General features: G+C 43.3%; 1 protein-coding gene and 1 long non-coding RNA gene across 8 annotated transcripts; both read right to left on the bottom strand.

The window, feature by feature from the left end:
- Positions 1-63,718: 63,718 nt before the first annotated feature.
- LOC106896408 lies at positions 63,719-82,358 on the bottom strand. Its single transcript, XR_001413629.1, has 4 exons — positions 82,107-82,358; positions 80,940-80,990; positions 66,020-69,262; positions 63,719-64,946 (listed from the first exon to the last, which is right to left on the bottom strand). It is a non-coding gene; the product is annotated as an uncharacterized LOC106896408 (long non-coding RNA).
- A 339-nt stretch (positions 82,359-82,697) lies between these two features.
- On the bottom strand, positions 82,698-126,991 carry SUSD1 (sushi domain containing 1). 7 transcript variants are annotated; one of them, XM_014956438.1, is made up of 16 exons: positions 126,728-126,991; positions 124,998-125,129; positions 123,651-123,806; positions 122,813-122,965; positions 121,309-121,485; positions 118,819-118,998; positions 116,687-116,866; positions 108,794-108,888; positions 107,019-107,208; positions 105,972-106,066; positions 104,685-104,871; positions 95,704-95,797; positions 94,372-94,627; positions 89,744-89,783; positions 86,655-86,748; positions 82,698-83,806 (listed from the first exon to the last, which is right to left on the bottom strand). In XM_014956438.1, exons 1-16 carry the CDS (start codon positions 126,798-126,800, stop codon positions 83,668-83,670), a joined length of 2,241 nt encoding a protein of 746 aa, XP_014811924.1. In that variant the 5' UTR covers positions 126,801-126,991; the 3' UTR covers positions 82,698-83,667. The 7 variants fall into 7 exon arrangements, 6 of the variants coding, with proteins under 6 accessions (XP_014811924.1, XP_014811923.1, XP_014811925.1 ...); XM_014956437.1 differs by lacking the exon at positions 126,728-126,991 and adding an exon at positions 126,007-126,130; XM_014956439.1 differs by lacking the exons at positions 121,309-121,485; positions 126,728-126,991 and adding an exon at positions 126,007-126,130.
- Positions 126,992-138,072: the final 11,081 nt, after the last annotated feature.

Genomic DNA, 138,072 nt, shown 5'->3' with positions numbered 1-138,072 from the left:
GAAAAAATTACTGTTCACCCCCTCATTTTTGCCCTAGATTTAAAAAAAAAACCGATAAAAAAAAAAAGAAAAGAAAGAAACAAAACAGAAGAAAGCCAAGTCTGGATTTCACACACTTAGTTTCTGGCTACTGTGTACTGTTTCAGAGTCTGACTGGGCTTGGGCTTTTGAGGACTTTCAACTTCTGTTGATGAGAACTGGAACTGAAAGTACTCTAAGCATCACCAGGCTGCCCAAATAAGGCTCTCCTGCCTACACCCGGACTTCAACTAAAGAATATGTTCGCTTCAGGAGTCTGGGCTGCCAGATCTCCATGTCTGCATGATGTGTTAATGAACAAATAGGTGTATTCACCCAGGGAGCAGCTTTTGAGCCTCTCTTCAAGCGTTCAGATTATGAATCTGAAATTATTTTACTTCAGTATAAATAGGGGGAAAAAAAAGCATTCTACTATACTGAACAAAAAGCAAATTATCTCCTTCGTGGTCTGAAATGGAAACGATACAAATGGATTGCTGATTGCAATAATTGGCTGTGACTGCTGGCTCCATCACTCATTCCTGAAATAACCGGGTGAAGGAAGAAAATTAATGGGTTTTGTATATCCCTGATGTATGCTTCTGGGCACAGATTCTGAGTGCATTCATTGCATTTTGGATAAGAGTCATCTTTTCTGGGTGAGGAATCAACAAACTGTCCTTCACATCAAGCATTCCTCTGCCCCCGTGCCCTCTGTCTCTGCCAGGCTTCCCCCTTGGCCTGCCCAGTCCTCCCACTGCCACCATCTTACCTCGAGGTCTGCTCTCTCCCCTGTTGCTTCCCATTTCTCCCCTTCCAGTCAAGAGCAGAGGCAGGCTGCTGCTCCCTGCCCAACAGCATGTCTATGGGAACGAGTTGTGTGTCCTCCTCTGTGTGCCTGGTGCATGGACCACGTTGGTCTCTCCACCTTTGTTCTTCTTCTCCGTTTCCAGGAGGTACCAGTTTGTGCAGAAGCCAACCATGTGTGTGCTGTTGGTGTGCACCCTCCTGGAGTACTTGCATGTGGGAAGAGCCTGCTGCTTGCTGGAGCACAAATGCAGAGGCAGCCATGGTGGCTTGACAGCCACCGTCATGGTGGCCACCAGCCAGGTCTGCTGCTCCCATGACTTGCTGGGGTGGTGGGCGTTGGGAATGGGCACCACGTGTCAGGGGTGTAGAGTGGCTTTACGCCAGGTTCAGGGTACATCCAGCCTCTGTGCCAGAGCCAACTGCATGAAACCTGGTGAGTGGAGCCAGGGCTGCTGGATCCTCTGGAGATGCTTTGGAATAATGAGTTGAGGCATGCTGGGGAATAAAACTGAGGGTTCAGCTGCTGCCTGGCTGTCTTCTGTTTGCTTTTTCTGTCATGCTTTTGACTGACTCTCCTGGCATTCAGAAAGCTGGTGCAAAGAGTTGCTGTGTGTCCAGCACCTATCACATGTCCCCGAGAAGGTCAACTCTCTTGGTTTAGATAAATGTGCCTGGTGGTCCTCCAGTGGGCTGAGGAGCACTCTGAGTGAGTTCCTGACCTTGACAAGACTGTGCAAGTTGTAGGCATGCCTTAAAACTGATCCTCAACAGCAGAAATTTGGGCTCTTGCCAAGCTTCAAGGCATGGACGCAGCTGGGCAGAGGCCGTGGAGGTCGGACAGTTTCTGAATGTCCCTCCTCTGTGCTGGCTGCAGGGATTGCTAAACTCTTGGCAAAGCTGTTCCCACAAACTACATCCAGTCACAAAGCAGGGGAAGTAGTGGGGGTTGGGTTCGGGGACATTTAGTGGGGGCATTTTTGTTTGTTTGTTTGTTGATTTAGGGGTGGAAGAGCTCAGTGAAGGGTCCGGTGAAGGGTCCAGTGTCCAGCAGGAGGAGGGGGACCACAGCAGCCAGCACCAACACTGGTACAAGCCACTGTGGGCTCACACGCTCAGACAGTGATGCCTTTAATGGCTTAGCCCAGGTTTCAGTGCACATGCTGTTTTTTGGGTGCTGGAGTGAGTGATTTGGGTTTTATGAATGGCCATTAAAGCATGCGGCTTAGTCATAAAATGTATTAAGCTGGGGGAATTCGACTTGCATATTGGATTAGGTTTAGCTTGAAACTAGCTAAGCAGCATTAAGCATGAGCATATTGTATTTATATGCAATATATTAACTTTCAAAGAAAATATATTGACTTTCATAATAACTCCTTTTTTTTCTTTAAAAAGGCATATTTTATGTAATTTTAAATAAACATAAGGCATGCTTGCTTGTGCATAGGTTTGTGCATGTAAATAGGAAAAAACAGAAAATGTACTGTTACTAAACCCCCTTCCCTTTATTCTCTATTAAATACATAACATTTATAGTAAATTTTAAAGTTTCTGGTTTGCACGCTTACCTTACCTCTGCTGTCTGCAGGTGTTTCCATGCCTATTTGCCATAAAGATAATTTGTTCAAACACAGTGTTCTTTCAGTAGGGTACCAAGATCTTAGCCTTTAATTTTTCCACAAGGCAGTACATCCAGCTCCTGAGAAATTTCATTATTTATCTAACAGCCACATGGCTGGATTGCTCACCATCTTCATTTGTTCCAGTGCAAAAGAGAGAAGAAAAGTACAAAATGCAGCCAGTTTGAAATCTAGTATCTTCCACCATCCTTATTTTGGTTGGACTGACATAACGGCAGACAAGGCAGAGGACACAGTCCTCCCCATGTCTCGTTTTAATGGTTATACTGGTATTTGCCAGCAGCGTTGTTTGGAACTAGTCTTTTTCAGCTATAATTGCTGTTTCCTAACCAACGCCTTTATGGAGAACAAGCGTTTCTCAGGTCTCTGTGCTTGCAAGTGTCTCTTCCAGATTTAAGTCATTGTGCATCCACCTTGGACTTGCTCTTTCAGCCCATGTTGCCCGCTCGTGAAAGAGCACAAAGTTTTGTGGCTGCTCTCCTGCCAAAAAGATGCACAGGCAGTGCCATGTGCTGATGGAGTTGGATGAAACCCCTGGGCACTGCCACAGGGGAAAGATGAACGATTTTTTTTTTTTTTTTTTGCCTTGGAAACATGTGGCAAATGCCTGTGTGCTTACCGTGGCCCAGCACTCATGCTTGGGACATGAGATATAGTGAGAAAAACCATGCTGTGGTATTTGATTTGTGCCCACGGTGGTGTCTGTGCTGTGCGAGAGCAGGGACCAGGCTCAGGACCTTCAGGCTTCATCAAGACCTGAGTAAATGCCATGAAGACCCAGAGCCACCACTGTGCATCATTGCAACCCATGTGGTGTAACTTCCTCCTGACAACCTCAGAGCCGTGACTTGAGCAGAGGCAGACTGAAAACGAGTGCTTTTAACCTGCACCACATACCATGCTGTGATTCTTCTAGGCTCTCTTTAGTGTTATCTTTATTCTGGGCATTTACAGGTAAAACCCTTAAAAGGATTTTGAATTAGCATTTGGACTTTGATGAGGTTTGCAGATAGCACTGCTTTCTTGCCCGTTTCTTGCATTGTGCCTTTGACAGCTGAATGGCTATTTAATATGGGAAAGTTCTCTGAAACCCCACTCTACTAAACACTGCATACTGCTGTTTTTCTCATTTTACCAGCCCTTTTCCCGTTCAGCTGAGGGCACAGCCCCATGGCTGGGTCTGTGTTTTCGGATGCCTCGAGGTGTGCTGCCTCAACGTTTGGTTGCAATGTAAGCCTTGTGTAACCTGGAGAGCGAGATACCACGGGGACAGGTTGTGCAAACCTGTCAACAACAGAGCCATTTGGGCTGAGCCAGGGGTAGGTCCGAGGATGCTTTCTGCTGATGTAAGTTATTCATCCTGCAGGCTTTTGGAGCAAAGGAGACTGCTGTCCATGAGTGCGGTTCCGCTGGGATTGAACCTGGTGGGGGGGAAATAACTCCTTGGTTTAGATGTGGTGCAACAATTTGGCCCAATTCTGAGCAAGCCAGGACCAATGGCACAACAGCGTACACACAGCAAGCTGTGAACATCCTACTGCCACAAGCAGGTAGTATCTGTGGGCAGAAGCTGGGTGGAAATGGGCTTTACAGCAAGTTCAGAGAAGGGCAGTGAGGGTGGATGGAGCCAGTAGGGTCATTTTCTCACCAGTAAAATCACATGTGCCTCTTCCTCTTCCTGGGGCTGGGAGGAAGCAATTTGGAAGGATATCCTGATGAGTCCTCACTCAAGCCTGCCTGAGTTATCACTGCACAGGCAAATGGAGGTGAATAGCTTCCCACATCATCCCTCTACATCAGCGACCCAACTGAAAACAAATAGTGAGCGTGGCCCATTTTTCCCCCTGGTGCTGCACAGGTGGAGCCTCTGCTGTGGCCCGTGGTGCGGACTTTGCTGCTGGGCTCTCATGCTGGAGGAGAGAGTACAAAGAGGCAGAAGTAAATGGCAAAGCTGGCACGGTTCCCCTGTGCAGCTGGTGCTGCCTGTGCAAGAGGTGCTACTGGACCCACTGTGATCATGGGAACCCCAGGGCATTATTGTTTAATTAGGTTTTCTACAAGAAGCTGCTGACATGGGAGTCTGCTTACCACCGGAGAGGTGCCCGTGCATCACCATCTCCCCACAGCCTGGGCAGGGCTGGCCCTTTGGGACACCATATGGGGTCCCACGTGTTCCTGTTGGGGCCAGGTATCACCCCCAGGAGGTGTGGAGCAGCCTGTGGGAGGTGTGGGTACCACTTCTCAGATGAGCTGCTGCATATATTTTGCTATATCTGAGCTGTGGACAGAGGCAACCACCTTGAACTCATGCAGGGGGTAGGATCCTGGGGCTAAATGTTGGGAGCGATCCCTGTAACCCTGTAGCAGAGGGCACCCTATTCCTTATTCTGCGCCCACAGCTACCCTATCTCCAGCTGTGGTCGTCTGGGGACATGAAACAGGGACCTCTGCAGCCTTTGCAGCTACCAGCGGTGCTACACTGCCTGGGGGAACATTTCTGGTGCAGCATGCTCCCCGGAACAACTGCCCACTCTCTGGGTGTCTTGGGGAACAGATCACCTCCTAGCGAGGGCATTAGTTCCATTTGTTAGTCACCCACATCAAAGTGCTCTTGGAGGTCTCTCCTGTGCAGCCAGGCAGGGGAAACAAGCAATCTCTTCTTGCAGCAAATGATGTCACGAACTTTCACAGCATTTGCCACAAACTGGTTCATTTTCAGCGAAATAACAGCAGTACTAGATGTTCCATTGGCACACGCCAAATACCGCAAAGGTCTGTTTGGGTTTTTCTTGTTTTTCAAACAGGAAGAAGGTGATGCCATTTCCAGAATATGGGGCTTTCCAAAGCATACCGAAGAGAGTGAGGTTTGTGGAAGCAATGCAAGAGCTGGCAGGGCTGCTGGGGAAGCACATGAACAACATTCTATGTCCTCTGACCAGCTGCTTTTGTGGTGTACACATCACTCACCTCCTCCTTGCAGCCTGGATAGAAAATAGCAATGCTTGGCAGAGTTCATCCAACCTGCTGGTAGATTGCCCAGATGTTTTGTTTGACCCTAATTCCTTTAAAGCTCTGTGTGTCTCCAGAGAAGCGCCAAGAACCTCTAATCCCCATGTCTGGGGAGAAGGTTCACACCTCTGTGGAGCTGCTGATCAGCTTGCAAGATTTCTTGGACATTATAGACTTGCATTTTGGAGCGTGAAAACTGTTTGCAAATGCCAGAGGAAATAGGATGTTATCAGCATGAAGGGTGACAGCATCTGACCATGGCCTGGAGGTCAGGTAGAGCTGTGGGAAGAAAACACCTTCCACGTGCGGTTTCCCAGGATGTCTACTGGGCTGGCACCTGGAGGGTAACACCTCACATCCCAGGAACTTGCCAATTACCATGAGTGAGTTTAAGCCCAGGAAACTCAGGGGCATGAGAGCAGCATCCCATGGCCAGCTGCACTGGCTGGCTGAGCACTGCCCTGGCAGCAGTGGTGTGGTACAGCCCTTCTCTTGGTGGGCAAGTGGGTTGCTGGCTCATCCCTGAACATCAGCAAAGGGGCCTAGGAACATGGTAATAAGTTTTCCAACTCCTACGACAGCCAGCCAGGACCAATATCTGCTCACTATCAGCGCTTTCTACAGGCTTTTTACTGTCCCGGAGCCACTCTCCTGTTTTAGCTGCACAGAGCTGCAAAATGGCTAAGATCAACAGCAAATGCCTGAGAAAGGAGGTGGAGCTCAGGTCCAAGGCTCTGGTGTACAGTAAAACACCTCTCTAAGTGGTGAGCCTGGCTGATGTGAACTGATGCAGGTCCATGGCTGGTCATCGCTGTTTCCTGCTGGATTTTTGTTTCTCTGGCAGCACTGACTGGTTTCACCTGGCTGAATAGAGAGGGAAGGAAAAGGCAAAGAGAGAAAAATCAACAACACAGTCTGCCTGAGGAAGGAAGCAGCCTGCATGTCTATGTCTTTAGAGCCATTGGTCTTGAAACAACCCTCATCCTGCTGCAGTTTTTCAGGGTGGTGGGAAATAAATGACAGCCTTGTGCAAGGGATGAGCGTAGGAAGCGTGTGGTAAACAGGCATAGATGCTACCTGCAGCATTATTCCTCTAGCTGAGATAATCTCATAAGGAAATTGTTTCAAAGAAATGTTTCTGCTAATGCACAAAAAGAAAAAAAAAAAGAAAGCACAAAAAGCTTCAGTATCAAGGAACTTCCTCATGAAATCAGATCAATCTAAAACCTTTGGATTGCAGCCCAAAAGGAAACTCTGGCATGGGTATGACCTAGGACAAGCCTATGGAACAATGCTTCACAATTCCATGCTTAACATTCCACAAAAAAAAACTTCCTGAGAAAAGCCAGGGGTCAGCCCAAAATATCTCTGGCTCTGGATTTTATTCAGCATTTACCACCAGGAAAACCTGGGCACGTGGGAGGCAGATCTTGGGGCGTCTTGCTCCCCATCTCTCCTGGACTGTAAATATTCACACTGTCAACAGTTCTAGCTGCCATCTCAGCAACGTGCCAACTGGCCTTTTATTTCATGCTGCAAATGGTGTTGGAGGGTCATTTTCTCTTGACATCCTGCCACGGGCAAGATCCCTTCAGGCAGGCAGAAGGCAGGCTGCATCAAACAGCCCAGTTTTGGCTCGCTGGACAGGCTGTGTGGGGACAGGTAGGTGGCCTGCCCTTTACTGCATTGGCACATCTTTACAAACCACCCTGATATATTCCTTCCATGCACTACAGTTTGCTTGTGTGTGATGGCTCCGGAAAAATTTGTAGGTGGTACAACCTTCTAATGGTGCAACCATCATAACGTGGCTTGAGGTGGCTTGCTATAAAAATGGAGTATTAGCAATTTTATCTGCCTGTTGAAGCACCGTTGGGGTTTTGCTGGTTTGTCAGAGAGGAAATACCTTAGCCTCCTTGTGGTTTTTCTTCCCTGGATTCCTTCCTGTCAAGTAATAAGTACACCTAAAATTCACTGCAGTGAGTAATTTCACACATGGTTTCATGTAAAAAGAGAAACAAAAGCATACTTATTTTGGAGAGGAGTTGGTAAAGTTGCTGTTTTCCAGAAGTCTTGAAATTCCCTCTTTCCCTCACCTCCCTCCAAAGGTCCAAGTAAAGGCAAAGCACTTAGGATAACTTTCTGGCCCTGAGGAGTCAAAAAAAGGCAAAGATCTAGTTAGATATAGTCAAAAAATTGCAGCTCCAGAAACAGGATGGAGACCTGTTGGCTGGAGGTGGTTTTTTTACTGCATGAGTCTTTCTAAGAGTGCTCAGAGGACTCTATGTCTTGGGGCTGTGAGGCCAGGATGGGTGCTTCTCCGTATTTGCCCAGGGAAGTTGTGGATGCCCCATCCCTGGAGGAGTTCAAGGCCAGGCTGGATGGGGCTTTGAGCAACCTGCTCTAGTGGGAGGTGTCCCTGCCCATGGCAGGGGGGTTGGAACTCGATGATCTTTGAGGTCCCTCCCAACTCTAACCATTCCATGATTCTATTTCGGATCCACTGGGAAGTTATGCTGTGGTTTCACAGTTTCAGTTGAATAAAAATACTGGGATTTGGGCAAATTATGAATCATGCGGTGTTTGGTAATTGCAAACAGCTTGACTGGTTGTCCCCTGGAGTGGCCTTCAGAGGTTGGTCCTTGCATGAGCCCAGCATGGTCTCAGAGTTACTGGTCCATCTGCAGAGAAGTGCTAGAAGTGCTCAGAAATGCAATGGGGCTTCAAAGCACTCACCACTGCTGCCTGTTACTGAGAGCTCAACCCCAGCTTGACAGGCTGAGATACGTTCTGATTTCTGCCAGGAGCTGCCTACTCTTGTGATGGGTTTACCACTTGTCTCTGACTTTCAAATTTTCGTTTTATTTCTTCTTCCAGTGTTACGATCTGTATTCTGAATTTTAAGATTATTTCAGATCATCTAACAGTTTAGCATCTTAAAATTCTGGAGAGAATATACTTTCTAATTTTACATAAAGCCAAATTTAGATGTATACCTATATATAGGCATTTATTTTGGGGTATTTTAAGCACAGATAAAGCACTATTCATGTAAAATATATCTCTAAAAAGAGCTGAATCTCTTCTTAGAGCTCCAAATTACCTGACAAGGCAGTCCCTGTGGTTACCGGCTGAGATGAAAAGATAATAAGATTTTTGCGAAGTTGTCTAAACTTGTTTCCTTCAAAAGGTTAGCACCAAGTTCAAGTGGAGGCTCGGTAGCTGTGTGTGGTATTTCCCACAGCAGGTATCATCAAGGTGTGTATTTGCTCACATCGATGTGCATGTGTGCGCAAACGATCATGCAGGGAAATACCTGGTGTAGATACGAACCAGGTGTGCTGAGGGTAACCTCTCTCCCTCATCTCCCCTGTGCAAAGGACTGGTGAGGAACAGGCTCAGCAGAGGAGAGGGTCAAAGTCTTGATGGGCCTTTATTTAACTCTTGCTGGCAGGGATTTGAGGAGCAGCAGTGGCTGGGGGGATGCTCCCCCACGGGTGGCCATGCAGTCCCCCTGCCACGCTGCTCCCTGTTCTCCCACCAGTGGGTAACCCACTCTGGGGAGGTGTCTCAAAGGCAGGGTGCAGGACAGTGCTCAACAGTTATTCTGTCACCTGATTAAAAGAAGTGTATTCTCCAGTTCTCTCCTGGGGCTTCCAGGAGAATCTCCCCTGTCCACCTGTGTCTCAGGCTGTAGTGCTGCCTGTAAAGAACACCAGGGAGAGAGGAGGGAATAAAATTTGAAAGCTGATTCTGGTTTCCTTCAAACAGATCACACAGCTCCTGAGCATTTATTTCAGTACATCACTGAGTACTGATTTCTCTTCCCTCTCGTCTTCTTCCTCCTATTCTTGATCTTTACAGGCGTACCTCCTCTTCCATGGGCTTGGGAGCAGTTCAGGTATGATTTATTCCTGGTAAAGCACTGCCCAGCACCAGAGGAGAGTGGGACCTTTGTTTACATTGCCCTCAGGCTGCCCGTGTTGTGGAAATCCTGCTGCACCACCATGCCAGTTCAGGCAGGTGGGAGCTGTGGTGGATGGCGAGCTCCCTTCACTGATATATCAGCTTCACATTCCCACTGCCTCTATGTGTATTGGCCCTAATCACCATCTCTTTCAAGGCTTCCCTTTGCCTTGTTTTGCAGCATTTCACCTGCCCAATTCTAACTTGGGCACTGAGATGCACCCTTGCACTGCTGGCTGCTTATTTCCAGAGGGTCTGGTATGTTCTCAGGGCATGGAGTTAATGGACCAGTTGATTCTTCCACAGTCTCTGGGTTTCAATAAGGTGTAAGAAAGAGTTTGGAAAGATGCAAACCAATTCCTTTCATAGCTCTCTTTGTAAAACCAGTGGTCTGTTCTCCCAGTGATGAAGTTTGCTGTGTATGGACAATGCTGCATGACTGTTTAGGGACCCAAGCTTTAGCATCTTTGTCCTTAATGGATATTCACACAAAATAGTTGAGGTTGGAAGGGACCTCTGGAGGTCACCTGGTCCAACCTCCCCTGCCCAAGCAGGGCCACCTACAGCCAGTTGCCGAGGACCATGTCCAGGTGGCTTTTGAGTATCTCCAAGGATGGAGACTCCATCATGTCTCTGGGAAACCTGGACCAATGCTGAGTCGCTTTCACACTGAAAAGGTGTTTCCTGATGTCCAGGCTGAGCCTCCTGTGTTTCAGCCTGTGATCATTACCTCTGGATTTATCACTGGGCACTGCTCCATCCTTTTTACTCCCCCCTGCAGGTATTTGTGGACATTGCCAAGAGCCCCCCTAAGCCTTCTCTTCTCCAGGATGAACAGTCCCAGCCCTTCAGCCCTTCTTTATAGGTGGAATGCTCCAGGCTCTTCATCATCTTGCTGAACTCTCTCCAGTATGTCCACATGTCTCTTACACTGGGACCCCAGAAAGGAAAGGTAAAGAAATCTGTGTGGGAAACTACCAAAAGCAAAAACCAACCGATACAGCAGGTGTGACCTTTCCTCTTTTCAGTCCAATGATGGGGGTTCAGCAGTGTGACTTTCTGGTTTTGAGTTCAACTTACCTCTCTGTTGAACCCTGAATGCTTGAAAAGTTTCACTCTAAGTACACTTTCACCATTCCATTTGCCAGTAAATTTCAGGTTGTGCTTTCTGTTCCACTCGACACCGAGCTGGTGGTTTTCAGCCTGCTAGGCGAGCAGAAAATAAATCACTGAAAAAAACATATTGCTACAGGCTTTCCCTTGCTGGACATAAGTCTCTGCCGCTGTCAGAAAACCTGGAAGCTCTGGAAATGAAAAACAAATTGAAAGCCACTAGCGCAATGTAGCTGCTCTAATTCCAAATCAATCAAGAGCTGCCAGACCCAAACATCAGCACTCAAGGATTGCCCTCAGAGGCTCAATGGTGCTCCTTGTTGAAGGTGCTTATCGAAATACACAAAAAAACCCACCTTTGCTTAGCGAGGCAGTCCTGGTGTGAGGAACTTTGTCCTGGGCAGAGGGGGGCACTAACGGTGTCCCACATCTGGGACAGGGGCTGTGTCTTGGTCTGTCTTCCACAGTGATGGGGGGGACATTTTTTAGGCTGGGTGAAGTCGTGGCATATTATACGAAAGTTTGACTTATGGTTTGTTGTATTATCACACACGCAGGGTGGGGAGCCCTGATAGTGGATCAGGCCTTTCGAGTGCCCGACACAGAGCAAACCCAGAACAAAAAGGCATCTGAGGTGAAACCCAGGCGTTTTATTTCACCTGCACACTCTGTAGGTGCTGCTCAAACACTGCCCCTCTGCTTTTGAGGAGCTCCTGTAAAACAACGCAGCTGAAAACGACGTTATTTGTACCATTAGCTGAACGCAGCAGCCCTGGCACAGCCGCCAGCCTGGCTGCAGGTACAGGCCACGTGTGAAGGCTGTCACAGCCAGCCTAACCCGGGACACACCTGCACAGGTGTAGCCAATTTTGTACTTAAAGGGATTGATTTCAACTCACTCTATCGCAACCAGTTGTTCCCTGTTGATGTGTCACCTCCCTGCAGAACAGGGCTGCCAGGAGGAGCAAGGCTGGCTGTTGCTTCAGCAGCTGACCTACCTTCCTGAGGTGCACGCTAAATACCCTCCTGCCAAACCCTAAATCCCACGCTCTCAGGCTGGGACCTGGCCTTCTCGAGCTACTTCTGTCATACTTGAGAGTGGTTAGGAAGCTGGATGCTCCAAATTCAGTGTAAACCAAGCTTTCAGCCCATTGTCGTTTTATAGGTTTAAGGAAGCGTTACGTCCATTTCACAATGTCAGCTTGGGAGTTTTTGCACTGAATTTCACTGAATTTCACTGAAGTTTTAGAGTTGGAAGGGACCATAAAGATCTTCTAGTCCAACTCCCCTGCTGAAGAGCTTATCAGAGCATGTTACTCAGGACTGCATCCAGACGGGTCTTGAAAATCTCCAAAGAAGGGGACTCCACAACCTCCCTGGGCAGCCTGTTCCAGGGCTCTGTCACCCTCACCAGAAAGAAGTTTTTCCTCATATTTGGGTGGAACCTCTTATGTTCCAGCTTGTGCCCATTGCCCCTTGTCCTCTCACTGGCAACCGCTGAAAAGAGTCTGGCTCCCTCCTCCTTCAACTCACCCTTTAGATACTTACTTTAGATATTGCAGATTTAATTCTGTGATTTTTTAAATCACAACTTTTTTTTTTTTAAATCTGCCATAACTTGGAATAAAAGAAGGGCCTAGACCTTCTGTGGTAAGAAGCCAAAAGGCAAACTGAAAATGCCATGTCTGATACCTGGAAATGTGGAATACACAGGGCTGTGTAGGCAGTACAATCTCCTTGGAGGGAAAAAAAAAAAAACACAAAAAGCCTCAGGAAAATCTGTCTTTTGCAACTGACATCTCAATTTGCAATTCTGTCTCTTGGCATAGTATCTAACACATGCCTCACAAAATTCATGGGGTGGTAGCTAATTTGCTAATTTTGTGACCGAAGATGTCATTTGTTTCATTTCAAGACAGTGTTTGCTCTCAGTGCCTCGCATTTTGCCTTTAAACGGTCAGGAATGTATTTGCAGGCTGCTGTAACAATGGTTCAAAGGACTGCCCTTTTCTGATTCGAGAACAACTGTTTTGTCTAAGCAGAATTTACACATTTTCATTATGTTCCTTTAGAATACATCACATTTGTGCCGGATTAGCTTTCACAAAAAAAAAAAAGAAAAAGAAAAAAGAAAAGAGGCTGTCAGTGAAGGCAGCTTGGGCCGCATGCTGAACTGCATTTTGGTTGTCTAAATGCACTTGCTGGAGGCCAATGGGCTGCCTTGTCTGCTCTGGAGTGGCAATGCTCCAGTGCCTTTTACACTGGGGTAATTAACCTATGATAGCCGTTTTAAACTTCGGATTGAGAACAATCTCATTTTGCACTTGGATGAGTCATGTTAAACTCATTGAAAAATAATCCTCAGGTCTTAGATCTGTACCTGCACCGAGAGGCACACACATATACTTACATGTATGTATATATACGTGTATTTTAGTTCAGAGAGCAAAGTAATTCCCTGGATTCCTCCTGTCAGCTAAAGAATCTGATCTGGAGGGTTTACTTGAGTCTTGGCCAAAGAAAGGCAGAAGCATTCAACCCTCTCTTTTCTTCAGTTTGCATGGTACGAGGTAGCTCAAAGGATGGGAAAACGAACACTTGCTCATAAAAGCGTAAAGGAGGGGTTGATTTTCCTTTTCTTTAGTCCAGTTCTCTGACAGTTTCATAGCACTGCATTTAGCCCTGCTGTACCCAACACTAGGATCCAATCCACGGATATTCTGGATGACTGTGTCGTGTTCCTTTTGAGTTTATGGCTCAGTAGTATTTTTTTTTCTTGTTTTATTTTTTTTTTTTTTATATGTTAGAGTTTCAAGATGTTGTATCCTGCAGTTGCAGGATATGTAAGGGGGGAAAAGGGGGAAAAAAGTTCTAAATAGATAGACTGTGGTGGAAGGTTTAGTGGTAAAGGTACCTCACAGCAACCAGAAGCTGTGACGTGATGGTCAGTGCTGCTGACCTTCATTGGCTGAGTAGCCCGGGAATTTGGGAAGACTGTGTTTTGGTACAAGAAGAACTTACCTGAGAGGTAACATTGCTCCAAATGTACTGGCTTGGTGTCCTTAAGTCTCAAACTGGGTGTTGTACTCATCATGTTCTTGGGACAGGAGAGATGATAGAAATGTCATATCGTGCTTGCACAGGCTGCAGCTTTCTTTATTACCACAGTTAGATTGCACAACCATTCAGAATCATGCACTTTGCAGTTTAATTAAACCTTATCTTCACCTTTATTATCATGCGCCCTGACGTGATTGAGCAATTGGCCTCAAGAAATATTTATTCCCAGAGCTGCCTCCTCCAACCTTTGACATGATCCAGGCAGTGACTGACACCAGAGCCTTTAGCAGCGAGGTGGATGCTCATACCACTGAAGGCTTTTCTTCTCTGGTGGCAGGGACTTGTGTCTCCCCTGTGCTGTGGTCTCCCTGGCATTTCCACGCTTCCTTGTTCTCTGCCATTTTTAGTATGGAGCCCTTCAAAATACCACCTGCAGGTGCTTATCTTTGCCTGCTGCTCCTCTGAGGACCAGCTCCAGGACAGAGAAGCATTGGATTGGAGACCTTGAGATTCAAACTGGATGTTGTACTCATTATGATTGAGTCTTGTATGTTCTGCTGAAAGCCATGTAAGTCAGTCAGTTCCTTTTTTTCCCCTAAGTGATGATAACACTGTCACATACCACTGTCGTGTGTGCAGCTCCTTTCCCTACAGCTGGCAAAGGTTAATATGGTTCATGTACAGCTGGCAAAGGTTAATTTTGCTCACATGGAAATGAAAGGTTTAGGCCTTATCTGCCCTGACTGCTGTTTTTGTATTGCTGCAGTTCAGAGGAGAATGACAGGTTTATTTTCAGCTGGCAATCAACGACAAGTTTGTGTCTAATTTCCACCAAGTAATCTTGGTCTTTCCGTAATGAGTCACTGCCTATGTCATGGACTTTTGAACCCTAACCACAGTCCTGTACTGATTTTTCTGCAATGACTGATGAGTTGCTGTCAGTTAATGGAAATCTGTGTGTGCTGGCCAGGCTTACTGGGGAAATTAAGCCTCTGGCTTTCTGGGCAGGGGATCCATCAGCACGTTGTGGTGGGTGCAGGAGGCAAGCACATGGCAAGGAAGAAGCAGGAGGAACCGAGACAGGCACAGAGTGAGCTTTGAGGTTACATCCATTGCTGGAGATCAGCCTCCCCAGAGGGACTGGGTGATGGTGGAGTTGCTTTACCAGTTTTAACAGCACGTGCAAAGGAGGTGGGGGTCCCAAGGGTGAAGCCATGGACTTTGGCTTTTCAAGTCACCTTACCCAACCTCTGTTTCTTCCAGTGGCATGTGCCCACAGCGTGGTGCCAGCTTTGAAAGACTAACCTTGCTGCATGTCACGGCGCTGACCGCATCCTCCTCCTCACGGGGATGGGTGGGAGCAGAGGGAGGGCTACCCACATACAGGCAGCAGGGAGCAGAGTCCTGCCTGGGGACTGCTGGTGGGCACACGGCTGTCGGTGCGTGCTTCAGGATCCCTCCTCACGTGGCTGTGGACTTTGCTGTCATTACTGAAGCAATTAACCAACCCTGCCATCATACCCTTATAAACACCCAGTTCAGCACCTGCCCTTCTGCACTTTGGGGCTCGTCAACTCCTCTGTTCACAACAGAAGACCAACATCTGATGTGTGGTGCTCTGCAGCCCCTTTTTTTTTCAGGCAAGGCAGCATTAGCTACAGCTACGTTTCCTCTCCTCCGTTTACAGTGAGCTGGGATAGCCTTTATCCTCCCCACACCTTGCCAGCTGCCAACATCTGCCTTCCGCAAGACCGCTTTCTGCTGCTCCCACCACCCACCTCCACAGGAATGCAGAAAAGCAAGGTGATGCTTCCATGAGGAATCCTTCCATGGAGGATCCCCAGCCCCTGCAGAAATGGGCATCTGCACTTATTCTTTACTTAACACTGGCCTTGGAAATTAAAAAGTCCCAGCAGCTCAGGTGGCACAGCATTTCTCTGGGCTCTCCTCTCTCCCAGCAGGCAGGGATTTCGGTCTGCACGCTGAGGGACAGAAGGGTCCAGTTACAGCTAGCAGGCATAACCATTAGAGCCCGCCAGAAGCAATGCAGGTGTGATAAATATTGCATGAATGTGCTTGCTCTTTGCCCATGACCCTCTGCAGTCTTTGGAAGGGAGGGCTTTTTAGTTGAGAGCAAAATGCAAAGCAAAAAAATCCTTATGCATCTGAAGGAAATAAGAGTTGTGAGTCCAAACTCTATAAAGTTGAAGATACGTCTTCTGTGGTGAAGTGAGACTAAAATAACTAATATTTATAAAGCTCTTAAGAATGAACTATTGATTGAAATTATAAGAGACAATTATCAGCCTGAATACTGCAGAATTTTAGCTCACCTGTTGTGGCATCAAACCAGCACACAGTGAAATTATTGCCATATCAGACCAACACCAGCCTCTGAGCATTTCCCACACCTGGGGAAACATCTCCCTTCCTTTGGGCTAATGTGAGTCTTGCTCCAACACCACATTTGCTCAGATAGCATTTTTGGATAACTTTTCTTCTGCTTCCCAACCTTCAAGCAGACCTGATCTGAAGCAGTCCCTGAGATGAACCTGACCCATCCACTGGCTGTTTTTACAAAATCTCAAATACTAGATGGGACCCATCACAAAAATGCAGCCAAGGCTGCAGCTGTAGTAGCTCTGGACAAGGGCACATGGAACAGACCTAGAAGGGAGATAGAAACTCAGACTACTGCAGTGGCTGTGTATGAGGTAAGACTGTCTTGTGAGGCTACTCTGGACCTCTGGGATCTCCCACAGGCTTTGTTTTAGACTCTTTTTCCCTGTGCAATAATCCTTGGGGTTTTTTTCTAGGATGCCCCGTGACTGCAGAGAAACTCCAGCTGGATAGACCTTATTGCATTAGTAGAGGGCATAACCTTGTGTTGCCATGGAGAAATCGTTCTCTCTTCTGCATCTCTAGCCCCCATTGCCTGTTGCTTTACTTCTCCCACTTTTGGACAAACCAAAGCATACTTCATTCTACTGATCTCTTCCACTATTGCATTTCCACACTATCTTTTCAGCCTGGTGGCAAGGGCACATCTATTACTTTGTGGCTGTATCACAGGCGGGACACTTTAGAGCATTCGGTTCTTAATTTAATGTTTTTTTCCTTACCAAAGTGATATTATTATTATTATTATTATTAAGAGTAGCCATGCCAGGAGCCTGGATAGCATGAACCTGGACGCTGAACAAGCTATCAACAACTGATCCAGCCCTCCTGCTGTTTCTGAGATTGAGCACTAGAATGAAAGATGTTAATTGCCAACATTTGTGTGAAATCTCCGAGCATAAGCCAAGCTGCTGTGAATGTCAGGGAGCACACTCTGCCTGTGATAAGAACAACACTGTGTAATGTCCTTTTATTACAGGCCAAGCTAATAGCAGATTATCTCACATTTCCATGAGCTAAATGCATGCACACAGGCTGCTCCTGCACTGCAGTGTGATCCCATCTGGCCTCCAGTCTAAACAACTGCTCTCTAGAGACAGAGAGCAGCTTTCACAGAGGCTCTACCTGATTTTGCTTGGACTTACAGTAGAAAGTATTAAACATATTGTGCTCTCCTGGCAATATTGGCATTACTTCCAAGCAGCTTAACGGGCCTTGAAATTAGGAGTATTCATAGCACAACATTAAAATTGGTTTCAGGTCAGCTTCTGCCTTGTTCTGCCTAGCAGGCAGGAGAACCTGTAAACAGAGTATTTTACAGTATTAATTACCTAGTCTTTAATTGATTAGATTTGCTTTAGTGGTCTGACATCTCACCATGCCAGGGTGCATGAGGGTCTGGGAGAAGATCTCAGCCTGCAGGAATCTGGAGAAACACCTCTTCTGTTTTTGTTTCCAAGACTGCCCTCCTGCGCAGACAGACATCTCCACGAATGGAAGAAGACCCCTCACCCCAAACCATCTCTGAGCTAACGATCAAGGATCAGCCTTCTCCTCAGGAAAAGGGGTCACCATGTTTAGGGTGAGAAGTTTATACCCACCGGTAGAACAAACATAAGCATTTGCTGAAGGAAGTAAGGTGCAGGCTATTGGTTTAATCTTTGGAGCAGCCTGACTCCCTTTTTTCTTTCCCCTCTGAGAAAACTCCAGAGATGAGTGAAGATAAAGAGGTTATTCTTTTTATTATTTTTTTTAATCAGGGGGATACTGCATTTGTCAGTCTGGATTGCTTCTGACACAGTGAAAGCTGTGAATTAATCCTGGAGCCTGTAAACCCAATTTATGTGCCTATATCCATCGCTTTGACAGCATAAGGAGATGGCAAACTGGGCATGAATGTGATGAATATCCACAGAAAAAAACGCATGTGCAGCCAAAATGGCTTCAGGTATCCTTAATGCAAATGAGAACTGGGCTCACAGCTCAGGACACCCGTGACCAGCAGTGATGATAAATTTCAGCAATTCAGCTCATCAGTTCTTCCCCTTCTCACACTGGGTACCTGCTTGCACAAAGAGCTCCTTGGAGCTGAAGAAAAGGGACCACTGAGTAAATAAATACCAGGTTTTCCTACTGTTTTCTTTTTCAGCATGCAGGAGCAACCTGAGGACTTCTGAAATGCAAGCTTTTCTTTCTTTCTTCTTCTTTTTTTTTTTTTTTTTTTAATTAACCAAAACCTTTCCTTCTAGATGGTAAGACAGTGGAAATAAACAGTAGAAATAGAACAGGAAGGAAAACAGACCTCTGGGTGTTTGTAGCCAAAGGACTCACTTCAGCTTAGCTGGTTAAGTACCAGTGGAAGAGGAGCAACCCCAGGCAGGTGGCACTCGGGGAAGGGGTGCAGTGCCCCATGTCCAAGCATCTGTGACAGAGAAGGAAGATGGGAGGCAGAAACAGGCTTGGGTGACCACATCCACAGAGGAGGAAAGGAGACACTTGTCCCCACCTCCACCCCAGCCTTGCTTCCTCTCTGCCACAGGACCCTCACCTTCCCTCTGCTGGTCTCTAAACACACCAGGACTTTGCTATGGACCACTGCTCCCCTTGCTCTTCTCTCACACCATACCTCTTTCCACCTTTCCCAGCTCACACAGGATCCCCTTGTCCACCTCCTCCCTTTAATGAGATGAACAGGGACTCTGAGAGTCATGTGGATTTGCTTTAAGGAGATGCTGTGGCACCCTAATGCCATCGTTACACTCACACGAGCATCTGCTCCTCCTTCTGCTACTTGTATGACCTGTGTTCAACCACACCTGAGGCTCGTAGTGGAAAGCCTCACACAGCACATGCACCTGCATGGTCCAGTGAGTCAAAAAGTCCCCCTCCATCCCTGCTCAAGCCTCCCTCCAGTCCAGCCCTCAGGGCCATCCATGGAGAGCAGGGCAGGGAGGGGAAAGGATGCGCAGGCAGTATGGGAAAACATGGTACCAAGACCTTGGCCCTCCATGGCCAGGCTCCTGTGGAAAAGCAAATCTGTCAGCTGGGAGGTTTTTCTCAGCACCCCATGTAAAATAACTCCTGCAGGAGCCTGAAAAGGATGACATCTGGAATGACCTTCCCTGTTCCCTGCCTTTCATGGGGTGAATGTGGGCTGTGTCCATCTCTGTGGCGCCTGGCACAGTGGGGGTCCCTCGTGACACTATAGGACACTATTGAATCCATCGAGCACCTCAGCACTCGCTGGCACAGGAGGCAACACCTGGGCTCATGTTCTGGCCACCTGCTCCTCCATGGCTTCTCCCAGGAGCTGCTGAGATCATCCCCCATGCTCGCTGTGATGTGAGTGCCTTTGTACAGCAGGGATGTGACACACAGACCTGGGTGTGAGCTCTCCTGGCCACTGGTGAGTCCCATGCCCAGCCTTTCATGGGTACGCTGTGCTGTGGCCTCCAGGACCAGCATCTGGGGAGCACCACGCTCCCAGCTCCTTGGAACTGTGTACTCTGTGTGTGATCACAGGTCAGATGCCACCCCAGGGTGCCTATGAAGTGTGTTGTAGAAGACGGGCAGCGAGGTGAAAAATAGGTGTTTGGGTGGTTGTTTTTTTGGCTGGGCTGCCCCTCTGTAACCATCGCTCTAGCATGCCATGAAACAGAAAATGTGGCAAAACACTGCTTTGCTCTTTATCTTTCCCACAACAATGGCCCTCAGCATCTAACTTTGGCTATAAGAAAAAAAAAATCTTTCTTTAATGAAGAAGCAAGTGATGACAAGTCCTCAACCTGTGACAGTCAGCACACAAACCAGAGTGCTGAAAACTGGAAATTCAGTACTGCTTTAAGCAGGCAAAACATTTTAAAGTAGTCTGAAAAGATGTACAAAGCCCTTATTTCTGCTCCCTGGACACCATCACTTAACTTTCCACCACAAACAATGAGTTTGCTTGCAAGTCTTGGCAATGATGCCTGTTTTTCCATTACTTTGGTAGCACCTTCTGTGGACACTTGTGGCCCCATTGCTTGAACTGATGCAACCCAGCAGACACGCAATTACTTCTTGGCATGCAGCAGGAAAGCCCCACCTGGAAAAAGGACTTACCTGACTCAGGCTGGTTGACTTAATGGAAACGGGTGTTGCAGCATTTTGACAATAGCCCTTCCTCCTCACTTCATTTTTTTTCAGCATCGGAGTGTCCTCGTGGACACCTCTCTCACAAGAACAGATTATGGGTGGCACAACCTCTGTACTGGCTTAGCACCTCCACGGCTTAACACCTCCATGGCATGGCTCAATGCCGTGGCTCAACACCACAGGGGCGGGATGATGCAGCCTTGGCAGAAGCAAGAAAGTTGTTGCCACCCATTTTGTGCCTGCAGCCCAAGAAATACCCACCCTACTTTGCTCCAAGCACCGGGTTACCAAAGAAAGACTGACAGCTTGAAGATAACTCCAGGAACCACAGAAAAAACCCTAATCCTTTGAGATCTCCTGTCACAGTGTTGTGTCACAGGTGGATGGGGGAACTGGAGGTCAGCAGCATCTCTTCTGTCACCAAGAAATCAGGACTGTTACTTGTGACACAAGGTCATACAGCATCACCAATCTGCAACAGCCAGCAGTAATGCTGAGGTGCCAGGTTTGCTTCATTTCAACTCTTGTGGAAGAACCACTAGTGCTCAGACGATTTCCTGTGGGAGGCTAAGCAGCAGGAAACATCCACGCCATGCTTTGAAGGCACTCGGTTGTAGGATGATGCATCAGTGGATGTGAGCACTGCTTACACTGGATGTGAGCAACCGTTTCTACCACGTCTGGGTTTTGGGACCTGTGCATGAACAGCTTTGCCCAACCGACCTCCTTTCCACGCGTGGGAAGCTCGTGTCACCGCAGCGATGTGGAGGTGGAGAAGCAGGATGGTAAGGGAGAAAAGCCAGAGGGTACAGGGGGTGTGTGGCTGCTTGTGGAGGGGAGGAAGCTGACCATGTCAGAGGTGGGTGGGTGCTGGTTCTCCATCCCCCCATGCCCATCCCTGCAGCCCCTCTGCAGCAGGGAGGGGATCCACGGTGTGCCCATCCTATGCTCCAGCATTGCTGCTGGGGGACAACACCCACACAGCCTTTCCCATCCCTACCAATGCACTGACTGCTGGAAAAGCAGCAACAAAAGAGAGCTTCCCCATGGAAACACACTGCCTCAGTGCCTGTCCTTTGGCCTCAAACTCCCTGGGAGTCTCACCCACCCCTTTCCTTCAGGGCTGCTCACCGGAGGGCTCCCTGCCCAGGGCAAACTGCAATCTCTGCTTCAGTGCCTGTGCCAGCACAGAAACCTCTTGCTTGCACAAGTGCAGCATCCCAGGGCTGTGGCTTGCAGCCAGATCTCACGGAAAACCGAGGCAGACCCAGGTCTGGAGGCCTGCGTGGGGATGCCAGTAAAACAGCGTCATTAAAAATGCTCCCCCAAAATCAACCCCGAAGGCCTCACCGTGCTTTCGTTTAGGCCTTTCATCAGGCAAATATTTCTTAATATCTGTTGAGAAACACTGAAGTTCACATGGTGGATTTTTTGCAGATTTGGGGGGGGGAAGGGCTTATTGGTTAGATGCTCCCTTTTGTGGGTTTATGCACTGGAAGCTTAAGGGAAATGTGTTGCAGGAGGAAAGTGTCTGGAAGTGGTTTTAAGTAGCAAGGCAGGAATTTGCTGGTGTGGTACTGCTCTCAGAGGCTCCTGAGATACCGCTGTGGGTTGTCTGCCATTTTTCCCTGACACTGTCCTGGGGCCAGATGTGGCTCTGTGCTCCAGCACTGCAGTGGCTTTTTGGTGGGATGCCTTCACCAACCACAAGTTAGAGCAACCACAGGGCTGGTCCAGCTTGTGCTTTGAGCTGATGAGGCCCTTGTGGTCTGCAAAAGGATGAAGGATGCAGAACGGTTATGGCAGGCTACCAGCTAAAGGCCTCATGATTCGAATCAGCTCAGAGGCAGCAGCTGAAATCACAGTAGCTCTGCTGAAGCAGGAGGATCATATATCAGAGGGAGGGAGAGAGAGAAAAAACGGCACATTGTAAGAAAAAGGGATAATTTTTAGACAGAATAAGAAAGGGTAATTGCAATGACAACTTTGTCCAAGCAAGGGGGTTTTCCTGGCTGTCTCTGTCACACTCTCTGCCCGTCTTCCCCGATGCACTGGCTGAACTAATGTTGCTCTTTTGTCTCTTTCCTGAAGTGGGTTTAAGGGATTTTCCAGCCAAGCCACAAGCAGCAGAACGGTGTGCTTACCTTGTGGGCCCTTCGTCCCACGTCATCTTCACTACTGGCAGGTGCTCCAAAGCAGTTTTCTGTAGCAACGACGTACCACAGCAGAGGTGTCTCTTTCCAAGTAATCCTGAAAAATCAGCACACCCTGGCAGGCAGATAGCATCATGTCAGAGTTGTGCAACAACCCCGGTGCTGGAACAGTGTCAGGTGAGCACTGCCATTTCGTCACCTGCATGGATATTTCTGTGTCAGTGAGAAAACCCCTGGCCTGTCTCTTTACTATGGTGAACCCCAGCCTTCAAACAGGTGCTCAGCTGGTGATCAGGTGGGGAAGAGTTGGGGCTCAAGGCTCCTTCAGTCTCTGCACATTACAGGAAAGTGGTAAAACGGACCAGGTTCTGGCAATCCAGGAGGAGGCGGTCCTGGCTCCCATTAGTCAGCTCCCAGATGCTGTTGTTTTTTTTCCCAAGAGAGATACCAGGAGTTTTGGATGGGTGGGTAGGGCTTACTCTGATACGGCAAATCCTAGAAAAGGAGGTGCACTGCTCCCTGAACCCCTGTGCCTCCTCTCACACCACTGCTTCCTTGCTAGCACCAGGACATCAAGGGTTTACCTGGTGGCCTCCACTTCTCTTCCTTCAAAAACTTTTTGGAAACTTTTTTTTTTTAACCTCCTATTGTGTCCTGCTGCCAGGCTCCTGCACAGCACTGTAATATTAGTGAACTACAACCACACTCAGAGACACAGACTTTGGCCAACAGGAACTTCAGTGTTGACTTTATGCATAAAGTAGTGCCAAGAACATAGTAATCTCAGCAGTTATCATTTCAAAAAATAAGTACTAGAATGTGCAATCTTGTTGTGGGAACACTTTGTGTTACTGTTGCTGCAAAAGTAGAAGCTTGAAATAAAACAGAAAAACAAATTTATCCAAAGAAGTCAAGCCTGTCTTTGATTCAGCGTGCTGGGGTAAAAAAAACAAAACAAAACAAATAAGAAAGAAACAAAACAAAAAAAAGAAAAAAGAAAAAAAAAACCAACAAAGGAAGAAAACAAACCCTATCTACTCTCTTGTTTTGGTGGAGATTTCCTGAGCTGGAAGGACCCATGCCAGCCTGGCTTCTGATGTTCCCATTTGTTATTGCTTCTTCTGTCAACCCCTTGATTAGTCACTTGAAGGTATTTTGCAGCTCTTTGGTGCCTGCAGCCGCAATGAGGGAGACTGGGAGAGGGTTCTCTGTCAGCAGCTGTTCAGATTTTGGTTGTTTTCACCCAGCAAGTTGAGAGAAATGGAAGGAAGGAGACGCCAAGGAAGGTAAAAAGCTCATAAATCTTTGTCATTCCTAAAACCCATGACTGTAGCATCGTACTCTCCTCCTTCTCTGATGTCAGTAGTAAGCCAGGTTTTGGATTCAGGGAGCAGGCGCTCACTGACCGCTCACTGCAAATATGGTTATTTAGAGAATCTTTATGGGGTGTGGTCAGAAAACAATTACTTGCAAATATTTTTTCCCCCTATTGTTCAATGATATTTTTTTTAAAAATACACAAACACTATATACATAGGAGATGTCAAAAGGCTAATTTAATCTTCACTGGCATTTCACAGAAACACCAGCTTTTAGCTCCTTTTATGAAGCACCAGGATTTTGCTGAGCTGCTTCCTGCATGAATGCAATAGACGTGAGGATGTTTAAAACTTACCTTAAAGATGCAGCTAAAACAAAAATGACTGCCCAGATGATCTGAAATAGCAAGGCTTGTGGACTTGCCATGGCAGCATGCAGCACTTGCACGCCTGGAAATTTCACAGTGTAAGCTACACTGAGCTTGAGATACACTACATTTGTCTTCACGTCTTCACTGGTGCTGGCAAAGGGGGACATGGGGGCTCAGTTGCCCCTCTTCCCCCTCTGCCCCCTGTAGTGTTTTTAGGAGTGGGCTGAAATACACCCAATTCATGTGTGTGAAAATTTGAGCCTTTCCCTGCCCATTCTTATCAGCAGCTTGATCAGAAAAGGTATCAAAATGGACATGAGCATCTTCCACTGGCAAACAGTGTTTTCAGCAAGGGTGTCAGTGAATGTGTATTCAGAAATGTGGAAAAGAAATGCAAACAGGAGCAGCTGATGTAGACTAAGCATCGACCGTCCCACCAGACCAGGGTCTGCTCTGCTGCTGACTGCTGGGCTCAGGGCAGATCTCTGGAGGGAGAGCTCCGTCACACACTAGGGCAGAATTCCCCCAGGGCAGTGCCCCAAGAGCATGAGAGCTTTCAAGGGGAGAGAGAAAGGATGAGCTTCCCCAGCTGGGGCAAAGCTGCCTGACACGGAGAGCGCGACTGGTCCGAGGGAGAGCGAAGGTGCTGCCGAGGAGCACTGTGAGACCATCAGCTGCAAGGGGCTGCGTGGGACTATTTACACAGATGGGTATTCATGGCTCTGCTACACAGCCTGCTGCACCCCAGAAACCCGGGGTCTTCATGCTCCACACCGAGCAGCACACCCCAGGGCCCCAGCACCCCGAATTTGGAGTAGTGTGCTGGGCACATCGGTGACAGCCACCACTTCCAGGCACCTTGAGTGCCTACAATGTGTGCATCAGCTCTCCAAACTGAGGCACAGCTCATACCTGCGAGAAAAACTGTTTCTAGCACTGTCCATCACCCAGCTAGGACATCTGGGGGGGGGTGTACCATGTTGTCCATGCCTTTGCTGAAAAGCAAACAAAGAGGGAGAGAAGAAAATAGGCACTAAGAGTTGGTAATCAATTCTATTTATATGAAATGACAAATGTTATGAAATGAAACTATTTGACTTTCAAACACACAAGGAGGCTTGCTTAAATCATTCTGACATGGTATGTAAACACTGCCCTGGGCAGTTTGAGGAAATTAGCTGTGTTCCCGCACGTGGAGACCCCAGGAGGCTGACACTCCGCAAGGACATTATCGGACAGCCTTTGCCAGCTCTGAGCAGCAAGGTAGCAGTTCCACACACACCAAGGGGCAATGCCGTGTCCCCATGAGGTTTCTAAAAAACCACAGTCTGCCTGTGGAGCTGCGGAGGGACCGCGGCTGGAGTTCTGAAAGCCTGAGGAAAAGAAGACCCTGGACAGACAACATTTTGGGGTTTGGAGCTGGTGAGCAGCAAGTGCCAGCTGAGCTGGATCCATCAGTTTGTGTGTCCACCAGTTACCCAACCCATCCCCACACCGCCTTTGAGCACAACCCTTGGCAGGCACGAGGGTTTTCTTGAGGTGGGGTCAAACAGCTCTGGTATCTCCACAGGGATTTTAAAGCTCCCTGCTAGCCTACCGCCAGGAAAACAGACCATTTTCTGTGCCGATGATGGTGGCCACGCTGCACTGGTAATTCTTCTTCTGGGTTATTTATTTTTATTGCTGTGATTCATGAGCAGGTAGATGCTTCACTGTGAGCTGTGGGCATGACTCAAAGGAAATACAAATGCTGACAAAAAGAGGGAGAGGTTTACAAGCTTAGCAGCAGTGCCATTTTCCATATTTATTCGGTCAAGGGTTAGCCTTGCAGCAGGCTTCTGATTGCACCAGAGAACAGTTGGGTTAAGCGAATGTGCTCTCTTTCTTTAAAGCACACAAGGTGTATTGCGACCTGTCTAGACAGTGATAAATATTTAGAAGTCCATCTGGAGTTACTCCCTGGATTGACAAGCAAACCTTTCTGCCTGTAACATTTCTGATTTTCCTACCTGTATGATTTTTTCTCAGTATTGCTGTGTGTCAAATTTTAGCTTCCTGTTCATAAGGCAGATTTTAAAGCCAAAAGGTTGTGAGCTTATTAGCCCAAGAAACGTGAAGTATTGTGTTAACAGGAAAAACTTGATCTTTCTAAAACTGCTTATTGTTTTTTCCAAGGCCCCCTTCCTTGACTAAGCCCTAATCCATTATTGTGATGAGCCTTTTCAAATTACAGGGGACAGAAAAATAAAAAAGAAAGGGGCTGTGAGGGGACTGAGAGGAAACAGTTCACAAAACAGTTCCCCACCTCCTCCTCTTTCTCCTTTTGTACTTATTTGCTTTGCCTGCTTCTCACATACACCTCCCTTCACAAACATGTGTCCTGGGATAAGCACAAAAGGTTTTTTTTTCATTATGTCGTGTTTGAAAACTGGGTTGGGAAGGAAAGACGGGGCTTGTTCTTCATAAATACAAACATAAAGGACCTGATTTACAGTAGTGAGAGGGAGGTTCAAAGCACAAAAAAGGCTTGGGGAGAAGCCTGGACATAAATCTTCAGGATCCACTTGGGCTATTTCATGTAAATATTTGCTTTTTAGAGCTCACTGGCTCCCTTCCCCACCTGCACTGGTGGAAGGGGTGGCAGGAGTGATGCCAGCTCCCCGGGGTCCCCTGGTGCCACCACCCTGGCACTCCCACCCTGACCCTCAGCGATGCTCCTGGGGCCAAGGAAATGGAGAGGATGGTTTTGCAGGTGAAGGAGGCAGAAGCAGGGGATGCAGCATCTCGGGGCACACACATCTCCCCGTCCTCAGTGAGGCAGGATCTTTTCCCTGCCACAGAGCATGGGCTAGCCTGCAAATTTTTATTTTCCTCGTGAGGATACCAGTCCAGGCTCTGCTCTGTGAAACAACAATAGTAAGGCTAACTTGGCAGAGCCCAACACTGTTTCTGCTGTTTGGTGGCTGCTAGTACAGGACAGCAGTACCTGGTCAGCAAGCTTGAAACAGGCAAAACTATGCTGGTCACAGCACAGCCACAAATCACTGTCCTTTGGAGTTTGAAGGTGGATTTGGGTTCCTCCATCTTTCCAGAACCTGTTAAGACTCTGGCATTTGTCCTGCACGGCTGCTTCCCCTCTCTCAGGCAGCAATGTGCTGTGAATCCCCATTGCTCTCTATTGGCTGTAAACAAAGTCCCATAGGGAGCCAAGGGCACAAATCCAGCTGGAAACCCCTTCCCGTGGCTGCTCCCTTGAGCAAGTGCCTGGTGAGCATGGATACACACAGTGGGGTGACATGCACCTACCCAAGGCAGCCCCTGGACACCCTTGTTCCCCAAAACAGCCCTGTCCCCTGCCTGGCACACACCCTTGATGCCTATGTCTTCTTGAAACAAAGCAGCAAAGCTCTCCTCTGCCTTCTCTGCACCCACGTTTCCCACTGAGGACACCCTTTCCCCATCCCCAGCAAGCCACTGGGACATGCTCCTGTGATGCAGGGGTCAGTCTGGGACCAAGCTCTGCCAAGGGCAATGACTTTACATTTGGTTAGACCCGCCGTTGATTTCAGGTGGATCCCACCTTTTGTGGGCCACCATGGGCTTCCACGTAGCCCACCTTTTGCCTGGGGTGGTAGGCCATTTTGTCTGCAAAGGGCATCACTTTCTGAACAGCTTTAGCAGCAGCTGGATAAACCCAGTCCCTGCAAACAGCAGAGATCACTTTCCATCATCAGTTCTGAACAACAAAAAAAAGGTTATTTCTATATCAACGTTTTTAATCAATGGGAATTCAGCACTTCTGCTTTTGTCTGCAGCGCGGAAATCCAGGGGAACTCCAGCCCTTCCTTAACTTGCCAGTCTAAGCAGGTTACCTTACATGGCTTTTGAAAAATTACTTTGAGCTGAGCAAAGCAGAGCAGGGACTGGGACCATTGTGGTCCTCACGGTCAGTCACGTTGTTTTATTTTGAGTGCCCTTTTCGTGCTTACAGCAGCGTGTCACATCTATGTACGACTGCTCCTTGCAGCTGCGGGCCCTGCAGAGGGAAGTCACAGAACCAATATATCACAGGAAGGGACCAGTGGTCTACAAACTGCTGTGGCTGAGAACTCATGAGGCGAAACAACCGCCCCTGTGCAGGGAGAGAGGTCAGCACCGCTCTCAGTTCAGCAGAACATCTGACCACACTCAGCTCAACGCTGAGTCCGCACCATGCCATTACCACGAGCTGCCTGTCATTTCAACATGCCAATAAACAAGGTTTTCATTGTCTTGGGGCTTCTTTGCTAGATCTGCCAATATAGGTGCTTTCTTTTTTTGGTGGTGGGGCGGGGAGGCTGAAAGCCAACATTTGCAATAGACGCACCCTGGCCCGGGACGCCGTGCGCACCAGGGTGTGCTTGCTGCAGCTTTCCCATCCCCGATTTGCTTCTCTGGTTTTCTCCCTAACGACTTTGCTCACTTGGCTGCTTCTTTTAATTGCTTTGTTACTATTTTCCTGCTTCTCTGAAGACTCTCTGAAGACGGGGGAGGCCTCCTGCCTGCTCCCTCCCCAGCCACCAACACCCAGGGCACATCTTGCCCAGAGGTTTGGAGTAGAGCCTGCTTGGAGGACCTGCCTCCAGCAGAGAAAAGTGGCTCAGCACCCTGGGGGTTGGCTTCAAGTGTTTTTCTTTCCAAACCCCCTGAAAAGCTGCTGCTTTTAGTATCATAAGGAAAGCTCATCATTTTGAAACTTTGGGAGGAAGGGATAATCGCGGTGACCTGCCAAATACAGCGAGTGCTGTGTGGAAGTATCAGGAATGCAACCAATGGGTTCAATTCTTCTTACTAACTGGCAAGCCCCAACAGTGTAAACAACCAGAGGGCACTCCCGCCCTCAGACATTATGGCTGCAGTTAAATTTTCTTTTTCTTGTAATACTTTAAGGTTTCGGGTGTTGAAGCCTACAAAAGATAAGTTTGTAAGAGCTGTGCTTAATCTCCTATTAACTTAGTGATCCTCTTGAATTTAAGCTGGTCTTAAAAAAAAATTAGAAAGAAACCCAAATGTCCTGGGGTGGGAAGTCTTATTTTTCCAGCGTGTCTGCAGCTGGCTGATTGCTGAAAAATAGCGATAGAGGAAGGCAAAAGTGAAGTGCTTCAAGAGCACACGCCTATTACTCCCACAGGGGTGTACTGCAAGGAGGAGGGTGATTACAGGAGTGGAGGGGAATGCACAGCTCAGAGAATTGGGAAAGGCCCTGTCAGCTCCAGAGCAGCGCTTCTCACCCAGCCTAGAGCAAGCCAGGGCTCCCCACTGATGTCCCCTCTCCTGGGCTGGGAAACCCATTCCTGGATGTGCCTACAAGCCACTGGTAGCTGTAATGGGGCAGTGGTTGCAGGTGACCCAAGGAAGCAGCAAGCCCAGTTATCCTGGGGAGAACAGACCCAGCATCCCCAGCATTGCGGTGACACCCAAACTGGTCAGCTCTGTGCAGCATCCTCCTGGTGAAATCCATAAAAGCAAACAAATGCAAAGAGCTGGGCCCCTGGGCGCGTGGGGCTCTGCAGGCTCATGTGAGCTGTCTTGGAGAGGCTCCTGCTCTTCTTTTGGCTTGAGATGCACATTGTGCTTCCCGTGCCTGAGGGTCAGAGCATGGACAGGTCTGGAAGCCCGCCCAGATCGTCCATCTGCTCCTAAAATTTTCCAGCACAGAGAAAACAAGCAAACAGCAACAATTAACTTCACCGTCCTGATGGCCAGTGACTGCAGCTCGGTGACTAAACTCACAGGCCAGGCATGGACCTGGTTCCTGCCACCCCTTTGCTGTGTCACTGTTCTAAGTGTGGCATGAAACTCATGTGGCAACGACTGAGGGTGGACAGGGCTGTGGAAAACACAGCTCCACTCTGACACCATGAACGAGAGCTGTTGTTAGCAGGTCTCTGGAGCACCAGTGTGTCCAGCAGAGCAGGGGATCCCCTGCGGTGAACAAAGGCTGTGTGCAATCCAGGTCTGTTTTAGCTCAAACAACACCAAAAATGTTTGTGTGGTGCTGGGTTTCAGCCCTTCTGGGAACGAGAGCCTGCCAGGACCACACTGAAATTTGTTTATCCTCAGCCAGCTAGGAGAGGAGGAACACTATAGCTGTGTTACGAGGATCTCCTAACCCGAATTGCCCTGTGGCCCTACGATCTGCCTCTTCCAAAGAAACCTGCATACTGGAACATGCCACATAACATGCCACACCACATTCACTTCATGCACTGGTGCGTGCAGTGTACCCACCCGAGAGGCAGCCGTGCAAGGGCTGAAACCTGTGCTCAGGTTTGCCTTTCTCAGAGTCACAGAATCTTCTAGGTTGGAAGGGACCTTAAAGATCATCTTGTCCAACCGTCAACCTAACTCTGACAAAAATAGACACCCGCACAACAAACAAAAAGCAACACCATCACTAAACCCTACCTCCCAGCACTACATCAACCTGTCTTTTGAACACCTCCAGGGATGGTGCCTCAACCACCTCCCTGGGCAGCCCATTCCAATGCCTGATAACCCTTTCAGTGAAAAAGTTTTTCTAATATCCAGCCTGAACCTCCCCTGGCGTAACTTGAGGCCATTTCCTCTCGTCCTGTCGCTTGTGACTTGAGAGAAGAGACCGACCCCCACCTCTCTACACCCTCCTTTCAGGTAGTTGTAGAGAGCAATAAGGTCTCCCCTCAGCCTCCTCTTCTCCAGGCTGAATAACCCCAGCTCCCCCAGCCTCTCCTCATAAGACTTCTCATCTGGTTTTTTTTGAGAATTGGTCGAACACCACAGAGAAAACCTTTGATTTACAGGGAAATCACAAGCTCTTTGCCTCTGACCCTGACCATCTGCTGATCGAGGCCATTTATCTCTGCTGAAGTGATGGGGCAACACCAACTTGCATCAGGTCATGGTTTGGCCAAACATGACAGCTGGTATCAGGCACCATGGGACAATGGCAATGGCCAGAGGACTCCAGCTGACTCTGTCACCCTCATCAGGGATGGTACTAGAAAACCCTGATACGGTATATTTTTTCTATGGTGGCATGAACGCCATTTCGTCTTTTCTGTATTTAACTCCAGAGAGGCTCTGCTGCTCTCAGGTGTGACTTCCAATTCTTTAACTGGAAACTCAACCAAAGCTGCTAGTTTTAAGCGGAATTTTAACTTCTTGTGATGGCTGCCATCAGCCCTCTCTGGCCTTCTTGTGCCAGTTTCTCAGTGCTTGGGATGTTCTAACTAGGGAACAGCCTAGAACTAGCTAGGGACTGGTTGTTCTAACTGGACATGAAAAGAGAAGGCTGTCTGTGAAAAGTGGATGGAAAGGACTTCACGGAGACCTTTTTTCCCCCGTGCTCAGAAGCCTGCAGACTCTGTAACATCCTGCCCTGAATACAGGCTGGCATCTCAAGTTTGCTGCTCTCACACCATCTGGGGTCTCCACCTCCACAGGTCACACAGCCCACAGGGCTTTAACTGGGATTTGTGGTGACATCAAGAGATTGAAAATGCTTCCTGCACCCCAAGGTTTGCCTGGATTACCTGCTCACCACGGCCCACACATCGTGTTGAAACCATGATCGCCCACACACCTGGACTAAGATAAGAGATTGTCTTGCCCTGCTTGTGGGAAGAGAAAGCCAAAGCGTGTGCTGAGGGCTCACCTGGCTTTCAGACAGGCTGGAAAAGTGCTTCTGCAGCTCCATCCACCAGCAGGGATTACCAGTTCACCTTTACACCACGTCTACAGCCACTCTGCAGACAGCAGCTAGAGGAGACCCCTGCTTTTGGGCTGTGCAGGGATTCCCTGCCTGGACGGGTGGCTTCCAGCTCCGACAACCCACCCATGAGGGAATTACTCATCCCCGAGGAAGAGCCACAGAGTTCAAGAAGTGAACAGGGGCTGTTTTTCCACGCCCTAGCTGACCTCAGTGAGGATTTATTTTGTGCTCTGTGACCTATCAGTACATAAGACATCAGATATAAAACAGATAAATAAACCAACAAATGTTCTATGAGGCACAAACTTGTTCAGGATAATGTCCAGGTCATGTACTTCAGAGCTATCACCACTCTGCATTTTTTCTGGTTGAAGGAAGGATTACGACAGCAGCTGTGCTGCAGTGTCCAGCAGATTCACATTACCATTTACCAGATTGGATCCAATCTGCCCAGATCTGCTGCTGTGCCAAGGTAACGCGAGCTCAGGTGTGTGGGGGCCAAAATCAGAGAAAATACAGAAATACATGGGAGCAGCACAAAACTGCAGAACAGTTCTGGTGCCCAGAACTCATAGCAAGGTGATTTGTAAGATATTCGATCTGAATGATTCTTGATTTGGGTTGAGAGGAAGGAAGCAAATGAAAAAAACAAAGAAGGTAGTGACTACGTCTCTGGAAAAAGCACAGAATCCACTTTATTTACCCAGTTTTGGTCAGTTAATCTTCCCTCAGAAATGTCTGCAGTCAGCAGCCCCTTGGAATGGCATTGGGCACGGACAGTAAACCCCAAGCAGTTCCCTAGTTACTACACTACAAAACACATTTCTTTGCAAAAGAAAAAGCATGATGAAACCTGAATGTGCATATGCATTTGTACATTTCTTGTGCATAAAACCAGTGATTTTATATGTGCACACTGTCTCAAAGTTAAGTATTTATGTGCTTGTACATTAAGTTTTCTTTTCTGAGTACCCTGTTGTTCTTGAGAACACTTGCAATTCAGGACCCATTGGTTGTGTTGTGGACCGGGCTTTTCCAAAGGAAACCATTTTCTAAATTGCATTAAAGAAACACTTTGACAATGTAAGGAATTACCTCCTTTCAGTTTCTGATGTAGGTGCTTTTCATTCCTAATGTATGTTAGAAAGACCTTCACAGCTGGAAAACAATGATTTCGCATAAAGGAATTTCCAAATAGCAATGCAGAGGTGCATGGAAGTGATTAACAATCAGAATGAAGCTGGACGGGTTTGGATCTCTAAGGCTGTATCAACAGTAAGTAAAGCCAAGATTGATTCGTGCACTAATTCTATCCTTTCCTCTCTGGAAGCCAGGACATCTTGAAGACCTTTGTCTCAATACAAAACCAGGTATCTTTTTCTGCTGAAGATCCAAAGTCTGGGTCCTCAGTATAGGTAGATCAGCAAGTGTTTACCAATTTCCTTATGTGGACTAGGAAAAAGTCTGGCCCAGTGGGAAGAATCATCATCATATATACTGTTTCGTTACAGTCAGAGATTAAGCAAAACATGATTTTGTTAAAATGTAAATGGATCTCGACGTGTACATATAATTTTTGAATGTGAAACACTGATCTGAATACATACAATTCTTTTTTAGTGCTCTAGCTCTGTGCCCTAAGGTAATTTTTAGTTTGGCTAGTGTTCACTTTATGCAGAGCCTGTTTTTCTCAGGAGCAGTGCAGATTTGGTGCTGCTGTTCCCAGTGCCTGCATTTTCAGCAACATGCAAACAAAACAAGGGGTTTCACCAGCAGCTGGCAACCTGAATATCAAGAAGTGCAATTAGGCATGAGATGCCCAATCTCCCAGGGATAGCCCCATCTTCCATCTCTGTTTTCCTGCCCTGGTTTGGTTGTTGCCCCCTCTGAGACCTTCTGTGAAATGCCTGCCAGAAATGGATTTACTTCCTCTCTTCAAAGAAGGAGTGCCCCAAGCAAGGGCACTGCATAATCTAGCACAGGGATGCACTAAAGCCAGCATAATATCTTGTTTTAAGAGCATGCAATGCATGGTGACAATGTGTCATCTACACTGGTCTGACCTCCAGAACAGTTCTGCTGGTTTTGATGGGATTGCTCGTGAAGTATGCTAACGTGCTGGCAACCAGGATTAAGCTGTGGCATGGCTTGATGTTAGCATGGATGAGGACTGCCTCTGAACTGATGAATTAAAAGGACTTGAGAAATTCTCACTCTTCTTGGCACTCTGTTCCAGAATGTGCTTTTTTCCCAAAGCTGGAGATGTTTCCTGCTGTGTGCTGCAAGATGCCTGCTATTTGATTGCACCATCCCTTCAAGTCCTCATCCAGGGTGACACTTTGAGGGATCACTCTCAGCCTCTTCTCAAAGAGAGACGTAGATTCCTGTGGTGTTGATTTAGAGCTTCCCAGCATATCTGGCCTTAGAAAGTTGGGATTTGTTCAAATTAATGTGAGTTTCTAGTTTTGGAGGGGTGAGGGGTGTGATCCCCAGTGGGATTAAAGACTTGGAAAAATGTATTTTTGCTGTCTTGCTTGATTACAGTAACACAGTAGGTCACAGCTGGGCTCCTGAGGCCAGGCTTACACCTACTTCAACACACATCTCCGTCTTATTGCTTTGATTTACTGCAAGGGGGAGTTCAGTAGCACCCTCTCATTTGCAGAGCGCAGATGTTGAGACCTCCCCTCAAAAGACAAATGCAGGTGTATCCTCTCAGGATGGGCAGCCAGGGTTTACAAGGGGTGAGGATGCCCTCCCGTTGCACGGGGAAAGCTCTGCCATGCAGGTGGCTGCTCAGCCATACAACCTGCAGGCAGAGATGGGGAAGGCAGACCCACAGGCAAGGAAAACACCAGCAGAAAACAGCTCCTCAAACACTCTCCCACACTGAGAAAGCCCCTTCTGCCATTTTTTTTTTTTTTTTTAATCCAAGCGAAATGTGTGTGAATAGAGACCAAGCTTAATAATGATACCCTCTTTTTTTATGTTCCCCCAGGAATATACAGCTGGGAAGGACTTAGAATTAATTGCAGAAATGCAACATCCCTAGACCAGAGTGGACAGAAGTTGGTCTAAACACAGCCAAAAGGTGTCAGGGAAGGAGACTTCTTGGCAGCTCCGTGCAATATTGTTCAGCCCTGGCCTTGCAGAAGGCATCTCTCCTCTTGGCATCACAAGGCACACGTGGAGCAAATGAGGCTGTTTACTTGTCTGACTTCTAATAGGCCCTAGGAAGAACAGATTTGTGTCTTCGTACATAACTGAAAACCAAGGGAAGGTGGTACTCATCTTCTCTCTCCTTGGTACATGAGTGTGCACTTGCAGCCCAGAAGGCCAATCACATCCTGGGCTGCATCAAAAGATGCGTTGCCAGCAGGTCCAGAGACGTGATTCTTCCACTTTGCTCTGGTGAGACCTCACCTGGAGTGTTGTGTGCAGGTCTGGAGCCCTCAATATAAGAAGGATATGGACCTGATGGAGAGGGTCCAGAGGAGGGCCACGAGGATGATCAGGGGGTTGGAGCACCTCTGCTACGAGGACAGGCTGAGGGAGCTGGGGTTGTTCAGCCTGAAGAAGAGGAGGCTCTGGGGAGACCTAATAGCAGCCTTCCAGTACCTGAAGGGACCTACAGGAAGGCTGGGGAGAACCTGTTTAGAAAGGCCTGCAGTAACAGGACGAGGGGCAATGGATTTAAGCCGGAGGGGAACAGATTTAGACTGGAGATTAGGAGAGGGTTCTTCCCTGTGAGGGTGGTGGAGCACTGGAACAGGTTGACCCGGGAGGTGGTTGAGGCCCCACCCCTGGAGATATTCAAGGTGAGGCTCAACGAGGCCCTGGGCAAACTGGTCTAGTTGGAGGTGTCCCTGCTGACTGCGAGGAGGTTGGACTAGATGACCTTTGGAGGTCCCTTCCGGCCTGGACAACTCTATGACTCTATGACTTCTTTCAGCCTTTCCGCAGTTACCTTTGTGTTTCTAAGCACTTCTGTATAGTGCTTTTTGCTTCCAGCTGGCTTATTCTCTAAGCACTCCTCTCTCATGTGTGTATGTCACTGCAGCTGAGACCTACCCAGTACTAGAGTGAAAATTACCTTCCTTGGCTGGTGCATGCCTTTTATCATCCATCCCACAACACTCTGCCTTTTTGCAGCAGCATCACCCTGCTAATACCTCTGGTGTCTGTTGTGTTCCTTCCTCCCGCTGCTCCTAGGCTGCTACTGGAGTATGCTCTGCTCCATTCCCATAGGTGTGTTTGATTTCTCTTCCAGATGCTGTGCGTTTTTGCTTCTCTTGCTTTTCATCCTGCTGACTGTGGCTGTGGCCCAAGCATAACTGTTGGTGCAGACGGTTTGTCTGCTCAGACGAAGACAAGTTGGTCAATAAGCCATTGACTGACTGATTGCATTGGCTTTTCACAGCCTATGCCCTTTTTATCCATTTCCAAGTCCCTGCAAGCCTCTCCAATTATTTTTCTTATCCTCCCCCTTATATTAATGGCTGGTGTCTTCAATGGGGTTCAAATACTTTGAGGGAAACAGCTTTTTCCTTGTTTGTCCTCATGAGTTTAGGGGTTAGGGAATAACTTATAGGGCTTAAGCAGCAACTGGATGCACTGGACCCACAATGCTACTGAACTATGCTGTGGTGATAGCTGGAGCCTCCAGACAAGGAATAAAGCTGTGTAGCACCAAGCAGCAGTCAGTCCCACCCAAGAGAGACCACCAGCTCCCATACAGGGTGGGAGACAAGGTGAAGTGGGGGAAGGCTGGGGAAAGAAGTAGCAACCATGTGTTCAACATTCCCTTACAGCATTGGGGAGCAGTGCTCTTGGGGCAAGAGAGGCTGGCTGTTGCTAGCCACAGGCCATTCCCATCACTCCAAAGGTAGATCCTAAAGGAGATGTTGAAGAAACGCAGCTGCAAACAGACTGAGCTTGGTGGCCTCCTAGAAAGCTCCAGGAGAGGGTCCTTAGTGCCCTGCCATGCCTGGGGTACGGTCCTCCCACAGAGAAGAAACAGCTTCCAGAAAATTGGTCCTCCATTCCCTGAACTCAGCTATTTATAGACCAGTGTTGTCACTCTGAATGAGTTTCTCTTTTTGCTTCTGTAGCTGCTGGGGAAAAAAAAATAAAATTGGCTCTGCAGCCAAAGACTGCTTACCATGGTGTGGAGCAAATGGCTTGTTTGGAGGTGCACTTTCCTTGCTAAGTAATCACCAGTGAAGCACAGAGGAAAGTGGAGGAGACTCCAAATGTGGGCAATTGACAGGCAAAGGAGGTCAGTGTCACCAAAGTAGCGGCTGGACCATCCGTCCCCCATGCTGTGCTCTGATGCCTGCCACAGCTTTGTGGTTTGTCAGGAGACGCCAGTGGGAGCTACAGAAGCTCTGTAGAGCCAGGGAGATGGCACAGAGCCCTGGGTGGGGATGGGGCTCAAGAAGGGGCCCTGGTACAGAGCGGGTTTTGGTACAAATTAATTTTCACCCCTCCCTGCGTGGGAAACACCACTGAAGGTGACAGGAGCAGCATGGTCTGCAGAACAACAGCTGTCAGATAATTTCCCCAAGGTCATAATTTCTCCTTGATTTAAACCTGTTTACTTTGTTCTGAAGGAGCTTCTTTGTCTGTTTTCCCAGCAGCTCTTGAACCCCAGAGCTTACTCCAGCCTGCCCTTTGGTTTGCTCATATTTCAAAACCCAGGAAAACCCCCAAGAGGGAGAAAGCGTGGCCTACATCACAGAGTCTCTGCCACTACATGCAGAGTTTTTCTAAGAAAGCCTGATAGCCAACAAAATGCTAGATGGCCCATACCTCCTCCTATGTGGAAACCTACAAAGAAGTGTTACCCAACCTGCTGGTCATTGCGGAACAGTCTTTTGCAAGCATATCGCCCCGCCACTCTTGTTTCAGCAGCTCCTTAGGGGAGATCCTGCCATCACTTTGCTCAGAAGAGCAAGAAGAGACAAGGTATTGCTCAGCCCCAACTCCCCACTCTCTCTGCAGAAGCGCACGGAGCATCTGCTGCTGAACCTGCTCCCCACAAATGGGACCTGCCCACAAACGGGAAGCAAACCCACCTCCAGACCAGCATTATTACCCTCCCTGTGGTGTGAGCTTGGGAAAGGACTCCCCACGAGTCAGATGTGGTGAGTGTTACCGCTGTGCTGTAGACAAAAACACAACGGAGAGACAGCCCCACTTCCCCTCTGCAAGCAGAGCAAGGCAGACCCATACGGATAATCCCACCCCAGTGCCCCTGTGGGGGTTGCTAATGGCTCCAGGAGCAGCAGGAAGCTCACACCAGGGAATAAACCTGCAAATAAAGAGCAGGAAAGAAAAATAATTCCATCAGCTGCCCATGTGCAGAAGGGGGAGGAGAAGGAGGGGAGTTGTCATTTTACTGTCTGCCATTGGATGAACTCAGTAGCAGAGATCCATTGGTGCTTCTCCCTTCTCAAACACGTTTTGGCAGTGTGGACTGCGTTTGACCAGGGGGCTGAGGTGCCAAGCAGTGTCAGGTCTTAGCCTTTTCACTTTAACAGGGTCCTTCTTCTCCACACATTCCCCACTCGACAATGCGTTCAGCCTGGATTAGCCGTCACGGCATTCACAGAGTAGTTCAGCCACTGGGCAGCTTAATGAGGAAAAACAGGCTTCATTGATCCAACCAGCTAATTACTGTGAAGCCAGGGAGACAGCTATCCTGCTGCCACCTGGCCTCCGTTACTTGGGCCTTTTACTTGGGCAAGTATGGGAAGCAGGGCAACATTGCAGTGTAATTATAAATTGTCCCGGGTTGCTAATTAAGTTGTAGCAGGGTTGTCCAACCCCCATGCATGCTGTTGCAGTGGGAAAGGTGATGGCTTCAAGGACGGATACAGCAGAAGTCAGTGACTGTTGCCCAGCATCCATCATTGGCACAAGCTGAGACTGAGATGCCCCAGCAAAGGGGAAGGATCCCAGAGGACACAGGCTGGGCACATTGTCACCCTAATGTGTTACCTTCACAGCGAGCGTATTCTCAGGGGCTCTCCTTCAATCTGCATTCCTTTTCCCTTGCTTGTCCCAGAAAGATGTGCATGGAGGGGACTCACTGCGCATCATTCTCGTGAGTGACCCACAAAAATTCTTTTCGCAAACCACATCCTCACTGTCGTGTTGCTATGGGTTTTCCACATGTCCAGTACAGGAGAAGGGGAACTCCAGACCATCCCACCTTCCCTGAAAGCACCAGATCTTAACTGCATGCCATCCGTGGGTTTGGGCAGCTCCCAAAATAATCAGAAACCTCAAAGACCATATCGTTCCCGTGACTCAAAAAAAGCAAGGGAGTAGTTAAGATGGTCAGAATAAAAATGAGAAGTTGTCTAAACAATCTAAACAAATTAAGCTTTTTTTTTCACTCAAAAAGGAAGCTTCTGCATGTTTCTAGAACGGCATCCCTCCCACAGACCTGGTCTTGTCATGGAGGCTGTTTGGTTTCCGATTGCTGGGTACTCCAGAAGGACACTGAGCCAGAATTGGGTAGTTTTCTGCAGTGTTAGCAAAGTAAATGAGCTCTGGGCACCAGCGCTGGTGCAGGGAGGTGGCAGGACTGGAAGTGTGGAGGGGAGGTATCTCCCCAGATTCCCTGCTTTCAGCTGCAGCCTGGGATCAGCTGAGGGGTGTCAGGCAACTGAAGCCAGGCGTCAGGGCTAGCCAAGCTCTCCTTGAGTAGAAATTGCTTGCCCCATGGTCTGATGGCCTTTGAGCCTTTACACTGTTCAGATGGACCTGGGCAGCTGGATTGCTGTCTGTTGGTGACAACGTTAAGTTGGATTTTAACACTCTCCTCCCCCCTGCCCCAAAATCCCTTTCCAGACTTGGGGTTTGTTGCTCTCCGCTGCAGTGTCTTCCTTGCTGCTGGTCCTCTCACCGGTGTGTTTCTCTCTCAGCCAGGTCCCAGTTTCTCATGCCCAGAGACAGCAACCCTTCAGGGAGGAAATTTCTTGGCCCTCTTTCATTCTTTCCATGTTGCAATATACCCCATCCGGTACCTCTGTACAAACACAGCCCAAATACCGGGACTCCTGCAGCTTAGCCCTGGGAGATGGCGAACGCCCAGGGTGAAAAAGGAGCAAGGAGCCTTCCAGCAGGTCCAGGGACTGCAAGGGAAAGGCAAGGTTGCCTGTAATGGCTTTCAAAATCTGGGCTGCTACAATTGCAGTTACCCAAATGCAGAGGTGTCTGCTGTGTGACCCGGGAGCTGGAGGAGCTGAGCAGCCTGAGACTGCCCTGCAGCGCTCACAGCCCTGGTGGGAAAGGGGAGGAAGGGCTGTGGAGCAGGTGAGAACAGCTAGCAACCCCCTGGGAGATCCTTCTCTTGGTCATGAAGCAACCTCCCCCCCTCAAAAAAGAAGAAATCCCGCTCAGCGGTGTAGGTTTTAGCACAATTTACGAGCACAAATCTCTGTGAAATGAGAGAAGAATTACTCCATGGGACAAAGTTAAATGCTTCTCCCTTCACCACGATTTTTAGTGTGGTGGCTTGGGACCACAGCTAGGGACAGAAAGCCGGATTGAGTTGCAATGCCATGAATGAAACACCACCATTTACTCTCAGAAGCACCAGTGAGACCTTCCCCATCCACGGCATCCTTCTGCTCAGAAATTTCTTTACCCTTCACACCAGGGCATCACTGCACTGCTGAAGCACAGTGTCATCTCCATAAGTACAGTAAGATCTGGTACTCTGAGCAGGAAAAAACAAATCTCTGAGGAGCTGAGACTGAAAAAGTGGGTGAAACCAAGTTACCTTGTAGTCTTTTGCTCTTTCAGAATAATTTTCTTGTGCAACAGAGGAGAGAAAACAAATAGGTGGTGGCAGTGAAAAAGGAGGGGGAAGAGGGGATAGCAACCAGCATTTGGGTAGTGGAATTGCATTAATACAGCAAAAGCAAGTCTGTTTATTCTCTTACTTGCTGTCAAAAAAAAAAGGAAAGAAAAAAGGAGAGAGAGGGAAGAAAAAGATTAAGAGAGGATGTGTATGTTTGTGACCCACTTAACAAGAACTATGTAGAAGTTAGTAAAAAGCTTTCATGTTTAAGAAGCAAGGCTTGGCTAGGTGGTAAGATTGGAAAATACCCAAAGCACAACCACTTCCTTTTTGCTACGGAGTTCAAAAAAGGATTTTGGACCTAACGTGTCAGTGAAAGCAGAATGAACAGCAGATGTGATTTTGGCCCTCATCTGCCTGCTTTTGAGATTCAGTGATCCTACTCACATCTGCACCAAAGGCAGAGTCTACCTTGGCTTCAAGAAGAGCTGATTTTCATGGCTTGTTCTGATTGCCCACTATCATATCCTTTATTATTGCTTTTGTTATCTATTTATTAATACCATGCCTGTCCACAGAAAACGTTGCCTGGGTGTTGTGCCCCACTCTTTCTCCAGGGGTATGTGCACTGTCCCCAGCTCAGTGTCACCTCATCGCCCGCTGACCCAGGGACAGGGAAAGCAGAGAAGTGCTGATAGACACAACCAAATCTGCAGCCTGCCTTGGACCTGCCTCAAAATTGGTTAGAAGGGAATATCTCTTAATGGGTGGTCTCCCTCACATTTGGGGCCAGCGTTTTTTGGTCTGCAATACATTTCCTGCTGCTGATGCAGCAGCTGCAAATGGCTAGGAAAATGAGCTGGCTGTGACATGTGGATTCAGGTGCCCCTGGGCATGCCACTTTGCTCCTTTTTCTCTGTCAGCTCCACTCTTTTGAGCAGGGATCATACGTACAGTGACTTACCCAGGATGGAGGCAGGGAATTGGGACGTCTCCAGTTTGGACTGGAGCTTGACCACTCCACCATAAAATACACCTGTAATGACTTTTGCAAACAAAACAGTTTACTGCAGCACTGCTGATCAACACAGCCAAGTTGCATTTTGAAGAGAACATGCCCCAGGCAGAATCTGGTCAGAGAGCAAAGCACTCAAACAGCAGGAGATAATTTTTTTGCAGTTTTCCACATCTAGACCTCCCACTGGGAGACAGGTCAATGTCTGAGGAGCTTTGAGTAACAAATGGAAAGCAATAATATGTATTATTTAACATGTTAAAAATAGAAACAAAGTGAGATTTGAATATTGCTTTGCATACAGATTTTTTTTAAGGCAGTTTAATTCTGCATTAAACAGCTTATATGGGCCTTAAAGAAATAAAGCTTATGCCGAGCACAGATAGCATAGTGGGGAAATTGATCAAACTTGGTAAATGTATACAAAGTTCACATCCAGTGATTGCCTGATTAGTACCAAGGGTAATTTTGCGCACCAAGCGTGAATTATGTCCATCTGCCAACAAGTAGTGTAATTTTCCTGGGGACTTAACATCCAACATAAAAGCCTTTTCTGTTACAGATAAGTGCTGTCACTGACCTGTAAGCAGCAGGCTTCTCTTTGTTAGCTACATCCAGGCACCAAGGATTGGTATGACCATGTGCAAAACACTGATTGATCTGTTTAAAAAAACTAGGTGAGGTTTAGAATTGGGGTTGTTTCATGAAAGCCCAGGCAGAAAGCCTTCAGAGTGTTTGCCCAAACATCCCTGCTGATTACAAAAGAAAGCACTGCAGTTCAACTGACAGATGTTTGGCAAGAAAGGGTGATGAAGGAAAAGGAAAACATGAAGAGACGAGTGAAAAAAAATATTCCTCCTTGTTTTCCAAATAACGTAGTGAAGAAAGCAGTCAAACATGGAGGGCAGCACAGACAGATGGAGCTGACAGCTAACATGAATGCTGAAGAAGATGTGCGGGACCTCCTGTGAATCCATGTTTGCAGGTGAAACATCAATATGTATGAAGAAAACCTGCAGCAGGCACTGCCATTTGAATAAAAAACCAGGGAGCAGAAACAGTCACATGCAACCATTTTCCAGGGAGGTGTTTTCTATGTTGCCTGTAGGAAGAATAGTCATCCACCTCGGGGGAACCAAAATGTGCTGGGAGCTGGTATTTGAGGTGTTTTTGCATATCTCTCATATGCCTCTATATGCACGCAGGTATCACCCATCTGTGTGGGTGCTCATCCTGCATCAGCATATTTTAATTCTGGCAGTTGCTGAATGAGCTCCCAGCCAAGCGATCAGCTCAGGGGACTGAAACATGCCGTTCCCTCTGGGCATGCACCCAAATGCCACGAGATTCCCTGCCCAGTAGAGCTACAGAGGAACCCTCCCCACCTCCAGCCGTCGCAGGGCTGGGAGTTTGCATTCATCTGGCTGTGCCTCTGCTAAGGTTTTCTTGGGGTGGGTGCCTGGTTTTCATTACGAAATCCTAAGGAAATAGTACCCGAGGCCAAGTTTGTCCCTGGTGATGTAAATTCCCATAACTTTGAGGCGTTGCCCTACTACTGAGATTGGCCCCAAAGTCCTCCAGAGCCACGTTTGCCTTGGTGTAAGTTAGTGGCCAAGTTCTATGGTGCAATAAGCAGAACCTCCCCCAGCCCTGACCCAAACTTTCACAGAACAGAGTTGTGTCTTTAAGAGAAGAAAAATCAGAAAATAGCCTGTGGGAAGGGCAGGTTTATTTACAAGCATTAGTGAAAACTTTCGGGAAATAAGGGATTTTTATAGCAAAGGCTTCTTATTGTAAAGGTAAAAATAGGGATTTTTAATATTTTTTTTTAAAGAGAATACCTTACAGACTGAGTGTGTATTTGGATCTCCCTGCAGAGATCCTCATAACTGGTCAACACAGATTGTCCCGTGCAGCTGAAACCCCCTCATCTCTCATGGGTAAAGACATGCCTGTTTACCGTCAGCTGGAAGCTCAGCTAGTTCCACCCCTGCACAGTGTGACTGCTAGCCAGTGGCTAGTATCCATGGGGCTTCAAATCCTTGGGTGTGAAGTGGGGCTAACACTGATTCCTCACCTGTATAGCAACCTTGCAATTCACTTGGACAGGTCAGGAGCAAGAGAGAAGTACCAGCTGAGCTAAGGACCACTGCTTTCCAGGGCACCATGTCCTACTGCCCTTGAAACAGGACAATTTCACACGTAACACTATGACAAGGGGGTAGATCCTTTGGTAATCCCCTGGGAAAACCTTGGGAAAACAGCAGTTCATCAGAAGCATGTACCTTTAGGAGATCTGCCTGTCTGTGCTGTTTGGTACCAAAGTAAATCCAATGGGATGGTGCAGTGGCTGGGGTCTGTAAACTGCCAACCTCAGCTCTCTTCCCTGATTATTCCAGTTGAGCTGTTGCCTCGCTCAGACCACCCAGTTTCCATATTTCCATTTTTCCTCCTTGCCCCAGGCTGCCCAAGGTCCAAAGCCAAATGGGAGGTGGCTCCTCGCAGGGTGGGTGGACGCTTCCCCACAGGCTGTCACAGACACAGCCAGTGCAAAGGGAAACCATGACCACTGTATGGCTTCTTCTCCTTGCTGAGGACTTTGGCTAGTCCTCAGCAAAGCACGTCAGCCTTATTTGTCATACATCTAACATGGAGCTGGTGGCAAAGGGCCATGAAGATAATCAGAGGGCTGGAGCACCTCTCCTATGAGGAAATGCTGAGAGAGTTGGGGTTGTTCAGCCTGGAGAAGAGAAGGCTCCAGGGAGACCTTATTGCAGCCTTCCAGTACCTAAAGGGGGCCTACTGGAGAGATGGAGAGGGACTCTTTATGAGGGGGTGTAGCAATAGGATGAGGGTAACGATTTTAAACTGAAAGAGGGGAGATTTAGATTAGATATCAGGAATAAATTCTTTCCTGTGAGAATGGTGAGGCACTGGAACAGGTTGCCCAGAGAAGCTGTAGATGCCCCATCCCTGGAAGTGTTCAAGGCCAGGCTGGATGGGGCTTTGAGCAACCTGGTCTAGTGGGAGGTGTCCCTGCCCTTGGCAGGGGGGTTGGAACTCAATGATCTTTAAGGTCCCTTCCAACCTGAACCATTCTATGATTCTGTCATGATTCTATAATTCTGTCTGAGCTGCTGTAGTGTTTCCTCAAAAGACCCAACAAAAATCGTAGTACAATACTGGGAGACTGGTTAAGACCAGGAAATAAATTCTTTAGTCATTGCAAAAGAGACAGAAACCACATCAGTTTCAGGAAATGCCTCAAGTTAAAAAGTTTGGGGCTGGGAGAAAACTCAGGGGAGATGCAGCATAACCTATTGCAGTAAAGTTGCTGCTGGTTCCTGGACATTCATTTATGGCCCCAGCTGGAGACAGGATACTACGCTAGTGGACTCGTGGTCCACATTAATGCTTTTGGACAGCTTCAAGACTTAAATTGCCAAGTACCATCATAAGAATGACTTTATTGCCATTCCATTGCTGACCCATTGCTTTCCATCTACAGAAGATGGAAAGGGAGAACGTACTTTGCTTGTGAGTGGGAAACTCTCCGTGTACCCTTCTCCTGTTCCAGTTTGGACACACAGAGGTTGTTCAGTGCTCCTCCTGCAACACTGAGAAAAAACAGTCTTCCTTTTGCTCTGCTGAACCTGTGGGCTGCTCAGGAAATTCAGACTTAGACCACAGCAATAGCTAAACAGCAAAAACCAGAACAGCAAAAGTTTCTGTGAGCCCAGAACACCTTTATGCCTGCACCAAGTACAAGCTGCTCTTGACTTTGCCAGGGAACAATATGCAATGGTGTATTGCTGCATAAAAATAAAAATCCTCAACAATCTACTGAAGATTGCATATTTTCTGTGCCTGGTTATCAACAACCAACTTTGTGACACAGGAGCACATATCCACTGCAGGGCATCCTGCTTCCTCAGCTGGATGGGAACTGGCCTTCCCTGGAGGGGTGAGCACTTACAACTGTGCTGATACCAACCGAATATCATTTGTGTAATCATTTGAGTATCATTACTATGGTTCCTAGGGCATGTGCAAGGGCACAGAGCTTCTCTGCCTGCATCACGGCTCATGTTTTCACAGTGCAAGCTAACAGTCTCCACTTGCCTCAGATTTGCTGTTTCGAGAGATGTTCAGACATCTGCACACTGCTGCTGCTTCTGGCAGGATCAGAATGGCTGAGGCACTGAGTAGGACCAAACCTCGCTCTGGCTCTGCATGTGTGAAATCACACCTTTCAGTAGAAGACAAGAGTACGTCAGTACCCAACCCTCACCTCTCCTCTCTCTGCTCTGGGGGTGGAAGTCTCCGATGAGCAGCACACCATCAGCAACATCTTACTTTAAGATGAGTCCAATGGCTTTCCGTGAAGCTGGGATCAGGCATCATTGGAGCAGCATAGCATCAAACGTTGGGATACCCTGACAGCACTGCAGCAGTCACTGTCCAAAGGAAGATCTCCAGAGCACCAAGTGATTCATTCTTGCAGGGATCTGGGGTCCCCAGGTGGTACCAGAGCTGTGCTGCACACCAAGAAGAGCCAAAACAGGACATAGGTGGGAGCAAGACTAGCGCTCATGGCTTCGTCATGAGGTGGGAGACAATCCAACATGAAGCTACACCTTCACCCAAGTTTGCTGGTGCAGCCTGATGCCCACATCCTTGCCAACCCAACCCTTTGCTTACCTGCTAAACATCTGCTGAGTGGAAAGAAGAGATTGTCCCACTGTGCCACTATCCCCTAAGATCTCAGAAGTCTCTTGGACCAAGAGTTGGTCGCTCTTCCAACTATCTACTGCAAAGAAGCAGCATGGAGCCCAGCATCCTACTTAAATGCTTTCCAAAGCCATGTGCAAAACAGAGCTGTGCTGCCTGTAACAGAGACTCAGAGGAGTCACTGCCACCCATCTTGGGCATGTGGAAGAGCCTGATCAGGTGATAACCTGAGACCTGACTCTAAATTTTCCACCAGTTAATCACAGACATCACTTCAGAATCACATCAGCCTTTTTCCTCTTTTTTTTCAGTTCATCAAACCAGTGTGATCTCAGATACCCTTCACAAGCCTGCAATGTGGCAGATGTGCATGAAAACGCTCTGTGCCATTGCACCGAGCTGTGAGGCATCAAGGGCCAAGCCTCAAGTGCCTTCCAGAGGAGCAAAGCCTTTGAGCACACTTAGACTGGTCTTTCTCTCGGTGCAAACAGCCTCCTCTGAGATGCCTGCCAGTCTCTGAGAACACCAAGATGTAAATGCTACATGAAAAAGAAAGCAACTCCTTCCAGCTGCTCTCCCAGGAAAGAAAATATTTCAGAATTTCAGGGAAAAGAAGTGCAGAGAGGAAGAGGTGGATCTGGCAGAGAGAAAAGGAGATGGGCAGAAAGAGCTGGTCTGAAAAGAATTTTCTTGTGATTATTTTTGTGAAAAGGGAGTAATATCATAGAGTGGAGAAAAATTTGCAGCTGTAGTAGGTGCATAAGACTAAGCCAGCTAATCATTTGAATGTGCCTGAACATCACCTTCCCTTCCAGCTGTTCTCCAGCCCTGCAGTAAAGGCTCATCCCAGAAAAAATGCAAAAATGAACCAACTGAAAGAAAACAGGAAAAAAGAGTAAGAAAACGTGGTGAAGAGCTATATGAGAGAGAGCAGAAGCAGCCTGAGAGCCTCTTAAAAAGTGAGAGGTGGTGTTTATGTTATAGCGCTCCGTGTCTTCTGCTGAGTGCTCAGTTAACAACCTGTTTGGTGGTTGGCAAGGTTTGCTTGTGCAGGTATCGGGGTAGTGCAATGGTTGGAGAGGAGCTGGGGGGGTGGGCTGTGGCAGGAGGGGTTGGTAAGAAGGGAGCGAGTATGAGGAACAGGTTGCTGTGCTACATGCATCCAGCACCATGAGAACTTGATATCCTGAACAAGTTTTACAGTCTGAAAACATGGGAAAGTTATGTTGGAAGGGTGAAAGTCTCACAGCTGCCACCCCAGAGGAAGATTGTGACTTCACGAGAAGGATTTAGATTTGTTTTTAAAGTCCATATTGGAATAGTTTTATTTTCTCCACTCATTAGTTGGAGAAAACAAGTTTTTTCTTGTTTTAGTCATGTTTGCAAGTGGGGAAAACTACTTCTGCAAGCACCAGAAAGTTTGAATTAAACATCACAGATTTTGGGAGAGGTGTTCAAGCTCAGGCTCTTTGCAGTGAGCCCTAATGTACACCAAGGCACTCACTGAACCCACATAGTCATCTCCACATCAGTGGGAAACAGAAGGGAAGCAAAGGACAGAGGGAGAGCAACCATAAATCGGTACCCCAAAGAAATAGCAAATATTTTTTCCAGTTTCTCCATTCTTTACAGAATGCCTTTCTGAATCTGTTCCAATCGTGTCAATTCATATTGCCATCCTGCTGCAGTCAAGCCAGGGAATCAGATGTCTGATGCTCCTTTGCAAAATATCAACGTAGTCTAAAAAAGCAATAGCAAAGCTGAATAAGTGCGCAGGTTTTGTTTGGTGCACTGAAATCTTTGAAAAACACTTGCATAAGAAAAATTTCTTTAGGAGTGTTGTTCCCTGACCTCCGCTTCTATCCTGGTTGTAGTGGGAAGCTGTAAATACTCAGTCAGCCTTGGATTGGGGTGAGACTTCCATTATATTTATTTTTCTATCACAAACCTGTTTTATTCCTATACCACGTCTATTTCTATGTCACAAACCTAGGAGGACAATTATAACCCAGTGGTTATACATGAAGCCCAGTGGCTTCATGTTGTTCCAGCTTAACCAAACACATTCAGAGGTTATCTGTAGCCTAAAAAACAAGTTTGCTGGTTTTGTTCTTTCTTTCTTTAGAGTTCAAGCTCCCTCTTCTCCTTTTTGGTCCCTCCATTTTCACAGGTTTACAAAGTTAATTCCTGCAAGCAAGTCAGCACGGCAGCATAAGGGCAATCTTGTTTTTTCTATTGCCTGTAAAGCTTAAAGAAATTACTCTCTGATCCGTAGAGCAAAATAAAGCCCCTTTTGGAACCTCTGACACAAACCAACATGTGATCAGCCCAGCAATAATCTTATCAGGCTGCCATTGTACTTTGCACAAGCTCCAGCAAAAAAGGGGCAGCTGGCATTTATTTTTAAACTTAAAAATGATCATGAGAGATGGAAGTGCTTTGGGAGGAATTAGTCATGGTTCACAATGATAATCTTTGTTAATGAAGCTCCAAGCAGGCTTCTGTCCAGAAGCGACAAATAATGAGGTGCAGAAATGTTTACAAGCCCATAGAGAATTCATTAACGAAGATCCTCTCGTAAAAGCGCTGAAGAAGTCTGCAGGATTTGAAGAGTGATATTTATACCAGGGACAATATTAAAATGCCAGGCTGGCAGTACACGCGCAGGCAGGAGCTCAGCTCATTAGCAGATTGCTGCCTGTGCTCGTAAAAGTCTTGCATTCCACCAAGTGCCCTCCTTCTCTGCCAGTTGAGGGAGCAGGAAGATGAAAGGAAGGCAGCCTTGTGGCTGAAGTTATCTGTGATTTGGAGATCTCTGCAGTTTTCTCTGTGACAGCATCACTTGGGGTGCCCATGGGTGTCCTCCAGTGCCAACACAAACACACAAATGCATGACTTTACAAGTCATTGCAAACCTGTGGTATGAGGTTTCTCCCCGAGAGCTGCCAACTCCCACCACCACTGATCAGTGATCTGGAAACCTAGCCATCTGTGAGACCCCAGAGTCCACCACAGAAAAGTTAAGGAGAAGTGCCAACTGCAAGTGAATCACCACCCGGGTCAATGGACCACAGACATGTGTGAGTGAGGGCTACCCCCCTTACACAGGCATCACAGAGGCCAAGTGGATGTTCATACCTGGGAGGTTAAGGCTATGAAAAGAGCTATTTGATCTCATTACCCAGGCTAGCAATCACAGAATCACAGAATGGTAGAGGTTGGAAGGCACCTTTGGAGATCATCTAGTCCAACCCCCTGCTAAAGCAGGTTCGCCTAGAGCAGGAACATGTCCAGGCGGGTTTTTAATATCTGCAGATAACAACAATGACAGATGGGAGATGTCCCCAGGGGGCTTACTACTTGTGAGGGGCAGTACATTGCAGAAGCAAGACATAAAGATCATAGAATCATAGAATGGTTCGGGTTGGAAGGAACTAGATGATCTTTAAGGTCCCTTCCAACTCTAACCATTCTATGATTCTACGATCATTGAGTTCCAAGCCCCCTGCCATGGGTATCATGAGATCCTGGACACTCAGTTGCTGTTAAATCGCAGCACATAGCTGTGGACTCCCACACCTGCCACAACTATGAAGGTTCATGCAGAGAGAGATCCCTTGATGTTGCCTCTGCTTGCAACTTTGGGGAAAACTCAAAGGCTGTGTGAATTGAAGGAGAATGCATGAATTTCTGTGCTTCTTGCTGCTCAAAAATTGGAGGTACTGAGCCTTATCTGGCCAGCTCAGACACAGAGCACTAACAAATGCCCTGTGCTGCCTTCCTTCCCCAGGAACAAACCCTTCCTGAAGTCTAAAAGAGTTTTGTGCAAGGTCAACTGTAGGAATGAAACCCAACTTCCAGTAGTTGCAAAGTGTGATGACGAGTTCTCAGACCCACTCTGTTCAGGATCACGGTGGTTTAAGAAGCCAGGCACAGCTCTGCCCTGTGCAGGTGCAGGCAGGGGAGGAAGGGGAGGGTTGGATCTCCTGCAGCTCCTGGCAGAGTCAATGCCTTTCAAGCAAAATTCCCCCTTCCCCTCCCATTCTTGCAAAGGATTTGCACCTGAGCCCAGCTGAGACTGCAGTGGATTTGAGGATTTTTTTCCTCTTTTTTTCTGTGAAGCCTCACGCATTTCCTGGGCAGGAATGATTACTGTCCACAGATGACTGCTTGGTCTTGCAGCAGGGGTACAGGGCCAGCAGCACCATCCCCTGCCTTGCCCCAGCACAGCAGCTCTCCCTGCTCTGATGGCTGCTCGCTCTCGTGCACAGCGTGATGCTGGCACAGGAGATGAAGGAGGTGTGATCTGCCCTTGCTCGCAGCAAAGAACAGCATTGCTTTGACATATGGGCACTTTCTCTGCCCCCTGGAAGGGATGGAACTAACCAAGGGTGTAGACGGGTACTTCTAGCCAAGGTTCCATAACATTGCTACCCGGGCTTTCAGCTGAGATTTCTCTTGAATATCTTCAACAGCTTTATGGCTGCGTGAGGGCTGTATGGGCAGGAATGCAGCCAGAGTGTTGACGGCACTGCTTATTGCCTTCTCTGCTAAGCCTAAAGGAGGACCACCAAGAAGATGGAGGCGCACTCTTTACGGCAGTGCACAAGCCAAGGCAATTGTAAAACATCACAGTAAAGGAAATTCTGGCTGGACACAAAGGCAAAGTAATTTGCCGTAAGGATGGTGAAGCAGGGGAGAACAGTGCGGAGAGAAGCAGTCTGATTTCCCTCCTCGGGAGCTTCCAAAACCAGGCTGAATAAAGCCCCGATCACCCTGACCTGGCTGGTACCCTGAAGGTAACCCAGCCTTGGGCAGGAGGCTGGATGAGAGGTTTTTAGTGACCCCTTTCCACCCCGTCTAGTCTATGGATCTGCATTTTTTTCCTCCTGAAATCATGAGTCACTGCAATAATTCCTCTCACAAGATCTCTCGGACTGGGAGAGAGGCTTCTTAGGAATGTTGATTTTAAACTAGAAATGCCAGCTTGCAGCACATTTGTTTGTTTAGGAGAAAGAAAAAATTTCTGAAATTTCCAAAATTTCACAAATTTCTCAGGACCATTTCCATCATATATACAAATTCATTATAAAACCAGCTGCCTTTAGTTGATTGTGGGTAGAGGTCTGGTCCCATGTATTTTTTTGCAAGATTGCTTGCCTGGATTCTGCCCGAAGGACACAAACTTTCAGAATTCCACCACCATGGCTGTCAATACATCCTGAATGAAGTATTTAAAGGGTTTATTTCCTTTGCCTTCTTTTTTTTTCTTATTTATTTTTTCTTCTTTCCTTCTAAATTTCCGAGGAAGTTTCTTAGCCTTGATTGTATTTCAATAAACACTTAAAAAAAAAAAAAGAGAAACGATACGGAAAAGACACAGGGAGATAATGCCACCACCCCCCTTGGAGATTTCCTAAACCTTGGCTGGATAAAGCCCTGAACAACCTTGGCTGATCTCACTTCTGCTTGGAGCTGGAGGTTAATCTAGAGACCTCTCAAGGTCCCTTCCCCTACCTGCTACTTTTGTTTTATTTTGTTTGTTCTCTTCTTTGCCAGTCCCTGGAGAGAATCATTACATAGATACAGAAGATATGTAAGCCTTATCTTCGGGCTGGTGTGGACTTTTATCTTCTTCAAAGGCCTTGTTCTTCCAATGCTTTGTCAGAAGAATAAATAGAGAAGAAAAGCCTCCAAACTGTTGTGTCCTTCCCCACTCAAGTTTGGTTTACTTTTGAATATCGTTACATTCCAGTACCCCTAGTTCACTGGCCATCTAGAAGCTGCTAGAAGCAATGGACTACACAGATTGAATTCTACCCCATTCCAAAAATATGCAAAAAGTTCCATATATATTAAAAAGAAAAATCCACTTGCTTCTTCCTATAGAAAATCTACAAGCTGCATCTGGACTTCTGTAGCTTTTATGAATAGCTCTTTTCTTCAAGAGAATAACAATACCTTCACCTCTCTATTTAGAATTAAAATTTCCTTTGCCTTTTCTCCCTTAGGATTTTATGTAGAAAATGTATGTTGCTGAAAATCCACTCCTATACACACGTTTTTTTGTACAACCACTAACAATGCAACAGTGAGTCGCTCGAGCTCTGCAAGTATTGTAAGATTATTTTCAGGAGGTGGTCACATTATTATCATGGCCTCTGTCAGAGGGGAGTTTTCAGAGCTTTAGTGAAAGAGGGAAGGAGAACACCCCAACCTGCTGTTTCCTTGGCAGCTGCTTTTCCCATCTGAAAAATAGTAAGTATCTCTTTTTCTGTTGTGGTTGGTTTTGGGTTGGTTTTTTTGGTTGGTTGGTTGGGGTTTTGTGTTATGTTGTTGTTGTGTTGTTTGCTTTGTTTTGTTTTTTAAATGAGGTTTGTTTTGCATAGCCCAGAGGCTGAATTGGAGAAGAGTAAAAGACCAGGGACCATTTCTGCCAGTATCTCTGGTGCTACATCAGCTTCCCAAGGGTACCTCCTGCTCTCCTCCATGCACTGCCTCTCTGCTCCCAGCATCACCAAACCCACACCCTGCACAGCCTGGATGGCAGGGATGGAGCCATGTTCCTCTTCCAGGAACTCAGGCAAAATTTGCAGCCACCAAGACACAGTGGCTTTGTCCCCCCTGACGTGGGTGCTTAGAGCTGAATTTTCTTCTTCTTTTTCACAAGAAGTATTTTCTTGTGAAATACTTAGCAACGTCACCACGCTCACGCTGCCCTGGTTCAGTCCCCCTCAGCGCTTCCTACAAATCACAGCCTTTACTCCCGAGGCAAGTGTGAGCCAGTCCCCAAGCAGCAAAACGTGATCAAGCTAAAAGTGGAAAGGCAAGGCGGTGTCAGGAGGAGGGAAAAGTTGAAGTGACAGACCAAAGCTAGAAATCTGGAAAAATCAGCTGGGAACTATCTGAGTTAGCCGACATCTGCCGTGCTGCCAGGCGCTGGAAATAACACTGCTGAAATTAACCCAGACCAGGGGGTCAGATGGGAGCAGACGATGACTACAATAACAGGATGTGCCACTGGCGGGCAAGCTGTGGAGCCAACTCTTTTGAAAGGTGCAGCCATGGCAATCTTGTCTAAGTGTCAGGAAACGAAAAATAAAAGGCCGTTTAATGTGTAAGCGTCAAAAGTGCTGAGGCAGCCCCCTCCCCTCCCTGCCGTGGGAAGCAATAGCAGCAGTGCTAAGATATTGGTGGGACGCAGGAACGTCATGGGAAATCTTGGGAATGCCATGGAAAGTCAAAACCAGAATTGTCCCTCCAAGCCTAGACTCTCTAGGTTAACAGCTCTCACGCCGTGACCGCACACTGCTGCCCGACTGGAACTGAATAGTTGTATTAAATAGTGTATTGAATATACGCTTTGGGATGGCATCCGGCCAGGAACACGAGAGTATTTTCAGCCAACGAGCTGGGTGCTGATGGCTCACAGCTGTTGTTCAAGGGCTGCTAAGCCACTGCTGACACTGCTGCCTGGCCATCCTTACGATTCTTATTTATTTTATTCTCACAGCACACACAATGCTAAGAAGCGAAGGTTAAACAGCAGATCTGCTGACTCTCCCCGTCAGCCAGTTCAACGAAATAGGAAACCACAGATGTTTTTCAGCTCTTTACAGAGCTGAAAGCTCATAGACCTCATAGATGCTCCACAAGGTAAATTAGATACTTGATGTCTTTTATGGGAATGCTTGGTCTGCTGACAGCTATCAGGCGATAATTTGTTAGCCTTCTAATATAAACAGCACTGAAAAGCCATCACAAGGAGTATTATTACAACTGCAATTATTTATTTGTTAAATCTCCGTTATTTCTGCAGAGGGGAAGTTTTTTATTTTACCTTGATTACTCAGTAGGTGCCTTAAGGTTTGCCTGATCTCCACCGTTCTTAAAAGCGAGGATTTAGATTTTTGTTATTCTAAATCTAATGCTGGGACAGCAGCTCTGGGGGTTGGAACAGCTTCTTGGATTTTTGCTGTGAGTTTTGATTCTCTGCATGAGACAACAAAAGCTTCGTTATTTGTCAGCAACTTCCTCTTTTTCTCTGCTTATTTCTCTCTCTCTATCCGCACAAGACGTGTGGTCGAATCACTTGACTGTCTGCAGACAGGAAAGGCTGTCCAAGAGACAGGGTGATGATGGATTGCAAGGATGCCCCTCCTGGCACCAAACTGACGATCCTTAGATGTCCCAGTGCTGGGTGTTGGTTGGAAGCCTGCTAGCAAAGGCAGGACAGTTCTGGAGCAGTGGCTGCTGCCTCTTACGTGCCCGTGGATCCTAAAGCTCATAAATTTACAAGCAACTGCAGTGCCCAGCTTGAGCCTGAGCTCACGCTGTGCTGTGTGAGCCAGAGCTGAGGGGAATCTGCTGGGTTCTGGTCGGGGCTGCTCCCTAAACTCACCTGGAGCAAACCCTGCCCAGTGCTTTCTGGAATTTACCTCCACAGAGAGTGGACATCAAGCCACTGATTTAGTTTATGCTGGTTATCATCAAATTTTTTAGCAACTAGTTGGATATTAAATACAGAAATGTTTTTCTTGAGCTATTATCTCTGTTCCTGAAGTTATGAGATTAGCTATTTTTGTTACTATCTCCTTGAGGATAAGGAGCTTCGTGTTTTCAGTTTTACATGATACAGATATTCCTGAGCTGCACCATCAGCGAGAGTTCCGGTTCTACACAGGCTTCTTCCCACTGTCCTCTTCATTTACTCTTCGTTTCTGCATTTTCTGTCAAAAGAAAATACCTAAGTAACCTTGGGACTAAATGAAACAAATCCACCTTGACATTCTTACAGTAAGGAAAAATATCCATGGTGAATGGATATGAATGTGAATTTAGAATCACAGAAAAAAATTGTTTATTAAAACTGCAGAAGAAGGAGTGAAAGTGAAATAATAGGGGTTTGTGTTTATATTTATTTATTTTGAGGCTTGGGTGGTATACATCTTCATTTGGCAAATCTTGTATTTAACTTGAGGCCCAGATACATGCTTTTAGAAATGGAAATGGGATTTGGTGCAGGTTTCATATCTCTCCTTACTTAGTAATCAAAAATAATAAAATTGTAAATAAGCACTAGATCATATTTTTTTCCTGACACAATTGTTCTAAGAAATTATTTGATTTAAATGTGCTTTTTTTTTCCTACAAGTTCTGTGTCTTCAACAGAGTAACAGAGGCAAGGTTTGGTCCTTTCTAATATAATAGTTTAATAACTAATATCCTGTTTCAGTACAAAGCAATGCAAAATAATGTTTTTTATTACCATCTGGGAGCAAATAAAGTTTGTGTTTGGAGTGCATGTATTTCCTTACGATTAAGCCTTTTCACTCTAAGGAGAAATATGTTTAACAAAAGACGTAGGAAAAATACAGTACTGATCTTCCAAGAAACACTGTGTATAATTCATTGTTACCACTTGCCTGGAGACTAAAATAAAATTATTTCTTTTTTAAAATCTCCGGTAAATCACCCTCATGAGTCTCTCTGGAAAGAGTAGTAACCATAGCATTAGACTAGCTAATAACTGATATCCCACCTATGAATTTTTCACCCCTCTGCTTGAATTAGTTGAGGTTAACGTACAGCTGGGATATTTATTCCTGCTCATGAAAAATATTCTCATTATTTGTCAATACAAATAGTTCTCAATATAAAACTTCAATATTTTAGAAGTCTTCAAAGGCGTATAGAACACCTGACTAGTGAAATCATATTTAGCACAGGTTTGGACTGTATAAATTGTTTAATGTCGGATGAGAAACTCTGAAAGATGATTTGCAGAGATCAAAGCTCCTTTAGATGTTCCTACCGCTAGTATAGGCAGCAGTTTCAGCATCCTGTTAAAGAGAATCATTTTTCTGGTATCACTACGGATCATTTGTGCAATAAACTCAATTACTTTTTTTCAAGTGGGCATATAAATTTTATTGACAGCATTACACATTGTCTACAGTTTTACAGAAGACTGTGCAGTGGCTTTATCAGATGAACAGTTTTCCAAGCCCTGTCCCTTTCAATGCTTTTCAGGCAATGATTTACCTTTTTGAATGCCTCTCTTTGGTCCTTCAGCTGCCAGAGCTCTTAGAGGTGGATAATTACCATAGAAAGATACTGAACATTTCCAGCTCACCTGGGCTTTTGAGGTCCAGTAAGGACCTCAAAAGTAATTCACCGCAGGGCTCAGCCTGTGGACAGGAGGCCCCAGTTCTCACCATTGTTTTCTTAAACCATTTTTAAGGATCCAGTCTGGTCTTTTTATGGTACATTTGAAGTCAGTAAAACTGAGCAGACCTTATTCCAGTACCTAAAGGGAGCCTACAGGAGAGATGGGGAGGGACTCTTTATGAGGGGGTGTAGCAATAGCATGAGGGATAACTGTTTTAAACTGAAAGCGGGGAGATTTAGATTAGATACTAGGAAGAAATTCTTTCCTGTGGGGGTGGTGAGACACTGGAACAGGTTGCCCAGAGAAGCTGTGGCTGCCCCATCCCTGGAGGGGTTCAAGGCCAGGCTGGATGGGGCTTTGAGCAACCTGGTCTAGTGGGAGGTGTCCCTGCCTAGGGCGGGGGGTTGGAGTTCAATGATGTTGAAGGTCCCTTCCAACCCAACCCATTCTATGATTCTATGATTTTTTCAGTTTTTAAAGGTTTCAGTCTATTTTTCAAGACTATCAAGTTCCCTTGGCTGGTTTTGGAAGTGGCTCCAGAGACTTGATCTGAACTACATCATGAAACTGGAAGTTCTTTGGGTTTCAAGGGCGTGCTACACTTGGTTACTGCATCTTTATTTTATATACAAATCACCAGTGACACTGTTTCACATTTAATTTTGTAACAGGAAGCTATCCTGCTATTTTCAGTAGAATTTAAATTTGGTATCCACGCTGTTGGTATGTTCCTGTAGTTTATTGCTCATTGGAGGTTCCTCTATGATCTTTATGCTTCTCTTTTTCTTGGAAGTTCTGCTTCAGTTTCGCCTTTTCCCCAGGCTTTTTCAACACTTTTGGTATAACAAGCTCTCTGTTCTGTAGTTTAATGAGATGACAAGAACTGGGTTAGCTTTTGATAAGGCTTGAGTGCAATCTATATAAAAACTGTCTGGTTTCTCCAAACTCCGTGAAAGGCCATATTTTGCCTTGTCATTTGCCAGTTTGTCTGGGGTTTGGTCAGTTTTTCTTCCCACTTCGAATTATTTTCATTTACTGTTATCTTCTCCCATTTTTTAAATTTTTAGCCAGTTTGGTAGAATGATACTTGCACATTTTATTGTTATACAACCAGAGGAAGTAAAGCTGATTAGGCTTCTGATTAGGCAGAAATGTAGTGGGTGCTTTGCAAACCCAATTTAAATGTGAAAATGCTACTGCTGGGTTTTGACATTTGACTGCATTGTTGCAACACCCATCAATCAATTCAACATACAGAGGTGACTGCACCTTAGATGATTTAAAATAGCAGTGGGTGCTCAGCTTTCTAATCGTATTTACAGTGCATACCAGGCTTTGAGTATTTTATTCCAGCATTGTGATAACTCATGTTAACAACAGAAAACCTTTTAGCATGGATGAAGATTTGTGAGATGCGGGTAGGACAAAAATAGCTTTGTTATTTTGGTAGATAAGTATTACCAGTCCCACACTGGAGAGGGGATCCACTGCATAAAATTGCCCTTGGTAACAAAGATGGGTTGGTTTAGACTGGCTTCATTTGTCCGTGTGTTAAAGGTGCCATCCAGGAAAACAATCTGGTGCTGGACACCAATCCATCTTTAACATTGACCAGAAGTCCATATTTGATTGGACATTGCTGAGTGTGTTAAATTAAGTATTTAAAGACATTAGGACACCCCCATGAAAAAAACAACTGTAACATTGCCATGTGTCAGCTATGCACCAAACTAGAGCTGGAGGATTAGCAAAACTCTGGAGGATCTTTACTATTTCCATAGGACAGCAGACAGGAGACTAAACCCTGGAGACTGGGGACACTGACTGAATTCATAACTAGATTTCTACTTGTGAAAGCATTTTCTAGCACGAAGGCACTGCAGGTCTCAGCTTTGGGGTCTGGAATTGCAGCTGCGGTCCCATCAAGGACACCACCACAGACGGAAGACCGTAAACTGGAGGAAGTGAGGGGGGAAAAAATAACAGTGTAAGAATGAAACAAAAACTGCTTCTGGTCCTGAGCTAGGGCTTGACCTTCAAAGCTTGGTCAAGCCATGTGAGATACCACTAGAGCTAGCATGCTAATAGAAATGAAGAAAAGGGCCTGAAAGTCAAAAGACAGGTGACTTGTTTTTGAGATGCAATGGTAGCTGTCCTCACCTATAGACATACTGCTTCATCCCCCAAAGGGACAATTTTGGTCTTCTGGATTGCACAGTATCTTTAGGATCCACCTCCCACCTTTTGTGAGGATGGCTCAGTGCCCTTGTTTGTTTTTATAATTCTTTAGACAGTAATTTTGAGGTGAAAACTGCATTATTTCTATTTATATCTTCTTGCTATTCTTGAAGGAAGCCTAGATTGTCCCACAGGGGGCGGGGAAAAAAAACCAACCACTCTTTACTCTGCCAGCACATCCATGGTATGGGTTTCCTAACATTAAGTCAAATCTTATTAGCAGAAAAAGGCTGTGTATTTTGAAGAAAATTGCTAAAAGGGTCTTAAGACTTTGAATTTTAATTGGATCTTTTTGCTTTTAGAAATATTTTAGTATCTCTAAATATTCAAAATCTGGCTCCAGTGCTTACCAGGTCTTTTTGTTTCAGAAGAGCTAAGGTTCTTTTAGCACTGTCTGAATGGGAAGTTAGTTTGTCTGTAACTGCTTCTAAACTTTCCCCACAGTTCCTGCACACAGCTAAAGTGGCAGTTCTTGGGTATTGGTTTTTTTTTTTGCAAAGACATGATGTCACAGCTATCAAATTTAAAGAGTGGTTTATTTTTCAAATGCATAAAGATGCTGGCATAAAATTGCAGTGTTTATAAAATTTCGTTTTTAGTCTTAGTCACAAGGACCTGGTAAGAATTTTTTCTTCTGATTGTGCTGAGCTACACGCTGAGCTATGTGCTCCTAATTGCTGTTGGGAGGAACTCTGTGAAATCTTGCAAGTCTGTGGATGGTGGGACTGGTACACATACCAAATCGGCTGGTTTTGCCCTTTAGGGTGGTTTTTTTTTTTTTTTATTTGAAATCTTGAGCATCTGGGGACTGGGAAAGTGTCCTCCCTGTGGCTGGAAGGCACGATGTCTATCGAGGCAATTAACTGTCGCCTATTACAAACCTCCTCTCTATAGACAGACTGCTTTCTTTCAGAGATTGGGATGGGAAAGGGGGTTGGCCAGGAATTTAATTTGCCTGATTTAATTGCAACTAGTTAAGAGATCAAGGAAGCAGAAATGGCCCTTTTTTTTTTTCCATGGTATTTCTTCTCCTGAGCTGAAAACATGACCCGCATGTCTAACGAACCTCCACCTCTCTGGGTCTCCTCTGGTCCCACCACCAGCCCCCACAGCAGCAGGAACGAGACAAATCCTTGCAGAAACAGGCTGGTACCTCCTGCACGGAGGTCTCTGACCCACGATCCTTCCTACCCCCACGGCACCCAGCCTCCAGGGCAACGCGGTGGGTCGGAGCTGCTTGTATTAATTCCTTTCTGCACTGTTTGAGACCTGTGCAGGACTCACCTGAAAAGCAATTAATTGGGAAGGGCCACTCACAGGGGCCTGATCTAACTCTTCATGAACCAGAGGCAAAAAGGAGGATTATTTTTTTTTTTTGCCTGAACCATTTTTTGTCCTCGGAAAACGTGTAATTGTTTTGCTGTTCTCCTTTCATTTAACATTTTAATTGCTCCCAGAGTCAAGAGCCCTGACGCAGCTGGAGCCCGGTCTGCTCGCCCTATTTACCTGAATGGCTTCAGGACAGAGAAGGTCTGCCAGTGACTGCAGCACGATCCTGACCTCGTGTCACTATGCTCTGGCACAAGTGAGGGCTGATGGTGGTCATGAACTACACATAACGCAGTGTTATGGGCTGGAAATCGCTCAATCTCTGCCTGGCATTTCGAAGTTATAATATTAACCTTTCTAAAGCGCTCATTGAATTTCCACTCAGAAGCGTTAAGACATTTTAAAATGGACCTACTTGTCTACAACATGTTTCAAAAGTTTACAGTTTTCTTTCTTTTCAGCATCTTTTCCCAAACCAATGCAAGATACAACTAACAAACCCACAAGGCTCTCCAAGCTGACCATATTTTTTGCTCCTTCATCAAATTTAGAAACAGTGATATTGACAACGCCTGTGGACTGTGATAATTTTTCTGCTGACATTACCTTGGCTTCCTGCTCAACACCATAATACTTCCAAACTCTGGGCTGTTTGGTCTCTTTTCTATCGTCTCTTAAACTTTCTCCCACGTTGGGGATCTTCTGGAAGGGAGACCCTTGCATGTCCTGCTCCAGTCTCTTCCTGAGTTATGCCTTGTATACCCTTTACAAAACAGGTATTGAGTAAACTGATTTCATGTATCTAACTCAGGAAACAATAACCCCCAAACACCATACAGGACACACAGCAATAAGGACAGAATTCCTTATTTAATTTTAAATTCAGGTGTGTGCCTTGGCAGCAGAGTTCCTCATGCAGAGCCCTGATCCTTGTCCGACCCGCTGCAAAAGATGCCATGATCAGCTCTGGGTCATCGTGGCTTTTTGAGCCCTGCCTGTAGAAAGGTCTGTCTCATCTCCTAATTCTGATTCTCAGTTGTCATAGAATCATAGATTAGCTTGGGTTGGAAGGCATCTTTAAAGGTCATCTAGTTCAACGCCCCTGCAATGAGCAGGGGTCCAACCTGACCTTGAATGTTTCCAGGGATGGGGCATCTGCCCAGGGATGGGGCAACCTGTTCCAGTGTTTCACCAACTTCACTGTAAAAATTTCTTTCTTATATCTGCTCTGAATCTAGCATCTTTCAGTTTAAAATTGTTACCCTTTGTCCTATGCCTATAGGCCTTACTAAAAAGTCAGTCCCCATCTTTTCTGTAGGCCCCCTTTTAGCACTGCAAGGGGCTATAAGGTCTCCCAGGAGCCTTCTCTTCTCCAGGTTGAACAACCCCAACTATTTCAGCCTGTCCTCATAGCAGAGGTGCTTCATCCCTCTGATCATCTTTGTGGCTCTCCTCTGGACCCATTCCTACAGGTCCATGTGCTTACCGTGCTGAGGGCCCCAGAGCTGGACACACAGCTCCCAGTGGGGTCTCACCAGAGGAGAGTAGAGGGGGAGAATCACCTCCCTGGACCTGCTGGCCATGCTTCGGCTGATGCACCCCAGTGGGCCTTCTGGTCAGCAAGCGCACATTGCCAGCTCATGTCCAGCTTTTCATCCACCAGTGCCCCTTAGTCCCTCTCCTCAGGGCCACTCTCCATGCCTTCATCCCCAAGCCTGTACTGACACCAGGGCTTGTCCCAGCCCAGGTGGAGGACCCTGCATTTGGCCTCGTTGAACCTGATGGTCTTCACATGGGCCCACTTCTCAGGCTTGTCCAGGTCCTTCTGAATGGCGTCATGTCCCTCAGGTGTGTCAACTGCACCACCCAACTTGGTGTCATCAAGCTGATGAATTCTATCCCAGTAATGTTCCAAAGCTGAGTTGTTTACAGCTAGACTTGCTGTTTTGCTAAGCACTTACTGTCCCCTGCCCTTTTTTTTGTGAGGAAGCAGGGTAACACTTTTGGTTTACACTCCGCCTTGGTCTAAAATCTGATATTCACTCAGGAAGCGTGACAATTTGTTGTTTCTCAGCACAGAGGAGCAGAGATGGGGATTTGACTCCTCAGCCAGGAAGGAGCAAACCACCTGGGCAGTGTTTACAATTCCCATGTTGCTAGATCTCACCAGCCTGCTTGCCCTCATGTCCTGCCCACCCCACTGCGGAGCAGCACACCATGGTTTTTCTCTCCATCTCTCTTTTTCATTCTCTCCTGCAGCTTGCTGTCAGGTGTGCACCTTGCTCCTTCCCCAGGGTTGCTGTGTTAGCAGCTCCAGGTCTTGTGGCTCTTTGCTGTGCAAAAATGCCACTGCTGGCAAATGCTGCTCTCTCAGCAAAAGGCTTCCCTAACCTGCCACCACAGGGAACTAAACTGATTTCCATACTGTTTACTTTGGGTGGATGTTTCACAGAATTTAAAAAGGAAAAGGGGGGGGGAGAAGTAACCAAAAAAAAGTGGTGTATTTCCTCATGCCTCTTAGTAGAAAAAGCACCTTGCTGAGTTTTCCCTGACTGAACTTCCTCCTCTCCCATGGCCAGGTGTTGTGGCAGTGCCTTCGTCTTGGTGTAGATGAAGAGCTGCTAGTCCCCAGGGCCACACGTCCCCTCTAGACAGCTCCAAGTCATGGAGAGGCCGCCGAGGTCAGGGTGGACAGCAGTGCTGCAGAGATTCCCTGGAAGTGTTCACAACCAGGCTGGATGGGGCTTTGAGCAACCTGGTCCCCCCCCTCTCTGGGGACACCTCTCCCTGAGCATGCAGAAAGCAGGGGTGAAAACTCCAGTGTTTCACAGGTTGTATTTTATATGCTAGAACTTTTTTTCCTAGAGATCACAAGGAAAAGGTGCCACAGGAAGGACAGGAGGAGCTGACAGCCGATGGCAAGCCATAGACATTTTCAGGTAGAGACAGGGACCTGAGGACCAGGAGACAGGGACCAAACTGGCACACATAGACACGTGGCAGCAAAATTTGATGAAAAAAATCAGGTGTAGAGTGAACAGAAAGGGGATGAAAAACTAGCCATGCATCTGCTTTCCAGTCCTGTCCTGGGACTGCTCTGCCCCATGGTTCCTTGCCACTGGCCTGGGGGTTCTGCCTGCTGGGCAGGGAGCTCTGCATTTTCTGGTTTTCCCTTTTTTTTTTTTTTTTTTTTCTGTTTTGCAGCTGGATATCAAACACATGAGCAAGACTTATCCCTGCCTGGCCATCTGCGAGTGTCTGTTATCATCTGGGGTCAGTCAGCAGCTGGTGCAGTCTGTCCCTGACTAGGCTTGCTGCAAGCCCTCTCCTCCCCAAGTTAGCCCCTGGAAACCTCTGACCATTGCTCTGCCTGCTCCTCTGCCCCAGGGGCAACACACGGCCATAATCTAGAAGTGGCCTGCACAAGAAAACGCAAGATGTAGGAGGATTTACTTTTAAGGGAGGAGTATCTGGCAGCCTAAGCAATGCTAGCAGGCTCCAGAGAGAGCTGTTTAAATTTGTGACACGTCAGCAGTGGTGCTGTGGCAGATAAACACTCTCTGACTCATCCTCCTTCATGTGCTCGCCACAAGCTTCCAAGGCTTGCTGCAAGACAAGCCCTCGGCCTCGGTGTGGGACTTGTGCCAGAGGTGGCACCCACCGTGCTCAGCTGTGGTCCTGTCCCTGACCCCACGTCCTGCCTCGCTGCCCCCTAAACCTTCCCACCACAGGAAACATTCCCGCTGCTCCCCGACCAGAGAACTGCTGGGAAAAGATCTCTGTGTGGCCAGGGGGGGTTCTTTCCCTCGAAGGAGGCTCTTGTTTTTGGTTTCCCTCTTTGGCAGCCCCGGGTGACATCCCTGGGGCTGGCTGTGGTCCGGGACCTTGCTGCTGCAAAGCCACAGCAGTGACTGCAGGGTGAAAGCCTGGGAAGGAGCAGCAAGTCACACCATTTTTAGAGAAATTGCTAAGTTCGAATGCCTTTATGTAATTATCATGACATGAACAATTCAGCAGTTCATTTATCTTCTCTTTTAATTTTTTTTTTCCTCATAAGCTCACGTATTCTCCCTTTCATTACTGTCAGCTCTTCCTTTCTCAAGAAAACTCATTAGCCTGCTGCCTGCTAGCAGATAACAAGATTGCAGCCTAGTACACAGAGATTTGGGGTTTAAAAGGCTCCCAGAAAATACATGTTTAAAGACTTGCTCTTGAGAGATGCTGACAAGCTCCATCTCTGAGCAATTTTAGGCTATACCCAACCTCCTGGGACACCATGTCCATTAGCCCATGACCTTCTGTGTTAGTAAGCCCCAAAAAATATACAGCGATCAATGTTTGCCAAGGCAGGCAGGGTCACCTTCTGCATGCAAAGCACCACATACCCTGTGCAAGCCTTTTTCCTGAAACAAGCCAGCCCAACAGGGTGGCTACAGCTGATGCTCCCCTGGCCACTCCTGTGCCAAGCCATAATGCTCCCCTGGCTCTGCCTGCTCTGGGCAAACCCTGACCTCAGGTGGACAGCAGGTCTTTTGGCGTCCTGGATGCATGAACACGTGGGCCCAGCTTCAGTTTTTCAGATGCAAATCACAAGTTCTTGTGATACAGGCACAGGTGTTAGCTTTTAATTGGAAATGAGACCAGGTGGAGCTGCCCTTATCATAATTTAGACTGTTTTTTCTCTCAGAGGCTCTTTGCTGTTGCATCACTGCCTGCAGTGCTCCCAGTATTATGGCCTGGTGACTTAGGAGTTACACCCGGCTGAAGAAGAATATAATTTGATAGGGCACTGCTGCTGCCCTGGGACTTCCCAGGACACATAGTTTACCTCTAGCCATAGACCCAAAGAGGCTCCATTCTGCTCCACCTTACGAGAGCCTTGTGTGAATAGTTTGTCATTGCACAGCTCAGGAAAACAGCACCTTTGGCAAACACGGCGCTATATTACCGTGACAGGGTTTCTGGTTGTGTTGCTAAAGGGCAGAGAGTGAAAATGGAACGACTGCAGGGTGCTCAGTGGAAAAGCAGCCGGGTGAGACAGAGGCTCCAGCACGATGCTTTTCCTTTGGCTTGTTTTTCTGCTTCAAAAGGTTTCTCAGTCCTCACAATCTAAGCAAGGGAGACACTGCAGCCCTGAAACGAACCTCCTGTTTGTCTTACCCATGACATTACACAAGAATCTCCACCCCTTGTCAGCCTCACTGCAGCCCCCTGGGCTTTGCAGAGGAAAGAGCCCACAAAGCTGTTCTCAGAGCTCCTCCCTATCCAGCATGCTCTCTCTTTTCTCCTTGATGCCCAGATGTGGTCTGCAGCCTCAATCAATGCCATCTCAGAATGCTCTGACACAGAAAAGATCCGATGGTGCACAAGCTGGCTTCACCTCTGTTGTGAGGCTGTGATTTACAGGAGCTTGTGGGCATGGTGGCAGGTCACTTGATGATGTGTGGAAGACTGAGAGGTCCCAGTCAGGATGCCCTCAGCCACATCTCCCTGCTTTCATCTTTCCTTCATTCCCTAGGACCATTTTACTTCAAAGACATCCTGCCTTGGGGAGCATTCTCCCTAAGAGAAAGGACTTTTTGTGAAGCAGAGTCTGGTCTCACACAGCACAGGAGCCAAACCCGTGGGAGGTGAAGCTCACCACGGCAGGCAGAGCTGGGCCTGGCTGGTGGTCCCTTTCCATTTTTACTGTCTGCCTCATCGAATCCATATCTCTCCTGTGATGAACTGGATGGTGCGACATTCAGCCGCAGGTCAGGAGAACAAAGGCCACAGTCAGCAGCAGGAATCACATGAGTGGGATTTCCAGAGGTGACCAGTTCTGTCACCAGATACAACTGAACAAGGGCTGAGCTCTAAATAAATCAAACAAAAAGGCCCAAACAAACCAAACTCCTACTGGGCTTTGTTTTCAGATTACTGAAAAGGAGTTAGCAACTTCCATGTGATGACGGATGACCTGATGAAGATACAACATGTGTGCTCAAAACAGCACCTTTGGCAAACACGGCGCTATATTACCGTGACAGGGTTTCTGGTTGTGTTGCTAAAGGGCAGAGAGTGAAAATGGAACGACTGCAGGGTGCTCAGTGGAAAAGCAGCCGGGTGAGACAGAGGCTCCAGCACGATGCTTTTCCTTTGGCTTGTTTTTCTGCTTCAAAAGGTTTCTCAGTCCTCACAATCTAAGCAAGGGAGACACTGCAGCCCTGAAACGAACCTCCTGTTTGTCTTACCCATGACATTACACAAGAATCTCCACCCCTTGTCAGCCTCACTGCAGCCCCCTGGGCTTTGCAGAGGAAAGAGCCCACAAAGCTGTTCTCAGAGCTCCTCCCTATCCAGCATGCTCTCTCTTTTCTCCTTGATGCCCAGATGTGGTCTGCAGCCTCAATCAATGCCATCTCAGAATGCTCTGACACAGAAAAGATCCGATGGTGCACAAGCTGGCTTCACCTCTGTTGTGAGGCTGTGATTTACAGGAGCTTGTGGGCATGGTGGCAGGTCACTTGATGATGTGTGGAAGACTGAGAGGTCCCAGTCAGGATGCCCTCAGCCACATCTCCCTGCTTTCATCTTTCCTTCATTCCCTAGGACCATTTTACTTCAAAGACATCCTGCCTTGGGGAGCATTCTCCCTAAGAGAAAGGACTTTTTGTGAAGCAGAGTCTGGTCTCACACAGCACAGGAGCCAAACCCGTGGGAGGTGAAGCTCACCACGGCAGGCAGAGCTGGGCCTGGCTGGTGGTCCCTTTCCATTTTTACTGTCTGCCTCATCGAATCCATATCTCTCCTGTGATGAACTGGATGGTGCGACATTCAGCCGCAGGTCAGGAGAACAAAGGCCACAGTCAGCAGCAGGAATCACATGAGTGGGATTTCCAGAGGTGACCAGTTCTGTCACCAGATACAACTGAACAAGGGCTGAGCTCTAAATAAATCAAACAAAAAGGCCCAAACAAACCAAACTCCTACTGGGCTTTGTTTTCAGATTACTGAAAAGGAGTTAGCAACTTCCATGTGATGACGGATGACCTGATGAAGATACAACATGTGTGCTCTTGAATAGTTTGGGTTGGAAGGGACCTTTAAAAGTCATCTAGTCCACCCCCCCTGCAATCACAGAATCAATCACAGAATCACAGTGGTTGGAAGGACTCTTAGCCTTGATGCTGCAGAAAGACTGGCTGCAGTTTGAAGAGGACCAAGCCTCCTCCTCTCCTGATAGCCTTAGCTAAAACCCTTTCTCACCCGTACTCGGGATTAAGCAGTTCAGCTGTCTGCAGATCTGTTGGATATGCTCACCCAGTGGTATTTCCTGAACCAAACTAAATCCGATTTATCATAACAGTTTTTTAAAAAAAAAAAAAAAAAGGCAGAAGAGAAATCTCAAAGATAGGGATTTTTTAGGTTTATGGAAAATTTGGTGATACTGGGATAAAATTACAGTCACTCCAAGGCAGAACGGGAAATCAACTTCATATGGCTTCAAAATAGCTTGGAACACGTGTGCATATTTGTTGGAAAATTATTATTTCCTCCAGGCCAAACCATGAAGATGTGCCTGGTCCCTGGCAGTTCAGGGACAGCAGATGGAGAAGACAGGGAGCCCAGGCACAAGATGTGGAGGAGTCAACCCTCTTCCAGAGAGCTGCTTTGCAGCAAGGCTCAGGGGGGTGATCAGGCTCTACTGGCCTTCACATATATTTCCAGGCATTCTTGCCATGTGAAAAAAATCAAAGACTCTCCTGTGAGTCTGCTGAGATGCACTTTTTGGACCTGAGCTTTCACTGGGGCAGCGCCTCTCAAGGGAAAAATACAATTTCTGGCCCTGGGGCCTGGGTAAGGGTCTGTCTTGGAAGAAATTCTTCAGGAGTCTTAATATCTGCACAAAACAGCTTGTGGCTATTAACAGGGTTTTCCTCAAAAACATCCCCTTTGCTGGATGCAGGAGATTCAATGATCTCTCTGTGTTTCTCAATAGCAAAAGGAGTGCCCACGTGATGACCCTGCGCATCCTGATCCAGAGGGTCTGCAGAGCTGCCTTTGGCAGTGCTTTGTGCCACGGACCCCACCTCAATCCTGCTGCCTGTTTCTGGGTTCCTCTGCTGCAGCCAGTGGGCTCATCAGCCTGCTTGTGCTGCTGCCAGACCTGCAACGCTGAAACAATAAAGATGATGTTAACATTCCCAAGCTAGTGTTTATTCTGTGAAAAATTGACATATACGGGAATGCCTTAACCCTGCCAGGGTCTCAGTGGAAGAAGAGTGATGATTGCCCATCCTGCACAGAGGGGGAACAGGGACAGTGAGGGTGTAACACTTAACCCTATGGAGGTGAAAGCTGAAGGCTGATGGGACAGCTGTAGAGTGACTTCTCTGCTGGCAGAGGACTCACAATTACCTCTTTCTTTCTACTCTTTCTCTACCTCTTTCTGTGTGCTTTAACAATACCTGTCCTCTTAAGTTCACTCCTTCTGGAGGTTACTGATAAGAAATTGGCTAAAAGTATCTCAGTAACTAAGCTCCCCGAGTTCACCCCACTATCCTCACTCTCGTACAAGAGCATTATTAATTGCAGTTCCCCATCACATAGAGGTATTGCAATGAAAAATAAACCCCAGGTGCTGCTAACCCATGGCAAAGGAAGCTGTATAAACACATTACATCCAAAGCTAGTGCAGGACCCAGGTCTGTGACTGTAGCCACCATTCATGCCTTTTCCATACAGATGTATGTAAAGGGACACTGGAAGGCTAATAATCAAGAAATGAATTTTTTTTAAAAATATCACCCCTAAGCAAACATTTCTGTGGTTTGGGCATCATCCCAAGAGCTAAAGGGAATTGTTCTTTTTATAGATGTGCTTTGGCTCATACACTTTGGGCTGTTCTTTGTTTGCTTGACCCTTTCCTGCTGGAGAGTAAGCAGTAAGTCATTCTTCACTTGTAACGCCAGAACTTTCTGGGCCTTTAGTCTTCTGGCTTGGGTGCAGTAGCTGTACCAGCTACTGTTGATTTCAGTTCCAGTAAAACTTTCAGTTGTTTGTAGATGCCATTGCGACTTTCACAACTTCATCGAGAAAAGCAAAGGCAGCAAGATGGTCCAGAGACGAAAAGCTGTACTGTGGCAAATTGGAGTGGGAAGATCACAGGTTTCTCAGCAACTGCCAGATACAAGCAAGAGGCAGGGGGCACCTTCAGGGAGCTTCTGGCGAGACACAAAGTTTGCCCTTGACAGCCCTGAGGAGAGGAACAAAACATGAAGTTATCTCCCACGCCCCGGAGGAATCTGCACCAAAGGACATCCGCTCAGTTGGTTTGTCCATGACCTGGAGGCATGCTGGAACCCAGAGCTCTCCCAGCCACCACCACACCTCTCCGGCAGCGCAGGTGTCCATCCAGCCCTCTCAACCAGCTTTTGGGGGTGCAGCTACGTTCTTAGGGGCATGGTGATGTGATGTGCTGCTGAAAACACCCATGGAGGAGTTGGGAAACTAAACTGTCCCCCCTTCTGCTATAATTTAGATGACTTCAGGGGTTGAAAGTAATTTTATGCAGTCAAAAGCCTGTTTATGTAACAGCTTTTATCAGAGGCAGGAAAATGCAGCATCAGTATATACACAAATGTATATTTATATATGCAACTCACAGAGACTGGCAAACACCCATTCTTTCAACGCCTGTGGCTACGAAGGATTACTCATCCGCCAGCACAAACACCCATTAAACAAACATTCCTCAAGGACTTTCCTGCATCTCACAGTTTGATGCTGGTGAAACCCATGCTCTTGGTTGGCTTGGCCCAGCTTTTCACCAGTGTCACCTCCTAGGGAGAGCGTCACTGAAGCATTGCTGCAGCCCAGAAAAGCCTCTCCAGTTACTGTCATGTTCACCTTTACCGGTGGTGGGCTAGGGGACTTCTCCACAGCCCTGTGGGACTCCAGCAGAGCCCCACTGAAAGCCACCGTGCTGTTTCTCATCAGAGCCACCATATCTCATCCAGGGCAGCTGTGGCCCTGTCCTCTCCTACTCATCCAGAACAGCTCCAGACATCTCCATCCTCAGGAAACCTAATTTGTAAGGGTGCAGCTACCCAGTTAGATGTTTATAGGCGTTTGCCTACCCCCCAGAAGAACTGCTGGCCCCTAAACACCTTAGAGGACACCTCGTGGATAAAAAGCCCAGCAGAGCAGCTCAGGCTGAGGGCTTGCCTTGGGATGTGAAGATTAAAGCTCAGGCAAGCACAGAGGTGGAAGGGGTACTATGACATTCTGAATGGATACCTTCCTCTCTCTCCAGCTGTTCCCTTACATGGGAAACACTGTCAAAAAAAAGATGGTTTTAAATCACTGGACTTCCATAAGGTTTGTATCTGACAAAATGCCTGTTTATTTAACTATTTCAGCAATCTTTCTGTAAAACTGAGTTCCTCCACAGGAAAAGAATTATTTTTGTTACAAAATTGCCATTGTGCTTGACAAAAAATTCTGAAGCCAGTAGAACCCCTGGGGTATGTAACTACCAACAAGCATTGAAAAGCTGGGAAAAACAACATGAGGCTGTGAAACCTAGCTGTATCAGTTTTTAATCATCTACATTTCTCACTTATGTCAGCACTTGAATAAATCAAAGTCACAGTCTTGGGAAGACCCTATGGGGTGTAAGCAAGGCCACCGCAGGTCAGTAGTGCCAAAGCAAGAGCTGTTTTTTCATTTCACTGGCATCTTTCAAACAGAACAAAGCAAAACAAAAAGCATTGGAACATAATTTGCTGGGTGGATGGGAATACACTTTATACAGTTACTATGGAAGTGTCTAGGATTACAGTATTCAGGGCCTTCTGCAAGGGGAGAGATCTGAGGTGAAGCTCCTGTTCTCCATGGGACACAGAGAAGATCTGATTTTTGATGGATGCCCGAAGAGCCAAGCTAGAAAGCTGTCTACTGGTGCCTGCTTCCCCCTGAGCTTTGCAAAATTTAGTTAAGGGCAGACTTCCCATATTCCTGGAAGGGGGAAAAAAAAATGTTTTGGGGTAACTATGCTCTGACCTCTAACCCAAAGGCTGCTTCAGCTGCCCCCACTCCTCCTGCTGCACCATTCTTTCTACAGAGGTTAATGCTTTGCTAGGGAAATACAATTTCTCCTGCTCCCCCCGCCCTAGCACACCCAGAGTAACCACGATGTTGCAATCCCTGTGCACATGCTGCTGACTTGCAAATGACCCATCTGGCTACCCCCCCAAATTGACAACTGAACATGGCTGGCTCTGGTGGACCGCAACAAAGATGGACATTGCAAAAAAACCCAAAACAAAACAGCACAAAAAGCAGAAGCGGTGCATTCATCTCTTCCAAGATTCTGTTTGCTTTCTTTCCCTTTATCTCTTGTGCGAGTCATTCCTCTCCTTACTCATGTTCTTGTGATAGAGTTTGTTTTCCCTGGCCTCTCTCCAAAGTTTCCTTCAGAGAGAACTGTCCTTTCCCCTAGAACATGTCTGTGTTCTGTATTTTCCAGCAGCGACTTCGCTGTGGACTGAAAAGACGAGTGTCAGTCACAGCTCAGTGTGGTTTTGCAGTAGTCAGTGAGGTGTTTCTCATAGAGCAGGAGAGAAGAAAAAATAAAGTTTCTCTAAAGCTGGCTGCATTTATTGCCCTTAGTCCTTCTCAGGACTCTCTGCAGTAGAGAGAGTATTCTGACCACAACTGCACGCTCAGAGCCTAAGGCCCTGCTGGCAGATGCTCCTGGAATTTCTGATCTCTGCATCTGTTTGCCTGTACCACACAGAATCACACAGAATCACAGAATCTTCTAGGTTGGAAGGGACCTTAAAGATCATCTTGTCCAACCATCAACCTAACTGACAAAAACAGACACCCACACAACAAACAAGGAGCATCATCACTAAACCAGACCTCCCAGCACTACATCAACCCGTCTTTTGAACACCTCCAGGGATGGTGCTTCAACCACCTCCCTGGGCAGCCCATTCCAATGTCTGATAACCCTTTCAGTGAAAAATTTTTTCCTAATATCCAGCCTGAACCTACCCTGGTGCAACTTGAGGCCATTTCCTCTTGTCCTGTGACTTGAGAAAAGAGATCGATCCCCATCTCTCTACACCCTCCTTTCAGGTAGTTGTAGAGAGCAATAAGGTCTCCCCTCAGCCTCCTCTTCTCCAGGCTGAACAACCCCAGCTCCCTCAGCCTCTCCTCATAAGACTTGTGCTCCAGACCCCTCACCATCTTTGTTGCCCTTCTCTGGACCTGCTCCAGCACCTCAATGTCTTTTTTGTGGTAGGGGGCCCAAAACTGGACACAGTACTCAAGGTAAGGCCTCACCAGTGCCGAGTACAGGGGGATGATCACCTCTCGGGCCCTACTCACCACACTGTACCTGATACAGGCCAGGATGCTGTTGGCTTTCTTGGCCACCTGGGCACACTGCTGGCTCATGTTCAGCTGACTGACAGAGAAATCAGTGAGAGCAGGCACCTCCACTGCAGTCCCTCAGCCAATGCTGTCTTGTCCTGCCTCCCACTACCCTTCTGGAGCTGTGGGAACCAGGGTACTGTGGGTTTAGCTGGTATCAGACTCAAAGCAACAGAAACCACAAAGGCCACACCATGGCTGAGGGGGACTGTGCAGGTGACGCTGGCTGCTGCTGACACCACGTTTATAGAAAGCAGACAGGCTGCTATACTCCTAATTAATTTTGTGAGTAAGCTAACAGATCTAGTAGAGGCTTATGACCTTCTCCCTCTTGCCCGGGACCAGTATCAGGCACAGAGCTACGGAGTACACAATATTTTAATGGGCTTTTTTCATAGCTATAACACCCTTCAGTGTAACATTCACGCAGATCATCTCCACCAGTTAAAAAATAAATAATGCATGAATTCCTACAGCATGGAATATTGTTATATTCCACCTACTCTCAAAATGTATAGCTCTAATCACGCACACAAAGGTGGCTAAAAATCCATGTGAAATACCTCTATGTTGGCAAGCACCTCATGTAACCACCTCACTCACCAAAGACATGTAAAACGAATCTGTATCATGCTACTGAAAAATAGGTCTTGATCACAGACAGGCAGGTGCAGCAGAACCACCTTCTAAGCCATGAAATATGGTTATCAGAAGAGAGAGGGATAACACTGTCCAAATCAGTGCTCATGATACAGAACTAACTGACTGTCAAACTACAACAGTTTCAGGTTTGCATTTTTACCAATTCACTCCATGGCAGCCAGTGCAACCTCTAACTTCCCTGTTCCTCACACTTTTTTGTGGCACAGTGTTTTAAGTTCTTCAGGAAAAAAGATGTTGCATAAAGAACAGATAATGCAGGCAAGGAATAGATGACAGGCGTGGGAGTAAGATGATTATCTACATTCACAACCAGAGACAAGGTTCCTGATCCCAGAGAGATGCACTCTGAGATAATTAACCCCAGCTAACTGGCAGAGGAAACATTATAGAAGAGGGTTTATTGTACAAAGGGAAGAAAGAGCATTCCATACATACAAGATTTTTCCCAAGTACAAGGGAGAACCAGCAGTTTAAAAACAAAGAAATTAATATAGCAACACCTAAACATGCAGCTTGCCCATACCATCTATGTTTATTTTTAAAGCAAAATTGCTTTAAAATTTAACATTTAACATTAACATTTAACAATTTAACATTAATTTAGCATTTAACAATGCCTTCTAAACAAAGGTCCATATTTGTTTTTAAAAGCCTCTGTCAAGATGTTTTTTATACGTATTTTTCAAATGGATGAATCTGTAAGTGATTCAAAGGGGTGCCAGAGGCTCAATCACACAGAGTAGCATAAGCAGATGTGCAAACCCTGGCCACAGACATGTATCCAAGTCCCACATCAAAAACACTAGGACTCTCTTTTTCCTAAAGGTATACGTCCCTGACTTACTCTCCAAGCAAAATGTAGCAGCTCTGCCTTGGTGCAAACCCTAATTTACTTCAGCAACATCTTAAGACCTTGTCGATCTTATTCTTTTCCTTCTTAATCAAGTTAAGGCCAGGCTGGATGGGGCTTTGAGCAACCTGGTCTGGTGGGAGTTGTCCCTGCCCTTAGGAGGGGGGTTGGGAATTGATGATCTTTAAGGTCCCTTCCAACTCTGACCATTCTATGATTCTAGGTTTTCTGATTTTTTTTCAAGGGAAGTGTGGAGTGAAAGGTACAGGATTTTGAAAAGAAATCTGAAGTAGTTAGGAAACAAAGTTTCTCCCTGAGCCAGACAAGGCACTTTTAGAAACTGCAGCTTCAAAATATCAACAGACGTTCAATATTCTCTTAGAAGGAGACTATGTGGGCAGAAACGCTCAGTCTTGACATGAACAGTGTTTTTCTTAAAAAGCTCAACAATTACACAAAAAAAGCGCCTCTAACTTGTGTTAGGCCCCTTCCTCTTTATTTAATCAGATCTGTTAGTTGTGAGGTAACGCTTCCCTACTGACATATGTGAAAGCTGCTGTCTGCAAGGCAGCCTTTGGCAGCCTGAAACTGGAGTGAACAGAGTGGTTCTGTCATTTCCTTCACGTTGCATCTGCTGATCCCTTGATTAAAAAAATCTATGGGTGAAGATTATCTCTAAAGCAAGTACCTGAGAACTCTTTCTGCCGAGCACGCTAGAAAGATTAACAGCCATGAGTACTGGTCTTCAGGCACAGGCAGTCTGTTAAGAGTGCCATGGAGAAATGCAACAGCTAGATAGGCAGTGGATCCTATGATTCCGAAAAACAGATTCTTAAATGCAATGGCAAAGATCCAATGACCCTGCAGGGAACTGTAACAAAGGCAGGTCCAATGACCGGCAGCACAGGAAGCAATTCCTTTGCAAAATTCCAACACCAGAAGAGGCGATTCCTTTTGGGATGGTGTCCCCAAGCAGTTGGGGACAGTTTGCCTCATCACTGTACTTTTTAAATATGAACTCTCCCTCGGAGAGAAAGGAAAGTTTTGTTTGTGTCAGACTGCAAGACAAGGACTGAAATGATATTAAGAAGCACCTTTTTCTCTCTCCGTTCTTCCTGCCAGTGGACAGAAAGTTCCAAATTTAAAGTGTATCCATGAACCTTTTCTGCCTTGATTTGAAATCTGAGAGGAACAGTGCAAAGAAGCAAATGCCACAGCAAAGCATATTTGAAGTCCCAATCTCTAACCTCAGACTGGAAGACCTTTAAAATATAATATATTTCCTACAGGTTTAACTGATTAATTTTGGTGGTTTTTTCAACAGAAAAAAGCCATCACTCCCCCCTCCCTACAAAGAGGGAAAAAATGCAGTCATATGCTGCCATCCCACAGGATGTTGACTCCATTGAGAAAAAGACAAAGGGAAATAAATGTACCTTATAATGTAGAAGAAAATGAATACAAGATAAAAAGGTAACAAAGTGAAAATCAAAGAACAGCATGTTCGCTTAAGGATGTCAAATGCAGGAAGAGAAAGATTTATACCAGTTTTGAAAGTTGCTTGTTTACTTGAAAAAACAAGGGTTGATTATAGTGATTTGCACTCAGGAATGGCTGGAAAGAAACCTGCTGCTTCTGCAGTTTCAAGACTTGTATCTGTAGCCTGTCATTTCCCAACAGCCAGTAGCCAGATTTCAACAGCTGTGAGAAAGGCTAAGACTGAAGTGGAAACTTCTCTTAGATTACTCATTTCTCACCAAAAAGCAGCAAATTTTTGCTAGAGCCAGGTACCGGCATAATTAGCACATAAACTATAAGCTGCAAAAACAGCAATAAATTGCAGCTAACACACAGGAGGACCCGTAATCACCAGGGTCTAATACAGAGCCTCAGATACACAGGTGCCTCTAGACACAGCACAGTTCCTGTAAAGAAGATAAATGTGTAAAGAGAATGGTTTTTAAAGGTCACCTTTAAAAGCCCACTGTAAAAGTCTATGACTCGAAGGCTTTTCTTAACTGAATGAATCCAATCATTATCTTGCTTCGCATTTAAAATCTTCTACAGCAATCAGTTCATTACAGCACACCTGCATAAACCTATCTGCTTCCTCTACTCACATCAACACCAAGATTTTCTTGTAAACCTTGTTCTATGCACTCCGTGCTCCCTGCATATTGTTTGTGCTGTGTCCATCTTTCCCCTAACACCAGAGCACCGTGAAAACATGTTCCTTGAGGAAGCCTGAGTCTACCTGGGATCTTACTCTGCTTACATGTCATCCTTCAGACCAGCAGCTATCCAGCAAGACCTATGTAAGGAAAGCCTGCACTTGCGTTGATTTTTTTCTCTTCAATTCAGAGATAAGTTGAGAGAGTGTCACTGCTTTTTTCTAGTGAAAAATACTTCTGTGATTCTCTATGACAGTGTTCTTCAGCTCCTGATTTTTCCAATGCTCATAGCGGGTTTTAACAATTAACAGACTACAAACGAGTATTGAAAAAACCACATTGCTCTATAATTGTTTAAATCTGCCTGCAGAGAACAGCCTGCAGGCAATGCCGAAAGAGTTCAGATAACAAGCAGATCTGTGAACACCAGGCTCAACCAAGCCTGGTTTTCCTTGGATTTGTATCTTGTGATTGACCTGAATTTCTAACAGAAGTTGAGCACTGCCGTTAAATGAGCTCAGCTCTTAGCAGACACGGGAGACTAATCACATACTAGCAGTAAAAGATTTTCATTGCTGTCTGCACGCGAGAGATTCAGAGAATTGACTGTGCAGTGGATTCTTGTGTGTTGCCTGTTTCCAAAAGCAGGGACAGAGCCTTTTGTAACATCGTTTATGTGCACAGAGGATTCCTTGGTGTATGACAACAACAGAGACTGCATCCTAGTCCAACTGCCTGCTGTCCCCAAACTCACAATATGATGACTTTGTGATTCCTCTTACTTGAATGGGCTTACTGCTATGGGCAAAGATAATATCATCGGGAAATGGACAGAGTTTGTAACAGGCTCGTTTCTTTAGAAATCAGTAAAACTATGCAACAGTTACTTACAGTAAGCAATACAGAGAGAATATTCCACTAACACAAATGAATTGGGACAAACTGATCCCAAGCATACAAATAAGGGCAGCTGGGGACAGCGGAGGGGGCAGTGCTGATCTCCTCTCTCTGGTGACCAGTGATAGGACAGAAGGAAATGGAATGAAGCTGAGGCAGGGGAAGTTCAGACAGGGCATTAGGAAAAAGTTCTTCACTGAGAGGTCTGTCAGTAACCACAACAAGCCCATCAGAGTTCAAGGAGATCTGGACAGTGCTCTTAGTCATATAGTTCAGTTTTAAGCAGTTCTGTGAGGAGCAGGGAGTTGGACTCGATGACCCTTATGAGTCTCTTCCAACCGGAGATACCCTATGGTTGTAAATCTCAACTCACATGCCATTCGCAGTAGAGCATACCTTAACGTTGGAAAGGGATATAGAAGTGAAATTCAAGGTAAACGCTGCAGGTTCTTAGAGACTGAGAGCTAAGAATTTTCAAAAGCAATTGGAAATCTTAAAAAAAAAAAAAAAGAGGATAAAAAAAAAGCACCTGAGCAGAAAGCCAGCGCAGTGAAATAATGTATTTTTAGGTACTGCAGTTTCCACACACTGTACCAAAGCATTTCACACAATTTTCACCAGGCTGTTATTCCTATGGAGAAGCGTATTCTGAATGCAGAGACTTTACCCACACAGACAGAGCACTTTAGGATATGACTAAACACGGGAAGCAATTACTCAATACCCAAGGCAGACTTAAGAGGAAAACAGCTGAGAAGGGAAATTCCAGGTACCAGATAAAAAGCCCGGAGGCAGAAGTATTTCACTATCACACTGATTTACTATCATCTGCTGGGACATGTTTATGGATAAATGCAATACAGAGTGACATCTAAATGGGATTAAATTGGATCACTTCTCATATTGAGGCAGTAGTCCTGCTTGCTGATATCTTACCAAGTATTTCAGGTTCATCACTCCTGTGATTACAAAATCAGTCATTTAAGCCTTACTTTATCACTTTAAATGCAAACCCTTTTCAGTGCTCAAGCTCTGCCTTTTGTTTTGGAGGGTGAACCTGGGCAAAGCCAGAACTGGTGCTTGCATAAGTCATATTATCAGATAAGATACTTGTTCTACCTTGTCAAAGGCAGCATAGCTTTTCATTGCAAACGCCCAAAACCAGTACATGAAAATGTGTTGAAACAGTCCAGTCTGTGTGAAAAATATGAAACAGTCTTGCTGTGGTCATTATCAGGAGAGATGTGGGATGAAAAAACAAAATCACAGGACTCCAAGCAGAAAGAACAGATCATTAGGATCCTAAACAATCCTGTTTAATCTCAAATGCTGCTGCACTGACCAACAGAAAAATCTTTTAAGAAGCAAAAAAAAGAATGGCATAAAATCGCATCTTTAAACAAGAAAAGGAATTGCCACAAAAGCAATGTGCAGCTGGAAATTCCCATCTACCTTGCTTCACACTGACCTCCTGTGTAGACAAACAGTGGATAAATAATAGCACTGCTGAAGAGTCTTTGGATGCTGCTGTGGCCATAGTAGGAAACATTTTTACAGCTACTGCTATCAATCTCTTTGCAAAAACGCACAATGTACTCTTCTCTCTGGTCTCCTCTTTCTGTCCCGAGTTAAAACATAAGAGCAGATTCTAAAATAATGTAAATATGTATCATTGCACTAAATTTAGAACGAACTATGTTAATTGGCACAGGCTGAGAACCTGGGTAATTCCATAATTTCAAGAGTATTTCACTAAAATCTTGGGCAGAAAGCTGAATTCCTCAGAATATCTGAATGTATGGCCCAATTTTGAGCCTGTTTTATTGTAATAAAAATGAATATCTGGCAGATTAAAACTACAAAGAATAAAGGGAGTATTTAACAGAACTGGAAGGAGTCATTTAGCCACATTTAGCCACAAAATACTCAAATCATCATTCTGAAACATGCTGCATAATCAAATAATAATTTTATTCATTTGCCAGTAAGAGACCAGTATAGTGCAAAAATGCAGAATTGCTGTTGAAGCAATATTTCCCTGCCTCTCAGCAGATACTTACAATTGCTACTCATTTGACATTCCACATTTACCTGGCTCTGTTTCTGCATGCCTGAATGAATATTCTAGGTTATAGAAAATGACTGGCCAATTGTACACACGGAGATAAAATGGGTCAGAATTCACAGAAACGCAAAACAAAATGGACCTTCCTAACATCTTCACTAGCTAAGAGCCAAACCGAGTTGGTCATTTTACACAGCTAAAAAGTGAAAGCTGAAAACTGCTTATAACAAGAGCGTAGGGGTGGTATGTTAGGCTTTATGCAATGTATTGGCATAATTTGTGCCCATTAGCTTCACCAGACTACTCCAATCCATTTTGCTCTCTTTTCACGTTTCCCAGGATGGCTGCTGGGGAGACTTCTATAGAAGCTGTCGTTAAAAGTCAAGCTAAGACATTCAGGGCTAAAAGCTGCTCAGGAAAATCTAGGCCTTTGGAAATTACCTCCTATTAAGAAATGACTTTTTTTCTGTAATCCTTTCTCTGTTGCTTCCCAGTCTATTAATATTTCTTATAACCCTGGGGGCTGAACTTCCCCCACCCTTGCCGTGAAATTCTGACAATAACTTCAGTTACTTTTTAAGTGAAATGGAAGAAACAGAACAAACTACATATATACACACACACATATATATTATACATATATAATGTATACAGTTTTTCACAACATGGTGATCCAGTGAGGACACCAGGGAATAGAAAACATGAACTGCAGCTAAAATACATCCATTGTGCTGCCTTGAGAAGTAAAAACACCAATAAAAGGTCAGTCTTCCTTATTCAGCTGGGAAACTGCAGGAACAAAAGCAGTCTTTCTGGAAAAAATACACATAAATATCTGGGGAAGGGAGAGAGGAGGAAAAAGAGAACTTCACCATGAAGATGCCACTTTAATGAACATCAAAATGGAAATAGCTCCATAATAGCTATACCACAAATACCATCATTGCCCTCTGCCCACTCAGACATCACCTCTGTCAGAGACAAAAGGAACAAGTGCCTGTGCTGCCCACAGAGTCATTTCTCTTGCTGACAGGAACTGCAGTTGTGGAGGTGCTCTTGCAATGCTGACACATGTTCCTTTCCACTACAGCTCAGCACTGAGATCACCAACTAATTTCACACCATCTCCTCAGAATGTCATCAGAAGGCAACAGCTCTGTCCTTGAAAGCAATACAACTTACATTTTTCAGAAACTTTCGTAATTTCTTAGCAACGCAGTCACTAGGATCAGAAATTCTGCCATAAGAGCTAGATCATGGATCTGCCACCTTACACTGGACTCTGGCTGAACTCTGCTGAGTATGAAAAGGCTCTGCCAAATAGTGCAAGACCTGGGGCATAGGAATAGTGACTGAGAACAGTTAAACGTGACACATAGAAACAAGGAGCATGCTGCCCCACATATCTGGCCCTATACATACAATAAATACTGAAACAAACAAACAAGGCTGGATGACTTCTGGCTGTCTCTATCATAACCATAAGAAAGAAATCTCTCCAAAAGATCTAAAGGACCCATCAGCGATATCTAGTAGAAACTGTATTTTACAATAAAAGGTTTTCATTTGACACACCATCACAATTACATGCACATATGCTGGATTTTTACAGTGTCCTGCATGTTATCTCACTACTACAGAATAACAGATAAAAAATAGTTTAACTTAAGCTTACACAGAATTCTTTATCCAGGGCTAACAATTTCCTGTTTCCTCTACAGATGAAAACACTACGGAGATAATGCAGACATTGGTATGTATCTAAACCAAACAGTTTCTCAATATAGCACCATGAATGGGTGCAGATCAGCAGTAAAAGCAGAGAAGCTTTGGTTGGTGTTACCTTACTTGGCCTGGGTGTGGAACATATATCCAAGGAAGCTGAGCAGAAACACTGGAAGAAAAAGGAGACTTTCCTTCAGTTGAAGGAATAGCAGCAGAAGGATCATTAGAAATGCCTCTAGAACTTCTTGAACTATGAGGGTGTGATTACATCAATGTTGCAATTAGTTCAGCAGGATGCTACGTATAAAACACAGTCAGTAGATCATTCCATAAACTTGAGTACAAGGATTATCAATCTGAGTAACCCAAGTACCCCTACGGACACACACTCCACTTCAAGGCCCCATTCAAAGCGGCACAAGTTAGGACTATTTTCTCCTAACAAGTATTTCCGTAAATCAGCTATCTAATCAGAAGCCTAAAAGCTTGTGTTTGCAATGAAACCCTTTCTAGCAAAATAGTGTATTTCCTTCTAATGAAATGTCAGAGAACTGGCCTTCATTAGCAGTACTCTCAAACCAGATTAATTTCACTGTACAAGCTTGTTTCTGTAACAGATAAAAGTAAGTACAGCCACTACAATTTTACATTGTTCTTTTTGTCCAGTCTACTTCTTTATTTCCCACTGTTTAAATCTTTTAACTTTCCCTAAAAAATAATTCAACCAATGTATTTGGAAAGCTTGGAAGCAATAGAGCCACATTTCTGAAAGAGAGAGGCTCTAACAAACGAACTGTTAACAACTGCACAATTATCTGAGGAGGGCAAGACTAAATTATTTCTCTATGCTTCCCACATTAAACTGAAACAGCTGTAGATTGAAGAAAGATAAATACACAACAGATGAAGACAAGCTCACAGCCAAAGGTAGGTCTGCCAAGAGTGACAAAGGGAAGGAGAGGAAACTTGCAGGACTAGCTATTTTGGAGAACTTAAGATGACAAGGAGTCCTGACTCATTGCTTCTCCCTTATCAGTCCATTTCTGGGTATTAATATGCTGCACTGCTCTGCTGTGCAGAGATGTCCCAATGAGTCGTTAACTAAGACTGTAAGTCATAAATAAGACTGAAAGTCCCAAGAGAAGTGTGGATGTTTGCTAAGAAGAAACCTTGCTCTAAAAACTTTACATTATGAAAAGACAAGCTGGGTATAGAAGAGGCACACTGAACAGAAATGGCTTGTTGAAGGGTACATGAAGACCTCCAACCTTCCAACTATACCTACCGACAAGATGGACTTTATGTTCCTGGTCCCACGTAATGTACTGGAACACTGCTGGTCTTCATAAGAGGTGAAAGAAGTTTTCTTTCATGGAGGATGGCATGTCTGTCTCTTTAAATAATTTCCTGCCTCCCCAGCTCTCCCTTACTCGGGGACTCTCACAGGACCAGGGCAGCAGGAGAATGAAACAGCATGAAGTGGTGCAGTTTGTACCGCTACACCAAACCTTGGCAAGCTGCTCCATTGAGAATGGGAATTATGAGCAGAATGTGTGAGAATGAATTCCACAGGAGAAACTGAAAAGTTAAGTAACTGCAGCCCAGTATGAACACTTAAGTTGCTCTTTGTCAGTGAAGAAAAACATTACCCACTCTTAATCACTAATGCAGACAAAGGTGTTCTTACTCAACTACTAACTACTGAAAATGTATGAACTTTAAACACCAAAAAAGGAATTACACAACCCAGAGAGACAGAATGTCTAAAATTATAAATCCAGCAGGAATCAGAAACATTCAGAATTCCAAAAAGGGGTATCATATTTTCAAAGTGGTGAAACACAAAACATAACTTGGAAAAAATGACAAAACTGAGTAAAACCCAAAACTCTTGAGTCTTTATTTCACTAGTTAACAGAATGATTTTGCTAATATATCCCAAAGCAACTTCTGAGCAGGAGTGGAATTAATCAAAGGCACTCGATTCTTTCTTACAGAAGGAAAAAATATTAATGCCATAGGAAATTGGTTAATCGTACTTTATTAAATGACTCTAACCAGATGTTACACACCAGCTCATTAACCAGACAATGATTCAATGGCTTTACTCAGCTATAATTATAGAACAGAGATTAACAAAACTGCACTTAACACAGGTAGCTCCTTATTTAAATTAGTCTTCACATGCCATTAAAGCTATTCAGCTTTTTGGCAAACTGCAGTTTTATAAGTTGGTATATTATTTGCAATTATGGCTAATTGCTATGAGCAATGACTGCAGTTATCTCTGGAACACATCTGTTGCTGACACTATTTAAATGTGACAATTTCGCGGCTAACAACTCCATACTTGTTAATGAAGCACCACTACCCGCAAGTGACTGATGAAAGCCTTCTACCTTTATACTTAGAAATACAATAGGCACTTTATCTGATATAAAGGTTGATCTGTATTTTCTCTTATAATGGGCCTAAGTTTTTGTGTCCTAAGGTATCTAAAGTAGCAGTTGATCCTCAGACAGTCTCAACTAGATCAGGGGATTATTCATGTAATAAAATACAATACAGACACTCATTATCAGGCATTCAAGTGGCTGGAATAGCTGAAAGCCTGTGGCCAACACACGGGACACATGCTGATCTCTCTGACACAAACCTGTTTGTGAAGGAAGGTTCTCCTTTACATACCACGCCATCTGGAAACACGGGGAGACAATAAACATCTCACTTCCAGTAACAAACACATTTCAGCTGCCCATGCTAGAGTACGTATGTGCATACACAACAGATGCTGGCTTTGGTAAGAAGAGTGCATTTTCTCTGTGCTGACTTCAGGGGATAACACATCAGAGGAGAGAGACATTCTCAGTCTCTAGGAATGATGATGTAATCCCTGTTTGTGCCATGTCCATTGTAGCAGATAAATGTACAGCCTCACAGGCTAAAGCAGCGGGTGGGGAGTGCACTGTGCTGTGGAGATAAGAGCTGGAGAAAGAGAAAAAATTCCAATTAAAAAAAAATAATACTTAAAACCATTCAAGACGCAAGCGTAGACCTGACAGAGAACTTGCATCACTCATATTGATGGGATAAACGACAGAGTTTCTAAAGTGTTTTGAAGACCTAAGGTGCTGGTATAAATTCTGAACGTTACAGCCAGTGTGAGATGGGTAGGAAGCATTCCCATGGGGCCTGACGATTATCTGACCTACATGAACCTTGGTATTGACAGCACTCATGCCAAACGCAGATCTTCAGAAAGCTGAAGTTTTGGCACTGCCCTTCTGCATCTGAATGGGCAGCACATAAAAAAAGAAGCAAACGATTAAAAAGACTGAAGCAAAGTGAATGTGTGACAAGGCACCTTAATAATAGCAACTGTAGGCCGATGCATTTTTAAAATTACAAAAATTAATATTATCTAAGGACATCAGCAGTCCAGCTGTGCGCTTTGTTAATCCAGTGTCAGACTTTTATTCACAGAGGAACAGTTAAAACTGCTGTCAGCGACCATGGTAGTGGGAATTCACAATCTGTCCCACTGCAGTAATACAATCCCCGAGGCAGCAGACATGTGGCAAACTGGTGAGCACTCGAACACAGTGGTTCTTTGTGACAGAAGCTGCAGAACAGGAAAGCTCAGAAGGACCCCAAGAAATAATCCAAGACCATTCACCTAACACCACAGCGAGATCAGCTGTAGCTGTGTCATTCCTGACAAATGTTTGTTTAACAAGCTCTTGCTGACCACCCAGAAGCCATGGCTTCACAGCGTTAGCAGCAACCTGTTCCCATGCCTCCCCTCCTACTGTTCAGAAGCACATGGGTATACTGCCCACGGATGGCACATGTGCCACGTGCACTATAGATGAGAGAAACCTTGTCCTTCTATAATGACTTTTTGTATATTCAAATATCATACTTCTTGGCAGGCTAAGCATACTTCTTCTCTGCCAGGCTAAGCAACCTACTAGTAGATTACACTACTTGCAGCTGGATCAGATAGACATCACGTCTCTCTTGTCAAGTTCCTCTGTCTCTTTCTCCTGATGCGCCACATCTTCCTTCAGGTACAGTGCCTAAAACAGGACCATGGCCTTACAATGGACAGGGCAGAAGCCTGACTTCATGTTTTTTCAAATAACATTCTTACTCAGAAATGCATTAAACTGATGCTTATTTAAAACTAAAAGAGTATTTGTTATTAACGAAAATCACAGCTACTTCTTGTGAGCACTGTGAAGGATCTGATCACAAATGACATGTGGGCTTTCCCTTGTCTGGGCCAGCTTTAATTTCTGCTGAGAATTCTATCTGATCTTCTCTAAAACAGAAGAACGGATTCAAGAATTTCTTTTTACATGGGATCAAAGGCCTGAATGATATCTGTTGAATTATCAAGTCTTGGCCTCTAATATTACACCACATTACAGTATGCCACATGTGAAATGTCCTCAATGCGCTCAGCTCCCTAAGGATGTCATCTGGGTGTTTTTTTTGCTTTCACTCATTTTAAAAGAAGACTGAAATGGAAGTTCAGCATTTAGACTCTACACTCATTCACAACTGGTTCATACTCACACATGATTCTTCCAGTACCATCTATTATCTTAAATAGTTCTCCTATCATGATGACACTAATTTATTTGACATAGTTTTTAAAAGTATTTATATCCTTCTGTCACATTTTTGCCAGAGAAACTGAAGTAACTGAAGGGTCTTTCACACCATGACAGCCCAGGGCAGCCTTTCCTCCTGCAGTAAGCCGCCCTCTGCCACGAGTGCTAGTTTAGACACTGAGACAGTTATAGCCCCTTCTGCCTCAAATGCCAAAGCAGACTCTTGTTTTTCAAAAAACCAAAACCAATCAAGACTGCAAGCTTAAATTTACCACTGCATCCTATTGCCAAGGGAATCCTGTGATCCCTTTCTTTAGTTACTTAAAGACCCCATGGAAACTTTATTTTGGAATTTAATTATAAGAACTGATTTGAAATTTAGGCAACTACAAATAATCCAAATAATTGTATTTTCTCCAGCCCTGTGTAAGACTAGCTCCTTCTATTTCTGAATGCCAAATAAGCAGCTTAACTGACCAATGCTCTGTACTTTGCATCCCCCAACCTGGAGGGTCCTAACCTTTCCAAGGATGTAAGTCATCAAACTATTCCTAAACATATTAAAATAACTACAAAGACTTAATTTTTAGTCACATGTTACACATGCACAGATATGCACAATTACTTAAAGGCACATATTTGGTTTACCTTTGAAAGGAGGACAGTTATAAAGCTACTGCGACTGTATGAAGGGTCAGGAAACAGAAAGAAATCAATTTCTTAAAATTTTCTCATGTGTTTTTATTGTGGCCCTTAGTTAAGGATCAACCACTACTGAAAAACAATCCTTTTAGGCCTTTTGAATAAAGTTGGAAAGACTAGAAATTGGCTCCTTACTTAAGAAATGCACATCAACATTTGTGTTGGTATGACTTCCCTTTTGAGTAGTACAGGATATAAACTTCATTTATTTACTTACCGTTTAATCAAAACCTCTGTGAACTAAATTCCTGGTGCTACACACTGTCTGAAACCTTCCTTTATTGAGACGAGCCCCATACTTTTCAGATGTTTCGCTAGTGATTGCAAAGATATAGAGAGCATCAGCACAAGCAATGGACAGCATTAGTGGCCCCTGAAGGAACACTTGCTAATCATTTCTAACCACCCAAGAGGCCTAAACCAAGCAGGCTGGCAAGAAAAACTATCTGCAAGGAAAAGCATGTAACCCTCGTGCCGGAGGACTAAAAACTGGAGTTAATAACAATACATACCGTGCCGCTGAGAACGACAGGAACAGTATAAGGCAGATAGCAGCAACTGACCCAAATCCAACAGCAGTCATGTATTGCAGAGCGGGTGATAGATCTGAAAGAAAACATCAAACGATGCAAACTAACAAACACCAAATGCTGCAGCTTCAGTCTGGTGACTGACCAAATGAGTCTGCTCAAAGCTAAAGTACTGTAACAGATATGGGACTTAGCGCTCAGTCAAGTAGTAATGGAGCAGACTATCTGGTAGTTACCATCCAGTTGAGGAACTAAGATTAGATGGTGTATTTCTCAAAAGTGATTATACTTTTCCGTCACTCAGTTTCCTGCTGCCTTTTTGCTAATTCAGACACTCCATGTCAACATTTTTCCCTCTCGCCCCTGGCAATTTGAGTCTAAATCATATGCCAAGGGGGTCTCTGGTGCCAGAAAATCCTAGTGCTTTATTAAATGCCTTGATGCATCTCCTTCAAATTCTTTACGATCTAGGCATGATTTCTCTTCCCCATTCCTTTTTTTTTTTCTTTTTTTTTTTTTTTTCTCACAAGTAACAGGATAGAAACAAACTTGGCAATGACAGCCTTACTCTGCCTTGATGCATCTCCTTCAAATTCTTTACGATCTAGGCATGATTTCTCTTCCCCATTCCTTTTTTTTTTTCTTTTTTTTTTTTTTGTCTCCCAAGTAACAGGATAGAAACAAACTTGGCAATGACAGCCTTACTCAAGCTCATAATACCAGAAGCCATCCAGGGACAGAACGGAAGACTTACAGTAATTTGCTGTCAAAATCAGAATTATTAAGAACTACTAGTGAAGGTAACCTGACAAAATCAAACCCCAATTCCTTCCAGCCACCTCTATTTCATTTTCAGCACTAGTTAACAGTTACGTATTTCTTACTGGAGATTTCCCACAGACATGTAGGATGCTGGATCTTATTCCTTCAATCCTTCAAGATTCTGCTTGGTGTTAAATTGTGCAAGCATGAGTCATATTTAAGCAAAAATATAAATTCTTGAAAAAAGAATTTATTCAGTGAAATTTCTGTATATGTCCACAATGAGAATCCAAGTGAACATCAGAAAAGCAACTTCTGTTACTAAAATTGAACCCTTTCTTGGCTCATCTGAATGCACGGCACAAAGCTGCCTGGGCATTCACCCAAAACACCCTCAACAATTGATCTGAAGCACAAAAACAATCATACAAAGCCATAAGGAGAGTCTGACCAGTTTACCATCTTTGCCTAACACAGCTCAGTTAAGCAAGGCTTGTACCTATGTTGCACCTCTCACCTATAAACTTACTCAGAGTTTGGCAAAATAAATAATTTCAGACAGGGACCCTACAAGGAAAATCTGTTCAACCTACAAGTATGGTCAGTTTGGGTAAAAGTAATACTTGTCCTTATATCACTTAAACACCATTTTCCATAAGTAAGTTATGCATCTCTAGAGCAGATGTTAGCCCTCCATAAAAATGACAGAACTGTCTTCCCTATACATTGTAGAGTATATTTGGTGAAATACTCTCAAAATTAATTTTACTTATATGTGACAGAAGGAAGTGTGCTTTTAACAGCTTTCTACCACTTTTTACAACAATGATTTGTCACACAATGTTTAGGTTTGTCTAGACAGCATCTGAAACACGCTAATTTGGTTTAGATTTAATTTACAGATTTCCACACAAGCTGAATTAAGAAATACTCCTCAATGGATTCAGTGAGCCAAAAATACTCTCAGGCTCTCCAGCTGCAGTACATTAGGCCAAGGACACCATTTGGCTAGAAGTCCATTCAATACAAAGGCAAACAAATTTACAACAAAAAACCAAAGGCCTGACCTGTCCTACTCTCACCTTTCAATGCCCATTCTTCTCATCCCAAAACCAAAATCCACCTATATTAGACATCTTACAACGCTCTACAAGCCGATAAATGACAAATTCAGAAAAGGCCAGTTTTCTAGTTTTCCAGAATTATTTTACAGCTCTCGCCTATACAGCTCTATAAACAGAACCCTCAAACCCAGGGAATCCTTGATCTTAGCTGAGTCTCCACAACCACAAACTGCCTGTGATGGTAAATGAACTAGGTTCCAAGAATAAACAACAAAGGGAACCCAGAAAAAGAACAGACAATTGTCACCAGCAGATCAGTAACAGCAGTAGTCAGACATGGGTTTTGTGAACAGCGGAGATGCACCTCAAGCACTCCATGCACCACATGATTTATTAACGTTCCAAAGTACTGTCTCATTCTCCAGTGTCACTGCATTTCCTAACTCCATCAGTCTTCCAACTCAAAAGCAGTATCTAGGGTTTTGTGGGGGGCTCCACTGGTGCAACTTTCTTTGTCAGGAGAGGTGAATGTTTGCTTTTTGCTGAAACATGATGAACTGGGTGAAGAAAGTACTTTCTACCAGGGTGGAAAGAAGGACAACTTGATCTCTAGTGGATTCCAAACTCCTCTGGGGCAAATTCATTCACTGGAAGCATTTTCTAGTCAAAAAGTAAAACAAGGATAAAGCCATGCTGAGAAATTCACTGGCTTTTAAAGTTCTGTCATTATACTTCTCAGAAACTGAACTTAAAAGTACAAAAATAAGCCATATTTTTCATTTTTCCATGGTGTCTTTTATTTTCTTTAGTTCATAAAAGGACTTAATTCCCCAAGGACCACCTGAACATACCAAAATAAATACTGTGGCTTCTAAAAGATACAAAATGTCTTTTAAGAAAAATATTTAACCCAATATAGAATTATCTTAAAATAGCCTTCTAAAATTTCACGTCTTCTGTGCTTCAAATCCTTTGTGCACAAAAATTGCTCTGAAGATTTGGATGTGATGCATGGAAAGAGTAATACTGAAATCCAAAGAGAAATCAGAGAATCCATTTTAGAATGGATTACTGAATCCATTAAAATGGAATACTGAAATGAAGGCAAATTTTCTGCCTCTAACCTTACCAGTCCTCAAAGTGAATGACCATTAACGGCAAGTGAGGAAAAAGCTACAACAATTATTTGATGCTGCCAAAGCCATGACAACTTCTATTTTCTCTTTGAAGGAAAAGTTGACTTACTTTTAATTTGTGCCCAAACAGCACAGGACTGTGTTCTCACCTGAAAATGAAAACATAAAAATCACTGTTTCTCATGCGAGAAATTTATTGTCACTAACACTCTCTGTAAGAGCATCCTTCCACAACAACTGAATTTTATTACTATTGGGAATCAAGTTTGTTATTCCCCTTGTAGCAGCCTCTAGCTTGTCTGAAAAGATTATAAACTATAAAGGTAAGATTAGAGATACAGCTTTGACGAAAGACTGGCTCTAGTCTGTTAGATCACCACTCTTCCTTTCTTTCTACAACCTAGGCATGCAAGTGAAATGAAAGAATCTTTGAAGTTGCTTGGATAAGAATTCAGAAGTTGTGAAATGCTAAGATAAGGCCGAATATGCTGTATTAACTGGAGACCCACGTATAAGATCTATGTCAAAATATGGTACTTAATGGAATGTCTTTCAAATACTAAATGTAGGGTTTTTTTCAGTTATGACAACTTGCTTGGCAATTTCTAACAATTTTTATAGAATACTTATAGTAGTTAATGATCACAGGAGTTGAATGAATGTTTATCAGGGGTCTGCTTTTGCAAGTGTTTAGCAAGTTTGGGTTTTTTCACAGTAAGCTTTGGTCCCTGCAGAGCTTTTTTGCCCCGGCACTCACACATACACAAGAAGTTCTATTCTAAGTTTGACTGTCTACTCTATAATTACCGTGGAGTCTATTTTTGCTGTGCTTCTGTATATATGAAAGTGCATATAACTGACTTTCACTGCTAAATGACTTTCACAGACTTTCATAGAATACATACACGTATATTTTTTCATGCTGTGACAAAATGTGTATTAAGTTGCTCTGAATAAGAGTATGTTCTATGAAACTGAAGGCTACATTTTGAAGCATTTGCACAAAAGGACACAGGCTCATTTGCATGCGTAATCGTACTTTTGTGTGTCTGCATGCTGAACTGTGGAATCTCGGTGTTTCTTACGCTCATATTTTACAAGGAATTGTGTGGTTATTTAAAAAGACAAAACACTGACAAAGAAAATCCTCTTAGGAGAGGGAGAATAAAAACTCAAGCAAATGCCAGATTCTGGGGGCACTGGTGTTGAGCGCCACCATCTTGAAATAGCTACCTCTGTGGCATACTCCAGTTTGCAGGGAATCAAGTCATCTCCTGCCTATCAGAGAAGTTACAGAGGTCCCAGTAACCTCAGCAGCAAAGTTCACTGATCTGTAGTTTACACTAAACCAAATTATAAATCCCTTCCTCTGATGAATTAGCACCCTTCCAGACAGCTATCAGTGAAATTACTCCTCCAAATTCTTGAGCATCCATGGATCTGAAAGTCCATATTTCAACCTGTATATTCACAGCCAGCTAAACTGGAGACAAAAACCCCTTCCACAGCTGCACACTTAAGAGTTCTGGAGAAAAGAGAAAACATTTTGTCATGTTTTGCATGTACACTTTTCGATTAATAATAAAAACAACAACAACAATTTCTTATTATGATAATTAAATACTTTTGTCACAGTAATTTTGCTTCTAATTTTCCAAAAGCTCATCGCTTTATTCCTGAAAAGACTGCGTGTCGTCTTCACCTTTCATGGGCCCGCTCTTACTTCTGTTACATGCATAAAGTGTTTGATCAAAAAAAGCTGATGCTGACACTGAACAAAAGCTATGCTAAAGAAATTAAGTTTAAAGTCCAAACACCTTTTTTAGTTCTTTCCCTTCACTACGAGCCTTGGCTCTCTGCACAGCATGGAATCCTTAAAGTAATCACTGCAGATTAAAATAGGTACCAGATGGGTCTGAATTACTTAATTAGCAGTATCCCTCATGGAGAAGGACACTTCCAAATGTGGACAAGTTGTTCCACTTAAGTAATGTTTTTATGATAATGACAGTAAATTCTCATTTGTTCCCAAATCCTTTCTTGGTTTCCATCACCTCTACATTCCAACTGCCAAATTCATTAATATTAAAAATGGTAATTTCCACTATCTCTGACTTCCTAACTGCTTTCCTTGTATACCCTCAATGATCTCCTCAGATCATCTGACCACACTTTTAAGACATCTGAATGCTCTGCACAGATGACATATGCGTTTCAAATCCTCCACCTTGAAAAATAAACAGAAAGTAAAAAACACACAGCAGACACCTTTCTCAGGACCTCTAAATCTGAGCAAGGGATAAATGGATGTGGACTCAATAAAATGGAACAGCTCGCTTGTCTTAACTGTGTCCACATAATTTTATCTGAATTGGTTTTCCCACCCTTACCACAAAGAAAATATGCCAGGTATGTTGAGGAGTAATGGCACTAAGAAGTCAGAACCAAGGTACGATTTTGCAGCATGTATGATACAAACTGTACCATTCTCAGCATGAAGGGGCATGGAGCCAAAAGGAGCTCTGGAGGATGCCAGAACATTAAAGTATAATAATGAGAACGTTAGTGAGGAGTTTAATGACATATATTTCTAATGTGTCTGTATTCAAGTGGAAATATGTTCACAAGTAAAATACATCACAGAAATGCTGATTTCACATGTATTAATAATTGAAGGTCAATTAAAGAACAGATTTTTTAAAAAGCAGTCTTTAAAATATTTACTCTTTAATCCAAATTAAGTTAGTTAAGTAATCCGATTTTCAAAAATTCTCAAAACCCAATAACCCTCAATTTATAGTTCTGAATTTAACGTCTTAATACCAACAATTGCACAAAATACAAGGGTATGAGAATTGAAGATAAACCAGTACTTTTGGGCCACAGTTCCATTTCAAAGAAGCAGAGCTGGGAACCAAAGCTGTTTGATATTTGCAACCCTAATAATGATTTATAAATGTTGTATGTAATTCTGTGTACCTCATCAAGTAACAAAAGTCAGCAGGAAATTGTGTATTAAGGAGCTGATGCGTTCTAAATGGAAGAGTGACTTCTACAGATAACAGCAATAATATTCCATTAAATCAGTGGCCTAGAAAATATTTCTGGCAAATCTAGAGATAAAGCATCAGGAAATAATCTATATGTAAGTTATATTACTCTTTCTCTTTCAAGTAGTTTAACAAACAGCTGGCAGAGATGCATACGCAATCTGCACCTTTGCTAGAAAAGCCTCAACACAAGTAACAATAGGAAATGCTCCCCAGTATAAGAAAATATTGAAGGGAAAGAGCTAGGGAAACCAATGCATAAAACACAAGAATATATAAACTGAGTTCCAGGATGTATTTAGGAGTGCTTAAAGAGGCTAAACTTGTACACGTTTGACTCACTAACAGTCATGCTCCACAGAGTAAATTTTTCTAAAAAATACAGTTCGTTGTCCAAATTCCAGGGTATTTTGGGCTAACTTAACATTATTTATGAACTGAATGCCTTTAAATGTCACTTCTCTTATTCCCTCACACAATTAAAAATTTATGACAGACAACAGACTTGTATCAGGATCAGAAACCACCTCATCTGTGCTATAAAAACTTTGGGTTTATGTGACTATTGTTACAGTAGATGCCACACAAAACATATGCTGCACAGATTAGTAGATGCCAGTAACAGTTATTACATGTACTTGTTTTATTTCACTTGCTTTGGACTGAGGCAAAGTTACATTTCTTAATAGAAGCTGTTTTCACTTACCAAGATTTGGGATAAGGCTTCCAAAATTGTAGAGAATTATCTACAAGTGACTCACAGATCAGTTTTTGCATGCCTGCTTGCTTCATGCTGTATACACAAAGCCCCCAAACTCTATTTTAATCTTTTTGTGTGGCAGGGTGAGGCACTGTTCAGGTGTTTGTTTTTTTTAGTAGGCATTGCTTTGTTCTGTTGTTATTTGCATTTGATATTCAGGAACTGTATGCACATGAAAAGTCTATTACCTGGCCCATACGAGAGAAACTTCCTACTACTGACTTACATTATGAAAAAATTACAAGCTGTTGACCCCTCAGATAGATAAAGAGTGGAAAACTAGTGGCATAATGATGTCATGGGTGGCAAGACACTGGAACACAAAAACAGCCTAGGCGTACATTTTAGAAACTTTTTGTTTCTCATTAAAATACATATTTACTTTAAAATGAAAAAAAAAAAAATAAATGCTAGTAATATCCTTTATTCCACAAGGCTTTCCCAAGGGAGCTGGAGTTGACATTCATTGCTACGTGGAAGGTAACACAGATGATGAAATATGTTTTTCCTTGTCTTTTTGGAGAACTGGAATATATTTTTTTTTGCTATGAAATATTCAGTTAAAAATTAAAATGGATGCATTTTTTATTGCTAAGGAGTAATTTTCAGATTCTCATAGTAATCTCTTTCACTAAATTCTGGCCCAATAAAGACAGCTGCAATTACTGAGAGCAGTGATGGCCATTCTTTTTTAGTATTTTCCATTGTTTGCCTTTTGGAATCCAGAGTTGTTCCAACATTATAATGACATAAATATCTGTAAGGAATTTCAAGAGTTATTTAAAAAGCTTCAGATTTAATCTAATTCTGTCAACTAACAGATCCTTGGCAACATCATAAAAAAATTAACACAAAGCTATTATTTTCCTGTTTTTCCCCCAGCAACATTTCATTCAACGTATAAAGAAAAGGTTTTATATCCATTACCTTGTTCCACTCACTTATTATTCTCAAAAACACACAATACTCTTCTCCCAGCTTTAAAGGGGCATTATAAAACTTCCCGTAGTAATGTCTGTCTCCAAGAGCAATTGACATGTTATCAGCAACATCCTTCGCCCGAAATTCAGCTGCCACGTATCCTTTAGCATCAGTGGTGGTACTAAAGAAAGTTGCAGCAGCAAAGGAGCCACAAACAAAAGTGTTTTGCAAACCCAGAGGAAGCACAATCACTTGATAAAGACTAGAGTGAAACAAAAAAAGTATACGTTAGCCCTCACTTCAATGTACTAAGCATCAGACATTCATTAATTCACATTGTCTATTTGTAGCCTCGCAAATGTTTTTTATTATCAATATGTCCAACACAAACACTTCTTATACTAAAATATTTCTCTCTGTGTGGTTCACTGCATTTTGAATCAAAAGCACTGCATGCACAGCTTAGCACTGGTTCTCATAACATGCCCACTAACTTTACCTGTTTATTCATGTTCAGAAGAGCATCAAACTGAGTTATTGCAGGCTATTTCTTGCTCCTTACATCTAACACACAAGCTCACCTATGAAACAATAAATCATTGGGCTCTGAAAATGATTCTGAATTTCCCAGAAACAAAACTTCTTCTTTTTAAAGAAGGAGAGGACAAATACTATTTGTAAAAAGTTAATCAAATCTGCCTTCAGACCTCTCAAAACAATGTTTAGTCCATGGTATCCAAGCACAGGAAGACTAATTATTAGGGCTGTTACACTAGTAATTTCCTGAAACTTGTTAGCTTTCAAGTATTTTCTACTTTAGTGCAATGCCGAATTACAATGACCTTTTCCTGCTATCACAAACAGCACTTAGTAAGCTGTAAATCCTTTTTCTCTAGAAACATATTTTGGTAGCAATACACTAATATAAAAACAGTACTTCAGAATATGCATAATTATAGACATTGTTCACCACTTCCTCTGGCTCCTAGAAAACACAAATGTACTGGCTGCATGAATTTGCTGGAAAAGAAAAATCACATGGGTAGACCTCTACTTAGATCCATCAATAAAAATCTGCTGTGACTTCACTATGGATAAAGGAAAAAAGACCAAAATCAACAGTAAAAACTCAGAATTATCAAAACCAGAATTTTGTTCCAGAAAGCAGGGAAGAGTCTGCAGCCAAATATTACTCTGCTAAGGGAGGAGGAACTGGGAGTTACAGCTTAAGGTTTCACTAACAAAAATAATCTAACCCCCACAAAAATTTCCAATATGTAAGTAACATAAACCTGCAGAATGTTTTTTGAAAAGGTGAAGAGTTCACAAAACTCAAACCTGATCGGTCCATTTCGATCTTCCACTTTCCGGAGTCTGAGCAAGGGTGCAGAACCTTCTACTGCAACAAATTCTACATCTGGGAAAGGGGGATCTAAAAAGTAAACGAATACCAGTGCTTCAGAGAGGTTTTAGAAATATTTCAGGCATGAGGGTTACTAGCTATTTCCACCCCCCCCAAAACTTCCTCTGTTAACTGAGCTTCAAACCCCTGATGGCTGAAATCTGCAGGCAACATAAATAGTCTGGTCAAGAAAAGCACAGAACAAATATGTGCCTGGTGGCATGGCAGCCCCAACTCAAACCCCTGTATTGAAGCACATCTGCTAGCTGAGAAAAAGAAGAGATGCCCCAAAATTACGGTAGACTACACAGAAATTGGACAGGAAAGGTCTGTTGGAAGAAGCAGTATTATTTATTATACTAACTGAAATGGTCAAGGAGAATAAAAAGATGAAACGCCAGGCACACAGCCCGCTACAAGAAATAAAATGGTATGAATGAAAGAGAATCTATTAGTGCCAAAAGCACTGTGAAGAAAGCAACTTCCTTAGTTACTGCTCATGGTCAGGTAGCAAAATCCAGCCCCTTAAATTGGATTTCAATATGGGTACAGAGCTCTAATTTGTTTTAGGGGGAATTTGCATCAAGGCCAACACTGAACAAACATTTCTCCCTCCAATTTCAATGGCAATGATGACAGCTGCACGCAGAGAGAGACTGATGCTACGAGAATGGAAATTACCACTGTCAGCCTGTAAGCAAAAATGAAGAGTTTCAATGTGCACAACTGAGGGGGGAGGGTGTGAAGCACAGACACACCTGCCCCCAAAGTCTGAAAGAATTAGCATAGATATTTACATGTATTGCTACATTGTTTGAAAACTGATCTATCAAGCTTCTGATGTACCTGACTAAAGAGTAACAAATGCAGTGCTTGTATACAGAAAACCAAGCTTCAGGAGTAATCAATGTCATGGAGAAAAATAAAAGAAAACCAATGCATATTTGCTGAAGGTAAGTCACACCAGGCAAAATCTTGCTGAGATGCATGAATTTTTCAAACAGCTGATATATGGGTAGCTGCACATATATGTTGAAACATAGAAAACCATTAGGTTCAGCAGAAGAAAACAAGGCTTGGTAGAAAAACTGTGAAGTGTTAAATTGGGAGCCAGCAAAATACAGTATGCTGGAAGCAGAAGTACTGGCATGCAGGAAAGTTATTACAGGAGTTCCTCAAAGACTAAATAAAGTAACTACTAAGTCTGGCCCTTTGTTAATAATCACGGTGCAAAATCGAGGTGTGTACAGATGAATTTTGCTGCTCAAACAAATGTTAGACACTGTAAAACCAAAGCAGTATGGAGACATTATGTAAGAACTACTGAATCACCTTAACAGCTGTTGTTTTGCAAAAATGGGATGAAATTCACCAACATAAAGTACAAGATGATAAACTTGGGGCTACTAACCAGATTTTTTTGGCTTTTGAACTTAGAAGGAAGAGCATATTAGTACATCTCAAAATAATAACAGGAAAAAAAAGGGGAAAAGGCTGCTCTAAAAAGCTTCAGAAACAGATTTTTGTAACTAGAATAGTACTGCCAGAGGTTCAGAAGACCCTGGTTTGATCGTTTCACAGCGTCTGCGGTTCCAATCATCAGTCAAACAGAGCTAAGTGAAACCACTGCAGAGGATGAATACAAGAAAGATCCAAATAAAGGAGAAATTGTCTTATATAAGGGAAACAAAAACTTGTCTTTGTAGCCTACAAAAAAGAAATTTAAAAGCCTACGTGATGTCTGCTTTAACCAGATGAAACACAGGAAAGGAACAACTTAAGCACAGTATGCCCAAAATAAAGACAACAGGCCATGCAAGCATCCCTGGCAAGAAAAATCCTCCCATGCCCTTGGCAAAAACCATCCTCAAGAACCTCCTGAAAGCTTACCCAGCCAAATTAATTACTCTGGTAGTTCCCTTTACCACATCCTCTTTAAAACCAGGCTACGGGTGAACTACCAGTGAAGAAACCAGCTACAAATGTTTATGATTGAAAAGAGAAAAAGATTTATATCTAGCAAAGCCTGATTCTACACTGTTCTACAGTGGCTCCCCACTAAAAGAGACAGGGTGGAAAATCCTCTCACATAGTTTTCTAAATTAATGAAGTGAATTGGCTGCCTGCAAGAACAGGAAATGGGGCCTTCACAATACTTCTACAACTGCAGATATTGTAAAATGTAGAGACAGTATTTCTATCTGAGCAAAATAAATGAACAAATAATATCTGACAGCCAACCTTTATGTCCTTTGCACTGTGCAAACCTAATCAAATGGAATTTAAGAACTGTAAACCCTCCCTTAACTTCAGCGGTTCCTCAGCGCAGATGTTGCCAGTGAAATGGCAGGAAAATCTGACAGGAAAATCTGTCTGTCAGGGTAGGTTCATCTGGTACATTTCTCCTATCTTCCTTTCCCTTGGCATCCAATACCACCAGGAGAGTAAATTCTCTTGAGGATTTTCCGATTTCCAAGAAAAACTTGGGAATTTCTTCTTTAATGCCAGCCAGAATGTGTATTGCAGGCAACAATTTTGCATCTTTTTTCCAGATAAGCAGTGCAAGGGGGAACAAGGGACAAAAAGACTGCTGACTAAGTTCCTAAGGATTACATTTTTTTATTTTCTATAATTTGACATGAAAAATGTAAAACATGAAAAGAAACAGCCATAGAGCAGTGACAGCCACAGGAAGTGGGCCAAAGAGAGCAACATCACTGCTTTTAAAGCTTGGAGTCTCTTGCCATTTTCAGTTGCTGGTAAAAACTACTAGTTACTACAAACATCAGGCACACCAAAGACAATCTGCTTGTTTTACAAAAAGTGAACAACCTGCAACAATGTGAAGTAGCAATAATAATACTAATAATAAATGAAAGAAATGGATGTCATTTTTGCTTCAGTGACCAGAAAGGAAACTTGGAAGCTGTTATTCCATATGCAGTATTTGGCCACTATGAACTTTTATTAAAAGAAGCATCTTTCCAGAAATTTAACAGTTTTTTTTAAAAAAAAAGTCTGCTGTGAAGTCATAATTATTTCCAGACTTAAAAATCCACATGGAAAAAATACTAACTTAACACCATCTAGAACAGGTGGAGGGAAAGGGGGAATGCTACAGAGAGATGAGGATTTGCACTAGGTGGGCTGTGAGAAGAAAGGTCCTCCACTCCGTTCAGGTGCTGTTCGCACCTTGCCTTTGTTAAAGGTTTTTACTTTTAAGCTCTTCATCAGCAGAACAGAGTAACATACCTGCAGCAGCACCAGGAAAACACCGAAGAACATAGCCAGAAATGCAAGCATACCCAGAGATGGTCCCTTGTCACAGCAGTGCTGTGTTGCTAACACTGGGATGTTTCCTACACAGGCTCATTTTCTACAGTAAGAATCCACTGGCTGAGTCTCCCTCTGAACGTGAAGGTCACAGGCAAGATGTGTAGCCAGGAGGTGCCAACCATTGCAACAGCAGAGGGAAACAGCACCTGCCTCATGCTGGAGCAAAAGCCTGCTTGGGTGTTAAACTGTAATCATGCTCTTCAGAAAGAGCTAGCGTGTTGGAACCAGTTTACTGATAGTTATCATGAAAGGATTTCACAACAGAACAGCTACGTTTCTCTCTTTAATCCTGGAAATGAGCTGTTCACTTCTTGTTTTAAAGCACTGTGTATTGCCAGTACTGTTTGCTGCTGCCATTTGAGGACTTCAGAAGTAAACAGCTGTAATACAAGGAACGTGAGCACTTTTATGACATTCTGCAGTAATGATAACAGCAACATTTAATGCCTGTCATCTGACTGTTTGTACAGCTCTGAAGCTTTAACTCTGGACAACACTTACCTTGGAATATATAATGCAGGCAAGAAACGTTCTAAGTTTCCTATACACAAATATGTCAAACATTAATGCACAAATACATTTCCATTCCATCCTATATATGGATATGTACAAAACCTGTTAAACTGATAGATTTGTACCTTATTTAAAAAACATTGCTGCTTGGTGCCAGCATAGCCCTCTTTATATAAGGCTTCCCTTCATCATTTTGTGCTAATGATAAAGCTTTAAAAATAATAATGGAATTGAACCACAAAGTTCAAAAACAGATGGCAACTCTTCTTCCCAAGTTCAGGGAAGTCAAATATTCCTCTACAGCAAAGTTCTAACTGAAACAACCCTTTGCTGCCATAACACCATTTGCATGATCTTCACTTCCTGCAAACAGGGATGTTTTTAATGGTTATTTTAAGGGCTTTATGTATAAAAAGTTTTTTTACTTATTTTTAAAACAAGGAAGTCAAGAACACTGCTGTAAAATTAAAAAAAAAAAAAATTAAGGTACCAATATTGATACAATAAACAACTGTTTTTACCATTTGTATTACTGTCTGAAGAGTAATTAAGTTTACATAATACAGTGTAATTGCTTTAACAAAGACTGAAAAGTGATTTTTAACTTGGAGAAAGACATTTCTTAAACAAGGGAGGGAAGGAAGGAGGTTGAATAAATCAAGCCCACATCTACCGAAAATGACCATTTGAATCTTCTTTAAAGACTGTATGTTAAAAATGGAAATACTAGCAAGGTGAATGTATGACCTGTTCATGTATAAATCCACAGCTCACAAGAATTTATGATCCTCCCCACTGCACCATATTCTTACATAATTTTTTTCCATTTTGCATTTCATTTTACTTAATGCTAATTACACTTAACTATTTAAGGACAACGTAAACGCTGATGTAGATACATTGCTATAAATTTGTAAAGGACTACCTGAAGCAATAATAAACAACTCGCAGTTCAGACAGACAGAAAAGCCTAAAAATGCAAAGAATTTGCTCAGCATGTAAAGCACTGCACATAAAGCACAGACTGTACCACCTATAACAAGCGCTTTGTAAACAGCATGATAGAATTGATCAGAACAATGATGACTTCAAAAATATTTATGAAAAAAATCTTGCTATGAAGGAAAAAAACCAGAGAAGTAGAGTTCATATGAACTTAAAAAGCATGCATTTGAATAGTCTCTGCATAAAAATACATAGTGCATGCATGAACATATGTACGAAGGTGTTTAAAGGACTGGCAACTTACTTCCTCTCTACATTAAAAAAAAAAAAAAAATCATGTTCAGGTTTTAATCACTCCCCTCTCCCCATTACATAAATCAGAAACTCCCATCTTTGCAATACTCATGGTCTGAAGCTGCACACTGAAATGGGCTGTCTCTCTGGAGGGACATGATGTGCCCTCAAAGTAAGAGCTGTCAGATCACCACATTTCCAACAGTCTTTCACTTCCTGACTGGAAAGTAGATTTGGGGTTTCCCTCCTTTTCCAAACCTTAAAGAAGTCCCTCTATGAAAGAACAAGTGTAAATTTTTTCCATCATACAACAGAGCAGAACAATAATTTATCTTTTATGCATGTGTGTGTGTGTGTTTGTACATCCATGGGTGGGCAAACAAATTAGACATCACAACCTGATCTGTAATGCAGTGAGCTTTTCACATACTGAGACAAAAGTGCAGGGCTCTACAAGAGTACACTTAGTGTGCGATGGAATTAATTCTTCTTATTCAAATCACTTTCTAGACTCCCTGCTTGTGAGTCTACTTTCTGACTAACGTGTTCACACAAAGACAGAGAGGATACACACACACAAGAGTATGTGGCCTGCAGGTATATCCTGCACTAAAACAGAAAGAATAGCAGATGAGAAACAAACTACTACAACTGCCTAAGGTACACAGGCTTGAGATCAGACCTACCCGAACTCACTGGAAAGTGCATGTACAAATATGTAAGAAATGGCAGCATGTAAAAACTGTAAGCGTAGAACGAACTCAAAATACACCTTGACTCCAACCAAAAAATCAAGAGGAGCAAGAGTAATGAGAAATCATCACTGAATCTCATATGAATTATTTTACAAGAAGAAAATGTAATCTAGCATTTCAGGCACAGAAGAGCTACTTCTAATGTCCAGAAAATTTTCTGTCTGGTAAGTATGATGTCTTAGGTCACTGCTCTAAAATAAAAAAAAAAGCTAGCCAGACACTGAAATAAGTAGGCATTCGTGAACTTCCCGAAGATCAGATTTTGGTCACATCCATCATAAGAACATATCCCAAAGCAAAGCTTGCAAGCAGATTCAAGTATCAGTAGTATCTTAATACTGAAACCCAACTGAAAAAGTTATTCAGGATATTAAAAGCAATAGCCAAAGCACTAGCTCTTTCTCTATTATTCTGTTTTTTGCACACTAGGAAGTGATTACAAAATTCAGTCTTCTTAAATTCTTATATGAAAACAGATAATGAAATTAAGAACAATGCCTGTTTGAGCATGCCTTAATAAATGATCTTCAAAAAGTACAAGGAACAGAGCCACGTGTAACTAGTGTAATCCAAACAGAAATTATGAATGAGAAAGTACACCCACGAGACACTCCTTTCCTCCCTTGGAAAGAGACACAAACTCCCTTTTTGCTTAAAAGACAATCTTGCTACCATCTTTTTACAACTACAATATAATCACTGCCTAATCATTTTTCTTAATTGACTCAATTTCCTATCTCAAGTAGACAGGTGCTGAGAACTTATCTAAAATAAGCTAAGATGACATGAAAGACTGTGTAAAACACCTGTTACTGGAAGTATGAAAGCAACTGAATTTCAATGATCCATGAAGCATTTCGTAAACTATATTTAATATCCACAAGATGATGGGCAAAACCAACTTTGTGATCATCACAGAACTATTTTTAAAGAATGCTATTTGCCTGGTAGAAAAGCCGGCTTTTAAGTCACAAGTTCTTGTTTTCTTTAGTAATACTATGGATATAGTATTCCGTCATTCAGGAGGTACATAGATATAAACATAGATATTCAGCATATAGAAGTAGCTTTCTTAACATGCACTTACAAATCTTCTTTTTTGGAAAAAGATCCAAACAGATTGCTAGCATTATACACGCTTAGCGTATTCTGCAGAAGTCTTTCAGAATTTACAGAGATGACTACACTTGTCAGGAAATTAGGCCTGTTAGGTAGTGGTCAGCCAACCGTCTGGACATGTCTCTTCACAGTAGTTGAAACTCCACAGTTAAGATTTCCCAAACTCTCAGAATGTGTGAGGTGTGTGGAAGTGAAAGAGATACAAAACCTGGATTTGCCCCCAACTGGGGAAACAGACCAATTGGCTGTATATTCGCTAACAGGATGCCATATGAAACCTTATGATGAGGCCACCTCCAGTACATCAGTACATCAACAGTAAAACACTTTTCTAAGTCTGCTTCCTTATAGTCTCTGTGCTTAACATATATCTTGTATGTATACAGTACCACTTAGCCAGAAAACCCCCAGAGCCAAAAAACGCTTTTAAGACTTAAACTGATCAAGATCACTCCACTCACCATGGAAACACAATCATCTGGTTTAAAAAATACATGATTATGAAATAACTGGACAAATGAAGAAGCAAATTACACACCCACTTGAAAATTATAATTAGTTTTTATATAAATTAAGTTGCTTGTACAGATAATGCAATTGCTGAAACATAAGAGGCAAAAGTAAAGGGACAATGCTAGGAGAATTACTTTAAATGTATACTTTTCATTTTAGATAAGCTGAAATAGAAACAAATTTAACATCTTGTTTAAATTATCATATTTGGTGAGCTTTGCAGCATGATCGCTTTTGGCTTTTTAATTTTCACTTAATTTCAATTGCAAAAAGACCCACTTCTGTTCTTTGGCTTCCGTTAAAAAAAGCACAACATGGAGTGTTTGCATGGCAAGTTTTGGGTGAAGATTGCTAATGACAGAGAAACACCTACCTATTATTGCTCATTAAAAAAGTAACTATCAGATATAAAATGGCTTGTGCAGCAGGATCTTCTTTCAAAATAGAAATGACCTAACTTTTATGTGAAGACCTTTTCTGGGGCTATGCATATGCATTTGTTAAGCATGAGCTCAGCAGAGAGGGAAACATGCCAGCTGCTAAGGCACAAATACCACTTCCCAAGCACCTGCTGCAAAGTGTTCTCTAGAGCTCTGCTGAGTAACTGACCTGATGCAATCCTGCAGAGTTTAGGAAATATCACAGGATGTCAGTGTACAGACTTCCACCTTTACTGTGAGCATGTATTCAAAAATTATCTCAGTCAACCAAATTCTGAGACAGCTTACTAGTTTTTACAAAGCTACATGTATTCATGAACTCATGGACTCTAGTTTTGAGTGACAGCTAGGAAACTTCTGGAAATGAATTATCAAATCATTACTCTAATTTCATTTAAAAAAAAAACAAACAAAAAAAACAACCAGTACTGAAACAGTAGCTTTGGAAAACAAGAAATGTTTTCCTTTCACAAAGCTTAAAATCCTTAGACTTATTATTAAATTTCAAAACCACCACAAAGCTCATTCTTTGAGAGCAGTCAGAAGAGAATTGGTTCCATCTAGTGGCTGAACAGAGTTATACACACTCAGACAGCTTCAATGCTTTTTTAGTTATTTCAATTTGTGGCCCCAACTGGAAGAACGAAACCAGCACCAAACACTGCACTTCACAGTGTAACAATTAATAACCTAATCAGAAAGTCTGACAGTACAGGGATGCCCTCCCCTATATATGAATCTTGTGTCCAACCCACCAAACTATCTTTCCCCTGCTGTGCCAAAATGACACTTCAAAACACTGTACCCCCCTTTCTCTCCCCCTTCTGCTGCTGGATTGTCAAATCTACGAAATCTGCGAAATCAAACAATGAACAACTTTGAGCATGGAAAGAGCTCTTTGCCAACCCAGCATACCACACAGATCAACAATGCTGTTTCACTTGAGCTTTGGGGACCCAACAGATGCTTTGGGAAATTTGCAAAATAAATGGCAGGTCTTACCTGTGATTTGTGTTGTCATGGAAATGAGCACTGAAAAATTCAAAGCTACCATGGAAATACTAACAGAGTAATTGGTGCCTGGCTGCAAATCAAAACAGACTTCTGGAGCCTTCTCGTGTGTGGTAAGGTTGAAAGTCATTTCATGAAAGAATTCCTTCTGATACCAGCGCTGGCCCTGCACATGAAACTGCAACCAAACAATCAAGACATAGAAATTGCAATGTTTTAATGTATCTGCATTCAGTCATGTTATGTCCAAGTTAGAAAAAATAGCAGAAAAACACCTCACTGCATACAGAGTACCAAAAATGTTGGCACTGACAGTTACTCAAATTCAAATGCTTCCAAAAATTGATAAGAACTTCAGTCCCTCTTGATCAGCTGTGACATTGTCCTAGTTCTTTCAGTTCTCCTTCTCCTAGTCTATCCTCTTTTTTTATTAGTAATTTCCCCCAATTCTTGATTTCCTGCTAACATACAGGCTTCCAGTAATAGTGCACTTCCACTGTATTATTTCCTCATAGCGCAAAGTGAAGAGTTATAAATGTAAGCTCACACAAACACCTACCTTTCTGGTTTGACCCTGAGGATCAAGTCAAAATCAAGTCATTTTGACTTATATCAAAATGCCAAGTACCCTCCAGGATCTGCCTACAGACAGCTATGTTTCCAGGCAACTTGACAGAACCATGGCTGGGTTTTGTGTTTCAGGTGGATTTTGTATGTGTTTGTTTTGTTGTTAATGTTCCAAATAATCACGAAGTTATTAACTTAAGGCCTCTCCTGTTAACTAAAATCATTCCACTGAAAACTAAAATGCTTGCTGTATTTTAATCATGTGCTTATTTTCCTTTAAATACATACTATGCCTTTAGATAGCCTCTGAGCACCTCTTGGCACACAGAGATTTGAGACAACAGCAGGTGGTCAAGAGTCAGGCAGATCCAAAAATGTCCTGCTGGGAGGAGGGAAGACTGAAGGCATGTCACAAGACAGAGTGGGATTGGAACAGAGTTGTCTGAGGCCTGAACATGACAAAGTTGGAAGTACAGTTAAAGAGGGCAAAACAGAGTAGAACGGGGAGGGGGAAATAAGCAAGAAACAGGAAACTACAAAAAAGCATGGTGGTTTCTTTGTTTTTTGAACTTACTCCCTGGGTTTTCATGACAGACACCATTAGTATAAGGAACGCTGTTAGCAGTGAGTGTTTGAAAAATTAGATCTTTTTTCTACATAGGTGACTGATATAAATTGTTTTCTAGATTCAAAATACAGATTGTCACTTACTGAGTATCTGTCTTCAACATCAGTTCCCCTGACACTTCTCCGCCATTTCAAGCAGGTCTCATTAAAAATTACTACATTATTGAAAGCTTCCTTTACTGTAGAGACAATAAAAAAGGGAACAACTTATTACAAGAACTTCACTTTCTTCAACTTAATTGAATATGAACAGCTGAAAATAAAATTAAAAAAAGGTTTTTATTTTAATTATCTTCTAAGAAGGAGGTAAAATCTCATTCCTTTTTGAATGAACAAACACAGTAAATAAAGCATGAACATGTTCCAGAGAAAACGTCTTTTGGATAAACCCAAGCAGGCTACTGAGGAAATCAAGATAGGACTTATTTGTCCAGACCTAGAGAGGTTACAATAACAGAAAGATCCTGAGGTTCAGACCTTCCGATGGAAATAAAGTTATCATAGAACAATTTGTCACAGTTGATGCCCTTTAGGAAAAAAGCACATGAGAAAAAGCATTTTTGTGGATTCTAAAGGCAATTATTTCTCAAGGTCTGTCTCATCAGAATTAGTATGTCAGAAGGCAAGCTTAAAGTTTCCATGACCAAAATACTTCAGAAACCTGCTGTTAGAAAATGCCTTCTCTACAATTACTGAAAAACTGCCAGAACACTGCTCATCACTGCTCTAAACATAGGAACATTATCTATAACTTTCATGTTACTTAGATTAGTATCACATAACTCAGCAAATTCTCCCACAGGCAGATAACCAGTTTTCAAGGCATGGAATGGAAACCAGTGGACTGAAATTCTGGCATGTAGCCAGGAATGCCACGGCACCAATCCTGCTTTGGCCAAAAGACAAATCCTGAAGGAGCAAGTTTGCCAAATCTTTCTGAAGGGGACTTATTGCCACCGCTCTGTTTGCTTAGACTCATTGGCCACAGTTAGCAGAAAGGAAAACATCTTGCAGAAAGAAGATAGTGATGGTGGCTACATGTGTGTTATCCTGTCTGCTGGACTCAAAACAGTGAACTCTGCAGCACAGTAAGGTCTTCTATAAGCACAGAGAATGCGAAGTACAACCTACCCTTTGTGTGAACTGCTACCGTAACTGAGACAGTGATGTTTTTGGAAGAGATGGTAGTAATATTCACCACGTAGTTACTGCCAGAGCTGAGATCTAAACACACCTTTGGATTATCTTCACTTGTAGTGATGTTAAATACTGCATCTTCTGAGAATATCTTCTCATCCCATCTTTTGCCCAGTATGTGAAACTATTGAAGGATTAACAAAAACAATGGTTTATTTGGTTGTGGCTCTCAAAAATTCAGAATACTAGTTCAATTAAGCCTTGAGAACCTAGGATTACGTCTGTTTTGACCTCAATCAAAAAAATAGGCTTGTGACTCACTGTTTTGGTGAAACAAGATAGCTTAATAAATTAGATATTTAGTTTTTTCTGACTTATAATTATGAATATTTTTCCATATAGTCCTAAAATAAATACAAGGAATCTGTAACGGAGACCCTACAAACACCTTCAACACAAATAGTAAGCTGTAAGTAAATATTCTTTCTTCTTTACCGCACACAGATGTAAACTACATCTGCTTACTACTTTCTTTTCTTTTTTCAAGTTTTTCCCTTTGCCCTAGAGAATCAGTAGTAAAACTGAACGTCAAACAACAAAGACAAGCTTCCCTAAGATCGTTCCACCGCAGTGAAAAAGAAACTTGCTGTTTGTATGAGATGAAGGGACAAACTAAACTTATTTAGTTGAGCTCAAGGCAGTCCAGATCGTGTTCTGAACTTTACTGATGTACTCTTTGCCCTCATCATCCTCAGTCTTGACTATTCTGAAGTGTCTTGCAGATAGCTGAATTCATGCAAAAGCACACACACAGAGCATACTACACCAGAAACCCCCAGCTTGCCAGATACCGTTAGGTACATGAAAAGCACTATTTTTGAACTGTTAGGGTAATTGGGAACTTGTTTTTTTCCTTTATCAGCAGTGCTCAATAAAATCACTCAAAGTAAAAATTTGGTTTGTAACACAGGAGGAGAAAGACTTGAAACATATTTTCCACATTAACCTACCCACCCTGGAGATCCTAAATAATCCCCTTTTTCTTTTTTCCTTATTTGTACATGGTCAAAAAAACAACCTTTCTTAGGATGCTGTCATCCCAAAGCATGGGAATTCTTATCATACTGTTTTGGCTTTTGATAACACTGACAGAACCATTTGTTTCTGAGAACTTATAACTTAACTTTTATTCTAGGTTATAGAATAGATAGCAAAAAAAAAAAAAAAAAGGCAAAAAATAGTAATTAGCTATATTGCTTTCAATTTTCCTAAAAAATAATCCTAAAATGTTCAAATATAAGATGGTTGAATCTCTTGAGCAAGGCATGGTATTTCAATATACCTTGTATTTCTAAAACAGGGTACATCCAATATCTGCAAGTGATACGCTGTTTACTTGAAATGTTTGCATCACGGACAGGGACAGAGCTCAAGTTTTGCAATGCCTTCTATGTCAACGTGGCTTTAAGCTCTACAACAGCACATCACTAAAACATAAACTTGTGCTGAAATACTTCTTATAGTTTCAAGCAGATGTTTAGGTGATTTACTGGAATGGGACCCCAACAGCTTTTGAGTTTTTCACCGAACTTTAGGACTGGGGTTTGTTTCTTTCCTAACTCAGCCACCTTTATGTTTCTAGGCAGTTCACTGCAAAGAGCAAGACAAATTACCATACAGACAAATACCACAAAACAGATCTCCACTGCTGACTCACCAGAATTAACCAGGACAAAGCTACTCCCAGTCTCAAATACTGTCCCACTTACTGTGTACATTTCCTGCATTCCCCGTCTTCCAGTTTTCCTTTGCCACTTCACACACGTTTCATTGAATACGGACAAGTTACTGAATAATTCCTCCTCTGTGAGCAAAAATGTGAATACAGAATGAAAACACTTATTATTTCTCATGCAAATCTTAATATGTTTGGAGAAATTTATTATTTCTTCCTCTTTTTTTCTGTTTTTTTTTCCAACAAGAAAAATAAAACACGGTAGACGGAAGTTAGGTAGCTAATTTTTCCCTTAACTATGTCAGCTCCTAAAATTAAAATAGAAGGCTAACTGAAGAAGCACGTTCTGAACTAATGACTGTGAAGACATTAAGCACACAGCCAACATTACATAAACTACCATGACTGAAATGAAATGAAAACAAAATATTTTGCTAGGCTTGCATTTTAGTGTAGAACCATTTTAATCCTAATGACTTTACAGATCTTGAAGAGGACATTAAAACCACATTACAGTTTCCTGACAGCAAAGGAACAAACTCATTAAGTCCATCAGACTCTGGTATGTTTCTATATATAACAGCATAAATACACAATAGCATTGTTTCTTACACAAGGATCTTCAGTATATACTGTACTAAAGACTAGAATCTTTACCAGGTGCAAATCCAGCACAAGAGCCAATGAGAAAAGACATTTTGCTCTGCTTCAGACGTACCTCATAATCATAATACATTGAACTCGTACCATGCATAGGTATACCTGGTCAAAGTCTTTCATTAAAGTGTGCTTATGACAGTGTTACACCACCAAAAGTGAAGAGCAATAAACAATGCCCAAATTCCACTACTTCTGCCACCTATAGAAGTTTATATACCTCTGTATTCTACTTGAACTTGGCTGCCAGCATCTACATCTCATGACATGCAATGGTCTGCCTTCTAAAGAATGAGAGACAAATCAGCTTGAAGACTTTGTAGACCATTGGATCTCATGGATCAGAAGTGTCATTAAACTGCAAATTAAAGGGTCAAGCAGATTTAAAAGAGCTGTCTGTAAGAAAAAGGGGACACCAATAAGTCAGCAAACTTAGAAAAAAGACTCTCCTGAATACAACAACCTGCATTAAAGCATTTTAAGAAAGCTTCTGTGCTACATTGGAAAAGAGCATTTTTGCAGCTGAGTGAATGTTTTGGTTCATTATTTGTTTGGGTTGCTTTTTAAAAGATGTTGATGTTTCTCCTCGTTTTATAATCAATAAAATTAAGTAACACAGCCACGGTAAAGCACTTTTCAGAACAAACACTAGATTAAAAGAATGAAGCCCACAAAACTAAGCACATAGGGAATACAGTTGTAGCAATCAGAGATATAACCCTCAACATACCTGTGCTAATTTACACACTTTCAACAGTTGGTTTGTGCCTCAGAGAGAAAGCACAGCCAGGAAGATCAACTCATCCGTTCTTTTTTTAGGCAGTTGTCTCACTGCTGTCATCAGACACAGAGCAGTCGCCTTCACATGACAAGATAACCAAATATCCTCCCAGAGCTCAGAACAAAGCTCCTTCTGGTCACAACTCAGATTGACAGTGAAAATATTTGCTCCTTTTCTTTTCTTCACCAGCCTTCAAATAGTAATTGTTAAAGTTGACAAAGTAATTGTTCTAATTACTTTGTCCTACTACCCTATTTCCTTATTACATTCACTACATGACCACGGGCAAACAAATCCAATCTCATATAACTTCTAAGCTGAAAAGCCTTTACTAGCTGGTGAAACTACGAAGGGGTTTTATAGGACAGCCTTAGGAGATAATTCAGAAATATTCACAAAATAGTTGGTGTAATGCTCTGGTGTAAAAGCAAAGCATAGCTCAGGGCACTCTTATTACATTCGTAAACTTCATTACCACTTCACAGGGTCCACCCTTGTAGCACATGGACATGAAGCTGTCACTGAAATAAGTGAGTACATCAACAGTGTCTAAAATTGTAGGTAGTAATTTAGAACCAAAGCATAACTGTTTATGTATTTTGCAGCACCTTTTTTTTTTTCCTTTTTTTATTAAAGGTGTCATAAAACTGTGTCATAAATATCTCCCTCCACATATTCAATGAACAGATGCCTCACTCACTGGACTAGTTTATTTCCCGACTAATTTTAATTCCCCCATTCCAAACTGCTGTTAAATATGGAAATTCTGTGGAAAACTTTCTCTCCTACGGCAGAGAAGAAGAGATTAATCTGCAGGTCCTCCAAAACAAGTTTTCTTATAAATGGCTGTGGATTGATTGCATTTAAGTGCTGATTATTATCTGTTTCACAGTAATGTCTAGAAACTCCACAGTACTAAGGCTTCTAGACCAACACAGAGCAAAAAAGTATGTTCAGTTCTTATGTTCTTTAAATCAGATGCGTTTTTATTAAAAGAGCAGACAGCAAAAATAACTCATTAGACCACAGCCAGAGAGAAAATGTTCGTATTTCCTGGGCATCTGAATTAAAATGTGTAACAAGGAAAAAAAATAATCTCCAAGACTGCTCAGTAGATAACGAGGCACTTGATTCATGAATTTATAAAATACTCACTAAAAAGTAAAGCAAAATACAGCAACAAACAACAAAAAAGCTACTATGCCAGATATTCAGGCAAGGAAAGAAATCTCATACAGCGGCCTCCTTGGAAGGAAGAAGACAGAACTAGTAGCATTTTCTTCTGTAGTTATGTCACTTTTTCTGTCATGCTTTCTGAACTTTCATAAGGACAAGGCCGCCATGCAATTACCACACATCCACAGAACAGCTGGCAGACTTTTTCTCAAAAGTTTCCACTCTAAACGGGTAGGAGTGAAAAAGGATTAAAAGCTGCAATACCCCTAGGGTGGATACCACAACCAAGTCCTGGAGGCTACGAGGAGACTGCTTTTCCTCCCTTACTTTTAATGATTGCACGTAAGTGCTTGGTTTAACATTAATCCTAGTAATGGGATTTGGATAAACACATTTGGATAAACACATTATCCAATTAACAGCACAAACATATCTCTAAAAAAAACTATTCTTGCACCTAGACAGAAAGAGGTTCCCTGACAAATTAGTCCTCCTGTGAAATTGAATGGTGCCAGTGACTTCCAGAGCTTGGGAACTCCTGATGTGAAATGCATTATACATGTGTAGCCTTAGTGTGACGTCTTAGCAGACAGCGGCATCCACACCTTCAACATACCCGATTTTGATCAATGGCTTTCACTCAGACTCACAAATGAGATGGGAGAAGTGAAGACCCTCAATTCCCCATACTTCAGCACTAGAAATTTCAACTTGTGATTAACTAAGAAGGCCACTGGATGCCACTGCTGCTCCACTGACCGCCAGGTTACCCTCACACTCTCCTTCCAATCCCAAGGGAAAGGTTCTAGGAACAACTACAAACAACATGCAAATGCCTGGAGATCAGAGCAGAAGGGTGGAAAAATATCCTGGAAGAGTCAAATACTGAAAGGCAAATCTGACAGAGGGTAGATACACAAACAGCACCTGGCTGTTGGCATCCAGGAAAAATGGGTGCTAGCAAATGGAACGAAGTGAATCAACCACACCAGTGAGCATCAGAAGGGGAGAAATCATGTTAGGAAAGCCGAAGAAATTAAATTCTAAGGATTTTAGAATTCACAAGGAGTGAAGGTCTCTGTCTCTTTTATTCCACTTTTAAAAGCTCTGCTCGTAAGAAGGGCCTCTCTCTATGCTTGAGCGTGTGGGGAAAATCTTCATAGTAATTACATCCAGTGCCTAAATGCCTCTACTGTCATGCTGTTCTGCCTTTACCCTGTGCTGTGAGGATCAACCCTAACCCTTTGCTTATCAGCCTCTGCGAGTTCAGGTCCCAGTACTCAATGTTATTATTTGCTGATCCTGAAAAAAAAGGCAACACACAGACAACTCTATATCTGAACAGTCATTAAAACCTCAACCTCTTCCACATACACAATCCACTACTCCTCAGTTGAAGGAGCACTTGACTACCACGGACCTCAGCTTGAAACACGTCTTAGCAGTGAAGGATTTTTGAACTTGCATGAAAAAACTGCATTTACCAGAAATCAGACAGAACCAGCTCCGATCTGACATTTCATCTTCTGCAGGCAGTTAAAAGAGCATCCACATGTGCAAATTCACTTACAGAGCCCTTCCCACCAATCCCCACAGGCACAAGCAATTTAGGGGAAAGAAAAAAAGAAATCAAAATATTAGATTTTTTTGTATGTTTTGCCTGGTCAATTCTGTGAAAACTGTGAACGATGCTGCAAATGCCATCTGCTACTAACATGCACCTCACACATGTTCAGATACAGAAATGAAATGAGAGCGAACAACGTTTCAAAGAGAACTTCTGCTCAGACTGTTTCAAGGCACCTGTTCGATACCATAGAGGCAAACTCCTCTTACACAGCAGTTTTCACAAGTATACATGGAATTTACTTTATGAAGACATATATTCAGCATTTATACCTTTTAGCGTATAAATGATGAGGGTAGCATGGTAAGTTTTTATGAGTTTTTCACATTTTGAGTGATAGCATTTCACATGCTTCCAGTTTAACTAGCATTGGAAAATTTCAGCAGGTTTTTACCTTCAGTCCCAAACTGAAGGTAACACAGAGGAAATCCACAAAGAAACAGCAAGGTTATGGGCAGAGACAGTCATGCAGGAAGGAGCAGACAGATAGCTAATGATTTACTGCTTCCTTTGGTTGAAAGATATTACCAGGAGACAATCAGGAATGGAATAATTCATGTATTGAACCAGACTGACAAAAACATAAGAGACGCACTTGTGAGCATACTTACAAAGGAAAGATGTATCAATCAAGGGTGTCAGACTAGATGGGATTAGACAGGCTGAGATTAAAAATGCACATGATCTCCAGCAAAAAGAGGTTCCTGAGACTTGTATTTGCCATCACAAACTGGGTAATTATTAATTTGGCTTCAAACAAATAAACAAAAGCCTAAATAACCTTGCAAAAATATACTCTTTTTTTTGTTCATTTTAACTGTAACTGTGTTGCATTACTTTCATCTAAGAAGTACCACCTCCCATAACACAGACTCCACCTGTGCTTTTCCAGGGAAGTAAAGAAATTACCAGAAATCTGAATTTAACTTATCAAATTAGGCTTTGATAAGAACTAAAGGCAATCAGATCCTTTTCATTGATGAGTATAATTATCCTAATTGTTTGATGGGATTCCTATTCCGACGGAACCATACATTTTGAATCAAGGCCCACAGATGTGAGTGGCACCTTTTCTATTAAGCTGCTGACGTGAATTATTTATACGTGTCTGGGAGTAAAAATTAGGACAGCAATGGTAACTCATTCATTGTTATGTGGAAATTACTGATGCTGCCATCACAGAAATGTTTCAGCTGCCTTTCTGTACCATCTCTTACTGTACACGTGAGGATGTAAAAACTGAAATCCCAGAGAATTCTAGCCAGAGGGGAAATCAGTCACTGGGAACAGGGATAAAGCATAGAAGAAGGGAAAATCAAAGCAAAGGGAAAACAACTCTGGATTAAAAAGAGAGCAACTAGACCCTCTCAGTTGCATGGAAGTTATCTTTGCTTTAGGTCTACAGTAAAATTACACCTGAAGGATAATCCTGCTGTTTATTCCCGATGGGATTCAGATTTTGCTTCTGATTTTTTTCCAAGGTTTGGTTGGGGTTTTTTTGCATTAGGAAGGTATTATTTTCCTGTTCTGCAACGTTTAAAGTGCACAGTGTGGACAATCTGTCATGCCTTCTCTGGACTGATTCATCAAACCCCTCTTCCTTCTAAACCTTCAAATCTCTGAAGCATGTATTTAGCAAGTATCCTCTACCCTCTTCATCCATTAGGATTCTCAGTGCTGGCACACAACACCCATTTTCCTGAAACTGGCTCAAAACCAACCAACACGATGTTCTATTGATGCTTTGAAGATTATCTCAACAAAATCTTCACAGGTCAAGACATGCAGCAAGTTCACTTCTAAAGTGGACTATCGTCCACTTCATGGACTTGGTAATGCCTTACGATATACATTGCACACTGTGCCATTTGCAAGTGCAGATTTAGGAACAAGCATCTCAGATATAGCCAAGGAATAAATCACCTTTTTTCTGGCCTTCTTACAGCCATGATAAATAAATTAAACCCTTATCTGTGGGATCCGTTCAAAAAGAACAATGTGAAGTGGAAGGCTCCCTTTTGTACTTTTCCCTTTTACAAAAAAATCTAAGTCTTCTGTTACTTTAGACAGACAAGACAAATGGTTTTCCAACTTCTATCGTAACTTATTTTGGAATGGTACATTATTTTCTCTCATTTTAACAGGAATTACTGATTAATTACACACACCCTTAAGATCATATACATCTGAAAGCATCTGAAAGGCATCAATACTGAAACACAAATTTCATTTCATTTGAAAGTCATTCGTTACCTCTAGTAAGTGTGAAAAACATAGTAGTTAAGAAGCTGAGGACCTTTCTTTGTAATGATTTGCTATTCTTTTTCTTTTCTTTTTTTTTTAATTTTTTTTTTTAAAAAGGAGCCTGAACTAGTTAGGCTATTTTTTAAAAGTTTTTTTCCATTCCACTTGACCACAACTCTAACTCATTTTTGGCCCTCTGATGCAGCAGCTAGAGCTGCAGTCTAATTTTTCCCTCTGCCAAAGCTCTTGCTGAAATCCACAGTAATCCTGTGAGTGCAGTCTGCAGGTTCAGGCCTTCAAATCTGCAGAGTGCTCAAGACTGAACTCTTGGCATTTCAAAGACTGACATACCTGATTAATTTAGCCACTCTACACAATGCTGGCTTCAAAACCAATTCAGAAAATATAGCTATGAAAATTGCCTAAATGAAATATGAATTATGACTTCTGACAGGAGCAGTTCCATTTTTATTAGGGCACTATAAAAAGTAAGAGAACTGGTTTTTTTGCATGCTCATTTTATTTGATGTCATGTTTTATTTTCGCAGCGAATACTCAAGACATCAAGTGAGGCAAGGGGGGCATCAAATGGGAACTCTCTGTGTAAAGGCTTTGTCTGTGAAGTGGTAGCAGTCAAAGACACACTTCCAGTCCTTTTGAAAGACATGTGGATGTTACAAAGCTACAGGAACATTGCCATCTGAAAAGGACAGCACTGCTACTTAAGAACACAAGATGGACAGCTGTAGAGCTGTCTTGTGACAAATCTTTCTAAGGACACAGAAGTACACTTAAGGAGCAAAACAGCCTAGTCCAAAACATCTGTTATTTTTTTGCTATTATTAAGATGTCAGTACGTCCTGTCTCCAAGCCCACAGTATGACACCACCTTCACTACAGATCTTCTTTCTCTGGACTCATTCTTTTATAAGAAAATCCTTCTGGACTGAAATTCACACAACTAGATCTAGGCTGGAAAGGCAACCGTGAACAAGTTTTACTTTGGGCATTATGAGAGAAGAAAGTAAAGAAAAAGGAGTTTTGAATTCCATTGACCCTACTTTCATCACAGTGCACTTTACAGTATTAGGCCCTCAATAAAACATTGTTAAATGTCTTCTGCTCATCTGGTGATGTACCCCCAGCCTTAAAATCTGTAGGTTCTCAGTTCAGCGATGAAACTCAAGTTGCACTAGTCCCTTTCCATTTGAAATAAAAAGCAAGACAGATGCAGAAAGAGCTGTGGCATCCACCAGAAACTGTCGCATCGCTAACTTTCTCTTCACTGACCTTTCCATCCAAAAGTACCGCCATGTTCCCTACATCATAAATCAGAGAGGGATTTATTGCCTTCATTCTTCCTCCTGTTCCTACCTTCAGAATAGAAATGAGAAACTCTTTAAATAGCACACCCCACAGCAACTTCTTACAGTAATATTTACCTTTGCACACATATGTAATAGTCTCCCACGACTGATCTATTGTGCATTCTGAAAAATTCTTGTCTCCATTAAAGTAATATCCTTCTTTACACTGATAGTACACTCTGCTCCATAGAGTGCTAGAGTTGTCCCAGATCATTTCTGTGTGTGGAATCAGCAAAGGTTTGCCACAGTCTATTTCTGGAACAGAAAAAACAAGATAACAAAACCTGAAAATGAAAACAGGCAAGGCATATCAAAAGAGTTTAGTAAAGAGAGATGAATTGTCCAAGTACTTTTTTACGTCCTAGTGATTTCCAGAAGTCAGACCAGTCCTTTATAACCCAGAATTTTGTGACTGGAGACTTTCTACCAGAGTGGGGCATTTATGTTTCAAGATGAACTATAAAATAAAACAGTTTAGAAATGGAGAACAAGGATTTCCATGCAAAATTCTACAGATGGATCTATCTTCCCACAACACTCTCTTATCCCCCACATCCTATTAATCCCTTTATTTTACCTACTGTTAGTAACAATAGATCTGAAAATCGACACACGGTACAAGGAGTGACATGAAAAAACAGCATCAAGAAGGCTATGTTCTTTTGCCAATGTATTTAATTCAATCTTTGAAAAAAAGGAAAATCTGCTACAGAGAAGCAGAAAGAGTACTTCTGGGGGAAAATTTCATGGATTATTCAGACCACTTTGGAGATGACGAGAAAGCATTTACAAATTAATTCATTTGCTCAGTTGTTTTCAGGGGCTTCATAATAAAATTAGGGAACAGAAAAGAACAGAGAGTGAAGATCAAAACAACGGAAAATACTAAGGGTTAAAACTCACAAATCCACAAAGAACACTACACCCCAATAAAAGATTCTGCATCACTTAATCTATAAGAAGTAAACAATGTAAGAATTAAAATCTTACTTTCACTAAAGCTTATATACAGAAAACAAGTGCTTTTAAAACTGTTTATTAAATAATCTTAAGCGATTCTCAAATTCTATCAAAAAAAGGTAAACAAAGTCATAAAAAACAATGTTTACAAAATCATGACCTGACAACTTTTAAAGGAAAAGTTAAACATATGAATTACAATGGGCAATACATTCACCATCATGATTACCTTCCTTTTCGTATCCCAACGTGTATGAATGTATGCATCTATTCTTAATCAACAGAACAAGCTTTAAAACAACTAATGCACTTGTGAAGAATATGCTTAACTTATAGAAGTACAGTATGTCACAAGATACAAAAATTGCTGTTGCTTAACTCCAGCTATCTGCCCCAGTTATGCTGTAATCAGATTGAAAAGCAGAAATGTAACTTCTATTTAGACTGGTACCCAGAATAAAAATATTAAAGAAGATCCTAAAAGTAGAGACTGGTTGTAACATACACATTGCGCATTCAAAAAATTACTACATTTGACTGCAGTGAACCGAAGACTCCACACCAAGGGATCAAGCTTGAAAAGATATTAATCATCCAGTGAATGGACAAGTGAAGTTGTGCCAATACAAAAAATGACTAAAAACTGTCATTATCCTGAAGTCACATTAATTAGTAATATGAGCTGAGAATGAAAACACACTAAAAATTTTGTGAGGAAAAGTATTTTGTTTAAAATGTACCTTTGTGGATCTTCTTATCAAGGAACTTGTCAGGCTACATTCTTCCCAATTACAGTAACAAAAGGCACTTACGACTCATGTCAAACAATAGCATGCTTGAGCAATCATAGTTTGGAACTGCCAGCTGTCCAAATATGGGAATTTTAGAGAGACACTAACTGCTAACAGTGGGCCAATTTCTGAGTAGTGGCTTCAACCACAGAGTAGATATTGAGCTAGAAAACTGGAAGCAATTTAGGCTGAATTTCCATCTCATGGTAATCCCAATACCTGACATGCACTGAGATTTTGTCCTTAGCATGTTAGCTTTTAACAATTCACTGCAACTTCATGAGCAACACAGTCAAAAAAAAAAAAAAAACCCTGTTTAATACATGGCTTTTGTTTTGTGACTGAACTTCATACACCAGAAGACTGTATAAACTGAACACCCAAAGAGGATGTCTCTAACTGATGACTGTGAAACAGCATCTTCACTAAATAAATCTGAAAGCAGATTTGATTTACCTTTGCACACCAAATCAGGGCCATCCCACTGTCCTTTGGCATTGCAGACTGCAGTCCGATTGCCGCTTGCAATGAAGTAACCATGATTACAATTATAAGTAACTTCACTTCCATACGTGGTCCCACTTAGAGATGCCGCACGTGCATTTAAAACGGAAGGTGGAATCCCACAATCCACACCTAGGAAGGGGAAGGAGAAGGAAGACAAACTTGTTAGTTAAGCAGCAGAATTAATGACGGCTGCAATCCCGTGAGTATTTCTTTCACTGTTAAAAGCTAACCCCTTCCCTCTGTGCTAACCCAAAACTCCCTCACGTCCTCTTCAACATCCCAACCATGACCAGGAGTGCTGTAGCTACTCCAGAGCCACTTCCAAATGAAAATTGCCTTTCTCTACCTCTCTCTAAGAATGGAATGCTAAATCTGTGACTCCTTCTTCAGCCTACTACACAGTAAATGCCCTGGGTTGTTTTTTTTAAGATTCTCCTGCTTTTACAAACCTGATTACAGGTGGCAAGCTTTGTTCTATACCATTTGCAGCAAGCCGCAGCCAGAGGGAGGCAGATGAGCAGAAACTACCTTTAGGAAGCAAAAATTTCTAGAAGTGCAAGAACCATAGAAAAGGTTACAACATACAACACAGAAGCTTCCTGTTAAAGCTACATGGTGTTCAAAATGCATTGTAATAGTTGCTCTATTCACAAACATGCTGAATTGTCATTTACAAATGCGTAAAAAGAAAAGAAGTCAAGTAGCATAAAAAAGCAGTTTGTCTGATAAGATGCTCATTTCCTCAGGCAAGCAACCATCTAAAAGGCTTTCATGTCAGCATGACACAACGCTTACATTCAACAGTTTAACTACACCACTTTACACACATCACATCTTCTCATTAAACTGATTTTTCACCTCAAGACAATTCATCCATAAATGTTCAAGGGAAGCTATACTCTTCGAGGACACATTAAGATCCATATACTTATATTTAAAGTTTAAAAAGGGGATCTGCTCCACACAGTACCCTGATGTTAGGTCACACATCTTACCAAGTTTGACCTACGGTCAATGGCCAGTTTCATCATGACTATACAAAAAACCCTACTAAATTATCATAAGACAACAAATGACAAGCTTGAAAAAGACGACATTAAACATGGCCAGAAAACATTCCTAAATTAGAAATAAAGGCTTACCAGGAAGGTCTCAGAGTTTAAAGGTACCTTTACTAATATTAAAAAAAAGAAAAAATCAGACTTGCTGGTTTTACAAAAAGAGAAGTCCTAACTGAAATCCAGGAAAAGAGCTTGCAATACAAAGGGGAAATAAGTTTGTCACTTCAGACTCATGGGCTGCCTCTTGGTATTTGATGTATTTTATTTCAATTCAGCATGACAGATGTGCTCAGAAACTCTTACCTGACCTACTGTTTGATTGTAGAAATGCAAAAAATTACATCAAAAAGCAATCACTGAAATATATTAATAAAAAAACAATGCACCAACAACTCACAAGGCCTGCATTCCACAAGCTTTCTTTAGGAACCCTCTTGAGACTTTGAGCATTCCTTTATGTTTTCAAGTTCATTGTCCTTATTAATTTTGGGGGGAAAACGTTACTTCAATTGTTTTATTTTTGATGCCAGTAGCTTAGTACTAAATTTTAATTTTTTTAATCTTTATTTTCTTATGAATTTTCTAGTGCTATTTAATATTTCACTTTTCCCAGCCACGCTGGTTTAGCACCCTTATTCTAAGTTATTTTGTCCCCATAGACACACATACAAACACTATATTAAAGGGGAAAAAAATAAAATAGGAAAGAATTAGAAACCAATAGGGCTTTTGTATTTGGAGAGAAGGAACTCCCCTCACCAAGCTGCAATTTTCAGGGACAATTCTCCCCTACAGAATTGTTAGACATGGTGTAGCTTCTGTTAGCTAGCACTTCAAGAGGCATTTAACTAATATACAGACTTTCTAACTACTCGCAGGAGATCCTGCACTTGTAAGCAGTAATATTTCAATAGAACAGGCAATTAGAACACAAAGCAAGTGGAAGTTTTAAAGATGCTCACAGGCAACTTAACACTTCAGGGATGTGAAAGTGTTTGCTCATGTACAAATGCTCTTAAAACCATGAAGGCTATCCAGAGACGAGGGGTCGTTCGATGTCTCTCGTTTCCATCTACAGTCAATCTTTGGAAAGAACTTCACAAGCTGTCTAGAAAAATTCTTTTCATGAGAGGTCACTGATGCCTTTCCCATGAAATGCTACAAAAATCTAGTTGTTTTCAAGGCCTTGATTCACAGGCAGGAGGACACATTGCAGTGTCTGTAAAAATGCAAGGACCATCATCAAAAATGCGCAAATGGTCAGATCTTGAAGAACTATCCTTTGGATTGAGGAAACAGTCTATCTTCCACAAACACACTTTCCCATGCATAAGCCACCTTACTGAAGAATTTAAGAAAGATTTAAGAATCCTTTCACCTTTACAGCTTAAAGTGGCAGGTTCCCAAGTTTCATTTGCAGTGCAATATGAGAACTTTCCCTCGTTGCTGTAAAACCCTTCTTTACATTCATAATGAACCGCACTTCCTGGTAGTGAGCTGTAGTTCCCCACAATGTAGCCGTGCTTCATTTCAGGAGGGGAACCACATCCAATTTCTGCAAAGAGACTGGGTTAAAACATCTCACAGTAAAAAAATTACAACACACAACAAGTTGAAGACGAGTTGAAGTGAGTGCTCGTATCACAAAATACACCTGATCTGATCAATCTGAGTGGTTGCCAAAAGGGTAGAAGAGTTAAGAGCAGTGCTGGCCATGGCTGGAGGAACACAGCAAACCAGGTATTAAGCTACATCTTTACTAACATACAGCTGGAGCCATTTACAACACCAAAGAGGAGATATTGCAGTGTGATGGTGCTTTGCCATGTGCCAATCTCGTTACAGCAATCACTGGATGATCTTTCAACACCAGAGGAACATCTCAGGACCCAAAGCACAGGTTTTATTTCCCTGTGTGTGGGAATGGTGAAGCACCACAGATAGGCTGAAATGAAACTACGTGCCCCTCAATTCCTCCATCTCACTGAACCAATCTGCACACAAAAGCTACATTCCTTCAGTACAGCTGCGTGACAGGGCTCCCCGGTCCTATTCCGCAAGTGAAACCATCAGTACAGATACGCTACTTTACCACGGCAAGTGGAGGGGGAAGTTGGTGAGATAAACAGGGTTATCAGCAATTCTGGCAAAAGGAAGAAGGCACTCCAGTCAGAAAAACCGGGCAAACTACAGGCTGTGAGCTTTACTGACAGTCCTTGCAATAATTCAGAAATGAGAGTTGGGTATTATCAAGGCAGTTACTACCACCTGGGATGCCTGGGTTCATTACAAACTCTGACAGCTACAGCTTACATTGCTAGCTCTTTGCATCTGTGAAAATCTATACTAGAAAGGTAAGGAGAAAGAGTTTCGAACAGATTTTTTTTTTTTATGGCAAGATAAACAGAACAGTTTATTTATGCAGGTGGCACACCATGTAATAAATAGTTAAACTACTATTTTATTATTCTTCTCCCCTAGGCTTGTTTCATTCATCTGACCTCTCTTATAAGAGAGTTATATCTCGTCTCTTCCCTTCCCCATCATGCAGCATGATTATACAAGTGGATTATACCACACTTCCTTCCTACTCAAAAACTAACTACATCACCTTCATGACAATATTAAGCTTCTCTTGACTCTGCACCTGAACTGCGGCTGAGAGGCTCTAGAAATCATGCCTGGTGTCAACGCTACCGTTAAGACATCACTGGAACAAAATGAACCCAAGACAAAAAAAAAAAAATTATACAGCAGGCAAAGTCCACAGAGAGGGCTTCTGCCCTGCAAACTTAAAAGCATAAGTCAGAGCAGGTACTACTGCTACATCATGTAAGATCTGATTTTATCTGCCAGCAAAAACAGCATCCAAAGACTCTCACCTTTGCAGGAAACTATGTTCCCATCTGGATGAAAAAAATGCTCTCCATTTTCCAATTTATAACCATCATTGCAGTAACACCTGTAGCTTCCTTCAGTATTCACGCATCTTGCATTGCGACCACACAGCCCAGACTCCTCACATTCGTCTATATCTAAAAATACAAAGAAAAATATATGTACTTCATAATACAGCATTTTGGTTGTGGTTTTTTTTTTTTTTTTCATTAACAAATGTAAGACCCAAGCTTAAAATAAATACAGCATTCCATGAAGGGCTCTATGTAGCTTCTGATGGCTCTTCTGGGAAACAGAAGAGCTTATCATTGCCTGGCATTCAAGCATCTGGAAGGAGGAAACTCTCAATTTTGTAGGTAGCTATCTTCTAACTTATTGCTGTTTTACCAGACAAACAATTTCCAATGTTACCTCCTGCTACAAAAATCCCAGAAATACTGTGTATCTGCAAATATCTTCATCAGTTACAACAGTTCATTACTGTAACAAGGAGCTGGCTAATATTCTACAATAAACACAAACATGACATTCTAAGGGAAAGACATGTATTATCTTGTTTTCTTTAATATAGCTTCTTCTTCTGGAAGGATTAATGCTTGAATTTGACTGTGAAGCAATGACTTGTAACAAAGCAAAGAATGCAAAATGGAACTAATTCATTGCTGTTAGAATCCACGTGTCAAGAAGCGTCTGCGTCCACAGCAGACAGTGCTCTCATATAGTTTTAGAAACTAAGTTCTAAAGTGATGGGAAAAAATAGATTTGTGCGGTAGAAAATTAAGTTCTGGATTCCTGGTGCTCAAGATTCTTTGTGATGTCTACCTGTACAGTTTGTGCCATCATTGGGAATAAATGTCTTGTTGTTGTTGGAGGCTCGGTATCCATCAAGGCAAACGCAGTAAAAACTTCCATGTGTATTATGACAGAGTGTGTGATTTCCACAGATCTTGCTGGCTCCAATCTGGCATTCATCTTTATCTGTCAGCACATTTAAAACACATCAGAAAGAACGGCAGAACACCCTCCCCTCCTCACTCCTTGTGTAACCAGACTTCCCCTTGCTGTTTTTCTTTCTAAGTTATTTGAGATGTAAACACCGCTAGTAAACTGGAGTGTTTAAACCAACAGAGGCTGTTGTCCCCGGATGAAACTGTGAATGAAGTTTCATGACACGGCTTGAGCTGATCAGGAGTGTTGAAACCAAAGGGCCCTGCTCTCTGCTTCTGCTCTTCCTTACGGCACACACTGGCTGCACCACCCGATGGAGCCTGTACTGATTTCACCCAACTCACTCAATCAGCAGAGAATTAACATGGCAAAATACACAGCTTCTCTCCTCCCGCAGTAATGAGATAACTGTGCAGGGCCCAGCGAGCACTGGAGCTTGTGAAGGAAGGGGAAGAGACAGGAGTGCAAGAGATCAGAGGTGGACAACCTTCCCTTTGAGCAGGGGTAAACCATTACACACACCCAGACCAGCATTTGACATCATCCTTTGATTCATATATTGATTTGTATGAGATAGTATTAAGAAGACACTACCAGCTACAGTAATAAACCAAAGCTGAACACCAATTTTCATGTAATGGACATTGGCACTTAAAAAATCTGTATATAAGCAAGCTGTTATTAAGAACAGACCTTCAAGTTATGAATTTTTACTTAGTAACCTGAGATAACTGGAAAAATCAGCAATAAAGCGCTGATTTTAATTGTCAGTTTTATTGGCTAGTTTTCAGTTCAACAGTGCATAGTTGAAAAGAATAATAAAGTGAAGCCCACCATATTTAATTTTTCTTCTTGCTGAAGCTAGATAAAAAAATATTAAATAAACCATTCCAGTACATTATATTTAAAAAATAAATGTTTGATAAACACCTATATTTTCTAAGACAAAAATAATGTTTAAATTCTTCATTACATAGCAGAAACGGAATAAAATAGTTAGATAATTAAGTAGAAAACAATACTTGATCAAACATAAGCAAAGTACAGCTGATGGCTAGTGTTGGGAAAAAAAAAGGGAACACTCATATTCTAGGTTTTAGAAATTCTCCGAGGAAATGATGAAGCTCTTATCGTGTTCTGAAGAATTCAGTAATATTACTCAGGACAGAAAATTTTAGGAATGTACACTTTTTCTTGCCATTTTACAAACAGGCAGCCTACCTTGACAATGGGTTCTTCCATTGCCTACAAATCCATAGTTACAGATGCAGACGCTTTTTCCGTCAATTTGATGACATGTAGCATGGACATGGCAAGTTGCACAGACATCTGAAACTGATCTGTTCACAATTGCTTTGAGAACAAAAAGACACGGTTACTTTTCATTTTCAAATTTGCAGGAAAACCACAGCCATAATACTCAGAGGTCAAAGAAAAGAAAACAAACAGAAAGGATTAAACAAAATAACTCTACTGAAGTTTTCTCCATCCATCTATTCTTTGACAAAAAACAGAACAGCTTTTCAGCAGTTAGCAAGGCTTAAGAGACCTATAATAAATAGATCTATCCAATATTATTAATCTTTTATCCATATTCAGTTTCTTTACTTTTATTTCCTCATTTATTCTGTTATTTTGTTTCTATTATTTACACACAAGTATTTGGGCCATTTATCAACCTATTTGTATCTTATATTATTATACATATATGGTATAAATGCTATTCATAAACACAATGTTGAGAATGCTGCCAGCAGGATAATGATTTTTAGTGAAGTAATTTTAGAAATGAATTTGTATTAGAAGTAGTTTAGCAGTGTCTGATACATAACCTAATTTACTGTAATTTGATAGGGCTATAAATACACAACACTAGAACAAAATACGAACTTATACCAACTTGTACCCTTAATTTTATTCATACTTTTAGTGCATTATGTGCATTTCTCCTTTTTTTGTAAACTCCTTTTGTAAACTCCTCCAAATGATAAACCTCAGAATGGATGGCTTCAATGTAGGCACAGCATTTTGAAATTGCGTTTTTAAAGAAGTAATTAATAGTGCACAAGATTATATTGTCCCATGATACTGAACATAGCAGTCTGGATTTTTTTTTTTAACTCTCCTAACAGAGCAAAGACTGATAAGGATGGTGTGGTTCTTGGAGAATACAAATCTTACTGCACATTAGCAGCTCTGACAAAACTTCACATGCCTTTTCACAGTGTACCTGGAAAGAGAAGGCAGCTGAACACTCCAGCCAGCCTTTTTTTATGCATCAAATTTATGAAGGTGATAAAACTGCTCTTCCCCTCACACAGTGTTTCAGTCTTACTCATGGTGTGTTTCTCAGAGCATAAAGACTCCTAGTTCTCGATGCTTTTATGTACTTTCGTGAGTGTGTTCCTAGTAAGAACAAAAACCAAACCCCATAAGCCTGCAATGGTAGCCAACGCAGATCAGATAATTAAATTTAAAAACAAGCCTGGGTAAGAACTTTCTCATGATACCCCAATCTCCTGATAAGACATGGGCATGTCCTCCTCAGATTGCTGCTCCGAGAGATAAAGAGCGGCTTTCTCCCCCCACTCCCCCTTCCCAAACTACACCACATGAAACTTTACAACTTATTTCTCCTCAGCAACACATCATTTTTCACTCCAGCACTGCAGCCACCTCACGGTTTTAGTCCTACCCCGGCGCTCCCTCAGGCGCGCTTCCCGCCCAGTCCAGGCCTCCCTCGCCCACAACCCTCACCGGGCGCCGAGGCCAAACATGGCGCCCCGAGGCCTGGGGGTCCCCACCGCCGACCCCTCGACGATGCCGGCCAGCCAGGCACCCACCGCCGGCCCGCAGAGCCCTCCCACCACCGCTCCCCTCCTCCCCTTCGCGCCTCCCCCGCCTCGCCCGCCGGGCACCGCCCTGACGGCCCGGGGAGGGACCGCACTTACCCCGCCGCCGCCCCGCGCACTGCAGCAGGAGCAGCAGCACCGGCCCCAGGGACCGGCCGACCCCCGGCCTCATGTCCCCGTCGCCGCCTCCGCTCCCCCGGGTGCTGCGCGGGCCCGGTGCCTCCGCATCCTCCCCGCCGGCTGGAGGGCGGGAGGGGAGGGCCAAAGGCCCCCGGCCCTTATCGCCGCCGCGCCCTCGGGGCCTCCCCCCCGGCCTGGCCCCTTTCCCTCCCTCGGCCCAAGAGCTTTTTGCCCGCAAAACCCGCTCTTTTCTTCCTTTTTTTATTCTCTCTCTCCCTTCCCTGGCACAACCCCTTTCCTTCCCCAGGACGCCGCCTCTGCCCCGGCCGGGCGAGTGGCGGAGCTGATAAGGGCTGTTGCTGCTGGCGGTGGCTGGCCCTCGCCCCGGGGGTGTGAGAAATGGAGGGAAGGGTTATTTGTGATTCCTGGGAGTGAGGGAGAGGCCGCCGTGGAGGTACACCTCTTCAGCAGTGACCACTGTGCTGGTCCCTGCCCAGCCACGTCCCCTCTGGACATCTCTGACAGATCCCTCTGGCCCGAGCGGGGCATTGGGGCATCAAATCTACAAATGTATGAAAATGGTGTATCTGCACACTGCCGACCCGCTGGACTCGACACTGAGCACGGCCTCCTCCTTGTTAGGCCTTTGCGGCAGTATACAGGTGAATTTCAAAATTACATTTTTAACCAGTCCCCGCATTGCTGCTTGAAGAGTTTTCTCCTAAAGCATGATCCTCCTGAAGATCACGGGATCACGGAATTGTCAGAGTTGGAAGGGACCTGTAGAGATCATCTGGTCCAACTCCCCTGCCAAAGCAGGATTGCCCAGAGCACATCACTCAGGACTGCATCCAGGCGGGTCTTGAAGATCTCCAGAGAAGGGGACTCTACACCCTCCCTGGGCAGCCTGTTCCAGGGCTCCGTCACCCTCACTGTGAAGAAGTTTTTTCTCATATTTGAATGAAACTTCCTGTGTTCCAGCTTGAGCCCATTGCCCCTTGTCCTATCACTGGAAACCACTGAAAAGAGTCCAGCTCCAACATCCTTCAACTCACCCTTTAGATACGTATAAACATAAATAAAGTCTCCCCTCAGTCTTCGCTTGTCCAGGCTAAAGAGTCCCAACTCCTTCTTCGTAAGGGAGGTGCTCCAATCCCTTAATCATCTTGGTTGCCCTACGCTGGACTCTCTCCAGTAGTTCCCTGTCGTGGTCCTTAAGTTTTAAGAAAGCTGCATAAACTTCTGTTTATCTAAAAATGCCGTTGCTCGGTTATCACAACTACGATAGACGAATGCCAAGGAGACGCACAGCAGGAAGCCTAACCCAAACGTAGACTGGGCATCGTGGATATGCGCTTATCCCCCTCACTACAGGAAGGACATTGAGGGGCTGGAGTGTGTCCAGAGGAGAGCCACCAAGCTGGTGAGGGGTCTAGAGAACAAGTCCTATGAGGAGAGGCTGAGGGAACTGGGCATGTTCAGTTTGGAGAAGAGGAGGCTGAGGGGAGACCTCATTGCCCTCTACAACTCCCTGAAAGGAGGTTGTAGAGAGGTGGGGGTTGGCCTCTTCTCCCAAGGGAATAATGACAGGACCAGAAGAAGGGGTCTGAAGTTGGAGCAGGGGAGGTTTAGATTAGATATTAGGAAGAATTACTTTACTGAGAGGGTGGTCAGGCACTGGAACAGCCTGCCCAGGGAGGTGGTGGAGTCACCATCCCTGGAGGTACTTAAGAAACGTGTAGACATGGCTCTTCAGGGCATGCTCTGCTGCCCGGGATTGTTGGTCTGTGTCTGTTTGTGGGTGGGTGTGGTGTGGTTTTGTTTTTGATTTTTGTTTTGTTTTTTTTGTGGTTGGACTCAATGATCTCAAAGGTCCCTTCCAACCATGAAATACTCTGTAATTCTGTAATGAGCTTCCTGAAGTCAGCTTTACATTAATGCCCTGCACAGTCAAGCCCTCCATCACAACCTGGCCTTTGACTGCTGTGTCACTGTGCTATAATGAAAAGGACCAAACAAACTGATTTCAATGGAAGCAAAGCTTGTTTTCATAAAACTATCAACTTTATTGGTTTACTTTTATTTATGTAAGTTGATCTGTCCCAGTGTTTTTAAATTACCAATCTGCCTACTTAAGCATGTATACATTTTTAACCAGCTTTGCTACTCTTATTCATCTTGACTGGGACACGGGGAGAGCTGATTTTTCCCCAGTGGCCAGTTACATCCAAGCAACCCTGCTTTTTTGGAATAGCACACTGCAGATACCAGTACTGCATATTTGCATCTTAAGTTACTGAAATTGGAGGCATAGTAGTAAGGAGCTTGTCCCTATAAGGAAAGATTGAGAGTGAAATTTTTCTGCACAACATACTAAAAATTATATAGAAATTACATTTTTTCCCCTCTCTTAGCAGCCCAACAATTTGCAGACCCACTAAACTTCACTGCAAAATCTACTGTTCCTTTCATAAAAAGTAGTGGGAGCAACTTTTTATAAACACCTCACACAGCAAACAGGAAAATATTTTTGGCAGCAAGTCAGAAGAAATCTATCATCATATTTATAAAGAGAACAAGTTAAAAAATGTAATACAAACATTCTTTAAAGAAAGTAACAAGGAGGTGTATCAGTAGAAGAAAATACAGGACCTAGACTGGAGCAAACCTCATTTTGTTCCAGCCTAATATGTCTTAAACAGCAACTAATCAGCTGTTTAAGGCATACTTCAGTACCAAATAATTAAACTACACACAGAGTGTACTTTAAATTAGAGATATGTGGCTTGCATATCTGAATACAAATCACAATCGTATGAAGTAAGTGTCAAAAGGATGTTTTCTGCTGTTTTTCTGCTCTGTGACGAGTTCTACATAAATGAATCCTGACCTATTTGTCTAACCTACTTCTTCACAGTGACAGCGATGTAGAATTCACAGCATTCCCAACAAATCTGTTCCAGTACTTCGCTCTCTTTGTAATCTGGAAATGGTAATCTAAAGTTCAATTTAACTTTTAGTTAAATTGTTACATCTTGTTTCAATGCCCAATGGCCTTCATGCTCTGGACCCAGGTTTGAATCAGCTGCTGAAACAAGTCACAGATCAGTCACCTGCACAAGTCCTGAGGTGGTTTATTTAGAAAGACAATTAAAAGATTCAGGAGGGTAAAACAGATCAGTGTCCCACCATGCTGATCCTTACAGCTTAGGCAAAATTAGGTAATTTCATACAAAAATCTGCCAATTAAAAATACAGGATAATATCTCCATAGAGTTTCTGTTCTGGATAGGATAAGGTTTTTAATCTTTTCATTGTCAAACTTAAAGGACCGAGTTTGTAATTACAATGTTCCTTTGTCCCTAATAGCATTAAATCTTACTATGCAGAAGGCCTCTGTACCAGTATTTGCTTCCATTTCTCTTCTCTGTGATAAGAAAACAGATGGTCAGAGTAATTGAATTCATCCAGAGACACTTGGAAGTTTCCTGTGCAGCTTTTCCTTGCAGCTGTCTAAATGAAGATAATTGAAAATCAGAAAGGCAAGCAGGATTAAACATCTCCTCCGCTGTCTGTACTTGTTCTGTCTCCTTCGCAGACAGTGAATGTCACTATGTCATCTAAATCACATTCTTTTTTGTAAGGATGTTTGGCATAGATTGTACTACTTATTCCGACATATAAAGACAAAATAATTGATACTAATGGCTCGTTCAGCAAAAAGATTTTTAAAAACACGGCAGACATCTTCAGCCAGAGTGAATAAATATAATTCATCCTTGTTAACAGATCACTCAGCTATTCATAATGCAGTTGCATTCTCGAACAGCTTGTTATCAAGCACTTCTTTCCAGCTGGCTATGAAAAGAGCAACTGCAACCTGATGGAAGGTTCCTTCCATCTGAATTCTGCCTCTTTTGCCTATTTAAAATGAATCAGATTAAAAAGTGGTTTCTGGTTATCCACTTACTTTCCAGAATAAGCAACAGCAATTGTTGAAGCAGAAATAACTGAAAAATTGGCTGACCCTCTCTAGCTTCTAATGAAAATGCTTCAGTAAATTTTGCGGAGAAGAAAAGCATTCTCTTGTAATGAATTTTGCTCAAAAGGAAATATTACCACTGAAGTTGTTTGCAGCATTTCTGCCTGTACGCTCAGATGCCCCCTGCCACTGTCTCAACTCCTGATGAATGAAGTCAAGAAGAAAAAAAAGAAATGGGGTTTCTGCAAAAGAATTAGAGTGAGAGATACATGAATTTGAACCTTAAAATGTTGAATGTTTCTCTACAGTTTCCCTGGAGGATAGGCCTTGGATGAAACCGACATCAGAGCATGCCACATACAACTCCTAGCTAGAGCATGGTTGATGATAAAGCCCGCTGACAGTTGCTGCTAATCAGAAAAGCAGCTCTACAGAGCAAAAAGGCTGCTATCTGTGGGTTTTAGCACAGGAGCAGGAGCCTGAGCTGAGCTTTGCTGCATACTCGCTGTGACCTTTGATAAGATAACCCCTCTCTGCCTCTCCTCACCTCCTCCTCCCGCTTAGTTTTGAAACTGGGATAATACCCCTGCCATAGGTGTGTTGAAGCTTAATACCGTAAAAGTGGGTCTGAGATGATGCAATGTAAACTTCTGATATAGAAGCTTTGATGTCACTACAATCTGCCCTAATTTTCCAACTGCAGGGGCTTAGCGTCAATCTAACTAACTGGGGCAGCATCCTAACGTTGCTGGGTCTTGGAACATCAGGAGAGAGGGCTGCTGGCTGCTTCTGATTGCTCCGTGCTGTTATAAACAAGCTGTGCCATTATTATGAGGGCTATGCTGACTGAAGGCAATTATTAAGAGAGGCACAGAGTCACAAAAGTAAAATAAGGGAGAAAAAAAAAAAAAAGAGTAACTGCATCCCCTTCATACATTATTTAAAAAAAAAACAAGTAATAGTGTGATTTTCTTAACTCCAGATAAATGAACAGACATCTTTTCCTTTCTGATCCTAGAACACTTGATAAAATCAGAAGAGAAAGAACGGGGGAATGAGCTTAATGCTTCCTTCTCTGCCAGGCTCCCTGAGCTCATCCACGAGGGTACTGGCCTTATTATTGCAGCTGCACAAAGCTTAATAACAACTTACAGCCAAGGCAAAAATTAACAATAATTTCTTTGACAGGTACAGAAAGAAACCCAGATCCCACTGACTATATTATACTTCTCTCACAACATATTTTGGGGCAAGATCAGTCTAGAAGTGCCATCATTACCAAATATTGACTAGAGACTATAAACAAAACAGTTCTCAAGCTGTTGAGGCAGCTGGAGATTCTTTTCCCAAGGCTTCTTTCCCTGCAGACCAACCCACTGTATTTTGTCACCCACCTGGCAATCTTGTATTTTTAAAACAGTGTCTAGGATTGAAATATTTCCAAATATTAAAAAAAGAATAATAATCCAATTTAAGATATTTCCAAAATGAAATTGTTCTTTAAGTGTAGTCATCCCTGCTTTAATCTCTTTAATCTGAAAATTTAGGCAGACAAGTGTCACTGTGAATGACACAATAGCTAGGAATCAGGGAAAATGTATTTTTCCTGACCTAACCTGGTGCTTAATTGTCATCAGTATTACAGTGAAATGTTTGACAACATAATGCATTGCTGGCAGAAGAACACTCAGACACATCTGAGTAGTAGAAGTGTAGAAACATCTATAAGCATTATTATCTTGCTCCTAAGGAAAAATAGCTACATCTAGGAAATCATGATATTTAGAAATAACCTGCTCTGCCTTTATAGTTCTTTTTTTTTTCCTCTTTTGTATAGAAAAAGCCCACGTCTTAATGACAACCTGAGTGTTTCATTGCAGGTTAGCACAAAATTAAAATACAATGCATATTAACTGTGCTTTTCTAATGGTCTCTGAATGACAGATTTGTCCAGCACAGCCTTTCTCAGACAGCAACTTTCACAAATCTTGGAAATCCAGATTTCTGAGCGTATTTTTTAAACAAAACAACAACAACAACAAATTTTAACTCAAAATAGTACAACTTTCCCTTGTACTTAGAGATCCTTCTGCAGTTCTGGTTCTAGAGAGAATTATGCATAAAGTGAATGCCTGGACCTATAGTAAATATTTAAGACACAGATTGAAGATTTTGGGCATCTTTTAAACTTCTTGTAGCTTATCTTCCTGAGGAATGCATGGCCAACTTGCATTCTAGAATATTTCCCCAAAATAACCTGGACAGAGCATTCAGTAAGCATATGAGGTATCAGTAACTGCTTTTCCTCGACTACTTTTCTGACCTTTTAATTAAAATACACATTAGAGTTGCAGAAGAGGCAATTGTTTTTGATTGTGTGCAATATTCCTCTCAAAACTCCTGTGATGAAACTTGTCTAAATCTACAAAGTACCTGTAGGTTAATCTGAGTAAGAAATCAAAGTGTGTCTCACAATGCACTGTCAGTTGTAACCTTTAAATTTTCAGGGAAAAAATTCACAAAAATATAATCTTTACCTACAAAAATGTATAGAAAACCAACAAACAGATAAAACTTCCTTCTCTCTCTCCCCATGACAGACTTTGACATGGGTAATATATGGCTACTAGGCATCTCTAGCGAGCAGCTGATGAGCTACACCCACATTTAATCCTCTTTTTGTCTTCATGGAGAACTTTCTGTACTCCGGAAGAACTTGACATTGAAATAATGTAAGTCCGTGGGAGCTAAGTGATGACTGTCAGTTGAGTCCTGCACTAGGCTGAGTACTTGTTTCTTGCTGTGTACTACATCAACTCAATAATTACAGAGGTTTTTTTTTTTATTTCATACAGATTTGAAATACAACTATTTAATCCGTAACATTATACAGCTACATACATCAAATATTCCAAATTATAACTATCTCAATAATGTTGCACTATGCATTAACATAGCATTAAGCTCCAGGTAAATGATTTTACACGTCTGTCCAGTCTTTAAAAGAGTTTTAAAGTTAGACTGAAGGTACAGTCCCATCATTGGGTTAGTAGGTGAGGAGGTATGTATATTTGTTACAAATATTATTATATGTAAATATATGTATATAATTATATAAGTTAACAGTTGTTTCGATTGGATCGTAGCCTTTGAAAGGAAAAAGAATCAGCAGGATTTCTCAACTTACATTCAGCATTTTAATCAAGCCCATTGTTTCTATGCAATTGATCAGCAAAGTTATCAGCAATTATCCCGTTAGATCACATGAGACAGTAAGTGACTCACATGTCCCAGGCAAGACAGGATGTTGCTGCTAACATCTTATGGTTGTGTCAGACCCTTCAGAAGTAACTTCTTCCTTATCTGTTTTCCTGCTGAGGAGTGGCAATAATGACTGCCAAAATACTTCTCAGAGGCCTTGATTAAAATCTGAGGCATCAAAGTAAAAGCTAAGTGAAATGTGCAATCGTCCCATAGCATAAAGTTGGGAGAATGTAAGCCCTGCAACTTATATATATAATAAGTAATGATAAAGGCACACAGTAATTTAACATCTTCCTCAAAGGAAAACAATTTGCACAAGCAGCAGTCATAGTCCTGCACCGAGTGCTGGATAAAGGGCTCCACAAAGAGCTCCAGGAAATTCTTTCATGCCCTGAAGATTAAATTATGTGAGGCTGTCTTGCAAGAGACAGGCTGTAACCAACCCATCTTACATTTATGCTGTAAGAAGCCTTGGCATCAAGGAGCGTGGTGTTGTGTATTAACTTTTATATCCCTGTGGCTGAAGTAACCTTAAATGATCTTATCTTGGGGGATGCTTAAACCCAAGAACACAAATAGAATAATGCATTGTCTTTTACTGTTGAGACAGAAAGCACTCAACAGTTGGGATAGGTCTCCCTTTAACGTTCAAGTTCCGTATCTGATAGACCAATGAAGGGTAAGCTTGTTGAAGCAGATACAGGAACAGCGTGAACCCTTTATGCTTTTGACAAGACAATTAAAGCCTCAGCAGGAGAGAATTTAAAGCTACCCCATCACACCGAGAACATACGCACAAAAAGGAAACGAGTATGTAACACGACCAAACATCATATATGAAGGAAGGTGTAGAAAAAACTCTCAGTTAATAAATGTGATGAAAGAGAGTACTTGGGTAGCAAACCCTTTTCAGAAACTTACTGTGCTCTTAAATAGAAAAACTACTTTCACAGCTTTGTAAAATGAGGAACCTTAGTTACACAATTCACAAGAAATTTCCAAGTCTGTTGAGCGGATGAGTCAAATTCTGTGTATACAGGAATGACATTTTACTGAATGCACTGTATTGCTGCTATTTAATATCATTAATGGTATTTAAAACTGCTTTGGTGCAATTTGGCCATGGGGGAGAATTGGAAATAAGAGGGGAGGGAATGAAATAACAGGTTGGAACTGCTGAAAAAAAAAATCAGCCAGTGATATGGCTGTGTTCTTTTTTAAGAAATCACCCTGACAATTTCAATATTTCGTCAATTCTTAACTCAAAGTTTTTAATTAGAAAAGAACCCACAATCCTCCCTCCAAGCACCCACCCACACTGCAGTAACTGAAATAGTTTATGGAGCTACATAATGGGATGTTCTTCCCATATCATCAGCAGCATTCATAGTACTGAGCAGAATGGTTATCCTAATTTCTCTAGCTTTTTGAGGTAGTCTTAAGTGTCATTGTTTTGTGTTAAGATGATACTTTTAAAAACAGCTTCATTTTTATTTTTTTATAGGTAGTGATGCTTACTCACCAAACAGTGTTTGCAAATACATTCTCTAGGTGTGTGCTAGATACCACCGTAGCAGGGTAGAAACAGAAATTCTATCCAACCACAGGGCTGCAGCGTTATGCAATATCCTTCAGTCAGTCCTCTTTTAAAAAGCTTCCAAGCATGGAATAATGGCTTTTCAGACCCAGATGGGCTCTGGAGGGGAAAAAACACCCACACAAAACACTCAGTGAAAACTATAATAGACCTTTCATCGTACAAGAGAACAAGTTAAACCATAGCTGGAAAGACACTTTATGCAGTACATGTAGTGCAGGTACTACACAAGATATGCTTTTTCTTTTCAGCCAAGTAATTTTCCATGCTTGCATTAAAAGCTGGGATTCTCTCAGATGGACACTGACTAGCCATACTTGAAGCAGACTGGAAAGAAAAAAAGGGACCTAAAAGCATCACCCTGATAAACTGACTCAGAGAAAGAAGCAAGTCTTAAGGAGTGGGAATGATCACTAACTTGAGACCAAAGTATTACTGTCCTTCTGAGAGCTCTTTTGGACTTGGGCAACTCACATTGCTACCCCACGCTACTTTGAAGAGGTCCATCCTCATTGTCCGTGGGCAATTTCTCTTATTTTTCACAGAATCTGAGCTAAGTTTATGGTCGACAGCAAAAGCATTGGTCTGGAAATGGCGTCTGGGAGGATTCACTTCTCTGAGGACTCTTTTCCCCTCTGCCTCTACCTCCTGTGCTTCCTCTCACCTACCTATTCTACCCCATGACTTCCACTTCCTTATCTTTAGTTTAGACATCCTTGTACTCACCTACTGCATTCTGAAGAACTCAAGGCTAAATATCCAAGTGCACATAAGAAAATGCAAGTGGGGATTTTTATTTTATTTTTAAAAACATACATTAACTTGTTTCTAGCTCTGTAAACAGGTGAGCACTGGGACCATAGAGTAATCTTTTGGGACTGATCCAAACCGTATGACATCTTACCTGTTGGCAAATTCACCAGTTACTGCCCTTTCTGTTTCAGCTTGTAAGTACAGAACAAATTCTGGTATCAAAAAGTTTATATCCACACTATTTAGAAGTGATTTTTCGTTTTCCAAGGTGGAGACTTATATTAACTACTTGGGGAAAAATAATTCCTTTTAATTAAATTACAGGGGTACAACAATAGCGAACAAGAATTTGAGATGGGATTTGTTTGTTGGTTAAGGGTGAAGGAGAGAAGATCACAGGTAGGAATTCCATTCTCCTACCACACTTCCTCAGGCAGACTTGGGGAAAAAAAAACAAAACAACAAAACAGCCAGATTTTGGCCACCAAAACCTAGCATTTTCTTCAGTATGCTCATCAAATATTTAAGTATCAAGGGCAAAATCAGTAACTACACTTGGGGACTACATATGTAGCCTCTGGAGAATAAGCATTTTGCTGAGAGCTGCAATCCAGTATAAACTGAAGCAGATTTTTCTCCCTACAAGAGCTTCCTCTATTCACAGGTTGGTAACAGCACAGTTTACACCAGATTTACTCAGTGCTGTAGTCCTAGCCTTGAGGCACAGGCAGTCATTAAGCACGTGTATGAGACTTCACATTCTTCAAGATCCGCTAGGCTTGGACTCAGTGGCAGACAATTAAATCCTTGCCAGATTGCCTGAGAATTTTAGCTCAGAACGAGCGCTGCACTCCCCACATCACCCTCATACTTGTACCTATGGCTTTACTGAATTTCACTGAATTTCACTGAATTTCACTGAATTTTTAGAGTTGGAAGGGACCATAGAAATCATCTAGTCCAACTCCCCTGCTGAAGCAGGACCACCCAGAGCTTGTCAGAGCACGTTACTCAGGACTGCATCCAGGTGGGTCTTGAAGATCTCCAGAGAAGGGGACTCCACACCCTCCCTGGGCAGCCTGTTCCAGGGCTCTGGCACCCTCACCAGAAAGAAGTTTTTCCTCATATTTGAGTGGAACCTCTTATTTTCCAACTTGTGCCCGTTGCCCCTCGTCCTCTCACTGGGAACCACTGAAAAGAATCTGGCTCCCTCCTTCCCTCCCTCCTCCCTCAGCACGCCCTTGAGATACTTGTAGGCATTAATAAGGTCTCCCCTCAGCCTTCTCTTCTCCAGACTAAAGAGTCCCAACTCTCTCAGTCTTTCTTCATAAGGGAGATGCTCCAATCCTTGAATCATCTTTGTTGCTCTTTGCTGGACTCTTTCCAGCAGTTCCCTGTCCCTCTTGAACTGGGGAGCCCAGAACTGGATGCAGTATTCCAGTTGTGGCCTCACCAGTGCAGAGCAGAGGGGGAGAATGACCTCCCTTGACCCACTGGCCACACTCTTCCTTATGCAGCCCAGGATTCTGTTGGCCTTCCTGGCCGCAAGAGCACACTGTTTACTCATTGCCATTTTACTGTCTACCAGGACCCGCAGATCTTTCTCTTCAGTAGTTGCCTCTAGCGGGTCCACCCCTAACCTGTATTGGTGCCTGACATTCTTCTTCCCCAGGTGCAGGACCCTACACTTTTCCCTGTTGAACCTCATGAGGTTCTTCCTTGCCCAGC

The sequence above is a fragment of the Calidris pugnax genome, unplaced genomic scaffold, assembly GCF_001431845.1.
Source record: "Calidris pugnax isolate Ruff unplaced genomic scaffold, ASM143184v1 scaffold262, whole genome shotgun sequence".
Taxonomy (NCBI): domain Eukaryota; kingdom Metazoa; phylum Chordata; class Aves; order Charadriiformes; family Scolopacidae; genus Calidris; species Calidris pugnax.
This window is presented reverse-complemented; position numbering and strand designations above follow the sequence as displayed.

What these genes read in the sequence shown, in the direction of transcription:
- SUSD1 (XM_014956437.1), bottom strand. Translation starts at nt 126,115, where the DNA reads ATGAGTAAGACTGAAACACTGTGTGAGGGGAAGAGCAGTTTTATCACC. An exon ending in TGATGGCACAAACTGTACAG is followed by an intron (nt 122,966 to 123,650) that starts GTAGACATCACA and finishes TTGTATTTTTAG; the next exon opens with ATATAGACGAATGTGAGGAG. An exon ending in CCCTGATTTGGTGTGCAAAG is followed by an intron (nt 116,867 to 118,818) that starts GTAAATCAAATC and finishes TTTCTGTTCCAG; the next exon opens with AAATAGACTGTGGCAAACCT.